Below are 144179 nucleotides of genomic sequence, written 5' to 3'. Positions count from 1 at the left end.
GTTGTTGTTGTAGAATTAAAGTCATTCCCTATTATGGCCTAGTAGGATGACCATCACAAAGAACATGAAACCATGTATGGGAGCACGGACTCAAAAATGCAATAAAATTACTGCCAAATGTAATTATTCCTCTCCTGTATACATAGCTGAAGGAACTGAAAGCAAGATCTAAAGAGATCTTTGCACTTATGTTCACATCCTCAAGATGAATGCTGCACCTGTCTTTGATAGACGGATATAACACACTGTTCCATCTTAAAAAGTACAGAGTTGCTGCTACATGGTGTCACATGGGTGAATATTAAGGAAGTTAGGAGAAAATGTCAGGAAAAGAAACACTGTAGCACATGATTTCACTGCCATGTAATGTCTAGAATAGCCAGATGCAAAATAAGATGGCAGCAAACAAAGGAAGGAGATAGGCAAATAGAGAAGAAATCTATATTAGAATGTCAAATATTCAAGAAAGAAAGAGTCTAAGTATTTGTTGAGGGACCATGTGAACTTATAAGACAGAAAATTTTATGTTTGTGTGTTTTACCATAATTTATTTTTTTATTCTGTCAGATAGAGACATAGACATAGATATCAGCATTTACCCAATATCCATTATTAAACTTTTGTTTGCATAGGCTATGTTTTATTACTTATTAAAGTAAATACCATGACTGGATAGATGTCCCAGTAGTTAAGAGCACTTGTTGCTCCTTCATTGGTACTGGATTTGATTACTAACACCCACACTGTGACTTACAGTTGTCTATAAATTCAGTTCCAGGGAATCAGATGTGCTCTTCTGGCTTCTGTGGGCACTGCACATATGTAGTTCACATACATACAATTGGGCAAAACATGAATACATATGAAATAAAAACTAAGGCACCTTCTGAAAAGAAAATAAAACATTAATGGCCATAGTAGGTTATGTCTACAATACCAGAACTTAAGAGGGTGAAACGGGAAGATTGCAAAAAAGAGTTTAGCTGTAATAAACATATAGCAACAAACAACTGAAAGGCTGCAGTAGGAATATCACTACCTTGCACAATTCTCTATTCTTTATATTTGATCAAACTTGGTTTGGAGGAGTTAAACTGTCATCAAAATCAAAAGTTATTAACATTTTCTATGTTGTTTACTCATCAAACGCTTAAGACATATTAATGTCAATTTTATAGAACACTTGTCAAGACTCACTGATATGCATTCTTTTTTTAAATTTTATTCATTTTACATAACAACCACAGTTCTCCATCCCTTCCCACCTCCCCCTGGTTCTCTTCCTCCAACCCACACCCATCCACTCCTCATAAAGGGTAAGGTCTCCCATGGGGAGTCAACAAAGCCTGGCACATAAAGTTGAGGCAGGACCAAGCCCCTCTGCACCCCACCCCCACATCAAGGCTGAGCAAGACATCTATGGATGACTTTAAAATATTAGCTAGGTGTCTGTTTCCTAGTATTCTCAGACTGTGGGATACTGTGTTTAAATACACTCAATCCTTTATATAGAACAAAAAAAATAGACTTATTTTTATCTTATGTAAATAGGTGTCTCACCTCTCTGTTATCTGTGTGAGGGTGTAAGATCCCCTGGAACTGGAGATACAGACAGCCGTGAGCTGCCACATGTGTGCTGGAAATTGGACCTGGGTCCTCTGGGCTAGTAGCCAATGAGTGCTCTTAACTGCTGAGCCATCTCCTCATCCCAGAAAAAAAAAAATTTACACAGCTATTAGAAATTGACCGTAATTAATGAAAAATTACTTTAAAAAAATCTTTGGGATAGGATCCACTCAGAATAATATCTGTCTGTTACTCACCTCGATATCCACCAGCATCAGTTCATCTACCCACTAATGTTCTTGCTTCATTCCAACTCTAGGACTCATGGAACAGCTTTGTGCAGAGTAAGCGCCACTGAGTTCTACTACAGAATTTGCCTGTTTTTCATCTTTTACCTGGAAAGATAGCAATAAAGACTAAGACCTGTGCTGGGATTCTATGCACATTCGATAGTATAATCTGCCTGACAGCTATGTAATACACTAACTTGCACAGATTCCCTTTTGACCAATAAAGCAGATTCACAGAGTTTGAGTAATTTTACTTTTATGACTGAGTTATTCTTGGCCTTCTTATATTCAAGCTTTTATTATAAGCTGTTACAGGCCTTTTGGAAGTAAAGAGCAGACATAAATAAATAATGTAAACTGGCATTTCAACATCAAAGTATCGTTTTATTTAGTGCTCAGAAGTAAGGAATAGAGGGCTGTGAGAACCAGGAGAAACCAATCATGTCTACAACCCCATCATCTAACTGTGAGACTAAGAGAGGTTTCCTGAGTGACCCCAGACACAGAGAGCCCTACCTGCCTGTCTTCTCCCCAACCCTGCATCTTCATCTCCTCTACAGAATCTCTTCCTGTTAACCTCCAGGAAAGAAGGAAAATGATATTAGCATGTGTTTATAAAATCAACTTGCAATAAAGTAGAATATGTTAATAAGATATTCAAGCTTTTTGTATAAAAGTCACTATTACATAATATATTTTATTTTAAATTATCTAATGTTACTGAAAATAAGATTCTATTTCCTAAGACTATATGTGTTTTTGTTCATTTATATTCCAGAGGGCAAAATAAATATAAATTGATATCTGCTACCCTGTAACCTACTTGTAGAAGTTATCACTCAGAAATAAACACAAACTATAAGAAATAAGAATTTACAAGGAAATTAATAATGTTGCTGATTTTAGTAACTATTTTTAAAAAGAATAAAATGAGAACTATCTAAGATATCTATCTATAAGTATTTATGTAAAGATACATTGTCCAAGAGGGTTCTGAGACACAACTAAGATCTTATGTAGACTTCATTTACTGATATGGACAAAGGATGAATCTATTTACTTCAACAAATAGATATTATTATATATTTTCACCTTGTTTTAATACGTGACAGGAAATGCTAAGACAGACTTTGTTCATCTGTCAACATTATATGGTGGTGTTATCTACATAGTTCACACTTGAGAAATATGTAACCAAATTAACCAAATATGTAAAAATTATCATGGTGTTTTAAATAAGTTCACAGTTGTATGTTGAGCTGCATTCATAACACATAGCTCATGAGCCACAGACTGGACATGATTATTTAGTGTTCTCTCCATAGAAGCTCCCAAGTTTCCTCTCTTGCTCATGCCTGCCTTTGTTATCTTTTGTGTAATTTATGTAAAGAGCAGGCTGCATTTTTTAATGGATAAAAGAACAAAAAGTTACATTAGTCTGTAAAATCAGATGAAATATTTAATGTACCTGTCCCAAATTAATACAGTATTACAGCAAACACAAGGAATTTACCTTGAAAATTCCCAGTAGTAACCTGAGATTTTGATATTTGCAATGCACTAAAAACCTCAATAGATAGAACAAGAAGGATTTACACAGTTTTTCTGACCTGATGAGACATAGTTCCTATTTTTCTTGTTTTTCCTTGTCTTTCTTGGTTTCTTCATGTGTAACAAGAATAAGAATGCCGTACACATCAATGGTATCTGAATCCTCACAAGATATGTTACTTTACAAGGCCAAAAAAAATTTAAGAATATGTTGGAATGAGAGTTGCAAAAAGGCAGATCTTAATATAAAGATATTAACCTGAACTATCCTGGGGAGCCCTGTACAATCACAAGGGTCTTTTAATAGTGGAAATGGGAGACAGGAAGCCTGGGTTAGAGTGATGCATTTTGGGAAAAACTAGGCCAGCCAGTGCTAGTTTTGAAGATGGAGACACACACACACACTGAAGGAATGGCTTCAGCCCTTACCAGTCAAAAAAGCTGAGGCTGCCAAATGGATTTTTTTTCAGATCTTTCAAAATGTATGTAGCCTTGACCACATCTTGATTTTTACTGAGCTCCATTTCAAAGTTTAAATCCCAGATACAGTGAGATAATAAATTTGTGCTGTGTAAAGCTGCCTAGCCAGTGGTAAGTTTCAACGCCAGGATATATAAACCTGATATTTTCCTGAGATTTTAAAGTTAAAAGTCTATGCTCTTCCTTTAAAATCAGCTAATGCTTTCTGTGTTCTTGTCATAAAAATAAAATGCATCTTTTGGCTAGTCCTTTCTCTATTTGATATTGTTTTACTGGAAATCTACATATATACACACATGCTTTCAATTCATTAATTTCTTAAATAATCTTCATTATCTTTTTTATTTTATGTCACATCAGTTTCCCCTCCAGCCTCTCTTCCCAGTCCCTCCCCTACCTGCCCTCTGCCTCCTGTGACCCATCCACTCCTCCATTTCTGTTCAGAAAAGGGCAGGCCTTCCATAGATACTGACAATATATAGCATGTCAAGTAGTAAGACTAAACACCTCCTCTTGTATTAAAGCTGGACAAGAAAACCTAGTATGAGGAATGGGGTCCCAAAGGCCTATAAAAGAGTCAGAGATAGCCCCTACTTCCACTGTTAGGAGTCCCATAAGAGGACCAAGCTACACAACTGTCACATATATGCAGAGGGCTTAGGTCAGTCCCATGCAGGATCCCTGGTTGTGGTTCAGTCTTTGTGAGCCACAGTGAGCCCAGGTTAGTAGATACTATTGGTTTTCTTCTGATGTTCTTGTCCTCTCTGAATCCTACAATCCCCCCTCTCTTCAGCAAGATTCCCCAAGCTCCACCTAATGTTTGGCTATGGGTCTCTGTATCTGTTTCCACCAGTTGCTGGATGAAGTCTCTCTGATGACAGTTGGGTTAGGCACCAATCAATGAGTATAGCAGAATATCATTAGGCATTATTACATTGATGGGTTTTTCTTCAGTCATGTTTGGTTTTATCATAGGTCTCTGGGACATCCAGCCTATAGGTCCTGGTTCTCCAGGCAGTGACAGGGATGGTCTCACTATCCTGGCATGGGTCTCAAGCTGGACCACTTACTGGTTGCCCACTCCCACAATCGCTGTGCTTCCCTTACCTCAGCACAACTGGTCAGACAAACTGTAAGTCAAAGGTTATGTGGCAGGGTTGGTATCCCAACTCCTCTTACCTCGTCACTGGTGATAATCAGTTCAGGCTACACATCCCCTTTTGCTAGAAGTCTTAGCTGCCTTGTAGATTCCTGGGAGTTTCCCTTTTACTAGGTTTCTACCAGACCCTGAAAAGACCTCCTTTGCAGCCTGCTATCTCAGTACTCAACCCCCCACCTGATCCCTCATGTTCCCATCCCCACCCACCCCCAGTCCACTCATGAGATCTCTTTTACTTCCCAGTCCCAGGGAGATCAGAGTGTCACCTTGAGCCCTCCTTGCTACCCAGCCTCTCTGGGACTGTGGGTTGTGGCATGGTTATTTTTTTTTTTTTGCTTAACAGATAATATCCACCTCTACATGAGGATATACACTAGAACAGAGGCACTTTGGAAATAAATGTGGCAGTTTCTCAAAAAATTGGGAATTGATCTGTCTCAAAATCCAGTTGCACTACTCTTGGCTTAAACCAAAAGACACTCAATCATACCATAAAGACACTCACTCAACTATATCTATACCAGGTTTATTTGTAAAAGCCAGGACCTGGAAACAACCTAGATGTCCCACAACTGAAAAATGAATAAAGAAAATGTGGTACGTTTACACAATGACCTCATGAAATTTTCAGGCAAATGGATGGCACCAGAAAAAAATCATGCTGAGTAAGGTAACCCAGACCCAGAAAGACAAATTTGTTATCTTAAAGCTTTCACTGCTCCTCAGTATCTTCAGCTCCTATAGAATATATTCAGCAACAGCATTTTTCTACTGTCCTCAAACTCTTGCTGATGTCTCTCTAGTTCTGATCTGAAAACATGGTTATGACTTCCTCTCCCCCTTTTCTCAGCCTGTAGAATGCTGATTTAATAAGCATATTCTGAGCAAATAAAAGGGGCATGCTCTCTACAGAGTGGTGCCTGGTTGGGTGCCCACGGGTTGTGTGAGAACCAGTGCTCTCAGGCTGGGATCACACACAGGAAGGAATTCTTTGTTATCCAAAGGAATACTCAGGAGGACATCTACACTGTCACCACAGGCCATCTGCTCTGCTGTGGACACTATGACTGCTGAATTTGTGCTCAGAGTGAGTTAAGTGATAACAACACCACAAATGAGAGCCCAGAACCACACATTGCTTTGTCCTCCCAGTTGCCTCCTAGACCAATTTTTTTGACTATATAAGCACCATATTGGATTGCTATCCCTTCCACACACCAAGAAGCACCTTGGCCACCCTCTGGATCACAGGAAACCAAATGATGCCAAGATGTTGTACAATCCAGGGTCCTCTGATTCTCTCCAGGAAAGGAACTTTCTGTAGCCACCTCCAAAGCAAAGAGAAGTCAGGGGACAGATAAATACAAAGGCAATTAATTAATGGTGTCATTTGAAATCTCCAGGGTGCACATACTACAGGTGTACAGAACAGTTGAAGTGTCCTAAGCAACAATTCTTATATTCCAATTTGTCAATTTGTTAAGCTTATACTATTACCCCCAAATTAACTGACTTGTTATCATTTCTTTTTAATAGATAATTTTATTTCATCTGTCTCCTGAGTTTGCAAGGAAAAAGAAGCTTCACTGATAGAGAAAAGCTTCCTGTATCTATGCTTACTTCATGAAGACAAACTTTCTTTTGACATTGTGAATAGAGCAAGTCTGGTATTCCTATACCATCCCTGGCAACCTCAACTTCATGTACAATGTCCTTAAAGCTATCCAGATAAATTTTAAGTAGCTAAAGAAGTCTACAGATATAGAGTACTGTGTATATATCCATGAGTTGCTAAATTATTTCACAAATGGGGGAAGTACAGGATGGCAAAGCTGAAGAAAGCCCTTTGAGAATGAGATGAAAACAGCTTTCCAGAAGTGTCTTCATGCCTCACAGAGCAATGAGACTGCAGCCATAGGGGGACTTATCTACTAACTACCTATCCACTGGATTACATATTCACTGGGTACCTATTAACCAGATGTCTATCCACTGCTTTGCTTATCTTCTGGGTTACATGTTGACTGGATAACTGTTTGCTGGGTAACTGTTCACTGGTTACCCATTTGCTATGGGCTTGCTCATCTACTTTTATTACTTAGCCTAGTTCCCTCTGTCCAGGGTGGCATCACCCATAGTGGTTTGGGCCCCTTTACATCACTTAGCAATCAAGAAAATGTTCAACAGACATACCCATGGGAAAATCCTATAGAGGGAATTCCTCAATTGAAGTTTCCTCTTCCCAAATGTGTCAAATTGGCAACAGAAGCTAGCTATGACAATATGCCATCTTTCTCTGTTTTGTTTCCACATTGTGGGGTGATTTCATATAACAATTATGTGGAAAACATTGTGCCCATGTCTCTCTCTCAGACTTCTTACTGTGAAAACACACACTTTAATCTCTTTTTTAGATACTAACCATTGATTTACCTAATCATTTTGTAGTATTATCCATTTTCTAGATCACAGTTTAGAAACCATTTATAACAGGACAAAAGGTATTTCATGCCCATAATCTTAATTTTTAACATTTAAGTAGATACAGAATATGGATAGGAATCAAAATATTTAAATATTTGTTACTAAATAACATTTGTATGAATATAAAATGGTTAGCCTCACTATAACCTTAGATTTTATTACAATTCAAGTAACTAAGGCTCAAAGAAAGTGACTTCCTTGTGGTAACTAAACAGATGGGTTTCAAATTAAGTATACATTCAGGTTTCCTTTCAGCTGCTATGACAAAACATCCCTAACTAAAACCAATTTGGAGAGGGAAAGGTTGTCTTACAATTTCCAGTTCATGGTCTATCTTTGAGGGAATGAAGGACAGGAACTGGAGTTAGAAACCATGTTGTGCTTCTTGGCTCAATCATTCACTGTCTTATGCTTAGTTAGCTTTTCTTTATAGCACAGGACACGTCCCTAGAGATAGTGTCACTCCCAGTGGTTTGGAACTTCCTTCATCAGTTAGCAATCCAGACCATGCCCCTTAGACATGACCACATGCCAGTCTGGTCTAGACAATTCCCCAATGGAGGCTTCTCTCTCAGATGAGACTACAATGTGTCATGTTGACAATTGAAGCTAACTAGAACAGTATGCTCTCTGCTAGGCCTCCTACCTTGACCTGTGGATGTTTTTCATGACAATAGGGTTTTTTATTTAAAGTTTATTTTATTCTTCATTGTAGTTTAAATGTCAACCTGTGTGTGTGTGTGTGTGTGTGTGTGTGTGTGTGTTGGGAGGAGGCAAAGGGATGAATAATTAAAACCATTTGCCAAATAAAACTCTAAAATGGTAAATCTTAAAACTGTAATTATGGTAAGATTTCCCCCCTAACTAATTGCCAGATCATGCTTTTTCTGATGCCCATTATTCTATACTTCTCTGTAAGATTTAGGATGCAATCCTAAATCACTCCTTTATCAGTTAGATTATTATTTTTTTTTTGGTTTTTTGAGACAGGGTTTCTCTGTATTGCTTTAGAGCCTGTCCTGGAACTTACAGAGATCTGCCTTCCTCTGCCTCCTGAGTGCTGGGATTCAAAGCAAGTGCCACAAACACCCCACTCAGCTAGATTTTAAAGGTTGTCATTTCTGACTTAATTAGCCTCTCTGTATATCTCCCCACACTTCTGGAGGTATCACTGTCCCTGATTTTAAGCTTTACTACAGACTTATCGTAATAAAAACCATGATATTGGCACAAAAACAGGTAGATCAATAGAAACAAATTGGAGACCTAGACATAAACTTACATACCTATGGACACATGATTTTTGACAAAGAAGCCAAAATTATACAATGAAAAAAAAAAAAAACATCTTCAACAAATGATGCTGGCAAACTGCATATCAGCACGTCAAATAATTCAAATAGATCCATATCTATCACGCTGCACAAAATGCAAGTCCAATAGGATTAAAGACTTCAACATAAGTCCAGTTACACTGAACCTGATAGAAAATAAAATGGGATACAGCCTTGAATGCACTGGCACAAGAGACAACTTCCTGAATAGAATACCAGTAACACAAACACTAAGATCAACAATTACTAAATGGTACCTCATGAAACTGAAAAGCTTCTATAAGGTAAATGACACAGTCAATAAGACAAAATAGCAGCCTACAGAATTGGAAAAGATCTTCAACTACACCTGTGAGAGAAGGCTGATCTCCAAAATATATAGAGAACTCAAGAAACTAGACACCAGAAAACCAAATGATCCAACTTAAAAATGGGGTACAGACCTAAATAGAGAATTCTCAACAAAAGAATTGCAAATGGCAGAGAAACACTTAGAAAATGTTCAATATCCTCAGCCATCAGGGAAATGCAAATCAAAATGACTCTGAGATTCCATTACACTGTCAGAATAGTTAATATCAAAAACATAGATGACATCTCATGCTGAGGGAGGATATGGAGTAAGGGAACACTCCTCTACTGCTGGTGGGAGTGCAAACTTGTACAGCCACTTTATAAATCAATTTGGTGGTTTTTCAGAAAATCAGGAATCAATCTACCTCAAGACCCAGCTATACCACTCTTGGTCATATATTCAAAGTAAGCTCAATCATATATTCATAGCATTCATAATAACAAGAACCTGAAAACAGCTTAGATGCCCCTCAACCAAAGAATAAATAAACAAAATGTGGCACATTTACATAATAGAGAATTACTTAAAAATTATTAAAAATAATGACATCAGGATATCTGAAGGCAAATAGATGGAACTAGAAAAAAATCATCCTAAGTGAGGAAACCCAGACCCAAGGGACAAATATGGTATATTACTCACTTATAAGATTATATTAGCTATAAAATAAAGGATAACCATTCTACACAGTCCATAGACCCAGAAGAGGCTATGTAAGGAGGACAGCCCAAGGGGGGATGCATGTCTTTCCCTTGGAAGGAGAAATAGCTGATCTCCTAGATGGACTGGGAGCAGGCAGGGGTGGGAATTTGAGGGATCAGTAAAAAGGTGGATGGAGCTTGAGAGTACTGAAAGAAATGACTGGAAAGGGGGACATTTCAGGGTCAGCTGGAAACTTAGTTCAAGGGAATCTTCTACCAATCTGCAAGGATGACCTCCAGCAAAGACTCCTAGCAATATTGTACATAAAGCCTGATCTGGCTGTCTTCTGTGGTCAGATTGGTGAATACCATAATTGTCAACAGAGAGCCTTCATCCAGCAACTGATGGAAACAGATGCAGATATCCACAGTCAAACATTAGGCTGAGGTTGAGGAATCCTGCTGAAGAAAGGGAGGAAGTATTATAGGAGCCAGAGGGGTCAAGGATAGCACAAGAAAGCCCACAGAAACAACTAACCTGGCTTATAGGAGCACACAGAGTTTGAAACAACAACTAGGGAGCAATGCATGGAACCAACGAGGCCATCTATATACATGTGACAGTTGTGTAGCTTGTTCTACTTGTAGGACTCCTAACAATTCAATCAGGAGCTGTCCCTAATGCTTTGGCTAGCTCTTGAGATCTTGTTCCATGTACTGGATTGTCTTGCCCAGCCTTAATACAAAGGGAGGTGTTTAGTATTACTGCAACTTCATATGCTATGCTCTGTTGATGGCCATGGGGTTCTTCCTCTTTCTGAACAGAAACAGAGGAGGAGTGGATAGGGGGAGGGAGGAAGGGACGTGGAGGGAGGGCATGGGAAGATAAGAGGGCAGGAAAGCTGTGGGACAAAAAAATAAATTTTCATTTTTAAAGAAAGCACATAAAATCCATGGATTCTGCAGCACCAAAAAATTTTTAAGTGGGCAAAAACATCTGAATAGACATTTTGTTAAGGATGAGAAATGACAAATGGACATTTGAAGGTTCTCAATTTCTTGTGTCACTGGAGAATTGCAAATTGAAAACACAATAAATATTACGTGCCTGTAAAAAATGCTAAATTTATAGTCAACCCATTATCCAAGGATTTTGATAAGAGTCACTTTAATATAATAACTTGTTTTGTGTTGGTCTATATTCACACCATTCATCCGGGCATTTTGTTTGCAAATATAAATAAAAGGATATACCAGTTATGTGCACATTCTCCATGTACACGTAAAATAATTCCTATCATTTATTTGGCAATTTCCATACACCTGGTAGTATGCTGTACTTCATAACAGTATAGCATAAAGATACATCAAACTGAAGACATCATCCTATAGGAATGAATAATACTGCCAGTAACAGAATACACTATTAGAATACCTCTAACAAAGTGAGCTGAAGTTTTTGTAAAGGGGCATATTCTTTAATCAGAGATTTGTGTTTTGTAACTACCATATGCTCCAATCGTAAATTAGGGATCTGTGCATATATACAGTATGTGTTCCTTTACGTTGCATTAGAAGAAATAAATATGTGGAATTATCATTTAGAACAGCACAGTCCTAATTTTGCTGGTAGTGTGTTTTTCAAACATGTTCTATGATTTAATAAACCAGTGGTGCTTAAAAGCATGTTTGCAAAAGCCACATTATGCATCAGTCTAGGAAGAGAATGCCTGAAAAATCACACTTTGAGCAACTGTTGGAGAGCTGCATTTCTTAGCATTAAGGCAAATCTAGTCAGGGGAGGTAAATTTTAGATGTCGTGGCTTTCCTGTAGATATTTGCCTAGCACAAAGCCCTAGGTCAGATGCACAGCACCTGCATAAACCAAGCATGGCAACACACCCAATAAGCTTAGCATTAGGATCAGGATTTCAAGGTCATTCTTGGCTACATAAATAATTTGATACCAGCCTGGGCTATATGAGACTCTATCTCAAAGTGATACATAAATGCAGATTGTGACTTGGCATATGTGAGCTGTAACCCACAGGCTACAGATCTAGCCAGTTCCCAGTAGCTACCATAGCTACTGGCTGGAAGATCACATAGGGTGGTGTGCTTCACTGATTGTCACCATTAGACACAGTCAGAAAGAAGAAGTCTCCTTGAGAATTCAACTATCAGATGTTTTCTTGCTTACTTAAATACTTTAGAGTTAAGATTGTTATTACTAGAAAGAGAAGTTTATTTTTGTTGTTGTTGTTGGTGGTGGTGGTGGTGTGTGTGGTGTGTGTGTGTGTGTGTGTGTGTGTGTGTGTGTGTGTGTGTGTGTGTGTGTGTGTGTTTAAAGAGGATGGACTGTCTTTTTAACTGTTATAACCTGCACTAGGCCGATAATGATAGAACTGAGTACATTCTGAGCATCACTCTTGACTCTCTAGCTTTGTTTATTTGTTTAGTTTAAATTAACTTATTCATTCCACAGTCCTGGGAATGGAAAACAAGACTTCCTAACATGGTAGCCTGGCCTGTACCATCACCCTCTATCCACAGCCCACTTTTCTTATAATTTGAGATATTGAATTATCTAGGCTGCTAATAATCTCACTCTATAGACCAGGTTGGCCTTTATCCTTCTTCCTCAACCTCCAGAGTAGCACCACCACTGCAACTAAGCTTTATTATTTTGTTACTTGAATCTTATAGTCTGTTGTAATTATTTGTTTGATTGACTGTTTGATCTGTTGCACAATTCTCAAGGCCCCTATTTCTTTCCCTTTGTACCAGCAGTTCACATATATTGGATACATATGGTGTGGCTGGTCCAGAATTAAATGGGGTTCAGATTCACAGTAAGAAAGCATGAGCTTTACCTTCCAAAGCAAATGAAGTTTAGTAGAAGAGACAATAGATGAACTTGAATACTTTAAAAAAATGAAAACAGGTCTTACTTTGAAGTCCAGTGTGGTACAGAACATGCAGCCTGGGCTGGCCCCAAAACTAAAACCATATTATTTCAGATTCCTGAGGCATGCACTTCCATACTGAGCTTGACATTGGGCTCTTTATGGTGTAATATTAGAGCATGCTGACAGAAATGTCTTATTATTCTCATAAGAATTCTGAGAAAAGAAGTGATTTCTGGTTCCACTGTCAAGACAGCACATGATTGAAGATTGGAGAAATGTATTAGGCCTGTTTGCCCATAGGCAGCCCAAGTGCCATCAATGGTAAGTTTAGAAAGATGAACCTTATTTTCTTTTGGGGCTCTCCAGTGAAACTTGAGGCCAGGGAATTAGTCTGAATGAACATAATTTTCATTTATGTCCATTCAACATTCATTTCTCTACTGTATGCCATTCAACTACTGGAATCATTCCTCCAGGAGGTACAATGTTTTAATTATCATGTTTTAATCCTAAAACTTTCTTAAGTTTATTTAGTTCATTTTTTAGTACAAGAAAGGAAAATATTTTGATACAAAGTAGACATAGTTCATATGGGAATGGGGATTCAATATCTAGACTCATTTGAATTGTGACCATTATTAAGGTTGATTCTACTTTAAAAGAATATAAGAAAATAATATAAAATTATTTCTATCATAACTCAGAGAATGCAAAATAAATAAGTTAATTTGTATGAGCCATTTTGAATTACAACTTTACTTTCACAGAGAACATTGAAAAAGGTTATTATTTCAACAGAAACTACACTGGAAAGCATAGAATAGTAAGTAATTTACCAGTTCTATGACTAAGAAAATAAAAAGCTTTTATTCTGTATTATGCACCTAAATCTGCATAACTCTAAAATGGAACATTAATAGTTCTGTGAAATATTGAATTGCACATTTTTGTGCATCAAGAAACACATTTTATGGAAGAAAATATAGGCACAATTTTTATTGCTGAAAGGCAAGAAGCATAACATCTCAGCAATATGGTGATATATTTTGACAATGATTATTTATGGTTTGCCTACACCTTGAAATAAAATAAAAGGTCTATATTTTTAGGAACAATGCTCCCATTACTTTCCTAAGTTAATCATCTTTAGAGTACTCCAAATCATAGACATATCATATTTTCTTTTGACAATGCCAATCTTGGGGTTGTTTGCAATACTATGAAAAGCAAGATATTTGCCTCTATCTCTTACCATTTTTGTGTCACTTCTTCTGAGATGGCCTGAATATTGATGAGACTAACAATCTGCATACTTTACTGTACTAAGATTCTTTGTCAGTAACAACTTGATTTTTCCAAGGCACATAGCCAGTGTGTCAGCAAGAGTGACTTAACATGAAATGCTAGTGGGCAGTCAAGCACAAGCTTGTATTTGGGGAGAGTCCCCTACGCACTTCTGTCCAACAGCTCCAGGGGAGGTATCCAAAACCTGACACTGGGCTTAGTATTTGGCAACTTATGGTTTTAGGGAAGGGAATAATCACTTGTGTGTTTTAACTCCAATTGAACTCTTATATGAATACATATGAATGCATAAATATACAGGATGCATATATGTATGTATATACGTATACCAAAATAGTAAGTTTTTGTATGGCTGTTCCAGAGAGTCTTAGTGTTAGTTATCTCTACTAAATCAATATTGAGATCTTTGAGACATTATATGAGTATTGGTGGTGCTTAAGCTATTACATTTACTACTTAGTTATATCTGTGTTGCTGGGTATTGGATCCAGCAAAGATAAGGGTTTATCACTGAGCCACAGCTCCAATCCAGCAACTGCCTTATTTTCAAAACTGTTTTGGATGATGTATTACCATAAATACAACATGAGTGGTGAGTACAATGCCTATAGGACTATCTCAGAAAATCTGTAACAAATGACAGATAAATTTAATATAAGTATCATAATGACTCCTGTGATTGTGACATCAGCACTGCCACCTGCATGTGCCATTATCAAGAAGCCTGAAATTTCTCTCAGCAGTCACTTAGAAAATCATTATGGGAAGTTGTTGCTTTAGAAAGTCCTGAGCATCCATCCCTAGGAAAGATGAACACACACTGTTTTGAGCACAAATCCTTGCACCACAGCATCATTTTCTCAGCATAAAGTAAAAACCATCTTCTGTATAGAACTGTAGGAACCAAAAGATGGCTCTAATAGTAAGTTTTCAAGTTGCCTTCCAAATTGAGCACAAAAGTGTGAAGGAAATTGTCGCAAGTGAAATAAGAAAAGATTGCATTGAAAATGATGGTTAACGGGTGTAATATTAGCTATGCATATGTTGCTGAGGAAATAGCTATGATCTAATGGAGTGAATTGAATACTTGCATTGTTTGTTTGCTTCTAGGTGTTAGGGGAATCAAACTGCTGCTGATATATTGAATGAATGGTATAGTTGTATGGAAACACCCCTTTAATCTCAGCAGGAAACAGTATCACCCAGGATCAGGATGTTATTCTATATAATAATGTATGGTAATGCATTGTATTTGTTGAAGTTGAAGAATAGATTCCTGAAGTTAGAAAAATAGCATTGTGCTGATTAAGACTTAGATATGGAGTAATCACTAATTCCACACTCTTTTATGAACTTTTAAGAGTGTTGTGTGGTATATGTGGTGTGTGTGTGTGTGTGTGTGTGTGTGTGTGTGTGTGTGTGTGTGTGTGTGCGTAAGAGAGAGAGAGGAGGGGATAGGAGTGAGGGGAGAGAGGGAGGGAGAGGAGGGAGGGAGGGAGGGAGAGAAAGAGTGAGGGAGGGAGGGAGGTGCCCATAGAGGCCATAAGAAATGTCAAACCCTCTCCAACTAATGTTATAGGTTGTTGTGAGGTACCCATCAGACATGGATGCTGGAAACTGAACTCAAGTCCTCTGCAAGAGCCATCCCTATGGTGCTACCTATATTTCTTTTCAAACTGTCTCTTTTAAAAATATTACCGTCTTATTGGTTAGAGTTACCCCAAGATATTTTATATTATTTGAGGCTATTGTAAAATGTGTTGTTTCCCTGATTTTTCTCAGTCCATTTGTCATATAGGAAGACTACTGATTTTTGTGAGTTAATATTGTATCTGACTACATTGTTGAAAGTGTTTATCAGCTATAGGGGTTTCCCAATGGAAGTTTCAGTGTGTCTTATGTATACTATTATGTCATCTATAAATAAAGACACTTTGACTTCTTCCCTTCTGACTTGTATCCCATTGATCTCCTTGAGTTGCTTACTGTTCTAACTAAAACTAAATATACTTAGCATATCAGAAGCATTTTTCAACTTCATCCCTTCTAATTTCATGTGTTTACAGTGTCTTTCAACTCCTTAATACACTCCATATCCCTCTCCCACTGCCATATATATTTCTTGTTTTTGAAATCAAATGTATTTTCAATATTTATTTTTCAGGTAAATATTTAAAATTATGCTTAATCCACTTAGAATAATATAGCAATGTACCACAACCTGATAATTTATCAACAACAAAAATTTGTATTCCTTAACTTCTAGAGATGCTGGCATATATAGTGTGTGGTTAGAGCCTGTTTCTTGGCTCCTGGCTGTGACCTTCTATTGGTGTCACCACTTGTCAGAAGAGGCAAGACATCTGATTTTATAAGGCACTGATTTCTTTATGGACAACCTGATTAGAGAGAAGAGGCACAAAATTAGAAGATGTATAATAGAAAGACAAAGTCAGATGAAGCATAATAGAAAGACCAAATAATGGCCTATGGAATTCAGAAGTTTTGTCATTGGTGTTAGTTTTGTTTTAAATAAGTCAAGAGATAAACAACATCTAGACTGACCTGCCAATGTCATAGTCATCAAGAGACCATATTTCCTATTTTATGACCAGATCCATTTAATGCTACTTATATGTGCATGGTGCTATCTACTGGAACATGTGCCACACAGCTGAAGAAAAATTGTTCTTCCTCCCCTCAGAACCACCTACTGAAAATAAGGACTGTTTCCCTTTGCACTCTGGAGTATTGAAAACAAATATTTTTATAAACAAATATTGATGAGGCAGATCATGAAGATTCTCTTTCATTTCCTCTGTACTGTTTTAACAAAGGACAATTGATCATTGCATTTGTGGATATCCTGCCTAGAAATGTCTCTACACCATCAACTTGATCAGTATGGAGATATTGCCTGCTGTTAAGTGACACTTTTGAAGTGAGCCAGAACCAACATATAACTTTTAAAAAGAAGAAAATAGTCTAGGCTATAGATTTCTTGTCAGAAATAAAGAAGAAGTCTAAATAAGTATTGGATAAAGACTTCTTGAGCTCTAAAAATTCTCATACTTCTAAGCTACTTTTTGCAACTCAATGAATGTGAAGTAGTTTTCATATACCTGGTTAGCTATATGTTGTACTATTACTACTCAGCCGCCTTAAGGCTATTCTAGTGCAAATAAGGATCTATGTGCAGTTTCCACCAGAAACCAACCATCTGGGTAGCCACCGTATCTACAAAAAATGTGGATTTCCTCATGTTGTGCAAGCTCTACATGGCTCAGCTACCCATACTGCTTGTGCATTCAGTTAGCATGTCCTTAAGCATTACTCAGCATCACACGCATGAACAGGCTGGATTTCAAAGCAGTCGCTGAAATGATTAAGTTTCATATTGAAATGCTTCCAGGGTGCTGATCCTGCAGTCAGCTCCTATATACTGCTTTATACTGCAAGTCTGCTTTGTCCCAGATCAACTTCTGTACACCACCTGGAATTCACTGAGAGGCACAGCACCTCAGCAGTATGTGCTCACCTGCAGTTGCTCTTAATTTTTTTAAGTGTCAGTGGCATAAGTTACATATAAAGAACCACAGGAGGAAGATTGCTTTGAAGAACATTCTGGAGCATTTGGAAGTAGGAATTCTTGGATTTGATGGAAACTCTAAATAAACTCCAGAATCACTTCCAGATCTAAAATTCCATGAAAGTTTCCTTTGGGAGCTGGAAAGATGGTTCAACAGTGATGAACCACTGCTGTCTGTACGGAGGATCCAAATTTGGTTCCAAGCACCCACATTTGGTAGCACATAATTGTCTGTGCTCTAGTTTCTAGTCCAAGGGATCCTACAACCTCCTCTGGACTCCTTGAGCACGGATATGCGCTGGTAGGAGCAAACACATACACAAACATACACACACACTCCCAAACGCACATGTGTGCACACACACCCACACACACATGAGCAAAGGCACAAACATACACACATAAAAACAAATTTTAAATAAATTTCTCTCTCAAGTAAATAAAATAGAACCACAAATTGATGCATAAATCTGCTTCTTACACTTCTATCGTTTGGACCTTTGTTATTTATCACCATACTTCACTCCTTACCAACTTTCAAGATAGAATTCTGTCATCTTTTCCCATTACAGCAAAGGTCCAGTGAGGTGACTCATCCTTCCAGCCACACCACATATCCAGGGCAGTGACACCATCCTCTGCAAACACAGTAACCTATTTGAACATTCTGACAAAATCTCTCTGTATTTGCTTAGTCATGTCATCTTTCTGATTTTTGAACTCTAATCCACTTTTATAATAGTTGGCTGTTCAATTAGTTTACATTGATATCTAGTACAGAACACACCACAATCTCTCATTTAGAGGTAAAATCCACAATGCACTCTGTTCCTAGTTGTATCAATATTTACCCACATTCTAGCTGGTTATAAGTCTCTCTTATAAACTAGTGAGTGTATTAGTCTAGATTCTCTAAAGAAACAGAACTGTCAAATGAATGCATGCATTAGATTGACTTACAAGACATGGTTCAGTTAGTACAACAACAGGAGATGCTAAGAATACCATGAGTTGCTCAGTTCATAAGGCTGGATATCTCAGCAGTCCCCACTTGTTGATGAAAGGTTAGAGGACTGTTGGAGGATGGTTGGGGGGCTGCTGTTCTTCCTGTCTCTGTTAGGAGTCCAAAGAAGCTGGCTTTCATATTGGGGAAGGAAAACCATGGCAACCAAAATAGGTAGGCTTGTCAGGAAAACTGAAAGCAAGTAGGCAAAAAGCAAAGATTTCCTATACCATGTCCTTTTATCTGGGCTGTTCCACATAAGCAAGCACACAAACATAAACATATACTGATGGTACTGACAACACTTAGGGTGGTCTTTCCACATTTAGTAATTTGATAAAAAAAAATCCCTTACAGAAGTGCCCTGCAGCTTTCATTTTAGTTGATTCCAGATCCAGCCAAGTGAAAACCAAGACTAGCCATCACAGTAGGTATATAGTAGACACCAAAAATTTCACCATTGCTTTGTGTGTATCTACATTTCTTATGGGAAGAAAGTTCAGATAGCAAATGTAAGAATGAGTATGTTTTATCATTTGTCAAACATGAATCAGATATATCAAATTACTGACTCGAAAGGTGAGTTAAAACTAAATAAGAAAATAGAGGGTCTGACATATTGACACATGAGAGTACCAGCCAGTGATAAGCTAACCATTTGATTTTTAAGATTATTGCTTAAAGTTTCTAAGCCTGTGTTAGTTTTGTTTTGCTAAGAATATGTGATTTGCAATCTGAAATGTGCATGGCCATGTTTAGGATTGATGGGGTAAAACTTCCAAAATCAAGTCAGTAGGAGTTTGTTGACCATTTCTCAAACCACTTTGACAAACTTATACTAATTTTCAAATTCTATTTCAAGGCAGAGTGTTATGAATTATAGTCAGTATATTTTGCTATTATATAATACTTTTATAGTTTTAATTATGTTTAGAAATATTTGAAATCTAGAGAGAAAACAGTAATGAAATTCTTATTTAAACCAAATTCACTTATGACTAAGTCGTAGTACCAGTAGCAGTTCAAGAATACAGAGGATAGCTCTGATGGAACTTGCCTCTCTCCTTCTCTTCTCCAACCAAAGTTAGTACAAAGCACACCTCTCAGCATCTGCTTATTGCTTAATGGACTTTGGAGATGGGACAAGTCATCCTTGATCCATCTCTGGAAGGAAACAGTTTGGGTTTCTCATGCCAGCTCACTTAGATAAGAATTAAATATGTTGTCTTCCCCCTCTCCAAGCAGCATATATTTGTAAGTAGAAACCTGAAAGCATTCCCCATTCATCTTTGTTCCTTGCTTTTCCTCTTCCAGTTGATGACTGAATCTTGAATATCTACTTCTTATTCCTCACCCAGAAAATTAAGTATCATTAATGAGAATAGAGGCAGAAACAGAGAGGGAGATGCCTAAAGAAAGGGAGATGGAAATCTCTGTGTAACTGATGTTTTCATGTTGAACAAGAGTGGATTCCACTGCTTACCATGCCATCAGCATGAATCTTGATAAGATAATCCTTGGGGAAAATAATGATGTGTGTTTTTCAGAGCAGGTTAGTAAATAGAGATGATGAAAGTCTCATGACATTGAGATTTCTTGACAGCCAAATATTAACAGAACAACTAGAGATAGCACAGTAAATAGACAACAATTGAATACATTTCAACCTTCACTGAGCAAATATATAAAGTAAATATTACTGTATTAAGCAGCTAACTTGCAAACATTTTGAATACCCTTTCTGTTCTGCAAGGGTGAAGTTTCCCAAGATATGTGTGACAAGCAGCCAATTACATTTAGAAATATGTTTTTAAAATATGTTATTTAAATTTTTCCTGTGAATCAGACTTTTAACAAAGTAGGATTTATGTCCTTTCTGTTATTTTGCTTTCAAATCATTGCAAGTATTCTGATTCTCATGGAGAAAGAGAAAGTAAAAGCAGCAAAACCTAACATGGTTATCTGAAAAGCAAAATTATTAAAACCTTAAGAAAACAAAACAAGAAAAGAATGATCACACAAATTTCAAATTTTAGAAACAACATAGGGTATATCATTATAAAGCATAAGATTCATAGAGATTTATAAGCATGTATTATAAAAATAACATACCAAAATAAGGCAGCTCAGATAAAAAGCATATGATTTCAGAAAAACACAAATCAGCATAATTTTAAAAATGAACAGAATATCTGACCTGAGTTAGAATCCACAGCATCTATACAAAATCTAGGTAGGGCTGCATGCACCTATACCAGCTCTAGGGAAGCAGAGATGGGGGATCCCAAGGGTGTGCTGCCTAATCAAATTAGCAAGTTCTAGGTTCATGTACATGCACACATAAACACACATTCATATTCTCTCTCTGTCTCTGTCTCTGTGTCTCTTTCTGTCTCTCTCTCTCTCTTTCTCTCTCTCTCTCTCCCTCCCTCCCACACTCCCTCCCTCCTTCCACCCCCTCATGGAGATCTGATAGATGCACAGCTCCTGAAGGAAAAGAAAGCCTGAATTCCACTGGACTCCAGAAAGAAGATGCAATTAGTTACAGAAAAATGTCCTAGGCACCGAACATAGGAGAGGTGGTTGATCCCCTGCAATCCAGTGCCTCACATGGTATTACCAAATCTTTGTCATTCAATGATCAAGCCATTGGGACAGAGGACAACAGTATTACTGAACCATAGTCTGGGTGTCGCGTCTATCTCGACCAGCAAGAAGGACACGACCACGACTCTTCTTCAAGCAGTTTATTCAGGAACCGTGTACATTAGTTTCTCCTTCTACCTCTACCTCAGCTACTCCCCAGCTTCTCTCTCTGCTTCTTCTATATCTCTCCCAGCCCCCTGGCAAGCCCTTAAAAGCAAGCTTATTACCCAATTAGCTCACGCCACCTGGCGATCCCAGATAGGTCACAGCTGGAGGAGGCACACCAGATCCACTAAGCGCTTCCAAATAAGGCTTGTTTACAGCTAAGCTCCGTCTCCCTGGCATCCAGCCAGGCGCCATCTTGTGGCTGTGGCTCCCCACATCTGGGTACCTCATCTCTGCAATAATAATTTGTTCTTCCAGTATGTTGGACAAGATGGAGGAGAAGCCCAGCACAAATTTGCAAGCTTTTGTATATGACATTTGTTGTTTACTATCACTGCTGCTGTGGAACTTCTGCAGTCTTGACTTTTAAGTCCTCCAAGCCCACAATCAGGGTATTGAAGCACTGGGTTCCAGGAGATCAACAAGAAGAGGTAGGGTGTGTGTGTGTGTGTGTGTGTGTGTGTGTGTGTGTGTGTGTGTGTGTGTGTGTGTGTGTGTTTATGTGATGGCAGCCAGAGAAAGGCTGAGATAACTGAGGAACAGCCAAATGCTATGGAAGGATCAGGAGCCACACTCTCACAGAGGCAAGTCAGTGCTTGTATCGGCTCTCTGGATGGAACCTGATACAAACACAGTTAACAATGTTCTAGCCCAAGATCTATCCCAGTCACTGCCACCCACCCTTGGGATCACTCCTCTGAGCTTGCCTCCACATCTGTGAAATGTTGCATGAAGCCTTATTAAATTTCACCCTTCTCTGATTCTATAAACTATGAATGGTGACAACCACATCTTTAGCCAAGGACATTGTCATTTAGAAACATGCAGAATTCTAGGAGTCATTAATGAAACATTTAATTAATTAATATGCCCATTTTGACTAGAATTATATTCTGGTGAAAACAAATGTACTTTTGACCTTTTTTTTTTTTTTTACCCAGTTTCAGTTACCCAAAATTAGCAAACTAGGAGTTGTTAATGGCTTGTCTCTACCATCTGCGATTTCTGGGAAAATGCCAGTTTCATGTTTTCTGGTGAGTTGCCTCCACTCATGACAATTTAAAACGTTGAGCCTTCTGTCTTCCAAAGTGTATCTATCTAACTGCCATAGACTTCCCAAAGAAGTACAATATTGCTGCAGAGCTATTTTCAGCTATTTGCCTTGGAAAACATATCTACTGCATCTATACTGACAGAAAGATTATGTTCATAGAAGTACTAATCATGAAATTAAATAAATATGGAAATGAAATATGATGATTATGTCTATCAGTCATTAAATACTTGTGGACAAAATGTCCTTCCATTTGAACATTCCATCTGTAGAGTTGTTAAGTCCAGTTTTAACATTTGTTTCTTAAGTGGATATAGCAGTTGCTTCTGATTGTGAATTCAATGGATGCCACCCTTTGCCCTTAGTTTTCAGTCCTATTGTCACAGGTAAGGTCATCATATAGACTAGACTAATCATGAACTCTAGCTCACCTATGTAGTCACAATTCTCCTTTCCCTTCTATTGTCTGATGTTCTGCTTATAATATTTAGAACTTCACTGGCCACCAAGTTGGGAGACAGAGCTAGCAGTGCTGATGACCTCTAACCAGCTATAGCTTCTGGGTGTCCCTGGTTTACTCCCATTGTAGTGTAGACAATTCTCTCTCTCTCTCTCTCTCTCTCTCTCTCTCTCTCTCTCTCTCTCTCTCCTCTCCTCTCCCCTTGGGTTTCCATGTTCTCTCTCCCTAGATGAGGCCCTCCTATGCCAGTACTTATGTGGTATCCACAGACAAGTCCACTGGCTCCCTGGTTATTCATAGCAGATATTCGTTTTGTTTTATTTCAATATTCAGTCTTTTATTATTTTCTAGGAGTACTACAAAGTTGATGGTTTGCAACAAAAAGACAAATTCTCTCAGTCTAGAAACCAAAAGTCTAGAGTTCCTAGATACCTTAGGTATTAGTAGGTACTAGTAAGTTCTTACTCCCTCTAAAGTCTCTAAGGAGCTTGAAAAGGAGTAGTTCTCTGCCACTTCCAGTTTCTGGGGGCTCCAGATGTTTCTTGGATTGTGGCAGCATCAGTCCTACATAGGTTTACATGGTCAAATGGTCTTATCTCAATGTGCCTTCTTCCCTATGTGTTCCCCTTACAAAAAACACATGTTACTGGGGTAAGCACAAAACTGGATAATCTATAATTATCTTATCTTGAGATCCATGTGATCAAGTTCAAGGTTCCAGGATCCAGTGAGCTTTTTTGGTGATGGTACCATTCACCCTTCCACACACTTCTGAAAGGTGAAAGGGTTTCCCAGAGAAGAGTCTTCTGCTCACGGTGCAATGATGGGGGAAGTACTTCTGTGTATGTTTATCTTATTGATTGTTTAATAAAGTTCTGTTTGGCCAATGAAATAGCAAGTTAGACAGGACTAGGAGTCAAAGAGGATTCTGGGAAATGTAGTAGAGAAGTGGTGATCCAGGCAGGAAGTGACATAGCAAGGAGACTCATATTTGAGCAAGGAGAAACAGGAAGTTCCCCTTTTTCCCCTTCCTCCTCCAGGGGCAGGATGTGAGCCACCGGAAAGGAGGGATGCCAATAAGGCATCCGATAAGTCTTATAAAATATAAAGATTTGTGATAATAAGACTGAGCTAGCAGATGAGAATCCTAGTCATTGGCCAAGCAGCTTTGAACCTAGTACAAGTCTTTCTGTGTATTCATTTGGACCCTAACATGGGAGCGCGGCTGGTGTAAAGTGCACACATGGCAGTGGGGCTTAGGCAGCTTTTGGCGGAAAGATTTATTGTAACAAAATGGTGTCAGAAGTGGGATAAGCCCATTCCCCAAGGTTCCCAGAGAAAGAGGGAAACCTGCCACCTCAGCATGCACTGCCGATCCCCTGAGAGGCATCGGAGCAGGTTCCATATGCTCACACCATCCCAGCGCTCTTGGGGTTTGGACTCCAGCACTCCTGAGAAGGCCTGCAGCCCTTAATGGTCCTAGGGTTAGGAGTCCGAGTTCTCACCATCACAGGCTGCCTTCCTGCCTTCTGGAGACTTGCCAAACAGTGGCAGAACCCGGGCAGCTGGAGGTAGTGTTATGAACTTCCATGTAAACTTTACAAAAGCTTAAAAAGGGATTTTAGCAGCAAAAGATCAGAGACAAGCACGACTTCTTGTTATTAGTGTTTACTTGGGTGGTCTCTGTTTTGCTAGAGACAAGCAGAGACTTGAATGGTTGCTTTAAGAGAGATTTCCTGACTCAGCAAAAGCAGAAAAAAACCAAAGACAGAGGCTAAGAAAGCCGCTACTTTAATTTTGGTGGTGTCATTTAACAGTTAAAAGACTGGTGGCCAGAAAAAGGTAAAGATTTACAGTAAAGACAGATCCAAATAAAGAAAAACCTCTAAAGGTTTACACTACATTTAAAAATATATGTAGGCTTGTGAGAGAAAAAGTAACAGGAGGAAATAGAGTTATGGTGGTGCACGCCGGTAGGATTTGCTGAAGGAAGCAGAGGCAGGCAGATTTCCACAGAGAATCCCTGTCTCAGGGGAAAAAAAGAAACAAAAGAAAGTAAAAATAAAGTAATAAAAAAAGCCACCTAAAGACAAAAATTAGACAGAGAATCTGGATACTTTATGCTATATTGTCTTTAAATTGTTTGATTGCCAAGGAAAGACTTACTGCTGCTAAAATACATTTGATTATAAATACTGCTAAGTTAATCCAATTTATACATTTAAAAAATGCTTTGACTTCAAAATTTAGGTCTGAGGACAGGCTACTTGGGAAAAGAATTTTTGTTTGTGTTTCTGTCGAGGGCCAAAAAGGGGCCTCATACTGAGTCAAGAGTTAATCATTGTTAGATGTCCTGACCAGAACCGCTGCGACTACAAGATGTTTTTCTGGATAAGCTGCACAATACATGTTGCAAAATGTTCTCCCTTTTCTCAGAAATAGCTGCGGTTCGCTAACCATGGGACCATGGGCTAAGATTTACCTTGCCTCTATTTCCTCTTGAAAATTTTCCATTCCTCCTGCTCCCTTACCCCGCCCTGAGTAAAAATCCCCTGCATATAAGCAAGCTTTACCTTTCAATAAACCAGACCTTGACATTGCACAGATGGACTCTTGTCCTTTCTTGCGCCGCATGGTCTCCTTTTCTCTCTCGCCCCCATGACCCCCTTAGGTGACAACCCGCTCGAGACCCGCAAATAACCTGGCCTGCTGGACAGGTCATGTTTCCACAGAAAATGAAAAGCTGTGAATTACTTCCAGACTAATATGGTTTGATCAAGCAAGACCCCCTGAAGCTGAGATGATACAGCCTTACAGACTACAAAAACAAGGACTTGGTCATGTTTCTATGTTTTATCATGATCCTAATGGTATGAACATCGCCCCCAGTCAGCAGGAAGCAGTTTAGAAAGAATGACGCCCATATTCCCAAATATTGTTTATAAATGTTTGTTTTCATTTAAATGGGGTTGGTTATAAATGATAATGAGCATAGTCAGTCTCTTTTTTTAAAAAAAGGAGGAATAGGATATAGGAATGAATACTTCACATTGGTATAGATTTTCATTTATTGATACAACTTTAAGTTCAATTTTGTGATATGTATATGTCTTCTCTTGTTTGGGTATTGTGTTTATACAGATCTTTTACCTATAATAGTCAGAACTTATAATTAGGTTAGTTAGGTTTCTAGATTTACAGATATGTATTTAAGATCATCAGGTATTCTTCAAACCTTTCAAAGACCTACAGAAATATGGCATTTAAATGGTTTAGGGTTTTTCTTGGCAGTGAGACACAACTGCTCCTGGCACACCAATTATGTAAGAAAGGAGGATGGGCATTGAAGAAACTTGTTATGGAGTTTGCTTTCAACATGGCAAGATTAACCATTTGGGCAAGAACCTGCTCTTGCCTGGACTGTTTGTTGCTGCATAAACTGGACATGCAGGACCCACAAGAAAGTGACTGCTGAACTTAAAAAACAAGACAGTACTGAAGGGTTCCTGTTAAAATGGAGAAGTGTGCCTGACTTCTGTGGCTTATGGGCTAAAGATGGATGCCCCAATGTTACAGAGGAACTTGGGTAACTGTTCAGGTAGTGAGATGTGTCTGTCAATTCTAGAGTATATATATTATCCTTCTGTGGTCTTTGATAGAGTTGAAGACAGATAGTTATGGCTATAGTTTTCTTCAGTTATTATAAAAGATAAGCTATCCTTCTTTTATTTAGACAGAAAAGAGGAGATGATGGGGGAAGTATTTCTGTGTATGTTTATCTTATTGATTGTTTAATAAGGTTCTTTTTGGCCAATGAAATAGCAAATTAGACAGGACTAGGAGTCAAAGAGGATTCTGGGTAATGTAGTAGAGAAGTGGTGATCCAGGCAGGAAGTGACATAGCAAGGAAACTCATATTTGAGCAAGGAGAAACAGGAAGTTCCCCCTTTTCCCCTTCCTCCTCCAGGGGCGGGATGTGAGCTATCAGCAAGGAGGGACGCCAATAAGGCGTACAATAAGTCTTATAATATATATAGATTTATGATAATTAAGCTGAGCTAGCAGAGGAGAATCCTAGTCATTGGCCAAGCAGCTTTGAACCTAATACAAGTTTCTATGTATTCATTTGGGCCCTAACTCGGGCAGGCGGCTGGCGTAAAATGCACACATGGCAGTGGAGCTTGGGCAGCTTTTGGCAGAAAGATTTATCTTAACAGTGCAACTTTTGTCATTTTGCACACACCTGTCCCCTCACAGAGCATGCATCCCAGCAGCTCACAGAGCAAAGTGAAGGGTGTTCCAGTGTGAGGCTGAGCACTGTCAATCTCATCTCCCTCCCTCCACTTTATTCACAACAGCAATGAAATGAAGAATGTATATAAAACACAAAAGCATTTACTCAGAAGTTATGAAAATTTGAATCATGAAAATGTCAGGAAACTAGATGGAACTGAAAAGTATTGAATTAAGTGAGATGACCTAGTGCCAGAGAGATAAAACCCCCATCTTCCCTCTCATATGCATTGCTAAAGTGTAATGGTTTGTGAGTTTGTGAGGGTGGGCAGGGACTATGAAACAACTTGGGAGACCAGGAGAGGGAAATTCAAGTGGTGTTCACAAGGAAAAGAAGGGACAAATTATGCAACATGACAACAAAAAGGAAAGCACTGATGGTAGGGAGGAGGACACCAGGGAGATGTGGGGTTGGGGAAGCACATAGGAGAGGAAAATAGAATGAAATGCTCTAATGAAGGGTAATTCATTGTGGGCTAATAAAAATAATTACAAAGAAATACATAAATTTTTAAAAATGGAAAACAGAAAGGGGCAAAGCATAAAGTTACCAGGCTTTTGTAAGATAGAGTATAGCATGATCTGGAGCCAGCGTTTATGCTTGGCTTACTGTGATGTTTGTAAATAAATGGGGTGCATTTGCTTTGGTTATTAGAAGGCCAATCTCCTGCTGGGAAATCAGCATGCTTGTGGAGAAAAGTAAAATAATCATGTAAAGGATTTAGACTTTGGCTGAAATTGCTTTTCCTTTTTCTTAATATCTTTCCCTTATACTTAATTGTATAGAAAACCAATATCCAAACTTTAATCATCAGAAATAGTACATATCTTACAGAATAAACAATCAATAAATGAGGGGGCACCAAACTGTACAGACTTGTGATATGACCACAATGAAAAGTAGCTCATACTGCGGCTGTGCTCAAATGCAGCAAAGCCTAACACTTGCTATGTCTTCTTTCATTTTATGTACACAAATATGATCATAATATTGTTCTTACATAAGCCTTATTCCAAGATCTACAGTCTTCTCTCCTACTACAGATTACTTGTCTTGCTCACTAAAGTATATAAATTTAGTTTAATTCCATCTATCTTCACTTAGATCCAGGGAAACAGACTGTTGCCTGACCTCCCCTGCAGAGAGTTGGATGTCACTTGACCTCTTCTGCAGAGTATTGGATCTGATGCTCTTTGTTGGGCTTCCATCTCCCAGAGGAACATGAAACTATGTACCTAAAGTACTTAGGACAGGACCTGGTCTAAGCAGGTGTTCAGTTAGTGTTAGCTCAGGTTATTAGGGAATGCTGTAGTCTGTTTCTCCTTGTGGGGATTCACAGAAACAACCAGATCTTTTCAAAATTCCCATCTTATCAAAACTAAAGATTTACTCTTCTCTTGGCAGGGTGTTGGTGGCACAAGCCTTTAATCCCAGCACTCAGGAGGCAGAAGCAGGCAGATCTCTGTGATTTGGAAGCCAGCCTGGTCTACAAAGCAAGTGCCAGAATAGGCTCCAAAGCTACACAGAGAAACCCTGTCTCAAAAAACAAAACAAAACAAAACAAACAAACAAACAAACAAAATAACCCTAAAGATTTACTCCCTTCGGCATTAGAAGCACTTATGAGAAACAAGGTTATTTTTCTTTTGACAGTTACTTCATGACTTTATTGATTTTATTTATTTTTATTTAAATTAAAAAACAATATTATTGCCTGTCACATACCACAAACCCACACATATACCCATAACATATACCCACACTTAAATGCACAACATACTCCCACTCCCAAACACATAACCATACCCACAACACAATTCCACTCCCACAACACATTACCATACCCACAAAAGCACAGATCAATACTACTACATTCCCACACCTATATCCACAACAGACACCCCCATTCACAGCACACTCCTATACCTACAAGACACAGCCACAATACAAACCGTCAGCAATACACACTCATACCTATATACACAACACACATCCACATTTACAACACACACACACACCAAATTCCTACACCTAGTCCGACAACACATCCCTACACTCACAACACACACCCATGCCACACACACACAGACCATGTCCACACCTATAGCACAATTCCACACCTATACCCACAATAACCATCTTCACCTACAACATACTCACACTCACACCACATCCACAATACAACACACACACACACACACACACACACACACACACACACACACACCACATATACATATACATGCACACATGCATTCACACATACACACACATCCTTTCTCGTGGAAATTACTATTAGGCTCAATAGGTGTTACTGTCGGGATTGTTTTCTGTCAAAGAAGAAAATGTTGGTTGTATTTTAAGCTTCCGTAAGTTCTGGGTTTGTTAGTCATCCTGTATCCACATCACTCAAGGGTGATTATTAATATATATATATATATATATTATTTAATGATGCACATTCTGCTTAGCTACTCATTTACAATTTAACCAAACAACAAGTCTTTGGTTTAAGGATTTTTTGTTTTTATTGCTTTTTTATTTGTTAACTACTTGGTATGGGAGTTTATTTTAGGTGCCTACATATCTTATAAAATTTCTTTTTGTTTGATTTGTGATAAGTATTTTTTGTTCTAAAAGTAGTACTACCAAGTTAAACACTACTCATGACTCAAACTTCATGTAGTCAAATTTCTATTACACTATGAACTACTGGGAGCATTTTTGACACTTCAAGCAACACCAGAGTGTACCTGTAGTCCTCTTCAGCTAAAGAAGAACAGTTCCACCATGTTAGCCACACAAACATATTCTAGTTATGGTCACCAACCTGGGAGTGCCATTTCTAAGTGGAGACATTTGCCTACATCAGTGATCTGACAAAATCAGGGTTTCTTTGTTTGGTTAGTTGGTTGCTTGATTTTTGTACCATTTTACACATGCCATTCCTCTGAAAGTGTGTTGTGGCTGTAGGTGTAAGGTATGTGGTGAAAATGTGGGCAGATATGACATTTTATGTGAAACTAAATGTCATCTCATTACTAGCATGCTGGTCATTCGTTGAAGATGCCATACCCACAGAAATCACATGGGCACTGGGCTAGGAAGATATCCTTAGTGATTGTTTGGTGGCATAGTGGTGAGCATAACTTTCCAAGGATGGCAGACACTAAATACATAGACTCTGGGACATAGGAAGAAGTTAAACATATTTTCTTGGGGTGCCACACACTGGGGGGCTTACATTAGCAAATATTTGTTCTCTCAGTTCTCACAATACCTGCAGGACCATTTTTTTTCTGTGGAATCGGAGTTGGGGGTGGTTTCTCACCTCCTCGCTTCCACAGCCTGAGGCTAAGCAGCTCTGGTTTGTGCACTTTCTCTTCATCATCAACATGTATCTCCTTTGTGCTCATCTTGCAGACACACAGGCCAACTAGGATGATGCCATCTTCAAACTCACAATGCCATTTATAAAGACGCTTTTACAAAAATACAACATCCCCCAGTTTTGTCTTAGGACATGAACAAGATGTGGTAGAAGGGCACAATCCACCCACTACAGTGAGACATGACTCTGTATGGACCTGGATAAGAGGATATAGTGCCATGGGCACACCAGGAGTGTGCAACTCAGTGTGAAACAGGAAAGCTCAGGGAAAAGTCTACCCAGCTTTACCTCTCTGCCAGGACATCTACACAGAGAGGATCTTAAATGATGCCTTTAATATTAAACTGTAAATTATCTGTGAGCTCTGAACTTAATCTAGAAGTTACTAGGTTCTTTAAAGTCTTTGCTTTATGTGAAGTCTTCCAGAAAAATACCCATTTGTTTGAACACATAAACACATAAATAATATGCACATACTCATTAATGCATGTCCAATGTTAGATAATGAGTCATATAATCACAATTTGAAAACTCTTTGAAGAAATAAAGAGATGATATTTGCAATTGCACTGGAAGAAAATCCTTCAAAGATCACTACCTACAAGATTAGTATATAAAGTGTGCAGTCTCTCAAATTTGACCTCTCTATCCTTTCCAAGGATCTAGCTGCCATGACTGACCAAAGATTTCCACGGACATGCTTCCCTTGATTTCTGTTAGTGTCTGCAACAGGAAGAGATGAGATAGCTGCCCAAGATCCTTCCTGTTTACTTCTGTTATGCAGGTGCCAGAAAGTCCTCCAGGCACCAAAACCAGCAAGGCAGTGCTTCCCTCTAGACTCTAAGACCCTGCACAGAGAAGCCCTCATCAGTGCCCAAGTCATGAAGAGGGTCCTTTTTCTTCCTCTACTTCAGAGTACTCTGAAACTCAGTTGCTTTTTTTTTCACACAATACTAGCATGTACTATTTACCACAATGCTGTTCTGATCTTTATCTGTTTCTTCAGTTGACGTTTAAGCTTTTTACTTTAAATCTGAATGTTTAATTTGTTAGCTCATTTATCATCTTTTTTCCTAGTAGATGAAAAGCAATTTTACTAAGTGCCCACAGATACCTCTGGGAGACCTGACCTTCTCTATCTTCAGCTCTGCAGTCAGACTTGTCCAAAGATATCTAAACAGACACCACAATCCATCAACTTTGAAGCTGGAGCCTCATCTGTTAAGCCTCCCTCACCACTGCTCCACAAATGTGTACTCTTGCTGGAGATAAATTAGCTTGTTGTGAATGATTCCCAACCCCACGTTTGGCAGATTTCAGAAATCCTCGGTTATTAAAGCTGATGCTGAGATGGAGCACAAAAATAATTTTCACTTATTTACTGAAGGGAAATGGGATATTTCCAAATTAATTATGGGATAAAAATAATATTAAAGCAGAGAGTAGGGACTTTCAGAAGAGCAGAATGAGGAAGTCAGCATAGGCTCCCAGGCAAACAATTTCATTGAAGCCAAATGTAGTAACATATGTCTGTAATCCCAGTGCTCAATAAGCATAGGCAGGAAAACCTAAACTGAAGGCTAGCTCTCTGTACAATGCAGGGCATCTTAAAATATATTCACCGCACCATTTTCCTCCAGAAAATTTTACATGATACTAGAGGTGTGTGTGTGTGTGTGTGTGTGTGTGTGTGTGTGTGTGTGTATGTATGTATGTATAGGTATACAAATCAAACATTTACTGATAATAGATAATTAAGAAATTATTTGGAACAACACTTGTTATCATATAATTTTATCATTTATTAATGATGAAAGCAAATTTTCACACCAATGAAATGGGTAAGGCTATTTGTACATAAAGAATTACATAATAGCTGCACATTTGGAGCAAGCACAGAGCATAGTTTTTGACATTTTTCAGAGTTGGTTGATATTTTATTATCATCATATTATCATCAATATTTAGAACATTACTTCTCACATAAACCCACAATACAAAATTGCAGAAATATGTTTAAGGACATTTCAGATATTGTTTGAATTTCTGTTGTAATCTCAAATCAAAAGTCTTTGCTTATTTTATTTAGTTTTTATTTTTTTATTTCCCATCATTTTCCCTTTTTATTTAAATTAGAAACAATCCTGTTTTACATGTCAATCCCAGTACCCTCTCCCTCCTCTTCTCCCCTATCCCCCCACCCACCTTTTATCCCATCCCCTTTCTGCTCCCCAGGGAGGGTGAGGCCTTCCATGGGAGATCTTCAAAGTCATTTACATCATTTGGAGCAGAGCTTAGGCCATCCCCTGTGTGTCTATGCTTGAGAGTATCCCTCTGTGTGGAATAGGCTACCAAAGTCCATTCATCACTCCTCCCTCTCTGCAACTGGATTTCAGGAGTTCATTTCGGTGTTTAGCTGTGGGTGTCTGCTTCTACTTCTATCAGTTACTGGATGAAGGCTCTAGGATGGCATATAAGGTAGTTATAAATCTCATTATCAGGGTAGGGCATTTAAGGTAGCCTCTCTGCTATTGCTTAGATAGTTGGTTGTTATCATCCTTATATATTTCTGGACATTTACCTAGTGCCTGATTACTCTTTAAACCTATAATGGTTCCCTCTACTATGGTGTCTCTTTTCTTGCTCTCCTCTATTATTTCCCTAACTCAGTCGTCCTGCTCCCTCATGTCCTCCTCTCCCCTCATCTTCTCCCCTTCTCTTTCTCCTAACTCCCTCTCCCTTCCTTCTCCCAGACTGGAGAAATCCACAGAAACAGCTGACCTGAACAAGGGGTTGCTCTTGGACCTAGACTGATAGCTGGGAAACCAGCATAGGACTGATCCAGACCCCATGAATGTAGGTGTCAATTAGGAGGCCTGGGAAATCTATGGAGCCTCAAGTAGTGGATCAGTATTTATCCCTAGTATATGAATGAACTTTGGGAGCCCACTCCACATAGAGGGATACTCTCTCAGCATAGACACATGGGGGAGGGCCTACGTCCTGCTCCAAATGTATGACAGATTCTGAAGATCCCCATGGAAGGCCCCACCCTCCCTAGGGAGCAGAAAGGAGATGGAATAGGAGGGTTGGTGGGGGACAGGGGAGTAGGGGAGGGAGAGGAAACAGGAATTGACATGTAAAACCAGCTTGTTTCTAATTTAAATTTTAAAAACGGAAAAATAAATCATGATATCAGGAGGGAATTTCCCATAATTTTATAAATACCCTAAATGTACTTATGTCATTATGGATTATATGCTTATGCAAAGTGGCATTCTCCTCATTGGTGATGATAGTGATCATGTCTGAAAAACATTTAGGATATTCTATATCCTGCAGTATCAAATATTTATCCAAGTATCAATTCTTTTATAAAAATAATCAAGTGCCAGAGAAACCCTGTCTCGAAAAACCAAAATAATAATAATAATAATAATAATAATAATAATAATAATAATAATTAAGTGCATTCATCTTATTAGTATACAAATTTGCTGTTTTCCTTGGTAAATGATAAAATTATGTGTATATCAAAAATAAAGGAAATAATAATATAAAATTTACTGAAAAGCACCACATTAAAGGATACCTAGCATCATGGGTGTTTGAAGAAGACTTAAGGAATTACAATATTTCTTCTAAAATTACTTAGTTATCTTAAATGAAGTGATGCCACTGGTCAACTTTATGCTCCTCTGAGAATCATCAACTAACTAACAAAAATGCCAGCCCCAGGCATGAGAAACCTCTTTTGGAGATGTTGGTCAGAGAAGTGTAAGGAACTCTGAAAACAATACAGGACATTGCTGTTGCCCTTGTTTCCTTCCAGAGGTTAAAGATAAATCCCTTTTGCTGAAGATAACATGTGTCATGGACGCTGGACTCAAGAGATTCAATCTGGATCTGGCTTGAAAGCCTCCCCCCTTGAATAGTTTTTATAGTACCAAAAATTTGCTTTACAAGCTTCCAAGGCAGCAGTCAATAATGCTACCTCGTTGTGATGTTTATGAACCACAACAATGACTAGTCCAGCAAGATAATTCTAAAGATGCAACACTGGTACTCACAACTTGGCTGTAACCAATAGCTGTCAAGTTGGACTTAAGGCCCAATTAATTGGAGGAAATTGATGCCTGGTACTGGAAACCTAGCCAACTATCCAGGGCTAGTGCAGTCATACATCATTAAGGAGAACCTACTGCCACAACTTTACTAGCATAATTCCTCACTGAGTTCTATATACGTATCCTTATACCCAAGATAAGAGGAGCTCTCACCTTTCATGCAAGAAACTTCTTTCCTCAGTAGACAGAGACCATTACAGAAAGTAAAATTAGCCAAACCACAGAAGCTACCTAACTGGGCTCCAACAGATGCAACACAACTCCAATAATTTCTGTTCATGGAACACTGCAGAAGAGGGGCAGAAAGATTCTAAGAGTCAGAGGAGCAATGCATGTTTAGTGAGTTTGTATCTCTGAGAAACAACAGGAAAACTATTCCACTTCAACAATGTGGCTGCCTGAATAAGGAAAACATCAATAGACAAGCTAAGGTAGGAGGAGAGCTCAAAAGATGCAAAATAAATGCCTGAGAAACACTTAAAGGTATAATACTGCTTATTTTTTCTTGATTTTCAAGTTTTTTAGTTATTTATATATTCTAGATAATAACCCTGTATGGAAAGTATAATTGATAAAGATCTCTTCAACATTTTGTAGGCTGCTGCTTTGCTAGAATGAAGGACTCTGCATCTTACTGAAGAGATACTTGCTAATCCATGTTCATGCAGTTCTATGCATAATAGCCAGAAATTGGAAATAGCCCCAATGTCCACATACTGGTGAGTGGATAACAAAAATGTGGTTCATTTACATGGTGGGATATTATTTAGTTGTTAATAAAAATGAGGCTATGGAATTTGAAGATAAATGGATGGAGCTACAAACAGTCATCCAAAGTAAGGTAATTGGGACCCCAAAAGACAGATATTAAATGCTTTCTTTTACAAGTGAATGTTAGATTTTAAGCTTTCATTTTGTGTACTACAACCAAATAACCACAGAGCTTAAGTACATAGTAAGGGACCAGGGTCAAGGAAAGGGTTTCTCAAGGAAGGGAAATAGAATATAGAGCCATGACAGCATAGGACAATTGAATAGAGGAGGATGAGAGAACAGGGTAAATAGGTATATAGTGTAGGACAGCTAATACTGAAGGCCAGTTTGAAAACTACTACTATAGAAACCTCCATATATATATATTTGAAATAAATCTAAATAGAGTCTATATATAATGGGCAGACAATGCTCCAGGTAGACACCTTACACCACCAAGTAAAACCACCAATGCCAGGAATGTATTATACCTTGTTGAATCACTGACCAAGGGATCAAAAGGAAACTACCACCACCACCCCTTGCAAGCATCACAGACTATTTCCTTTGCTATTCTATACAACATGATGGTGAGGCCCTATTGCTGAAAACAGCATTTGTTTATGTCATTGAACAAGAAGAAGTCAAGCTGGTGCTCAGCTGGAAGCTTCACCCTACTGTGCTGGAAGGTGCTCTGCATACTACCAGAGGAGAAATGTAATCAGTGATATCATCCAGCTACAAACCCTTTGACCTACAACAGCAACCTGCCTGCAAGACATGCTGTTGCAATCATGACACAAATGTTATGGTTTTAAATGGTTTAAGACCAATTTTGTGAGCAGGAAAGTGATAAAATGGCCAAGAACCTGAGACTAAACAGGTCACAAGCCTAAGGGAAAACTATTATTCTGCTAATGTGACAGATATAAAATTACTCCTAATGACATATTGCTACACCCATAGCAGTCCTTTGCTCAATCCTCATCAAAGAAGCCTCTTCTTATAGTACATGGGAATTAACAAAGAAACCCACAACTAGATAATGTGCAGAGGGTGAGAGACTTTGGAGCACTCAGTCCTAACTGGGATGTCTTCACTAAGTCCCTCTCCTCAAAGCACAAGGAGCTATGAGGAGGAGACAGAAAGATTTAAAAAGCCAGAAGTGATGGACGACTCCAAAGAAACTGTTTTCTAATCACAACAGGACTGATTCACTTAAAGACTCAGAGAGACTATGTCAGCATAAATGAGACCTGCACAGTTTCAAACCATACAGGGTTTCAGAACTAGAGAGGGAATTAATATATGATCCCACTCCCAAGGAAGAAGCAATGTGCAACTGATACCTTCTGGCAAAGGTAAATTCAATTTTCCTAAATGAGGTGTCACTGGGCATATCAACCAAAATTGAGGCCAGAGTCCATGTCCAAGAGTAGCTGACCAGAGCAAATGGTTTTCTTATGGGCTTTTTGTTTCATTTATTTTGTCTGGCTTTTCTGCCTTATTAGTTTGCTTGTTTTAATTTTCATTTTTGAGATGTGTGGGGTTTTTTGAAAAAGAAAGAAAGAAAGAACATAATGTTAGAAGATATAGAAGAGCTGTGGGAAGGAAAATGAAATAAAATGACAAAGCTCTTAATAATTCCTTAAAGTGAAAGATTCACATCAACCCTTATTTTTAAAAATAGATTAAATTTTGTCAGAAATTTATGATCTGATCCTAAAACTGATCATTTGGTATTCAGAATAAACAAAAAGAAAAATGTATGAAGATCTCAAAATGTCTGATTCCAACTTATGATCACATGATAGTGATAAAGAATGTGAAGTAATGACCACAGGGCCACAGAATAAAAATCAGTCTAGACACAGGCTCCCATTTACATGAAATGGGAAAATTATAGTCTTCACAGCAAAAGAAACTACTTGAGATCCATCTGAAAATATGTAAAGTTGATATCTTACCTCACAATAAACATAAAAGTTAACTTCAATCAGATCAAAGACACTTAAATGTAATGACTAAAACATAAAATTCTACAGTAACACATGAACATAAATCTGCATTACCTTGTTAGATATTGCTTTTACAAGAAATATAAAAGTCAAGATAAACAAGTGTGTGTGTGTGTGTGTGTGTGTGTGTGTGTGTGTGTGTGTGTGTGTGTTACAAAAGACTAGGTGTATGACCCAGTTGGTACAATTCCTAGCATGCAGGAAGCTCTGGATTGGATTCCTAGCACCATATAAACCTGGAGTGAGGGTGCATGCTTGCAATGCCAGCACTCTGAAAGTAGAGGCAGGAGGATCAGGTGTTCACAGGTTGTTTGACTATATGACGAGTTGGAGCCCAATCTGGGATAAATGAGATCTTGTCTCAAAAAGAAATTAAATAAAACAAACTTCATCAATATGAAAACCTTCTGTGACTACCTATGTAAGACCTGCACAAGATCAAACCAGCTCAAACCCTAGAATTCATGAGGGAGGAGGTCCTGAAGTCCCACTCCTAGCTGAGAAGCTATTGGCAAATGCTGGCTGCTGGAAAAAGAGACATGTTTCTTTATCTATTTTGCCCCCAACAGTTTACCCATGCTCCAGTGGATGTACCTCTATGTGCACATGCAGACAACACTAAGGGGACTTAAACAGTTTAAAAATAATTTTTAATGAGAACACAAAGTTGGAGGAGGGGCAAGGGAGGAATTACAGAGAAGAGGATGGGGGCTGGATTTGATCAAAACATTTATAAAATTCTCAAAAAAATTAAAATTGTCTGAGTTTCAGTAGTCGTCCTTATTAAAGTCAAAGAACTTGGGAGCAGTTGAAAAGGCTGTGTTTGCACCTGTGGACACCTGATTTTTTTTTTATAAAGAAGCCAGGAATACACACTGGAAAAAAAGACAGTATCTTCAACAAAAAGTGATGGTAAAACAGATATTTTTATGTAGAAGAATGCAAATTGATCCCTACTTAACCCCCTACACACAAAAATCAAGTCCAAGGGGATCAAAGACCTAAATAAAACCAGATGCACTGAGCCAGAGTAATAGAAGAGAAAGTAGGGAATAACCTTGAATGTATGGGCACAGTAAAAGACTTTCTGAACAGACCACAGTGCAAGCACTAAGACCAAAAATTAATAAATGGGACCTCATGAACCTGAAAAGCTTCTGTAAGGCAAAGGATACCATCAGTTGGACAGAGTAGTGGTCTACAGAATGGGGACAGACTTTTTTTTACCAACTCTACATCAAATAGAGGATTAATATCCAAAATATATACAAAAATTTAAGAAACTGGATACCTGTCAGAATGGCTAGGATCAATAACACAAGTGACAGCCCATGCTGTTGATGTGGAGCAAAGAGAAAATGCCTCCACTTGTGGCACGAATATAAACTTATATAACCACTATTGGAAATTAATATAGCAGTTCCTGAGAAAACTCGGATTCAACCTATCTGAAGACCCAGATATACTATTCTTGGGCAAACACCCAGTGAACACTTCATCCTATTGCAAGGACACTTACTCAACTATGTTCAATGCAGCTTTATTCATAATAGCCAGAAACTGGAAACAACCTAGATGTACGTCATCTGAAGACTGGATAAAGAAAATGTAGTGCATTTATACAATGGAATATAACTCAGTGGTTCAAAAATATATAACATCATGAAACTTGGAGGCAAATAGATGTAACTAGACAAAATAATTCTGAGTTGGGTAATTGAAACCCAGAAAGACAAATATGATATATAATCAAACATAAGCAGATATTGCTGAATAAGTAAATGATAATCAAGCTATAATTTGTAAACAACAAAGGTTAAGTAAAGAGGAATGCTCTAGGGGGAACACATAAATCTGCTGCAGAAGGAAAATAGACTAGATTTCTCAGGTGAACTGGGGGGGCAAAGTTAGGAATAGAAGTGAAAGGGATCAGGTAGGGGTAGGAGAGAAAGTGCCAGGGGAGATGGCTAGAATTGGGGGCCAGGGGGTGTAGAAACCTAGTGCAGTGGAAACTTCCTGGAATCTATGAGGGCGGTCCTAGTAGCAGTGTAGGGTACAGAGTCTGAACTGGCCATCTCTTGTAGCCAGCCAAGACTCCCAATGGTGGGATTAGGTTGCATTTGGCTGAGTTGCTGGCCAAGAAGGTCCAGTGGAGATCCCTGATCAACCCAAGTTGATGCTAGGACAGAAGGTTGCTCTCTGAAATCTGACAGTGGGGCCCACTGTGAAGGACAAAATCCACATAGCTCATTGAATGTGGTGAGGTCAAGCTGGTGCCTACATGGAGTCTTCACCCTACATTCTAATCTCTGTGGTGTTGGAAGGTACTCTGCAGGCTTCCTAAAAAGAAACATAGACACCAACCCAGCCACAAAACCTTGGAACTACAATCTGTCCTATCTGCAAGATATGCTGAAGCAATGGTGGTGTAAAACTTGTGGAAGTGGGCAACAAATGCCAGGTTTTACTTAAGGCCCACTCCACAAGAGGGAGCCCATACCCAATACTGCTTGCTAGGCCAAGAATGAGAAACTAGATAGCAGGGCTGGAGAGATAGCTCAGTGGCTAAGAGACTGGATAGCCCAGAGACCTAGGGTAGTAATGTGGGAAATTACCAATACAGTAGCCAGGTAAAAATACAAGGGATTTTAATAGGGAGAAGCCTTATTTACAGAGTGACCTAGCCAGCCAGCGGACAGGAGTCTGTACAGCAAGCCGAAAATGAAACGAAAGCACAGCGCCCTGTAAGCATCCCTCCCTCTAAGTCACCCTAACCACGCCCTCGCAGGCATGGCTACAGCATCCCCTACAGGGTAGAACCAAACATGACTGTTTAAATAGATAGATAAATGATAGATAGATGATAGATAGATAGATAGATAGATAGATAGAAGATATATATATATATATATATATATATATATATAATATATACATAGATAGCTATATAGATAAGGAGAGAGGGGGGATTCCTAATGGTATTCTGCTATACTCATAAATAAGAGCCTTGTCCAGTCTTCATCAGAGGGGCTTCCTCTGGCAGCAAATGGGAGCAGGTGCAGAGACCCATGGCTGGACATTATTCAGAGAAGAAGTCGAAATTGGAGGTCTTCATCAGGTTCCTGCCCCTCAGAGATCAGGGAACCCCATAAAAGATGAGTAGCAAAGAATGTAAGAGTCATAGGGGATGGAGGACACAAGGAGAATGCGGGTCACTGAATCAACCTAAGCAGAGTACATAAGGGCTCACAGAGACTAAAGTGGCAAGCAAAGGAGCTACAGAGCTTTATACCAGGTCCTCTCAGTACATGCTATGGCTGTTAGCTTGGTGTTTTGTGGAATTCCTACCTGTGGGAGTGAGTATGTCTTTGACTCTTCTGCCTAATCTTGGGACTCTTTTCCTCCTGTTGGGTTACCTTGTGCAGGCTCAGCGTGAGGGTGTTTGCCTTGTCTTACTGTATTTTGTTTGGTCATGTCTGGTTTTTGTCTCTCAGAGGCCTGATGTTTTCTGAAGGAGGACTGAGGAGTGAATAAAGGGGAGAGGTGAGATAGGGGGTGCTGGAAGGAGTGGGGGGAGGGGAAACTGTGGTCACAGTTATGGTGTATTGTGTGAGAGATGAATATACTTTCAAAAGAAAGTAAAAAGAAGTAACTTCCAAAAATATCATGAAATAAAATGGAAGCATTGAATGGCAGAGATGTTTAAAAAAGATTTTAATATTCTATAACATGAATGTGCTTGAACATAATTTCCCATCTGATGTTAGAGGGCTACAAACTGGTATGCCTTAAGACACAAACATCTTAATTTCAAAACATAAAAATAATGATGTATTGATAAAAAATAAAAAGGAAGAAAATGCTATGATTGGATTCTTAATCCAATGTGATGGAGATGGGGCTTTGGGAAAGTAATTAGGTCTAAACAGGTTTGGTGCCCTGATGAGAAGTGACAGGCAGCAGATTTATGTGAGTCCACAGCAGGAAGGCATCTCTCTCCAGCTCAGAAGAGGATACCCTCCAGAAAAGCATCTACTAGCACCTTGATCCTACACATCCCATCTCAGGAACTGTGAAAAATAAACAGCTGTTGCTTCAGGCTCACAGTCCACAGCACCTGCTGCAGCAGCCCAAATGAAAGATATTCAAGGAAATGCTTGAGAATTTAATATCCAATTAGAACTTATCCAGAAGCAATAAAAATTGTCACCATAATATAATAATCAAATAATTAATAAAAATTAAACATATTTTAAAGGGTCAAGAATTTGAATAGGTATGTCTCCAAAGAAGATAAATGGCATCAGGCACACACAAAAAATAATCAATGTCATTATCTGTCAGTTAAGTGAAAATCAAAACAATAATGAGATACCACTTCATTCTCACTAGAACAGATGTGAAAACACAGGTAATAAATTCTGCAACTATGTGGCAAGAATGGAAGCCTCTATTTTTATGTACTGCTGGCCAGAATGGAAACTGTTGTAGAATCTTTAAAAAATATCAAATGGCAATGCATCAAGGTATAAAATGGAGCTATGATAAGTTCACTACTAGTATAATGAAAACATAGATTTTTTAAAAAATGGAAAAATAAAATGTGTTATAACCACAGCATAAAAAAATTATTGGCAATAAAAAAGAATGGAACAATAATACATGCTTCAGCATGAATAGACTTTGGAGACATTATCCAGAGTGAGGGAAGCAACTTGCATGAGATGTCTAATAGTCAAATCTATAAAAATGAGAGGCAGAATAATAGTTATTTGAGAGTAAGGGAACAATACTGGGGGAAAACAATTGCCAAGAGGTATTGTGTTTCTTTAGAGGTATAAAAGTTTACATGTACACTGTGGCAAAAGTGGCATGAGGCTACATGTTTTATCTGCATTCATTTATAGAAAGGCTGAATATGTTGCTAAAGGTCACTTTGTTTTCAAGAAATTGGGGGAATTATCTGGTTGCTTTCCACCAACTCCCAGTCTAACAAACAAGCTCATTCGTTGCTTCCTATGTATTCCTAAGTTGAAGGAATGAATCATTTTTGTAGCTACCATGAGCTGTCCATATGCTTTATCAGTTTAACACAATATAAATTAAACGCGGGTTGCATTCCCACACATGAGAACTTGGGTGCAGTCCCAGTGACCTTCTTCCTTTGGTAGACTTCCTGGGAAAACTTACTTTCCTGATGCCACATGTATTTCTGAGCTTACCACCTCCTTCCATTTTAAAAGGAGCAATGGCTGTTTGAATCCCTCTCAAATTTTATCCCTTGGGTGCTGTTAACTTTTGGAACTCCCTCTTCCTCTAAGGAAGATCCATTTGGCTCTTTTGAGGCCACCTGTGTAATCTCAGTTGTATCTGATTAGCACTCTCATTCCATCTGAAATGTATTCTTCCTTAATGCTATCTCATCACAAAGGAATTGAATATGAACTTCTCTAGGGAGCCTAATCCTTCACTGTATGGGGTGAGTATGGCTATTCACTACAGCAGTCTAAGAAAACCACCAACACTTCTGCTGGCCTCTTCTAGTTATCCCATAGACTTCCTGCATCCCGATTCTTTTTATTATTTAAATTCTTTAATTACCACTCATATTTACATATGCATCCCCCATTCCCTCCCATGTTCCCCACCAACCCCATCAACACATCCCCCAACTCCTCCCCAGGGACCTTCAATGTCTGTCATATCATTTGGGGGGAGGGCTCAGGCCTTCCTTGCTGTATCTAGGTTGCAACAGTATCCCTCCATAAGGAATGGGCTCCCAAAGTCCATTTGTGCTCAAAGGATGAAGACTGGCTCCACTGTTAGAGGTCCCAGAGACTTCCCTGGCCTCCCAGCCGGCACCCACATTGAGAGGGATTGGTTCAGTCCAATGCTGTTTCCCCAGCTTTATGATTAGTGTCTCCATGCTCTCACTAGGTCAGGTCCACTGTTTCTGCAGGTCTCTCAAGACCTGTTTTGGCTCCTTTGCTCATCCCTCCTCCCTCTCCACAATTGGATTCTAGTAGTATGGTTCAGTGCTTAGCTGTGGGTGCCTGTTCCTGCTTTGAACAGCTACTGGATGAAGGCTCTAGGAATGGTAACCAAGGTAGACACCAATCTCATTACAGGGGTAGGGCATCAATGGCATTTTCTCCACCACTGCTGGGATCTTAGTTGGGGTCATCCCTGTGGATCCCCTAACATTTCCCCTGTGCCAGACCTCTCTCCAAACCTGTACTGTCTCCCTCTATCAAGGCTTCTCATTTCTTGCCCTCCTCTATTCCTCCCCTGTCTCAGTCCTCTTGTTCTCCTCCCCTCTCCCCTTCTTCCCTGAGTTCAATTCCCAGCAACCACATGGTGGCTCTCAACCATCTATAGTGAGATCTGGTGCCCTCTGCTGGCAAGCAGGCCTATTCTTATCCTCTGTTAGGATCCACCTTGGACACATTTCATGTCTGTTTCATGTTGTGGTACTTTGTGTTTATCAGCAATTGCATCACAGTTTCACTTTGCCTTCCTCATTCATTTGGATTTCCACATATGCCTTGTTCAGTGTATTGGCCACTATGAACTAGTTGGTCCATGGTGCAATACACTGTTTCAGTCAGAAAATGGTGACATTCTGACAGACTCCTACCCTGGGTCTCCATGCCAGTGAGTGAGTACACAGGAATATAGGCCATTCCAGGGTATTCTGTTCAGACATACTCAGAAAGACAAGTTTTGAATGGGGTCTAATTTTCATTTCAGGCCCTCAGCAACTATAGAGTTATGGCTTTGTTGTTGCAAGTAACAAAAGTGATATGGCAGTCGTTTTTATTTTCTTGTGGGAAAGCAATAGAAAAATTGATTGAAAGAACACAATAGCTGAGATAGAAGTAGAACAGAAACAATGGCAAAAGGAAATATTGCAGAGACCTTTAAACAGATCTACTGGAAAGAAACAGAAAGTTTGAGTTTTCTGTATGCTTGTATGTTTCCACGGCTTCATACCTTACTCCCCACAGGAAAAGCTAGTTACCCACTGTCTAAGCTTAGGCCCACACATGTGCCTTGGCTGTGGCAGTATAAGGAAAGGTCTGGCAACAAGGGAAGTAAGAACTGGGGGAGCACCCTTAGTGTCACATGTAAACAGAGGTTGAATGATGGGTCCATCAAGAATCAGTTAGAGAAGCCTAAGTAGTAGAAGTATATGGAGGGAAATACTGCAAGGCGCAGTTCACACCACTGACAGGTCCCTGGTTTAAGTTCCTACCCACAGGCCTTAAGGATCCAGAAACATACAGGATGAGAGTATTCACCCCAGTGTTAAGTGCCATCTTCCCAAGAAAGCAGAATGTTTCTTCTCAAAAGCTTTCAGCTGAGTCATGCTCTCTATGGGATTGACCAGGGTCTCCCTAAAGACATCAATCAACTCATCAGAGTCTTTGACATATTCAAGTGATCATCACTAACCTGAACTCAGTGTGTGAGGGACAGCAGGGCAGTAGCCTCCCCACCTTGCCACACTGCAGAAGAGGAGGGGCAGAGCACTGCCTCTCTGTTCACAGACTGCCAAAGACTAACCACAGGGAAGTGGGGAGAGACAGTCATGGGGAGATGTGAACAGCAGCCTACTATAGTGGCTGCTGAGGAGATGGATAAGGGCAGCTACTGCAGAACAGGACAATCCACAGCAGCAAGAGGGATTTTGTACCTGCCTGGACCTTCCATCAAATCACTGGGCATATGTCTAGCTGTAAGGCACTATCTGGGGGTATCACACTTTTTCTTGCCATCTCATTTGCTGTAACACAGAGTAACTTTTGTGTGTAATCTATGACTACCAAGTAAGAATTATTTCAGTTATAAAAGTTTATTTCAAAGGTAAAGGTGCCATGGAAACCCTCCACTTCCAACCTGTTGGATGCCACTCTTTCAGCCTGTGGTCCAGTGTGACACTAGTTGGAAAATCACAGGGGCATCAGTCTTATCCACAGCATGCCCACAAGGGCTAAGACAAACTCACCCCACTCATGGGAAACTGTTCAGTACCATAACACACAGCACATATGTGATGGGAAGCCAGATAAACTTCAAGAGGTATGCCTGCCAGATAAGAAATCCAGTTTATGTCTAAATCCCTATGACCTCTGAAAATTCAGAGGGTAAAGTTGATCAGGCCTGAGCTCCCCTTTACGTCAAGTGTTGGTTTTTTCCTCCCTACCTTTCCATTTGCAGGTGTGTATAATCCATCCCTCTCTTGATTACCTGCGGTCTTTCTCACTTTCGTTCTCTCTATAAACACCGTTCCTGGTGCATCTTCAAAGCTTATCTCCTCTCCACAGCTGTCTGTTCAAAGTTGAGAGCTGACACTGATTTAACCAGCTTGAATTGCTCTGAAATAAATTCCTCAGGGCAGAGACCGATTTCATATGCATTGTCAACAGTGGAATGGAGGGTTGGTGCTTTCCAAGCAGAGGATGAATATAAATAACAGACAGTCCAAAAATAGAGGAGTAATATCTGTATATCAAACAATTAAAATCTGAAAACTGAACTCTGAATAACCCCCTCATGTTTGAAAGAGGAACTTCTGTTTTGCTGTGGGAGATAGATCCTTGAAAATTGGAGATTCTCTTAGCCAGGAAAGATGACTTATTCCATCAACCCAAACTCTGCATAGGAGAAATTGGCTATTCATTGTGTTCTTTTCCTGCAGCCTAGCCATGAGTGGAAGACTTCTGTTTACTATGACTTTGAACATAGCTACAATAAATGTGAGCTAGTTCTAAGATGCCAAAATATGGAGTTTTAGAACAATGATTGTGGGACTCTTATAAAAAGGCTTGGGATCTAACAAGATGGCTCAGTAGGTAGAGATGTTTGCCATCAGGCTTAGGGGCTCAGGGTTAATCACTGAGATTCACATGGTGGAAGAAGGGAACAAAATTAGGAATGTTGTCTTCCACCTGCATGCCATGATGCCATGGTACTCTCTCTCTCTCTCTCTCTCTCTCTCTCTCTCTCTCTCTCTGGTACACATGCACACAAATATATACACACACCACATAGAGAGAGAAAGAGAGAGACTATAAATAAACAACTGTTAACAGTAAACAATTTTTAAGGCTTATTGTTGAAGCTGGTCTTATATAGCACTTTCTGTTCAAATTTTGAGCTTCTACCTTAGAATTCTGATTTTTGTGCTGGTGGGAGCACGCAGACAGGCCTCAGAGCTGCACAAACAAGGGAAAGAAACAAAGTGGTGTAGACTTCCAGCTGTTCCTAGAACCTGACAGGTGAGAGCTCAGAAAATTGAGCCCTCTTGATCTGCCCAAGGCCATCCCAAATGTCAGTTGTATTTGACAGAGTGACACCAGTGTGGCAACACCCAGAAGACCCCAATTAATTATGGATCCTAATTATAGCAAAATATGTTTTAATTCTGAGCCACAAAATTTGAGTTATTTACACAGAAATAGGTACTTTTATAATTTTAATATGAAATGTCCCACTTTGACACCCAGCTGCTGGTACTGTTTGGAAGGGTTCTATAACCCATAGGACAGAAAGCCTTACTGGATGAAGAATGGCAGTGGGAGTGGGTTTTGAGATTTTATACCCTGGTCACACTTCCTGTTCTCTTCTTCAGCTCCCTGGCTGTCACAAAAAGCCTCCTGCCACATGGTGCCATATTTGCCCTGCATGGTGAACTCCCCTAAGTCTATTTTGTCAAGGAATTCTATCATAGCAACAAACTAGGAACTGGAAAAAACTGATGTAAGTAGTCAGAAAATTCATTTCTCTCTGCATATTGAGGTAGCAAATCTGAGTAAGCATTTAAGAAATGCTGTTATATGCAGGCTAAACACTATGGTAATTTATTTCTCACATTAAAAATAGTACAAAAATCCCTGTAAAATACTTTTGCAGTTGAAAAAGTGGAAAATTTTAGTCACAAAGATATTTCCCCAACGGCAGATGATGGTAAAAAATAGAAACAAGCAAGGTCTTACTGCCCTAGGGAGGGTCAGGGCAATCCCCAGTCTCTTAAACAGACTGATTAAAGTTAGAAAAACCCAGGGTATACTTACAGCCTTCATACTGTCTACAGCAACCAGGCAGCTAGTTTAGCAAGCCATCTGATAAATGGTGAAATTTTAAAATCTATACCAAAAATGAGACAGGAACTTGAAAATCATGCCCAGGTGTCAGGGTATTGGAAGAGGGACCAAAGGCCAAAGAATTTATTCCTAGAAAAATGATTTTCAATTGAAAAAACAAACAAGAAAATGGTATTCACAGCAAAGTCAGCAAACACCTAGTAATTCATGAAGAGCTGGTAGAATTAAGTAAAATCACAAAGCAAGCTACGTTTTCTCTCTAGGTGGACTTGCCCGCAGGAACATATTTGGCTGGGTAAGATACTGGATTAATGTAGCTGGTGATGATTTTTATGAGCCATGCCCTCCGACAGAATTTGCCAAAGTCTTCTTAATCACTTATAAATAATATCATCTAACAAGAACATGATGAAAGGAATGGAAACAATAAGGAAAGCAATATGATATATATGATGCTTTGTGTTAACTGTGGCCTATATTTAGAACCTGTTTTGATTCTTGTCTATAATTTCCATTTCTGTGCCAATATCATAATTTAGAAGGAAAAGCCTATGCACTTTATGTGCATATGTTTTAATACATGTAGTGAATACCTAAGAATAAATGTACACATCTTTATGAATGCTAACATGTAAGTAGAACACTTATCTTTGTTTATTGTTTACATATGCATACTTATTTGTATATACATATTTGCACATGCATGTTTGTGCTTACAAACATCTATTGACTTTACATATTCAAATACCTTAATTATATAATGTTATATAAATGTATTATGTATAGTGCATATGTACATTTAAGTGCATATGTATTAATAAACTTTTTCCTGAAATCAACTTGAGGATCTAATATTAAGTGCAATTACTTCATTATTCAGTTTAGGGAGAGTTAAAACATCCATATTGTTCTACTTTTTCATCTGTGAAATTAAAATAGTTAGCTCTTTAGCCTAAGATATATCTCTGTACATCTGACAGTTTAACTTTTGTATGCAAGTCCTCTTGTCTTTCAGAACAAAATTGTTTACTAAAATAGATGTGATCAATATTACCTAGAGAATAGTCTCACACACTTCCAAGTGCTAATCAATGAGTTGGGGCATGTTTGTTGCCACCTTAACAGATTTGTTCCAGTGTTTTATTCCTTGACTTTCCAGACATACAGCCACATTTTAGCAGAAGAAATGGTATTAAATCATCAAATCCCTAAAAATTTAGCAAACCAAACCTTTCCTTCTTACAGCATACACCAGAAATCTGACACCCTTCTCTCACATCTTGAAGTTAATATGAAATAAATAGCAGTAATGGGTCTTCTTCCATAGTCCTGACTTTAGCAATTTTAAAGTTATGTTTGCATTTCAATACTTAAGATAATTGTTATTTTCAAAAAAGCATTTCAATTTATTTGTGTGTGTGTGTGTGTGTGTGTGTGTGTGTGTGTGTGTGTGTGTGTGTGTGTGTTTGTGTCATGATGATGATGATGATGATGATACCCAAGAAGACCGGAATAAATCATTTGAAGCTGGGATTACTGGCAATTATGTGTCACCAGACTTGGGTTCTAGGAACTGAACTCTGCAGGAACAAGAAGCATTTTTAAACATTGAGCCGTCTCTCCAGTCTCTCATTTCTTTTAAAACAGATTTTTATTACATATGGTTTCTTCCATAATTTTAAAAATTATAATAAAATGTCGACTGAGTATTGTAAATGTTTTTCTATAGAAGTAGATTTTGATATAAACATATATTTAATATGATATGCTAACTTACAACATTGAATATCATTGTTTTCCTACACTAGCAGTATTTAGCCATGCTGTTATAATTTTTGATATATCATGAAATTATATTTACTAATATTCTATTCAATTTAAAATTAGATTTTATTGTAGTGATACTTTATTTATGATTTACTAAAGCTTGCCTAAGGGTACAGAAAGCAAAGCTAGCCACAAGCTATAGTGGTCAGGCTGTGGTGATACATGCCTTTAATCACAGCTGCCATACTACTTAGCTATAGAAGCTGAGCTGTGGTGGCACACACCTTTTATCCCAGGACTCGGAATTAAGAGGTAGATGGATCTCTGTTAGTTTAAGGCCACACTGACTACACGAAATTGATCCAGTACTAAAAGAAAAAGCTCCCACAAAGGTGATCTCAGCACCTAGGATCACATAACTAATCCCAGCAGTAGGGAAGTAGAGAAAGTAGTGATATAGCTGGGTGAACCTTTAGATTGCTGCTGGTAGGGTGGCCTTTCATAAGCCCATGGTCCTTGGTTGCTTAACTTTTAACAAAGAGGCCAAAATATACTCTGAAAATAAGACAGTATCATCAAAAAACATTTGCTGGTCATACATGCAAAAGAAATGAAACTAGAACAGTACATTGTACCTTGCACAAAATTCCTCCATGTTCCTGTCTTGAATTCCTGCCTTTGCTTAACTCAATGGACTGTGTTTCAAGATGCATAATCCAAATAAAACATTTCCTCCCCTGAATTACTTTTGGTCTTAATTACAGAAATAGGGATCAAATTTATGTAAGTCCTATTTAAAAGTGCATGCTTTAATTCCAGCACTTGGAAGGCAGAGGCAGGCAGATCTCAGTGAATTCAAGGCCAACCTGATCTACAAAGTGAGTTTTAAGGACAGCCAAGGCTACACAGATAAACCCTGTCTCTAAAAAACAATATATATATATATATATATATATATATATATATATATATATATTGCTAATAGACAACATTCTCTTTGAATATAGCTTTGTGTCATCAACTTGCACTGCTTCCAGAGAAGCACGTAGAAATCTTTTGATTTCTTGCTTTTTTCGGCAATTACCTAGAAATCAACTCCTAATTTTATGAACTTAATGTTTTAGAGTTACCTTCATTCTGCTTGTTTCTTATGTCTAATAATTCATTCATTCATTCATTCATTCATTCAATTTCTTGTTGCTGTATAATCAGAAAAGGTAGTCTGTATACTCTATTATTTCCAAAATATCCTGTGGCTTAGGGCACATTCCATTACTGCTAATACTTTATATAATGCAGAGTAAAGCACATTCATTCCAGAAATATCAAAAGACCTCCCTATATTAGTTGCATTCATGTTTTTATTCTATTACTTATTCTTTTGGACAAGGTATCCACAATTCAAAAGGAGGTATATTGAAATAACTTTATCTCTACAACTACCAAGATTCACTTACATATTTCACAATTTTGCTTTGTTTCTGCTACACACTTTGTATTATCTGGTGAAGACTCATTCTTGGCTGGTCTGTTTCTTCCATAAACTGTGCCTTTTGCCATCAATTTTACTCATTGCAAATGCTATAACTAAATAAGTGCACAGCAGTCATTGATTCTACAATTCATTGTTCAACTTCTACTCCATTTTGAGCATCATGAATTGGTTTCTCATTTCTTCTTACAATCTCTTCTGTGTTACATCCTCAAGGATGTAAGATCTGAGCTGACTCACTGATCCCTCCAGTTCAGTTCTGCTGGATAAGGGGTCCTCGAGCTTCCTGTTGTTGCTGAGATCTGTAGTACTTCCTTCTTATGAGCTATAGTAGATAACTTTATATCCTTCCAGACCCCAGAATTGCTGACTGAAGAGAGGAGAACATCTGGGTCTTTCCCCTCATAGGTAACTTTTTCTTTCTGATGGAAATGATGAGGTTCTTCTTATTTCAAGCAAGATGTGGACCCATCTTTCTTCATCACCGTCCCTCAGTCTTCATCTGTCCCTTCTGTTACCAGATCTTCCATCTAAGAGGCTGTTTCTCCTTATATATCCAAATATCCAATGCTTTACCCCCAGAATAGAACTTTTCAGCAGAACTCTTTCAGTTTTTGCTCTTTGCAAGCTTAGTTGATTTCCTGGCCCACTGACTCACCCCCAATAAAATCAGCAGCACTTGCACAGAATTCATGTTGAGCTACAGGATAGTGATTCATGTGCTCCTAGTTTTTCAAGTTGCCATTGCCTACTCTGCTCTCATTGGCCTTTCAGTTCATGTGCCACCTTTAGTTTCATCCATCTATGGAGTCTGAAGACTGATTTCTGGGGGTCCCTAAATCTGAAAACATCAGAAAGGCAGGTGTTCTCAACTCCTTTTCCAAATCCTGGTGTGCTCTCATGTTCTTTGCCACAGGGAAGGGAGGCACTGCCGATGCCTTCTAGTCTCCTGCTTACCACAGATACCAGTCATGGCTATGGCCAATATTGACCTTCTGTCAAGCACTTCACACTGCTGAAGGCTATGTCTTCCCTGGGACTTTCCAGCTCTGACCCTTACTGCAGTCCTCTCTGATACAGTGTGTAGGTTCTGCTGTGTAGCTATTTTCTTCAGAGTGAAATGCTTCTTCTAGGAGGGAAGCAGGATATTCAGGCAGCTCAGAAAACCTGTGATACTTACATAAAAGTTGAAGTTGAGAAAGTATAAATAGTCAGCAGAATGTAGCTGTCATGAGTCCTCAGTCATGCTGAGTTGCGCTGTCAGTGACCAGGCCTTTGAGTCCCCTACTGTCCTGCAAGTAACTCTAATGAACTCATTGGTATACACTAGCGTGGAATAGTCTCTTTGGTCTTGATCAGTGCTCTATCTGGGGTAAACAGACAGTTTTTTTTTTTACAACTTCCCAGGAAAAATAAGACCAAAGATTCTTCTCCACAAAGGCAAAACCCCATGCTCCTCTGATGCAGCCAAATGTATGTAGCCCCCAGGTGTTGTCTGCATCCAGCTGCCTTCCTGAAGCTATTTAGCTCTTTCAGGAAGGACATGAGTGGAATGAGCAGGTACTGCTATCCTCTGAGTACCACTTTCCTGCAAAGTTTGAAGTACTCCATCTTTTATTTTGCTTGATCATCATATTAATACTCTGAAATTTCAGGCAAAGACTAGGTTCACTTTTAACAGTGTTAAAAGAGCTGGCAGAGAGAACACCCTGCAGCAGGAGTGGGGCTGTCTCAGACAGCTTGTGCCTGCTTGCGGAACTGTTTGCTTCCTATTGGATTGCCTTGTCTAGCCTTGATATGAGGGTTTGTGCCTAGTGTTCCTGAACCTTGTTACTTAGTTTTCAGTTGGTATCACTGAGATGCCTGCTCTTTTCTGAAGAAAAACAGAGGAACAGTGGCTCTGAAAGAGAGGAGAGATGGGGAGGGCTAGGAGGAGGGAAGGGAGAGGAGATGGTGGTCCGGATGTATTGTATGAGAGAAGAATAAAGGAAAGATAAAAGCTTTAGAAAATGGAACTTTAGAAAAGTAAACCATTTAGGTTTGCCTTGCTTAGGTATGCACAGTCACATAACATGAGCATGCCTGCTTCTAAGCCCTGGGAATAAGCATTGTAACTTTTTAAACTGTTTGGAAACTCCATGGGACAAGAAATGGATGAATTAATTGTCAGAATTTGTAGCTGTGGGTTCTTCTTGAAGAACTATATGGGGACATGGCAACCATTAACTTTTCATGGCTTCTCATTCATGCTCAGTATAGATCAGCTAGCTGCAGGACAGTACTCTGAGCAGATGAATCCAAGATTCATACTGATTTAACTATTTCTGATGGATCTTAGGCCAGGAGTATTCTAGTTGCTGTGGCAAACACTGGGCCCAAAAATGATTTAAGGAAGGAAAATATTTCTTTGGCTTAAAATTCCAGATCACATTTTATCATTCAAAGAAGGCAGGGTGAGAAGTTGAAGGAAGGCCTGGCTGCTATTTTCACACATTGTTACTTCAAGGAACTCACTTCAAAGCCAAGTAAGTACATCAGGAACCATGGAGACTGCTACTTGCAAGCTAGCTTGCAGCTTACACTCAGCTAGCTTCCTTCTGCAGCACAGGACCATCCCTGTCAATGAATGGTACTGGCTGAAATGGGCTAGGTCCTTCTAAATCTAGGAAATCAGACCAATTTGACTAGGCAATTCTTCAACTGAAACTATCCTCTCAGGTGACTGTAGTATGTGTTAAGTTGGCAGGAGATACATTTTCCAGACAGCATCTGACAAACTTTCAATGAACAGAATATACCAAAAACTGCCAGTTTACTGTTCAATAACTTTGTAGAGTGTATAATACACATAAAAGTTCAAACATTTCTGAACAAAAATGCTGCTTCCTCTGACACATAAAGCATTGGCTGCATGATGTCCCAGTGTTGCACAGTCGCAGACAGCCCTTTCATTGTGAGATATACCACTCACCAGTGATCTGAACTGTGTCATAATTCTTAGCTTCCCCACCCTCCTCTTTGCCTCATCTCCTTCCTTCTTAGAGTTATCGCCTGAAAAACTGGGATTGCATGTCTAAGTTTGTAACTTCTATTCTTGTGACAGCTTCAAAAGAAATACCATTTGCAACTCCTACCCTTCCCTGTACCTGTCCTCTCCTTTGTTCTCATGGGAAGCCCCTTTAACCAGCTTCTATGTCTGAACAGTCATTCAGAGAAGGCTCCTTCCATGGCAGGGGATTGGCTTCAGTGAGTTTTCCTCTCTGATCACTTGCATAACCTCCTGTCTAATCAAAAAGTTTCCGGTCTTACAACAAACCCAGGGAGTGAAAGTGAATGTTCTCTTACCACAAAACTTTCTTTTACTTAAGGACAACACCAGACATGCTAAAGTAGACTGGGGTTGCCAGGGAACCCAGGAAGCCTTAATCCACACAAAGAACTACAGCAACTAAGGAATGCTGAGAGTGGGATTAATGGTCCTCTCCAGAGAAAAACACACCAATTGGTTATCCAATACCAAAAGGTCAACCCTGAAAACATACATACAAATAACATAATACATAATAAAACTGAGTGGGTTTTATGGTGAATATTTGTATATACATGTATATGTACATATATGTATGTAAAAACAATTAATTTTAAAAGGCCATGCAAGAGAGCAAAGAGCAGTATATATGGGAGGATTTGGAGGAAGGACAGGGAGGTGGAAAATTAAGTATATTGTGATCTCAGAAAAGAAAAGAAGTGACAAAAACCTTTTCTTTAGCTCTAACTCAGGCAGCCACTCATCTTTCTTTGATAATTTCTTCTTCTGTTTGTTCTTAAGCAGTGGAGAATGTCACAGATCTCTTCCAACTTCTCTGAATTAAAGAAAAACAACACATACCCCAAGATGTCTAGGTATACAAAGAACTCAATTCTGTCTGCCAAAGAAGAGATATACAATAACAGGGGCATTTATAGTAGGATATTCTGATCTTGGGTTCTCTTTGAAAAGAAGTATGCATGTACCCTCAAAATAAAGAAGGAATACAGAAGAGAGGAAGTAATTGCATATTAATAAACCATGAAGGCACAGCAGGAAAATGTATATAAACTCTACAGTTCTGCAGGAGGCCTTTCCCCAGCATCCTTCATATCATGATCTTGGATTACTTTAATAAACAAAGCAATAGTAGTAAATGTTATTCTTATATGTAGGAAATGTTAATGTCTAATTCCTGAATACTTCTGCCATCTTAACATTGGTTTGTAACTATGTGCCTAGGCACCATCAAGACATCTTAGCCTGAGCAAGTTAATCCATAGCATGCTCCTTCTGTGGAAGGTAAGATGTGCCACCTATTTCCACCAATATAAACATACCCATCTCATTGGTTATGATGCAGGATGTCTACTCCATCAATAGTTCTCTGCATCTTCAATAGACTAATAAAAAACAACAGAAAATTCTGATGGTCCTAACAGATTACCCTTAACCTTGAGGAGATCTCTCTGATGAACATGAGGATCTCATCCAAAACCAATAAAATGGATAAACAGATGTGTGAATGGATGGATACATGACTACCTGTATGCCTAAGTGGAGGGTGAATAGATGGCCTAAAATAGTTTCATGTAACTTGGGACAGCAGAGATCATTGTCTCTATGACCAACTCACCAGGATTGCACTGTATTTTTCTCAGTGACTAAAACATGCAACTGTTCCAGTGAAGAATGTTCCAGCAAGTAGTTTTAATCCCAAACCCTCAAGAAACAGAGGCAGACGGATTCCTGGGAATTGAGCGTCTATAAAGCGATTTTCAGGACAGCCAGTGATATCTAATGAGATCCTGTCTCAAAAACAAAACAAAACAAACAACAGGCAAATGAAAAAATACTTATTCCAGTCTTCAGTTAAGAACAAAATTCCTGAACACCAAAGAAGCCCTGTGAGAGCAGAGGAAGTCTAGTTATAAGCACTGCTTTGATAGCAATGTTTAATAATGACACAAATACAATTGAAATCTATCACATACATAAAATGTCACTTTCTTAATTCTTTTTCTTAGAAAAGGCTTGTTTTATTATTTTACATATTATTACATTTGGAGAAATAGAAGCCCAGAGAGAATTATACCAGCTAGGAAGTAGGGGCTGGCATGTGAACTTAAATCACTGTGGCAGTCTGGAGCTCATGTTCAAATTCATCCTACTGTCATCCGCAGTCAGCACAACTTATCAACCCACAACTTACTGGTGTTCTGACAGCCTTCACTGATAATAAACAACCTGACTATATTCACTAGCAATATATAACCTGATACTATTGCTGCCGCTCCTGGCCATCCATTAACTCTAGGCAGATGGCTTCTAAGTAAAATGCCAATTTCTCGAAGATGATACCATACTGCACTTCTACATGAAATGCACAGTTATTCCATATTAACTAATGCAAATATGGTAAATCTATTTTGATAAATTGGTATGGGAAAATACAATTATGCCCATAAACAAAAATGAAATTACACTATGAAAAGTGCATATGTCAATAAATATTTCCCTCGTTAGAGGAGATGGGAACTCATGTTGGACATGCTACATATTTATTTCCTGGGTTTTAACTTTGCTAGTGGAGCTTTACTTATGAGTTGAGAAGCTATAATACAAAGTGAAGAATGAAGCACAGTAAAATTCAATGGGATGGTTACACTCTGAAAGAGAGAAATCTACTTTGTCATTCTAATGGAGCACAGTATGAACAGGGAAGGAAAGGCAAGGCTGAGGCAACTAGAATAGTCAAATGGTCTCAACAAGACGCTGAAACTCAGGTGTAAAAATCTTTATACATGCTTATTCACTGAAAAGAGAGGGGTGATATGTGGCTTGTTTCCTACTAAGGACAGATTATTAAATAAAAAGACATACAAGAAATGGGAGGACCAGAAACAGAAGAAGGAATAGAAAACAAAGAGAAGAAAAAAGGGAAGATGTACAGAAGATAGTAAAAGGATTTAGAAGGAAAGTAAATGGATGTGGGAGAGAAAAGGGAGGAAGCGGGAGATAAAAGAAAGAAGACAGCAATGAAAAGGAGGGGAAGATAGAATTGAGAGAAACAAACATTCCTCCAGCCACAGATGACAGTTCACATCTGCCACTGCTGCTTCAGCTCCAGGGTTTCTTTGTGCAATTATTTCTAAATCTAGGATAGAATAAACTTTGGCTTGTTCCTATCATCTCGCCTTCTATGGACATTAGGATACCACTGGTAAGAGCTACATTATTTAAAGTTTAGAGAAAAACAAAAGGAAAATATTCTAACATACCTGTGGGCACATTTATGCCTGCATTTGACAAGAAAATGATGTCCATATCTGTCTCCACTATGAAGTCATTATCATTCACAGGGCAAGGGAAAAGGCAGAGACTGTCAGGTTTCCCATTTCACATCATTTCTTCAGATGTCAGCTTCATAACCACAGAGTCACATCCCTGTGAATTAAGACACATGTCAGCAGCAGCCAATATAAATGTAAAACATTCACTGTGAAGATGTCTCTTCCCACTTCAAAGAAGGAGACTGAAGTCAGATATGGACAAAAAAATCACGTGTGTGTGTGTGTGTGTGTGTGTGTGTGTGTGTGTGTGTGTGTGTGTGTGTAGGGCGGGGATCTAGCCAGTTTCTCATTTATTTAGAAATAAGCATTCATTTTCTTTTATAGAACAGATGCCAGTAGGGTTTAACCCAGAGTGAGGAAGAGCTAAGTTCTGAGGGCAAAGGCAAACACCACAGCTAGAGGTCAGTCAGATATCTTAACAGTTCATAGCACTGCCAATCTAAAACAGTTTGTAGGCATGTCAATTCAACCTTAAATTCATGTCTATATGAAGCAACTATACCCAAGCATTTTGTTTTGTTTCTCTTCTGATGAAGCAGTTTTATTTGATCCACTCAGTATATCTTAATATTTATTCATTCCCCAAGAATGATTTAGAAATCTACTACAGATATCAAAGCCCTGTATACTTATGATAAGCCAGAATATTATTTCTCTGAACAGATCCATATACCCAAGGAACAAACTTCAGCCAGCTGTTGATTATGGAAGGTGGCTCCTTAGGTAAAGAACTTCTTGCACAGACACAAGGATCAAAGTTTGGATCCCTAGAACACACACAAATGCCAACTGGATGCAGCATTCCACCTGTAACTCCAGCCCCAGAAGGTAGATGCAGGGAATTCCCAGATTTGGTTAACAAGGGATATCAGTGAGCTGTGGGCTTTATTGAGAGACCCAGCCTTGGGGGGAAAGGTGGGAAAGCTGTTGAGGATGATTCCTGACACCTGTATGCCCTTGAACACACACATGTTCCCAAACATATGTTCCCACACACATGTAAAATATATCTATACATACTTTCACATACACACACATAAAAATGAGAAAAGGAAAAAAAAATAAGCAACAGCATGTGAAGAATGGAAGTTTGTATTTCAGAAATGTTAATATGCCAGATGTGTGAGTACTACTATAATTTAGGGTTCAAAAAACTGGTGAAAAGAAAAAGAAAAAAATTGTTTCAAAAGTTTATAAACCTGAAGGAATTCTAACACATAAATCCTAACATTTGAAGTCTATTTTTATTTGATAAACCATGAAATATTCATTACAAATGGCCTGTTTGATCAGAGGTCAATCAACTGGAGAGAAGTTGTAGCTGAAAGGACCAGAGAAGACATCATGGTAGGAGGAGAACCCTGGTGAGTGAGGCTGGGAAGGGACAGTTTGTGTGATGACATGCAAACTGAGCCAGATAGGTGTTGAGTGAAGACCACAGCAGAGTGGCAGGTGATGGGATTCTCTCAGCCATTGCAGCGTTAGTCATCATCCAATGTGAAATTTAATCCAGTGTCCCCAAACACTCCCTCCTCAGCACAAGAAACAACATAGAGCCTGTTATATAATTTGTTTAGTCCTCCTTAAGGGTGAGAAGACTGAATCAAAGTCAGTCTAACACTTACACCACAGACTGTGGAGTTGGCTGCCTCCCTGCCACATTAGATGATTACAAAAGTACGTCTGTATGTCTTACTCAATGACTTGTTATAATTCTTTTATCAGAACTGGTCAGGCTGGGGCAATGGCTTAGTGGGTGAGACTTCTGCCAGTAAGTGGGGGGACAGTAGATTGTGCATAGAACCCATGTGAATGTCCTGCAGAAATGATGTCCTGCTTGTAACTCTAGCTTCTGAAGGCAGAAACGGGAATCCCAGAGCAAATCGACCTCTGAGACTTACCACATAGTTATAGTTTTGACCAACAGACAATTACTCAGTGAAGAAGATTAATACCATGAATGATTCTCAGCATCAGCCTTGGGCCTCCACATGCATGCATGCACGCACGCGCGCGCGCGCGCGCGCGCACACACACACACACACACACACACACACACACACACACACACACACACACACACGCTCATACACATAGGCACCTCTTACACCCCCCCCCACACACACAAACACAAATGGAATACAAATAGCAGTCTCTAGTTTGGTATCAGTTACAAAATAATATTGAAAATAAAGGTCATTCTAAGACATAGTTAGCAAGTTAATGAGCTGGAGCTGATAAAGAGAACAGATACCATAGATAAACACCATAGAAGGAACAGTCCCTGGCCCTTAGAAAGCTTTCACTGTTCTGGACTCTGCCATTTAGAAATAGCAAGGATCCATGGAGAAACAATTAGGAAGTTATTACAGGATCCAGGTCTTAATCAGGGCTCAGAGGCTCTGAAGAAAATTCAAATGAAGGAGAAAATCACTCATAAACAGCATGGGCTTTTTCAGCTCTTAGATATTTGGAAGCTTACCATCCACATGCTGAATAGGAGGGTAAGACACAGTACTAGCTTAGCACACGAATGCCATTGCTGAAAATTAATGGTAATGTCTTACAGCTGCTGGGATCTCCCTGTCAAGGAGGCAGCCATCAGCAAGCAAGGAGGGTACCCAACAGAGTGAATCAGAACTTTTCTCTGTGTTCTCCTCTTGTCATCTCTAAGCACCAAAGTACTCCAAACATTCAGGGGTATTGCTACAATTTTGCTTTTCAAAATTTTATACCAATTTCTGCTTAACCCTTCTTGGAAGGATTTTACAAAATATTGTTATCCACAAAGGAAGTCTATGACACAAAAGAAGTCAGTCAACTCTACCCTGTAGGCCAAACCCAGTTTGGTACCTGTTGTTAGATAAAAATTAGCCAGACACAGCCACGATTATTTGTTGACAAGGTTAGCATCATTTGTCCTAGAACAGAAAGTGTGTAGTTTGAATAAGAAATGCTCCCCATAGGTACATGCCATCTGACAACTCAGTGCCTCATTAATGTCTATGGTTGGTAAAGTTATGGAACCCTTGGGATCTAGAATCTTGCTCCTGGAGGGAGCAAGGGCATGGACTTTAATGTTTTATAGCCTGGGACCATTACCTTTTGTTTTTCTGCTTTCTGTGTGGAGAGGAGATGTGATCTCTCTGTCTACTGGCTACTAGGACAAGCTTCACACTCCTGCTGTATGCTTTGCTCACCATGATGGACTTGATCCATCTGAAACTGTGAACCAAATTAACCCTTTCTTCCGGGTTACTTTTGTCAGGTATTCTATCATAGCAACACTAAAGTATCTAAAATAGACATCTTTCTAATTCTTGCTTGTTCCTGTCAGAAATTTTGTCATAATAATGAGAAAAGTACTGAAACCAAATCTGGAAAGTATGCACATGAAGGACAGATGCTTAAAGGCAGGGTAGTTAATCATATGTGGGAAACTCTATTCTAATAGATTATACTACTCTAGTTCAGCAAAAGGGCATGCTGAACTATTCCATCTGCAGAGCTTCTGACCATAGCAGAGGCTGTTGTGAGAGACAGAAATGGCAAACTGACAGCCATAACATGTTTTGCGGTCAAGAGGCTAGGACAGAGTCACAGCTTATTGCTTACTTCTCTCTGGACCTATAGCCTCTAAAAGTTGAAATAGTTTTTACTTACTATAGTTATTTTGAAGCCAATGTCTCCTATTCATTATAATAAATCACAACACATTATCATCTCATATATGCCCAGTTTTTTTTCCTAAAATAGTAAATGAACAACCATTTTTCCCAAGATCCGGACTGATTGCCAGATATACAAGCATTAGGATATGCTTGCATTCAGGAATCATCCATTCTTCCAGAGAAAATTCAGCAATAAACAAACAAGTAAACATTTAATATTCCATAAAGTTGATTATAAATGCCATAGACAAAACTGAAGCCAGGTTTGAAATATATAAAGTGGCTATAGATACAGATAATTGGTTAAGATTATTTGTTGCTCCTCAGAGGATCCAGGTTCCATTTCTAGCACCCACAGTGTGGCTCACAAGTGTGTCTGTAACTCCAGTTTCAGGGGATCTGATGTCCTCTTTGGGTATCTCTAAGCACCAGGCACACAGTGGTACATAGACATAAGTGCAGACAAAAATAATCCATATACATAAAAGAAAATAAAAATCATACACATAAAAGAAATATTTAGCTGTATTTTTTAAGTTACATGAAAAAGTTCCCATTGACAGAGCGAGGGTTGAACAAGTGAGTTTATTAAGAATACACCAAGTAAAATAAAAGACTAAATATTATCATAAATAGAGAGGGGCAGCAGATAAATAATAAGACATCATCAAAATAGGTGCTCAAAGTATCTACCAGGGACCGCTCGAGTAGCCAAACTGAGAGTAAATACAAGGTAACATGATCAGACTGGGGACTTACAAGCTTCCAGCAGAAATTGACTACTAAAGCCCCATTTAAACTGTCTGCTGGAGTTCACAATGGAGGGTCCTGGGCAGAGCAGAATGTGCCCTAGGTGAGGCTTCCAACTGAAAAGAAAAAAAGACAAATACCAGAAGATAGATACAATCAAATAAGGTGCTTGCAACCATCCAGAAGAAACTGACTGGGGAAGCCCAGACAGCCTGAGTTCTCAAATGAGAAATGCTGGGCACAGGGTCCACTGCCAGCCCCACTGAAGACATTTTATATTATGGGATAATCAATGGCAACCTTGTTTTAAAACAGTTTATCTTCTACCTGTCCTAAAGGACACATTTTTAATATCCTTAGCTGTTCACTGCTTCTCCTTACTTCTTGTTGCAGACTTAGGGGGCCAGCTTTCCCAGAATAGGGAGTTTTGGAGACTGTGAAGGGAACTTCCTTGCTCCAGCAGTCTGCTTTCATCAAGCCAAAACAGCACACAGCAATTTACCAACACTATGTTCATTGCAGAAAATTTTAAAAGAAATAAAGCTATATTGGATCTAGCCATAGTGTGGAGGTAGACACACCAGCTGCAGTCTCCAACAGCTAAAACTGTGTCAGGATCTATACCAGGACCAAGGGGACAGGAGTCAAATTGCTATAAGCTTAGCAATGAGGCAACATTCCAAATATTAAAACTAGAATGTATATGTCTAGGAGTTTTCAAATATAATTTCTTATTTATCTAACTTATTAGGTTTAAAATAACTACCTCTCTCCACCAATTTTAAAATAATTGTATGTCGATAATCTATAAATTGAACTGGGGATTGTCTCTTTAATATCCTTAAGGCTGGAATATATATCTGATGCTGGGATGCTCAGATCCATGTATATTTTGGGTAAGAAAACATACATCTTCATTATAACAAAAGAATCTGTTAACTTTATATTTTGTTATATGTTATGGTGATAACTTAATGTCTTCTTTTTTTTTTTTTTTTTTAGATTTTGAGACAGGGTTTCTCTGTGTAACATCCCTGGCTGTCCTGTAACTCACTATGCACACCAAGTTGGCCTGGAACTCACAGAGATCCACCTATCTCCGCCTCCTGACTGCAGAGACTAAAGGCATTCACCACCACCACCCAGATGATCTCTTAAATTTTTAAATGTAATTTGGACGAGAGCACCACTATGGAGTATCAAACTTCTATGTTTCTAGAACCATTTGAGATGGTAAGAATGCTGACAGTTTGATCCAAATTAAAGGCAACTCTCACTTTTCAATCACCTCTTACTTGGATGGCTATGGAATTGCATCACTCACAGTTGGAGTTGCCTAGCAAAAGATGAATAATCATCCCTTGTGTGGGTCTGGGAAGCCCCAGAATGAAATATCCTAGTATGTTTTCACCAGCACTTTCAGTAACTCCTACTCCACGAAGCACAGTGAACAAATTGCCTCTGTCACTTCAAACTTGAAAGGAAACAAAATAATTACTTCAAACCCTTATAACCTAAAAAGGGAAATGTCATTGCATAACTCCTCATTACCAACATCATCTATTCAATGAACATTTAGAGGCGACCTAATACATACAAGTCATTGTTGTGAGTACTTTAGAATATTAGCACATTTAATTTTAAACAACCCTATGCTTTGCATATGCTTACAAGTTTTCTGGTGAGGAGATAGTCATATAGGAAAACTTGCCAAGCCTATTATGTTTAATGTCTGAACTGCAGTTTGAAGTCTGGTAGCCTAGCCCTTGACACTCTCTAATCAATCAGTGGCCATGCCAATCTTCCTATGTGTTCTGATCCTAGTTGTTGAAGTATCTGTCAGAAAACTTAGTATGAACACAAGAAGGGTATTTTAAGAGTATGTAATGTTTCCCTGATTATAAAATTTGTATTTATTTGTGTTGTTTAGTTTTTATTGGCAGCTTGGTATAACCTAGGGCCACTTGGAAAAGAACACCTCCGTTAAGCATTTGCCCACATTAGGCTGGCCTGTGGCCATGTCTGTGGGAGATAGCTTGACTGATGACTTATACATTAGAATCCAGTCCACTGCGGACAGCACCATCCCTAGACAGGTGGCCTGGGGATACAAAGTAAATGAGTATGAACCAAGGAGCAAACCAAGAAGCAGCAATCCTCTGTGGTCTCTGCTACAGGTTCATGCCTCCGTGAATTGCTGCCTTGAGTTCCCTCGGGATGGACGGTGACATGGTAGTGTAAAATTACATGCACTTTTTTTTTTTTACCAAGTTCCTTTTGGTCAGAACAACAGAAAAGCATGCTACATTATTTGTGTCTGAAAATTTAAAATATAAAAAGAAGTCAGTGATGAAATCATCATTGTAAGTAACTACCATTAATACTTTGCTGTGAAAAGATTCAGGTATTTTCTGTACTTCAGCAGAAGGGGTGAGTTTTGGGGGATCAGCATACCCTGCCTTTTCCCATTTCATGTTGTTGTGGATATTATCATTGAGCACTTTTGCTGTTAGAAAGTGAAACCACATAGTTTAAGTCCATAATAATGCACAATGTGTGCCACTCTTTAGTATTTGGATCATTTCTGCCTTTATCTTTCACAATTATGAATATCATCACAAAAATCTGTTGAGCCTACCTCTGCTTTTTCTTCCATATATGTCTCCTGGAATGAAATTACTAGGTCAAAGGACACACATGCTTCTAAAGGTTATTATGAACTCCAGAGAATGCCCTGGGAAAAGGCTACAGCAATTCAGAAGAGAATGTTAATTTTATTTTATTTTTTGCCCTAAGCTTTTTTAGATGTTCTCTGGCCACTTAAGAGACACTCTGAGACAGACACTCACAGGAGCACATGAGAACACAGTTTCTCTCCTACACCTCTCTCCAGAGTGAGTCCAATCAAACACTTTCTGTGATAGTGAACTGCATATACAAGGCAGAGATAGTAGGGGGAAAGACACCACGAAGGCTTGGATCTGCATATTTAGGACATGTGGTTTAGAAAAGCAGTGACTGAACACTAATTAGCCATCTCCCATTTCAAAGCAAAAAGTATTCATTAATTTGAGCTTCACAGTTTAGACATCTATAGCATCTAGGAAAAAGGAGATATGTAGTGCTACAAAGCTAAAGAGAGAAAAACTCTTGGGAAGGATTTCAGCCTTCTGAAAGGGAGGTCAACAGTGGCTGGCTGTGGTCTTGAGTGCCTGCAAATCCAGTATTGTAATTTTCCTGTTCCTACAAAGAAGTGACTCTGGGATTTTTTTTTCCTGTGTAATCATTCAACTTTAAGATGCTGGCAATGAATTTAATTTGAACAGTGGTGCAGTAGGTACAGGATATATCACCTTTAATTTGACCTTTTAGGACTAATTCTATTTTCACTGTAATTCTTTAGTTTTATACTAGTGTCAGAAGTAGCTGCAGAGGGAGAGTGTCTGTACCAAGCACACCACCTGGAAGCAGCCTGTGCATGACAGCAGTGCCACCTGTCTTCAGTGCAGATGTTGATTGTTAAGAAGAAGTGGTCTATAAAGAGGCTAGGAGGATAGACTGAGAGGAGAAATTAGTTTTAAAGAATTATTATCCCCCAAGGATATATGAATGACTGCCACTTTATACTCACATAGTCATACCTGAAACACTCTGGAAGGAAAACTCTTATTGCCTCTAAGAAACTGGCCAATGAATGATAGTCACTGGAAGCAGCTGGTACAATGATCTATTTTAATAGACTTCTTGATTTATTTCTATATTTTAGCACTACATGCTAAACTGTCCCGCGCTATGTTCTTGCCGGCAAGAAATCATACGCAGGACACTCGGATCCTTCTGCAGACAAGCTTTAATGCATCTTGAGAGAGGAGAGCATAAGCTTCCCAGAGCGGAGACCCCGAGCCAAGAATCCCGTCCCCTAATAAAGGCTGGCAACCGCCGCCTCGGACGTGTCACCCCATGATTGGCTGTAGCTCATCCGGCCATATGACGCCACGGAATAGGCAGAGATCAAGGAATGGAAAATTACCCAGTGCCTGCGCAATAATCTTGTTTACATTCGGTGCCTGCTGGATGCAGGCGCCATCTTGTAATGGAGAATGCAGGGACGGCTCCCTACATCTCCCCCTTTTTTATTAATTAATGATAAGGCTTTATGTTTTTACAAGCAAATAGGTCACCCAAATGTTGAGGGATAGAGGCAGAGGTTGTACCTTCCCAAAATCAAACATTAAGACTGTGTACGGGAGTCGAGACTAGGCTGTTAGCTTGACCCGAAGCACTCTCGACCTGTCCTCTGCCGTTTTTCTGGGAAAGGGAGTCTCAGGGCAGGTAACCCTTATGCAGGTCAACGTACCTCCCAGAGAAGCCTGTATAATAGGCAACTCTGTGCGATGCCTTTGCTCAGCATCCCTCATTGGGCTGCCCAGACCAGACACTCTACCCTGTGCAATGAGCCTAGGCTCCGGGTGTGCAAGAGCTGTCTGGCCAGCGGCCTATTGCTTAAGCATAGTTAGCCAAATATCAGTGGAAGCCCCTTGTTCCAAAGCTACAAGCGCTTGGGCGATAACCACCTTGTCTCTCTTAGTTTGAGCCCTGAGCCTACAGACCAGCCAGAGAAGCAACATCAATCCGCAGCAAACGGCTGCACCAAACAATCCCACCTCCACCCATTCCTTAAAATAGGAGACAGCTGAAGCAATCCATGATGACAGTCCCTCCGTCAAGGACAGGAGTTAATCTGGATAATAGTGGCTCTCAACTCCCGGGGAGAGGGTGGAGTTCCGACTTTTGAGGGTCCAAAGGGGCTCTTCGGGTGAGTCTTTCCGGGATCCAGAGGGGATTCTCTTTATCCTGTGGAAAAACACATATCGCTCCCCTGGATCTTATGAGAATAGGATCCGGGCCTCTCCAAAGACCAGTTAAGATATCTTTCCATTTTACCATTTCCTTTGGCCTTTCAGGTTCTGAGATGTGGCACTTGGCCGCAGTATGGCCCTGAGCATCAATGTTTAGAAAATTAAGGGTAAAGAGTGCCATGGATATTGCAACTCTTGGCACCGAGGGTAAGGATGCTCCCATTCCCTCCTTTTGTTTGATTAAATAAGACTTAAGTGTGCGATGGGCACGTTCCACAATGCCTTGTCCTTGAGGGTTATAAGGTAGGCCAGTTAGATGGGTAATTTCCATCTGTCTGCAGAAGTGCTGGAACTTTTGAGAGGTATAAGCCGGCCCATTATCTGTTTTTAAGAAGCACACAGGTGGCTAGGTAAAGTCTTATTTCTGTAATACAGCTGAACTTCCTTAAACAGTAGCTTAACTTCTTTCTGAGGCAGGGTTTTTTTTGTGACTTTGGAGCCTGTCCTTGAATTTGATCTGCCAGACCAGGCAGGCCTTGAATTCATAAAGATCCATCTGCCTCTTACTCCCTAGTGCTGGGATTAAAGGCGTATGCCGCCAACGCCCTCAATTTAAAGGCGTGTGTCATCAACACCCTGAGCTTAAAGGTGTGTGCTACCAACATAATAGATTAGCATCTTTTACAAAACAAGAACTTTACATTGTCAGGCTTTGCTTAAAAATTCTAAATTGAAGCTCTTTAAGTATAAACATTAATAAAATCAAACATTTGAAAACTGGTTTTAAAAAGAAATTTAAATTCCCTTAAGGTCTTTCTGTAATATATAGAAGCATTAACATTTTAAATCTTAACTGAAAAACTTGTTTCTAAGATGGTACCTCTAATTTCCATGCGGTAACCTTTAGTCAAGATGGCAGTTTAAGTATCCTTTTCTTAACTTTAGCAAAATGGCTACCGTCAGTCATGTGACCAGCTACAAAATGGCCATACCAGGAAATAGAACATTTTAAAACAAGCATACATAAATTACTTGAGCGAATAACATGCGCGGCCTTTTCCCCTGTCAAAGACTGGGAAAGCCATCTGCAATTTTCTCCGCTCCTCTAATGGTAAAAAGGAGTCGGTACCAAATAGTGGGGGTGCTGATGGAAGCACACCCGCTGGCATTTTTGGCAGCCGATATCTATCGGGGTGGTATCGTGCTGCTTCTTTCTCTAGCTCTGCTTCCTTGCTAGAGTCTAAAATCTCAGAGTCTGAGCTGCTCAGCTCCAAGGCTTCCAGTTTCGTTGTAGGGCAGAGGCTAGGTTTTGAGTCCTCATCTCTCCTAAATTTACCGGGGTGTGACCGGCCATTCCCTATTCTCTCTCCCTCCTTCTCTGTCTCTCCCTCATCCAGCTGAGCTGTTTCTTCCAAAACCCCATCTCTTGAGCTTTTAGAGTCATTAGAGCTATCAAGATTTAAAGCTTTAAACTTATTTACAGAATCATCTGACAAACTATTCACTCCCTTGTCAGTAGACATCCCAGGAGGTCCTTTTTTCTTATTTATTGCTGTTTCTCTTAACAAATTATTCACTCCCTTGTCACTAGACATCCCGGGAGGTCCTTTTTCCTTATATTTTATTGTTAGGCGCGCCCCATCTCTCACCACATTCGGTTTCTGATATATAATTCTGGACTTCTTTAAGATTGCTACAACAGTGAGAAAAGTCAAAATAGCTCCTAGTAAAAGCATAGAAGCCTCTATATTAACCTCCCACAATAGCAACATTCCCAAGCCAAAGTCCAGAAAAATCATACCTCTCCGAATTTACCACCCTGCAGTTCTGAATCCGCCTTGTAGCCAAGGGGTCTCCGCGATGCCAGAGATGTTCACATGTTCCCGGGTTTCGGCACCATATGTCCCGCACGTGCTCTGTATTTCTCGCCCGGCAAGAAATACACGCAGGACACTCGGATCCTTCTGCAGACAAGCTTTAATGCATCTTGAGAGAGGAGAGCATAAGCTTCCCAGAGCGGAGACCCCGAGCCAAGAATCCCGTCCCCTAATAAAGGCTGGCAACCGCCGCCTCGGACGTGTCACCCCATGATTGGCTGTAGCTCATCCGGCCATATGACGCCACGGAATAGGCAGAGATCAAGGAATGGAAAATTACCCAGTGCCTGCGCAATAATCTTGTTTACATTCGGTGCCTGCTGGATGCAGGCGCCATCTTGTAATGGAGAATGCAGGGACGGCTCCCTACATCTCCCCCTTTTTTATTAATTAATGATAAGGCTTTATGTTTTTACAAGCAAATAGGTCACCCAAATGTTGAGGGATAGAGGCAGAGGTTGTACCTTCCCAAAATCAAACATTAAGACTGTGTACGGGAGTCGAGACTAGGCTGTTAGCTTGACCCGAAGCACTCTCGACCTGTCCTCTGCCGTTTTTCTGGGAAAGGGAGTCTCAGGGCAGGTAACCCTTATGCAGGTCAACGTACCTCCCAGAGAAGCCTGTATAATAGGCAACTCTGTGCGATGCCTTTGCTCAGCATCCCTCATTGGGCTGCCCAGACCAGACACTCTACCCTGTGCAATGAGCCTAGGCTCCGGGTGTGCAAGAGCTGTCTGGCCAGCGGCCTATTGCTTAAGCATAGTTAGCCAAATATCAGTGGAAGCCCCTTGTTCCAAAGCTACAAGCGCTTGGGCGATAACCACCTTGTCTCTCTTAGTTTGAGCCCTGAGCCTACAGACCAGCCAGAGAAGCAACATCAATCCGCAGCAAACGGCTGCACCAAACAATCCCACCTCCACCCATTCCTTAAAATAGGAGACAGCTGAAGCAATCCATGATGACAGTCCCTCCGTCAAGGACAGGAGTTAATCTGGATAATAGTGGCTCTCAACTCCCGGGGAGAGGGTGGAGTTCCGACTTTTGAGGGTCCAAAGGGGCTCTTCGGGTGAGTCTTTCCGGGATCCAGAGGGGATTCTCTTTATCCTGTGGAAAAACACATATCGCTCCCCTGGATCTTATGAGAATAGGATCCGGGCCTCTCCAAAGACCAGTTAAGATATCTTTCCATTTTACCATTTCCTTTGGCCTTTCAGGTTCTGAGATGTGGCACTTGGCCGCAGTATGGCCCTGAGCATCAATGTTTAGAAAATTAAGGGTAAAGAGTGCCATGGATATTGCAACTCTTGGCACCGAGGGTAAGGATGCTCCCATTCCCTCCTTTTGTTTGATTAAATAAGACTTAAGTGTGCGATGGGCACGTTCCACAATGCCTTGTCCTTGAGGGTTATAAGGTAGGCCAGTTAGATGGGTAATTTCCATCTGTCTGCAGAAGTGCTGGAACTTTTGAGAGGTATAAGCCGGCCCATTATCTGTTTTTAAGAAGCACACAGGTGGCTAGGTAAAGTCTTATTTCTTGTAATACAGCTGAACTTCCTTAAACAGTAGCTTAACTTCTTTCTGAGGCAGGGTTTTTTTTGTGACTTTGGAGCCTGTCCTTGAATTTGATCTGCCAGACCAGGCAGGCCTTGAATTCATAAAGATCCATCTGCCTCTTACTCCCTAGTGCTGGGATTAAAGGCGTATGCCGCCAACGCCCTCAATTTAAAGGCGTGTGTCATCAACACCCTGAGCTTAAAGGTGTGTGCTACCAACATAATAGATTAGCATCTTTTACAAAACAAGAACTTTACATTGTCAGGCTTTGCTTAAAAATTCTAAATTGAAGCTCTTTAAGTATAAACATTAATAAAATCAAACATTTGAAAACTGGTTTTAAAAAGAAATTTAAATTCCCTTAAGGTCTTTCTGTAATATATAGAAGCATTAACATTTTAAATCTTAACTGAAAAACTTGTTTCTAAGATGGTACCTCTAATTTCCATGCGGTAACCTTTAGTCAAGATGGCAGTTTAAGTATCCTTTTCTTAACTTTAGCAAAATGGCTACCGTCAGTCATGTGACCAGCTACAAAATGGCCATACCAGGAAATAGAACATTTTAAAACAAGCATACATAAATTACTTGAGCGAATAACATGCGCGGCCTTTTCCCCTGTCAAAGACTGGGAAAGCCATCTGCAATTTTCTCCGCTCCTCTAATGGTAAAAAGGAGTCGGTACCAAATAGTGGGGGTGCTGATGGAAGCACACCCGCTGGCATTTTTGGCAGCCGATATCTATCGGGGTGGTATCGTGCTGCTTCTTTCTCTAGCTCTGCTTCCTTGCTAGAGTCTAAAATCTCAGAGTCTGAGCTGCTCAGCTCCAAGGCTTCCAGTTTCGTTGTAGGGCAGAGGCTAGGTTTTGAGTCCTCATCTCTCCTAAATTTACCGGGGTGTGACCGGCCATTCCCTATTCTCTCTCCCTCCTTCTCTGTCTCTCCCTCATCCAGCTGAGCTGTTTCTTCCAAAACCCCATCTCTTGAGCTTTTAGAGTCATTAGAGCTATCAAGATTTAAAGCTTTAAACTTATTTACAGAATCATCTGACAAACTATTCACTCCCTTGTCAGTAGACATCCCAGGAGGTCCTTTTTTCTTATTTATTGCTGTTTCTCTTAACAAATTATTCACTCCCTTGTCACTAGACATCCCGGGAGGTCCTTTTTCCTTATATTTTATTGTTAGGCGCGCCCCATCTCTCACCACATTCGGTTTCTGATATATAATTCTGGACTTCTTTAAGATTGCTACAACAGTGAGAAAAGTCAAAATAGCTCCTAGTAAAAGCATAGAAGCCTCTATATTAACCTCCCACAATAGCAACATTCCCAAGCCAAAGTCCAGAAAAATCATACCTCTCCGAATTTACCACCCTGCAGTTCTGAATCCGCCTTGTAGCCAAGGGGTCTCCGCGATGCCAGAGATGTTCACATGTTCCCGGGTTTCGGCACCATATGTCCCGCACGTGCTCTGTATTTCTCGCCCGGCAAGAAATACACGCAGGACACTCGGATCCTTCTGCAGACAAGCTTTAATGCATCTTGAGAGAGGAGAGCATAAGCTTCCCAGAGCGGAGACCCCGAGCCAAGAATCCCGTCCCCTAATAAAGGCTGGCAACCGCCGCCTCGGACGTGTCACCCCATGATTGGCTGTAGCTCATCCGGCCATATGACGCCACGGAATAGGCAGAGATCAAGGAATGGAAAATTACCCAGCGCCTGCGCAATAATCTTGTTTACATTCGGTGCCTGCCGGATGCAGGCGCCATCTTGTAATGGAGAATGTAGGGACGGCTCCCTACACTAAACTGCTAACTTACCAAGCCCTAACATGTTATTTTCCAATAAACACATTTTTTCAAGCATCTTTCTTTGCCAGCTTCTTTTTTAGGGCATGTTTTCCCTTGTACAGATGTTCTGGGTGATCTTCAGAAGTTGAGAAACAGGAGAGTATCCTTAATAATGTGATGGAGACTAGAGAGCTTGGAAAGTATGTACACTCCCAGTGGTCAACTCTTTGTCTCAACTCCCAGGTCACCATGAACTCCACCCATATCTCCAGTATAGCAACACTCTTTTGGTGTTGAGTTCTTTGACTTCCTGAAAATGAGGGATGGTAGATCATCCCAGTGACTCTCTGTTTTCCTCATGGTGACCTGTGCTTCTACAGCATGCCAAGAAAGAAACGACTTGACATAAGCAGAACAATGGGTCGGAATGGAAAGCTTCTGAATTCAATTTCTCTCTTAGTGTTTCCTTGCCTTTCCAGAGTACAATTTTGACTCTTTGAAAAGGACAAACTTTATGTTTTCCTATTCAATGCTAATAAAAAGCAGATTAAATTAAGAATAATTCATCTCCCTTGACATTTTAAGTATATGTTGTATATTAGCTATGTGTCTGTTGAATGGTAAAATATTATGAGCAAAAGCAACTTAAAGAAAAAAAATTGTATTGGCTTACCTTTCCAGAGGGCTAGTGTGCTGGCTAGTTTTAATGTCAACTTGATACATGTAGACAGAGTTTCTTTCCTGCCTGGTCCTGCTGCTCTTTAGCCCCAAATAAACACAGAGAGACTTACATTAATTATAAACTGTTTAGCAAATGACTTTGTCCTCTTACTGGATTGCTCTCTCTTAATTATTAACCCATTTCTATTAATCTGTGTATCTCCATGTGGTTTGGGCTTACTGGAAAATGCTTCAGCATGCTACACCTTCAGCAGCCTTATCTCACCAGAGAATGCCTGGAGTCCTATTTTCCAAGTTGCTATATTGCATTGCTCTAGAAGCTCCTTTCTGCTTCTTCTCCCCACAGTTCTCATAGTCTGAGAGCCCCACCTATACTCCTGCCTGGCTGCTGGCCAATCAATGTTTTATTCACCAACCAATAAGAGAAACATATATACAGAAGGACATTTCCCCATCAGATACAGGCTAAAGCAATTCCAGAAGAACATAAATTGAAAAATGCATCCACTGGATTTACCTGTGGGGTATTTTCTTGATTGATGATTGATGTGGGTGGCTCCATCTCACAAGGGTTGGGGCCACACCTGGGTGGGTAGTCATGGATAGTGTAAGAAAAAAAGCTGAGCAAGACAAGAGAAGCAAGCCAGTAAGCAGCATTCCCCCAGGACCTCTGTTCCTGCCTTGAGTTCTTAACTTGACTTCCCTGGAAGTGTAAAATGAAATAACCCTTTCTCCCCAAGTTCATTTTAGTTGTGGTGTTTTACATAGTAGTAGAAATTTAAGACATCTAGTGTCCATGATGGCTGGAAAGGCATGGCATTCAAGCAGGAGCTGGAACCTAGCTTGTCTCATTTAGAATGTACAAGGAAGCAGAGATGGAGCAGCAGGAATGGGGTGAAGCTAAAACCCTTCAAAATCTATCCTCCAACAAGGCTGCATCTCCTAAAGCTTCCATAACCTTCCCAAACAGTACTACCAAATGGGGCATTAAAATGTACAAGTCTGTGTGGGGCATTTCTTATACAAACTGTCACAGTTTGCTTTGCAGAAGTTTTAACTGGTTTACATAATCTGATCCACGCCAGTTTGAGTCCACAAAAAGTCATGTAAGTGACAATAGCAGGAAGAATGGGTCAGCCAACAAAATCCCAGGAAAATAGAAAGGTCATCATGTCCATATGAAATGATGGAATAACCATAGAGACCAAGAGTGATTTTTATGAATCTCTGTGATGTATGCAAACTGATTTATCTCAGCAGACAACATCTTGGACTGCACATGAAGCATCTACTCATTCAACCAAAGTTATAACTGTATTATGAGGGACAGAGGAGACAACAGGACTGCTGTGTATCCCACGTTCTTTTTCTACTGGTGAAAATCCATCATCAATGAAATAGAATAGAATAGAAAAGCATCCATCCTGGCTGCTTTAAGGTCACCCGGGAGTCTGGCACACCTATAGCCCTCAGAACAGGAAAATTTGTCTAGGCACATGCTGCAGGAAGTTGATAATCACATTCATGAAGCTGTGGGAATCTGTAGAGCATATGCAAGGTGCAGCCAAGCATCAATGAAGACAGCAGACAGGCTAGAAATCAGAGGGGTATCTTAGGATTTCATGAGTACTCAAGAACCCAGACTGCATAGATATGTCCTGCCCTCATAGTACATGAAAGAGGTAGTAAGCCAGATCTGACAGAACTTCACCAAACCTGGACCTGCATAAAGGTGAAGTGGACAAGCCAGTGTGCCAGAAGTATGTCACCAGGATGGGGCTTTTCTGTAGCAGTATTACTTATTTCATTCCTTGCTGTGCCTTATGCAAGTTGTGTGCAGAATGCTATGACAACACCAAGCCATTCAGAGAAGGAAGATATAATGTGACCCATGACCAAACAAGGATACTTAATACATGAAGAAGCCATGAAGTCAGCCATGATAAACAAGCTAAATGGTATCTTGGAAAAGAGGGTCACTCTCTTTAATGCATGCACAATTCCAGCAGAGATGGAACTATAAAAAATATAAGGTGGAAAGTAAAAGTAAGTTATTATAATAATCATTCTTCCCATAGGTTTACCAGCAGGCTGGACAGAACACAGGGTGATAAATGAATTTGAGGTCCCATGCACTTACTCTTCCTTATATCCAGAATGGCCTCCTAACTCCAACCTGACTCACTCGCTGTCTTCAGTTCTTGTCTCTGACATCATTCAGTGAAGAGATGTGTCTTCTGAGCTTGTGACATACTTTCCCCACAACATAGATTATATCTGAAGTTATATGTGTGCACACATGCATGCATGAGGATACATATTCCTTCTCTGAAACACAATTATTTCCTTTTAAAGTTCATAATGTTTCTCTCTGTTAATCTGTAAGTCCCAAATTCAAAGGACTTTGTATTGTTCATGACTCTACCCTTAGACCTGTTTTATATTGAGAATGTACCTGGTCAGTTGTTATTACTTGAATTTGTATCTTGCTAAATATTTGAGTTAATCTCAAAAGTTTCACTTATTGGTGTCTATTATACTTGGGTGTTTACAGCATTAGGTACTGGAAGTATATAATAAAAACTATGAAGTTGTGCTTAGAATTCTGTGGTAGCCTAACCTTGAAAAGTAGAAGATTGGGATTTTATAAATAGAGGCTGAAATTAATCATTCTGTGGTACAAAATAATTCATTCTGATGGTAGAGGGAGGGATGGAAAGGAATTGACATGGAAGAAACTGGGATGATGAAAACCAATTAAGAGATATCCTATACAAAAACAATGAAGTCAGTAGGAGCATGAGCCACTACAGAATTCAAGATGAAATGAAGCATTAGCCTCCCATATTAGCAAGATGTAACAGAGTTCATGATGGTTAAATGTCCAAATGTGCAGCTCGGCAGGAAAGGAAGTATCCACAGACAACATTCAGGTTTCTGGCAGTTGGGAAATCATAAATGTTTTCTGCAGACAAAAAACAGAACAGAAAGGCTAAGTTGCTTCTGGAAGGTGATGCCTCCTTTGGAAGAGTGTCAGGTGAAATTCTGTCTGATTGGTGAAAGCATGAAAACTATGGAAATGAAACTCACTCCTAGGTCAGGACCGGAAGGAGTAATTTGTGAGTAATCTGCATTCTATTGTTTTGAGACTATGATAATAGCTCAGGGCACAGCATTTACATCTTTCCTGGGTATATTCCATGACATCCTGTATTCAGCTTAATTTTCATACATATCTTTCTCTTCGTATAAGACACTCATTTCCTTTATAGTAGGAATTGTGTTTTACACTATGCATTTATCCTTTGTATCACCAAGTATTTCCTTGAGAACAACCATGTCCAATAAACATGATTCATGTGTTTCAATTAATATCATTAAGCATAGAATATATCATTGTGATTTAGAGAAATATCTATCTTCTCATATCTCAAATAGATTTTCTAATTTATAAAAAGTAGTTAATGTGCTTGTGTTTAATTTTTCCAGTGGTGTTTTGTATTTTTAGTGCATAATGTTTACCTTAAAGCAATATGATATGAAAGATTTGTGTTTGATTTGTTCTAAAACAAATAAATTAGATAGCAGTAGATTCTTTTGAAATTAGATTTTTTTTCTCTTTTTAAATGTTTATGCAAATTAAAAACAATCTTATTACACATAGCAGTCCCAGTTCCCTATCCCTCCTGTTCCCCAACTTTCCCATCAGCTCCCCATCCCACCCCCCATCTACTCCTCAGAGAGAGTGAGGTGTCCAATGGGGGATCATTAAAGTGAAATTAGAATTTTTTTTAAACAGCACTTAAATAAATGCTCTACTATCATGCAAAAACATTGGTTAATATCCTTTTTTAAAGAATCTAAATTGAACTACATATATGCATATGAACAGTTCCTCTCCCTGTGACTTTGTATAACATTGCATAGGTGTTGTATAGAAATACTCTATATTTTTCTTATTATGCAGGTTTTAAATTCCTGTATCCAAAGAACTTTATACATATTATGAATATTATAAGAATATGTTAAAATGAACATATAAGCCTTCACCTTAACCCTAGACATCACATAAAGTATGAAGACTGTTTATTGCCTTAGCGTCACTGACACAGAACATCTGACAGAAAAAAAAAGAGAGAGGAGTTAGTTTTGGCTCACTGTTTGAGAGAGGTAGAAGTTCATCATGGAAAGGGAAGCTTGTCAAGTTCAAAGTTTCAGGAGCATGCAGCTGAGGCCCCTCTTGTTACAGAAGACCGAGAAACAGAATTCAGGGCCAACAGTATCACCTTCCAACTCCAACACTGTTGAACTACTTCTGCCATCCAGGCTCCATTGCCTTCCAAAACAGTGTCACCAACTAGAACCTTAGCCCTTGGAGAATAGTTCATATTCAAACTATAACAAAGAACAATTTGGTAGCAAGGGATTATATTAGTGAAAAGTATTGTTCAGAAACTATACAGACTAGTATTCTCTTTTCAAGCACAATTTTTATTGAACATAACCAACAAATTAGGTTGACATTAATATATGTTTACAAAGTGGAGTCAGAGATAGGTTGATCAGGGAAAAGTATTCACACAAGACAGCCAGTGACCATGTTTGCACCTGAGCAGGATTAACCTAGAAATGCTTCCCAGTCAACCCAGCCAGGCAAAAAAGAGAGCTGAGCACCTTCCTCCTTCTAGAACCCTTGTTACATAACTCTGACCACACAGAAGTGGACATGTTCAGTGGTACATCTAATCAGGATTTCTCCCTACAAACATGCCTCATGGACATGTGCTCATAACAGCTATTATCCATAACACTTAAGCCTGCTGATGGGATATTTTGCCCTTACTTGCTCATGGAAGATGTACAACTGCAGACCGTCATCATGTTAACTCTGTATCTAAAAGTCTAGCCATAGAGCTTAACCCTGATCCACAATTGTATAATGTATCACTCCTAAATTTTGACTAGAGGCAGTCTTCTGCTAGCTTCTTATTGCTGTGAGGGAAGACTAGAATCAACATAATCAGATAATGATGAAACAGGAAAGTTTGATATTTTCACTCTTACATGATTTTCTGTCTTCCTCAGAGATTTCCCAACTTACACATTTAGTTAATGGCCACCTTATGCTGCTCCTATGGGGTTCTTTGGACCCAATCACATGCCTATGGACTCTCTTACTAGAGAAGAAATGGAACTTGTAAGGAACTTTCTGGATGGATTCCAAATGGCTCCCATCTCTTCTGGCCTGAATGTAAAGTTCAACCTTGGTCCACACAAGTTCTGTGAGATCAGACCAATCCATACAAAGCAGCAGCTACTCTACTGGCAAGGGAGTGAATGGGTGAAATAGAAATCCTCTAAGATATGGCTGATAGAATCCTTTCTCAGAATGTCCATGGTATTTGCTGCCTGTGGCAGTACTCATAACCTCTGTCCTTTAGTAGATAGTGTTACTGGGAGTACAACTCACACTAGAGAAATTGTCCAGTCCTGCCCTGCAAAATCTTCAACAGCCTCCTTTTTCCCCTCTATTTTCTCTTTTCTTCCCTTCTTTTTTTCTTGTGCTGGGGATAAAACTCAGTCCTTGTGCATGCTAAGTAAGCACTCTTTGAGCATGGAGCTACTTCCCTAGGCCTCCAGCAACCCAACTTGTAGCAGCCTTTTTTTGGAAAAAACAAATCCAAGAGCTATGTAACCTCTTTGCATTGCTTTCCTTTGAATGTACATCTTAATTTTCTAATGATCATTACAAATTCTTATCTGAGATGTAAGGTTCTATCTTAGTAATGGAATGCTCACATAACAAGTACAAGGGCCTGGGTTTAATCACCAAAACTAATGAAATATCCTGTATGTTTTACCTGGAATCTTTGTCTGAAGTGGCAGTTGCAGAAGGAGAAAACTTGTCATTAAAATTTTTATTTGGACAATTTTGATGTTTTATCACCTTGGTTAGTAAGCAATCGATAGGTTTTTTTGATAGCCTCACAAAAGAGAAAATATACTGGAAAGTATAAAATAAATAAATATGACATATATCAATAAAATTTATGACTCCAACAAAACAAAAGTACTTGAAATTGTGCAGAGTCCAGTCCCTGACATAGCATTCATGAAGAATGTTGTACCAGGGCACACACTCTTCTTTCAGGTCTTCCTGGATCCACAGAATGTTCAAAAGATATATCTTCTTTCAAGGTTTATGTTCTGAGACTAAGTGGTAAAGGCCTCAGAAATTATTAGTACTGGGTTTTATATAAATGTACTTGAGTTTAGCTGGTAAAGATTCTTGCCTCCAAGATGACCTGAGTTTGATCCCTAGGACTCTCAAGGTGGAAGGATAAAAAGATGCCTGTAAGTTGTCTTCTGACCTCTACATGTGTGCATGTACAAATAAATAATTAAACACAAAAACAAAAAATAAGTAATAAATAAATATAGGCACAAACATCATTGGAGTAACCCACCACTTTCTGATTGGATTTAAGTCCTGCTCCACAAGATGAAACCCATACGTGGCACCATTATTGGTCTGAGAACCTATGTCTGGACAGATCATAGGCTCTAGAGGAGAACCTACTATTATTGTCCTGCTCAACCAATATAGTGTTAAACACACTCCTTGTGACTTATGACTTATCATTACACCCATAGATCTATGCACCTCTCAACCCTCACTTAAGATGCTTCCATTTACAGTAGGAAGTAATTAAGTAACACACAGATGGATAAGATCCAGGGAATAAAGGACCTCAGATGCTCAGCACTGATGGGAACACACATATCACACACGCGCGCGCGCGCGCACACACACACACACAATACTCAGAGATCATTTCAGGAAATGGAGCAAAAAGAATGTAAGATCCACATGTGGTGGAAGACTGTAAGGAAATATTGTCTTCCAGACACAGCAAGGCAACTTCACATATGAACCCACAGTGTTGAGACAGCATGTATAAAATCTATGTCAGCCCAAGCAATACCAACTCCGAGTATGGAGAGAGGAATAGAACACATAATCCCACTGGTAGGCACAGAGCTATTGGCAATTATTAGCTACTGAGAGGGGAAGAAATGGTTTTCTCTAAGAATGTAACCCCTGATATGTCAACAACATTTGCAAAACACAAATTAGCCTTAAAAGATTAAAAACTAAAAGTACACAAATTTGGGTGGGCAGGAAAGCTGATGGTGAAAGTTGAGGAAGATGATGGAATGAATATGAGGAAAATAGATAGTATGACACTCTCAAAGAAATAATATTTTATTAATTTGAAAGATACTCCACAAATTCAAGTGTCTTAGGAAGATGCAAAGCACCTAGTCAGCAAGCCTTGTGTTCACACCTTGTTGATGGGGAATGTACTATGTATGTTCATCTTATTGATTATTGAATAAAGTACCTGTTTGGCCAATAAGACAGCAAGTTAGGCTGGACTAGAAGTCAAAGAGGATTCTGGGAAATGTAATAGAGAAGTGGTGTTCCAGGCAGGAAGTGACATAGCAAGGAGACTCATATTTAAGAAAGGAGAAACAGGAAGTGTCTTTTTCCCTTCGCATGCTCGAGCAGTGGGATGTGAGCCAACAGCAAGAGAGGGTGCCAGTGAAAGGCATCCTCTATAAGATAAGTCTTATAAAATATATAGATTTATGATAATTAAGACTGAGCTAACAGATGAGAAATCCTAGTCAATGACCAAGCAGCATTTTAACCTAATACAAGTTTCTGTGTATTAATTTGGGCCCTAACTTGGGTGGGTGGCTGGCGTAAAGCACACACGTGGCGGTGGGGTTTGGTGGCTTTTGGCGGAAAGATTTATTGTAACAGAATGGTATCAGTGAGTGGGATGGCCCCATGCCCCAAGGTTCCCAGAGAAAGAGTGAAACCTCCTCCATAGCCTGCCCTGTGGGGCCTCTGAGAGGCATCAGAGCAGCTCCCATATGCTCGCAAAGTCCCAGAGCTTTTGGGGTTTGGACTCCAGCACCTCTGAGACAGCCTGCAGCCCTGAAGGGTCCTAGGGTTAGGATTCTGAGCTCTCAGCACTGCAAGCCACCTTCCTGCCTTCGGAGACTAATCAAACAGCGGGAGAACCCTGGCAGCTGGAGGTAGTGTTACAAACTTCCATGTAAACTTTACAAAAGCTTAAAAAGGGATTTTAGCAGCAAAAGATAAGAGACAAACATGACTTCTTGTTAGCAGTGTTTTCTTGGGTGGTCTTAGTTTTTCTAGAGACAAGCAGAGACTTGAATGGTTGCTTTAAGAGAGATTTTTCTGACTCAGCAAAAGCAGAAAAAAAAACAAAGACAGTGGCTAAGAAAGCCTCCACTTTAATTTTGGCAGTGTTGTTTAACAATTAAAAGACTGGTGGCCAGAGAAAGGTAAAGATTTACGGTAAAGACAGATCCAGATAAAGAAAAACCTCTAACGGTTTACACTGCATTTAAAAATATATGTAGGCTTGTGAGAGAAAAAATAACAGGAGGAAATACAGTAGCCGGTTACGGTGGCGCAAGCCAGTAGGATTTGCTGAAGGAAGCAGAGGCAGGCAGATTTCCACAGAGAAACCATGTCTCGGAAGTAAAAAAAAAAAAAAAGAAGCAAAATAAAGTAATAAAAAAGCCACATAAAGATGGAAAATACACAGAGAATCTTGATGCTATATACCATATTGTTGTCTTTAAATTGTTTGATTACCGAGGAAAGACTGCTGCTAAAATACATTTGATTATAAATGCTGCTAAATTAATCCAACTTATACATTTTGAAAATGCTTTGATTTCAAAATTTAAGTCTAAGGACAGGCTACTTGGAAAAAGCATTTCTGTTTGTGTTTCCACAGAAAATAAAAAGCTATGGATTCCTTCCAGACTAATATAGTTTGATCAAGCAAGACCCCCTGAAGCTGAGATGATATAGCCTTACAGACTACAAAAACAAGGACTTGGTCATGTTTCTATGTTTTATCATGATCCCCATGGTATGAACATCGCCGCCAATCAGCAGGAAGCACTTTAGAAGGAACCACACCCAAATCCCCAAATATTGTTTATAAATGTTTTCATTTAAATGGGGTTGGTTATAAATGATAATGAGCATAGTCAATCTCTTTTTAAAAGGGGGGAATAGGATATAGTAATGAATAATTTGCATTGGTATGGATTTTCATTTATTGATACAACTTTAAGGTCAATTTTGTGATATGTATGTCTCCTCTTGTTTAGGTATTATGTTTATACAGATCTTTTAAAATGATAAATAATTAGAACTTATAATTAGGTTAGTTAGGTATTCTAGCTATAGAGATGTATTTGAGATGGATAGGTATTCTTCAAACCTTTCAAAGACCTACAGAAATATGGCATTTATAAATGGTTTAGGGTTTATCTTGTCAGATAAGGAGGTTGGGCATTGAAGAAACTTATTATGGAGTTTGCTTTCAAAATGGCAAGATTAGCCATTTGGACAAGAAACTGCTCTTGCCTGGACTGTTTGTTGCTATATAAACTGGACATACAGGACCCATAAGAAAGTGACCGCTGAACTTACAAAACAAGACAGTACTGAAGGGTTCCTGTTGAAATGGAGAAGTGTGCCAGACACACTGTGGCCTATAGGCTGAAGATGGATGCCCCAACATTACAGAAGAACTTGGGTGACTATCCAGGTATTGTGATGTGTCTGTCAATTCTAGAGTTTATATATTATCCTTCTGAAGTCTTTGGTAGAGTTGAAGAGAGATAGTTATGGTTATAGTTTTCTTCAGTTATTATAAAAAATAAGTTATCCTTCTTTTTATTTAGACAGAAAAGAGGAGATGATGGGGAATGTACTGTGTATGTTCATCTTATTGATTATTGAATAAAGTACCTGTTTGGCCAATAAGACAGCAAGTTAGGCAGGACTAGAGTCAAAGAGGATTCTGGGAAATGTAATAGAGAAGTGGTGCTCCAGGCAGGAAGTGACATAGCAAGGAGACTCATATTTAAGAAAGGAGAAACAGGAAGTGTTCCCTTTTCCCCTCTGCTCTCCCTCCAGTGGTGCAATCTGATCCACCGGCAAGAGAGGGTGCCAGTGAAAGGCATCCTCTATAAGATAAGTCTTATAAAATATATAGATTTATGATAATTAAGACTGAACTAGCAGATGAGAATCCTAGTCATTGGCCAAGCAGCATTTGAACCTAATACAAGTTTCTGGGTATTAATTTGGGCCCTAACTCAGGCAGGCGCTGGTGTAAAGCACACACGTGGTGGTGGGGCTTGTTGGTGGCTTTTGGAAGAAAGATTTATCGTAACACCTTGTGTGAAAATTAATGAACTAGTGTGAATGGTTGGAAAGATGGCTCTGATGTTAAGAAAGCTTGATGCCTACTCTTCCAGAGGAATAAATTTGTAAGGGATCAAATGCCCTCTTCTGGCCTTTACAGAACCTCACATGAACATGTGTTCACAGACATACACTCACACACACACACACACACACACACTCATACACATATATGTACACAAACATATACACATACATACACACAAATAAGAAATAAATATTTTAAAAATAATTGGTTATAAGAAAAACAAATGCAGTTATGGACACATTAGTTATTTGCTTTGATTGCTGATTTATCCTGTCATTGGCAGAATAGTTAGTTTTGTCAATACAGTTAGCTAATACAAGGAAGGCACACATTCTTGGATTATGATGACAAAGTACCCAAATATCAAATTGATATTGGATAAAAAGATATTCTTTTCCTCCTTATATTGTGTGATATTTCCTCAATAACACAGTTCTATCTACATAATAAAGATGGCATATGACCCTAACTAACTAATCAGAGCTTCCCAATACAAGAAAAAATCAATCTGAAACAGTCACAAGAACATAAAGAAAGAAAAATCAAAATCTTTTATAAGGCTCTCCTGAAACCATCACCATTGTAATCTTACACCACGAGTTACAATGCAGATATAACCTCATAAAATTCTGGTAACTATTTTGACTTAAACAAAGAAAACTTGTTTAAACTTAAGGCAAGATTCACTTCCAAACACATATAAATAATCACTATGCCTTCTGTTTTTGCTCACATATCCAATCACATCTAAAACAAATTTGATCCCTAGACTTTTATTTAAGAGATCTGTGTGAATTTCTCCTGATTTGCCTTAACTGCCAAAAAAGAAGACTTTCTTCATACTATGCACTGAGCAGAAATATTCTGTCATCTACTAAGTCCATGTCTAAATACACTGCTCTAGATACAGTTTTGAGACATTTTGTTGGCCATATTCTTATGGAGTTCATTGAATTTTTTTAAAAATAATTAAATACTCCACACTTCTAAAAAAGTATTTGGGTAGTTCTTAAAATGAACTCCACATGACAGAATTCTGATGACAATATTTACTTTATGTTATTTAGAAGTTCCAATTATTAAACAACCTAACCCTAGAAAATGTTAACGTTTCACCTAGAAAGACAAACCTTAATGCTATGTCACCTGTTCCTCAAGCATGAACACTTCTCTGAGAAGTGGCACATTCAGCAATAGGACCATGAAACAGACACTCGCCACACTCTTATAATGCTAGATAGATTTCTGTAATGTTAGTCAATAAGAAAATATTTAGTATGACAATAATCGATATGTAGGAATGATCTATACTAGATAAACTTAGTTTGCCATCAGTTAAATAAGTCATAGGTAACATTAAAATAGGAAAGTCAATAAAAGTGACTTTAGTGACAAAGAAATTGTTGTCAAGTTGCAGTTTTTAAAAATATCTCTCAGCAGTCCCCACCAGCCTGCAAGCAGGTGAGAGACCTGCCTCCAGACTGCACACTCACCCCCACCACCCACTGGACTCTGTTCCTCCAAGACACACTCCACCACCGAACCCCACCATGATCTGAACATCTTCTCCATGGCCACCCTTCCCCTGCAACTCCAGAAGATTATATAGGCACAGGTGCAAACCACATCAGTTGGAAAAACATGTACAAGTCACACCAGTTGGAAGAAAAGACACAGGCATGGCCCATACCAGTTGGAAGAGCAGATGAGTAAACATTAATGTAAGAATGCATTCAAAAACTGAAAGACCAATATAGCACCACCAAAAGCCATTGATCCTACAGCAGCAAGAACTGAACTTTCTAATGCAGCTGAACCACAAAAAAAAAAAATGAACTTAACATTATGAAGATGATAGAGGCTCTTAAAAAAGAAATAAAAAATTGCCTTCAAGAAAGTGAAGACAAAATCAAACAGGTGAAATGGGAAATCTGGGGAAGTGAACAGAGCTACAGATACAAGCAGATGTCTAGATGGACTAGACATCTATAGAATATTAAACCCTAATACCAAAAATATACCTTCTTCTCAGCACCTCATGGAATGGTTTGTAAAATTGGCCACATACCTGGTCATAAAGCAAATATCAACAGATATAAAAAATTGGAAAAACCCCTTGTATTTTATTAGATCACCATGGGTTAAAATTAGAGTTCAACAATAACACAAATTATAGACAGTCTACAAACTCCTGGAAACTGACCAAGTCTCAAATGAATCACCACTGGGTCAAGGTAGAAATAAAGAAAGTAGTTAAGAATTTCCTAGAATTCAATGAAAATGAATACACAACATACCTAAAGTTATGGAACACTATGAAAGCAGGGCTAAGATAAAAGTTCATAACACTAAGTGCATACTTAAAAAATTTGGAAAAATCCCAGACTAGCAACTTGACAGCAAACCTGAAAGCTCTAGAACAAAAGGAAGAAAATTCACACAGGAGGAGTAGATGGCAGGAAATAATCAAACTCTGAGCTGAAATCTATAAATTAGAAAGAAAGAGAACAATACAAAGAATCATGAAACAAATAATTGATTATTTTAAAAAAAAACAACAACAAGATAGACAAACTATTCTCAAACTAACCAAAATGTAAAGGGAGAACATCCTAATTAACAAAATCAGAAATGAAAGTGGTGGAGTGGTCCACATAGATGGATGTTCTCTCAGCCTAGACACAAAGGGGAGGGTCTAGGCCCTGCTCCAAATGATAGATTTTGAAGATCCCCAATGGAAGGCCTCAGCCTCTCTGGGGCACAGAAAGGGGAGGAGGGGAGGGAGAGAGAACTGGGATTGACATGTAAAAGAAGCTTGTTTCTAATTTAAATTTAAAAAGAAATGAAAGTGGGATCATAACAATAGATACTGAAGAAATCCAGAGAATCATTAGGTCGTATTTCAAAAACATGTACTCCACAAAATTAGAAAATCTAAAAGAAATGGACAATTTTCTGGATAGGCACTACATACCAAATTAAATCAAGACCAGATAAGCAATTTAAATAGACCTATAATCGCTATAAAAATAGAAACAGTAAATAAAAGTCTCAAAACAAAACAAAAAGGCCCAGTGTCAGATTATTTCAGTTCAGAATGCTGTCAGAATTTCAAAGAACAAATGCCAGTATTCCTCAAATTGTTCCCACACAATAGAAACAGAAGGAAGATTGCCAAATTCTTTTCATGAGGCCAAAGTTACCCAGATACCCAAACCACAAAAGATGAAACAAAACAAGAGAATCACAGGCCAAACTTCTTCATGAACATTTATGCAAAAATGCGCAATAAAAGACTAGCAAACCAAATCCAAAAACACATAAAATAATCATCCACCATCATCAAGTAGACTTCATCCCAGAGATGCAGAGATGGTTCAACATATAAAAATCTGTCAAAGAAATCCACCATATAAACAAACAGAAAAAATGCATACAATCATATCATTAGATGAAAAAGATTAGGAGAAAATCCAACACCCTTTCATGATAAAAGTTCTGGACAGATTAGGGATACAAGGATCATACCTAAACATTACAAAGACAGTATACAGCAAGCTGAGAGCCAACATCAAATTCAAATGGAGAGAAACTCATTGTGATTCCACTAAAATCTCTTTCTCTTTCTTTCTTTCTTTCTTTCTTTCTTTCTTTCTTTCTTTCTTTCTTTCTTTCTTTCTCTCTCTCTCTCTGTATGTCTCTCTCTCTCTCTCTCTCTATATATAATATATATATATATATATATATATATATACATATATATATATATATGTACTCGAAGTTCTACCTAGAGCAATAAGGCAACAAAATGAGATCAAAGTGATACAAATTGGAAAGGAAGGAGGCAAACTTTCTCTGTTTACATGTGATATGATAGTATACATGGGTGACCCCAAAATTCTATCAAGAAACTCTTACCACCTATAAAAACCTTCAGTAATGTGGTAGGATACAAGACTAACTCAAAAAATTCAGTAGCACTCCTATACACAAATGATAAATGGGCCAAGAAAGAAATCATAGAAACAACACTCTTTACATAGACACACATAATATAAAATATCTTGGGGTAACTCTAACTAAACAAGTGAAAGACCTGTATGGCAAGAACTTTATGTCTTTGAAGAGAGAAACTGAAGAAAATATCAGAAAATGGAATGGGATCAACATAGTAAAACTGGCAATCTCACCAAAGGCAATCTACATATTAAATGCAATCTCCATCAAAATACTAGCATAATTCTTCACACATCTTGAAAGAACAATAATCAACTTCATATGGGAAAACAAAAATCCCAGGCTAGCTAAAACAATCCTGTATAATAAAGGGAAGTCTAAAGGTATCACCATCCCTGACTTCAAGCTCTACAATATAAATATATTGAAAACATCTTGGTATTGGCATAAAAACAGACAGTTGGATCAATGGAAATCAAATTGAAGACTGTGGCATAAATCCACACACATATCAACACCTGATTTTTAACAAAGATTCCAAAATTATACAGCCAACAAGAAAGCATCTTCAACAAATGGTGTTAGCATAACTGCATGTTCGCATGTAGAAGAATGCAAATAGATCCATATCTATAGCCATGCAAATATTCAAGTCCAAGTGGATCAAAATCTCAACATTAATTTAGTTACACTGAAGCTGATAGAAAACAAAGTGGGAGGTACCCTTCAATGCATTGGCACAGGAGACAACTTCCTGAATATAAGACCAGTAACAGAGACACTGAGAGCAACAATCAATAAATGGGACCTCCTGAAACTGAGGAGTTTCTGTAAGGCAAAGGACACCTGTCAATAAGACAAAACGACAGCTTACAGAATGGAAAAAATCTTCACCAACCCCACATCTGACAGAGGGCTGTTCTCCATGGTATAAAAGAACTCAAGAAACTAGACACAAATGCCAAATAATCCAATTTTAAAATGGAGTACATATTTAAACAGAGAATTCTGAACAGAAGACATTCAAATGGCTCAAAATACATTTAAAGAATTGTTCAACATCTTTAGCGATCAGAGAAATGCAAATCAAAATGACTCTGATATATACCATCTTACACATATCAGAATGGCTAAAATCAAAAAAAATATGGACAGCCTATGTTGGAAAAGATGTGGAATAAGGGGAACACAGCGTCACTCCTGATGGGTTTACAAACTTGTACAGCCACTTAGGAAATCAGTATGGCAGTTTCTCAAAAAATTGGGAATCAATCTACCTCAATCAATATACCCAAAGGATGCTCAATCATGCCACAAGGACACTTTCTCAACTAAGTTCATAACATCATTACTCATAATAGCCAGAACCTTGAAGCAACCTAGATGACCCTCATCTGAAGAATGGATAAGTTAATGTGGTACATTTACACAATAGAGTAATTGTGTAAACAAATTCAGTGGTTTAAAAAACTGACATCATGAAATTTACAGGAAAATGGATGGAACTCAAACAAATCATCCTGAGTGAGGTACTCTGGACCCAGAAAGACAAACATGGCATGTGCTCACTCGTAAGTGGATATTAGATGTAAAGAATTACCAGGCTATAATCCACAACCCCAGAGAAGCTAGGTAGCAAGGAAGATCCTAAAAAGGACACATGAATTTCCTTGGGAAGGGAAAATATATAAGATCTCCTAGGTAAACTGGAGGTGAGGAGGGGGACCAGGTGAGGGGATGGGGGATGGGAATATGAGGGGTTAAGTTAGTCAATTTGGGGATGGGACATAGTTTGAGGGGGGAAATAATGACAGAGATACCTTGATAGAGTGGGCCATTTGGGGGTTAGGGAGAAAACTGATGCCAAGGAAACTCCCAGAAATCCACAAAGATGACCCCAGATGAGACTCATAGCAATAGTGGAGAGAGTGCCAGAACTGGCCATCTCCTGTAATCAAATAGTAGACCTCCCATTTGTCAACAGGGAGCTTTTATACAGTAACTGCTGGAAGCAGATACAGAGATACACAGCCAAGAACTGGGCCAAGTTCAAGAGTCCAGTTGACAAAACAGAGGAGGGATTGTACAAGCAAGGGGGCAGTCAAGACCATGATGGTGAAACCCATAGAGAGAGCTGACCTGAGCTAACAGGAGCTTATGGACTCTGGACCAACAGCTAGGGAGCCTACCTGGGAATGACCTAAGCCCTGTGCATGTTGATTAGCTTGGTCTGTCTGTGGGGCCCCTAGCTGAGGGATCAGACCTGTCCTTTGTACATGAACTTGCTTGTTGGAACCTATTACCCATGCATGGATGCCAAGCCAAGCCTTGATGCAGGGGGAGGAGCTTAGTTCTGCCTTAATGTGATAGGACATGATTTTTTAACTCCCATGAGAGGCCTGTTCATTTATGAATGGAGGAGGAGTGGAAGGAGGGATAGATGGAAGATGGAGGGGAGACAGAAAGAAAGAAGGGAAGAGAAACTGTGGTTGGCATATAAAATAAATGAAAAGATTTAATAAAAAATAAAATATCTCTCACAAATTTAGTGACGTAGCTTCAAAAATCCATCTACCAATTATAAATAATGGATATTTATTGATTGTAATTCACTTTTTATGTCTTTACCTTCATCTAACATTTCATTATACAGTCACTGATAAATATATTGCTAGTCACATTTTGTAGCATAATACCTAAAATGTGATCGCTGTAATCAGATGATGTAAGTTTAAATATAGTGCCATTATTTATAATTGTATGACTTTGAACACTTTCCCCTTTCCTCTCTTGCTTCTATTTAATGAGAATAGTTACTGTCACTAATGGAAACCAGTCATTCAAAAAGAAAGAGAAAGATAGAAGGGGGCTGGGGAACTCCATTGTGGAATTCATATTACAACAAAAGAAACACATGTGAGTTGCTATTTGTTTTTATAATTCTCATTTCTACACATGTATCAAATCACTGTTTCCAGTAATATAGTTATAAATTTTTCTACTACTGAATTTTCTCCCAAGTCTCATATTGCCTTAGAAACAGTAGCATTAAAATCACAGAAATCATGATTTAGAGGTCTTTGAAATTAGAAGATCCAAATAATTTGATAAAAATGTAGAAGGAAGATATGAAGTTAATTGTAAGGATTTCTATTTCTTTTAACATAGTGGTCTTCCTCATTTGTGCCTTTCCCTTCTCACGTAATCCCTCCCACCCTCTCCTAAGGTTTATAAATATTAATGAATCTGCATTAAGTCTTAGTTTCTCTGAGAATCTGTGAATATTTCTCAGTTTTTACTTAAACATGGCTAGATAAGTAAGCGCTCATGCATACACACACACACACACACACACACACACACACACACACACAGAGGCATGTATGCACACGCACACGTATATATGTATGATGCTATGTATGATATGTAACTACATATAAATTAAAGCCTCAATAAAATGGATAAAACATAGCAACATTTTATTAAAGAAATATGTAATGTAAGTGATATGAAGTAATATTCAATATTACTATTCATTAAGGAAATCATAAGTGAATCCACAAAAACCACCATATATACCTTGTTACAAAATGGAAGAAAACTAACAGCAGTTTGGAAAGGAAACAAGACATCTGGAATCTTCATATACATCTGTGGAAATACATATTTTTCTTTTGCTGTATACATGGTGTGTCTGTATGTGAATGCGTGTGTGTATGTGTGTGTGTGTATGTGTGTGTGTGTGTGTGTGTGTGTGTGTGTGTGTGTGTGTGTGTGTGTTCAGTGTCAGGTATCATGCACAGTCATCATCCACCATATGTTTTATGACAGGTTCACTTACTGAGACTGGAGGTCATTGGTTCAGCTAGACTTGCTAACCAGCAGGCCTCCAGGGTACATTTTCCTGGCCTTCCCAGTGCTGGAATAACAGGCACACACTTCTATGCCCAGTCCCTACAAGTGGGTGCTGGATATGGGATTTATATCCTCATGCTTCTGGGGCAAGTGCATTGCTGATTGAACCATATCTCCAACCTCTAGAATGTACGATTTTATATCCACTTAGGAACATGATTTCACAGTGTCTTACAAAGATCAACATACAATTAGTTTATGGCTCAACAAACCCACTCCTACGTTTTTGCTTTAGATAAATGAAGTTACATTTACACAAAACCCACATTTAAGTGTATAGCGATATTTTTCATAATCACCAAAATCTATAAATAAAACAAATGTCCTTCAATATAAAAACAGTTAAATAAATCAAGATGCATCAATTCATGAGGATACAAGTCATCAATCAAAAGAAAAAACCATGGTCTTCAGCATAGCTGAATCTCAGATGCATTATGCCTAACAAAAACAGTCACATTGCTGAGGCTTCATGCTGGATGATTCAATTTAAATGGCATTCTGATAAAGGCAAAACTATAGGGATGGAGAACTTATTAGTGGTTTCTAGGATTGGAAATAAGAGTGGGTTGAATATGATGTGAGGGAAATGTTTGAGTTGACAGATAGGTTCTATACCCATATATTTGTCAAAAACTCACAGAATTATACACTGATAATTGCAAACATGAAAGTATGTAAATGAAATAAGGTAAGCATTGTGAGAAAACACCTCTGATGTGACATGGGTCACTCACTAAAATCATATATTCACTAAAATCATATACTCACTAAAATTACATATCTATGTAATTTGTGTGTGAGAGAGGGAGAGGTTAGCATAAAACAATTCAAAATACTCTCTTCAAATTACATGTTCAATACATCGCAGTTTGAACAGAGCTTTACATTGTACTACTAAAAACTATAAACATTGCAATAATGAATTACAATTTAGCCAGTCTCCTATGGCTTGACATTAAATACTAAACTTCTGGTAGACTATTTCTAACTTGGTTCTGCCAGGAAAAATGTGTGGTATTGTGAGCATATATGAATACATGCTTATTTTCAGGCATGGGTTAACACATCTGGTCCATGTTCTAGCCTCATACTTGCCATTCTTTCTTTACACAATAAGCATCCTTCTTCCTTCTGACTATTGCTGCATCCTTGAAGTGTTACTTCCTTGGGACCTTATTCGTTCTTCCTGCATCCCATCCTTTTTTATGTGTTTCTCACATAAGTAATTACTATTTTTGTGATTACCTGTTGTACGTTTCTTAATCTTTCAAAGTGACACAAAGGCTGTGGAGATTATGTCTATCTTAGTTCTTGTCTTATTCCTAGCAATTATCATAAATCCTTCTTTATAATATGGATTCAAAACTCTGCTAAATGAATGAATGAATAAATGACTTTTTTGATATTCACTATTGTGAAGAAACTGGTATATGAAGTTCATTAATGACAAACTGTTATGGTTTGAATAGGAAATGGCTACCATAGGCTCATGTGTTTGGAGGTTGTAGAAACTTTAGGGAGTAGAGCCTTGCTACCAGAAGTCCATCACTCAGGGAAGTTCCTACTTTCTCTTTGCTTCCTGTGTCGGGATGAAATGTGATGGACTGGCTTCCTACTGCTGCTACTGTGCCCTCCCCACCCAGCGTGATGAACTGCATCCCCTCTGGAGCAGTAAGCCAAACCAAATCCTTCATCCTCAAAGATGTTTTATCAGGATATTTTATCAGATCAACAGAGAAGTAACTAACACATGAAAGTGGATGGACTTTATGTCCATATAATGAAATACTTGAAGCAGCTAATTAAAAAGGGGTTATCTGGTTCATGGTCTCAGAGCTTCCTGCCTAGGATCAGGCAAGTTTATTGCACCTTATCTCTGGAGAGGGTAATGGATATAGGAGTCCACAGTGAAGGTACCCACTTCTACTATAAGACAGGGTATAGAAACAATTCCAGAGCCAGTGGCCACAAGCCCCATCTCAAAGCTTCCATTAAGTCACCCAGGGATCAAGTTTTTGACACATTTTCTTAGTCTGTTTTATATATATTATTAAGAGATTCTTAATGAAATCATGGCTATTTCACACATGAGAACAAAACCAAATTAGGGAAAATATTCTTTGTAAATGAAATATGGATTCTTAATCTCAAAAATTAGCAGTGTGAACAAAGGATTATGTATACACTCTTTGAAAAAAGAAAAGAAAAAGACTCCCCAAAATCATCAAAGACCTCAAGGCACTCTTACTTTAGTTAGAAATTAAAACTGATCAATTTGTTAGATAAAAACTTATTCTGAAACAAAAGTAAAACAATGTGTGGTAAAATGGGTAACATTTTAATATAAAAGGAGTGTGAAGAATGCTATAATTTTAATTTTTTACAAATTCTTTGATGTATGGCCTGACCAAAGACAAGCTTATTCTCTCCTGATTTCCTTTCAACCTGTTATCACAAGCATGTTATACATTTGAGTGGACTGGGATGGAAAAGAATATCTAAGAAATAAGAAATAACCTTGGCTCACAGACACCTATCAGGTGTTACGACCATACTTTAAGGTCACTGATGTAACCACATCCAAAAGCTTTGTTTTATCCAGAAGTGTGTGTGTGTGTGTGTGTGTGTGTGTGTGTGTGTGTGTGTGTGTGTGTGTGTGTGTGTGTGTGTATTCATTTATCATCATGGAAATCCTAGGTCTTGTTAGTTAAACACTTACCTTCATCCACACAGTTATTTTGCATTTAAGTTACAACTGAAGCCAAATTCATCATGTAATATTTTTCTTTACTCTTTCTAGAAGATGAGTACACCTGCTGTGCAAAGGTGTCTTCTAGATGTGACAGAGAAGATGCACCCATGAAATGTCAATAATATGGTTACCTAAATAAGGTGTGCATGATGACAACACCAGATGAAGAACTAAAGACAGCCAATGGCTGATGAGACAGGAAAGAACCACAGTCTCCAGGGATGAGCTCAATCCCAAGCACTCAGCCTTATACATACGAGCAAGAGCAAATATTAAAAAAAGAGGTTGTGAGTTTGATTGGAATTAGGGAGGCACAGGAGAAATTGCAGGGGAGGAGAAAGAAGGAATAAATCATATAAACACAGTACTCATATAAAATTCTGAAAAAACTTACAATTTTAAATTAAAAAACACAGGTTCTAAATTGTGGAGATTAACCCATACAATTTGCTTTTAAAGTTGGCCAGACACAGGAACTAGCATGCAATCATGCCTTTCAGTAATTTTCTAATCTAAACTTCTTGTTTGGGTGAGTGGGTTTTAGCAAAGTTTGATTAGAGGAAGTGAGGGCTAGACGAGCAGGCCTTAGTAGGGGTTTGATTTAGTCTGTCCATTTGTACCTCTACCTAAATTGACACAAAGAATCTTTAAAATGAGCCATCAGGTTTCCTTTTGTTTTTTGTTTGTTTCTTTTTCAGGACAGAGTTTCCCTGCATAACCATAGCTGACCTGGAACTCACTCTGTAGACCAGACTGGCCTTGAACTCAGAGATCCATCTGCGTCTGCCTCTCAAATGCTGGTTTTAAAGGTGTGCACCACCACTGGCCAACAAGATTTCATTTCTTACAAAGGAACATAGCTACACAGAGGTAACCTCAGCCAGAAGACCAAAGATTCACATCAACTTCCTTCTGCTTCTGCTGATGATGTACAACCAGAACTTCTTCTTGGCCAAAGCTATACAGAAAGCTGAAATCAAAGACAATGGCCCATCATACAAGGTAATTATCTGAAGAAGAAAAGCTTAAATGTGAACACATATTAAGATGCAGTATTGGATTGCTATCTGAGTCAGCTCTTTTTCCTCTCAGCACTCATTCTTGTCTTTGTCCAATGAATGAAATCCTGACTCAACACAGAAAAAGGTTGATAGCCAACTAGAAGGTACCACAGGGCAATGTCTACTCAGAAATGCTCCTATCACAAACTTTGTATACTACCCAATATTGGAGCTCTTAGCATAAATGTGAGATGAATATGCTTCTGAATATAATTCAGTGATGTGATTAATAGCAACTTCAGTTGTTATTTATGTATCTGTTCCTTAAGATACGTTTGTAGTTACAACTTCTTCTACTTCACAAAATTCATCCTCATGGAGGAAATTGATGGTAATCTTGTCCTTGTCAGTTTGGCATGATCTATCATAAAACCTATTGAGAAAGGAATCTCAGATACAGTCTTCTTGGGCCCAAGCCTGGAGGAGTAATTTCATTTCTCTCTAATAATTGAAATAAAATGTCCTAGACAATAGAATTATGATAGTCTCTACCTGTTGGTTTGTGACAGAAAAAAATTCAATATATACAGGGGTATGGGGTTAAAGAGAGATGCAATATATGCAGATTGCTAAGGAGTCAGAGCATGTTTGATGAGCAGAAGTTTATTTGAAAAGGTACTAACACGATAGAGTCAGTCTTTTACCACTAGGCAGGTAAGGGAAAGAGCCACATGTGTGAGACTATAGGGGAAGCTGTAGCCATGCCTACTTAGGGGCTGGCTACAGGTATGCCTGACCATGCTTGTGAGGGCGTGGTCAGGGTGATGTAGTGTGACTGCATTTTTCTCTTTCGGTTTCACTTTTGGGCTTGCATACAGACTGCTGCCACGCTGGCTGGCTAGAGACCCTCATATTTAAGGTCTTGCTATGTCACTCTGACCAAGCCTCAGTGTGTGTGGTCTGTGTCTTCTGTGCCAGCCCCCAAGAGGGCGTGGCTAACATTTCCCCTATAATTCCCCTTTTAGTCTAAAACAGGATTAAAACTTAACAGTGGGCCGGCCGTTGGTGGCACACGCCTTTAGTCCCAGCACTCGGGACGCAAAAGCGGTCGGATCTCTGTGAGTTTGAGGCCAGCCTGGTCTCCAGAGCGAGTGCCAGAATAGGCTCCAAAGCTACACAGAGAAACTCTGTCTCAGAAAAAAAAAATCTTAACAGTGTAAATTATCTATCATTAATAATCATAAGGGTGAATTACAAGAAATTTAAATAATCTACTAATATCACATCTTAACTATAACTATTCCAAATAACCTTAGGGTCATCTGAAAGAGATGTCCAAGCTTGAACACCTCCTTCCAAACCCAAACTTAAACAATAGGAAACTATTCCTAGCTAGGTGTCAACAGTGGGGAACGGGGGCACAGTATTCTCCATGCTACTTCCTGCTGAACTGGGACAGCAACAGCCTCGTGGGAACCTGTGGGAAGAAATTTTAGTGTAATGAAAGTCCTGAATGAGTTATCTCCAGTCTGTGTCTGGTGAGAGGTGTTTGATTGAAGGTCCAGGTTGAAGTACTTATCTTGATTGAAGTTCTTGGGTTGATTGAAGTTAGTACCGGAAGTTCTGGCTGGCGTGTCAGTTGAAACAAAGCAAGTTGGATCCAATGTACTCAAAGAAGTGTGGCCCATTTCCTTTCTGAAGCATGCAGGGATTGCTGTCAGGCAGTCTTCATTGGCTGTGTAGGACTCAAACATAAATGTTAGCAGAGAAATGTTTGCTTGTATATGTATGCATACCAGGAAAGGCAACCATGGGAAAATAAGAATTATGAAAGGATGTACACCTTGAGATAAAAAGCCAAGAAAAGACAAATGGCAGTCCCTAATCTTTCCCCTATCTTGTATTACATAAATTGGCTTCTTGATATAATACAGAAACTCTGAAGTTTATTTCAACAACATGCTTGGATTTAGATGAGGAAAGCCAAATCCAACTCTAAAGCAGCATTGGTTTAATTGAATAGGGACTAGGAAATAAAGAGAGTTAGAGTTCTCTGAGAGACAGCTGTAAAGTTAACTATATGGCACATTCCTTTTGTTTGATGGTTATAGCTACCTTTTCTTCTTAAGTATCTACCCACGCAGTGTCCTTTGATTTTTGGAGATGAGTTTTCCTGTGAAGATAAAAGCAAAATACTTCCCTTTCCTTTGGGAGGTTTCTATACAGTTTATGCGATATACCCTGGTATGTTGCCTGTCATTTTTCCTCATTGAGAGGTTTTTCATTTTTGACTCGAATCTTGATTAACTTTGATGGTATCCAAATTTTTCATTCTTCTGTGGAGACAAAGGCAAAACCCCTTCCAAAACATAACACATGTCCTGGTTTCCATACAGAGGTCAGTACATCTTTGAAGTATACTGACTGATTAAGTTCAACAGTTTTTTCCATAGTCCAGTGTCTTTCTACAGCTGTTTGTCTTTTAACATTAGCATTATGAAAGTAAAGTGTTAATAAAGCATTATGTAACCTATGTTTGGGGGGGTGTTCTCCCAGCCTGTTTATGGAGCTTTTTTTTTTTTTTAGTGTTGTATTAGATCTCTCTACCACTACTTGTCCTGTAGGACTGTATGGTATACTGATTGCATGCTTTATGTTATAGTATTTGAAAAACTGTTCCAATTTAGTGGAGAAATATGCTGGAGCATTGTCAGTTTTTATTTGTGCAGGTATACCCATAATGACCATCACCTCTAATAGGTGTGTAATAACAGAATCAGCCTTATCTGAGCTAAAAGCACTAGCCCATTGAAACCCTGAAAATGTATCTTTAGTATGATGCACATGTTTTAAATTTCCAAATTCTGCAAAGTGAAAGACATCTGCCAAACCTCATTTCTCCAAATGCCTTTAGGATTACAGCTGCTGGCAATGGAGCTTTATTATAAAAGGAATGGTAGGACAGTTTCTCACTATCTCCTTGGCTTGTTGCCAAGTGATAAAGAAGTCCTTTCTTAAACCTTTGCTATTTACATGATGTTTCTTATGAAATTCTGAGGCTTCCAGAACAGTTGCTCTTAATAAATGATCAATATCATCGCCTTGTGATAGTGGGCCTGGCAGACCTGTATGGGATCTGATATGTGCAACATACATAGGATTAATTCTGTTTCTGATTGTTTCCTGTAATAGTATAAACAGTGAAGTTAATTCTGTATTATCAGGAATGAATTCTACAGTCTCAATGTGTAAGACGACTCTCTCTGCATAACTGAGAATCAGTAACTATATTAAGAGGTTCTGTAAAATCCATAAGTACCATGAGAATTGCATATAATTCTGCCTTCTATACAGATATATACAGACTTTGAACTACTTTGCTTACCTCTCCTGATTTATAACCTGACTTACCTGATTTGTTGGCATCAGTGTAGAAGGTAAGAACTCCAGAAATAGGAGTTTGTCTTAAAATACGTGGAAGAATCCAGATTGTCTTTTTTATGAATTTAATTCTGTCACTTTTGGTATAATTGCTGCTAATTGTTCCCAAAAGTCAGTAAGAGCTATCTGCCAGTATTCATTGTCCTTCCATAAGGAGGAAAATTCCTCATTAGTTAAAGGTACTATAATTTCTGCTGGATCTTTTCCAGTCAAAGTACTATAATTTCTGCTGGATCTTTTCCAGTCAGTTGATGAAGTCTTAATTTGCCCTTTAGAATCAGAACAGAAATCTTTTCTATATATGTCTTTAACTTTTTATTTTGTTTATGTGGCAGAAATATCCACTCCAATATAATGTCTTCTCTCTGCATCAGAATTGCAGAAGGGTACTCTCTGGATGGTAATATGACCAGAATACCAAGGAAAGAGCTACAGCTGCTACAATATATTTGATTATAAGTGCTGTTGAATTAATCCAACTTATATACTTTAAAAATGCTTTGACTTCAAAATTTAAGTCCAAGGATGGGCAACTTGGAAAAAGAGATTTTGCTTGTGTTTCCACATAAAATGTAAAGCTATGGATTCCTTCCAGACAATTATGGTTTGATCACACAAGACCTCCCTGAAGCAGAGGCCCAATTCATCTTACATGCAAAACAGCTGAGATGATGCAGCCATAAATGACTACAGCCAGATTTCTATGTTTTATCATGATCCCCATGGTATGGACATCCCCCTCCCCCAATTAGCAGGAAGCAGTTTGGAATGAACAATGCCCAAATTCCCAAATATTGTTTATAAATGTTTGTTTTCATTTAAATGGTTTTAGTTATAATGGTAATGATCACAGTCAATCTCCTTTTAAAGGAAAAAGGGGAGAATAGGATATGGAAGATGGATACTTTACATTTGTATGAATTTTCATTTATTGATACAAATTTAAGGTCAATTTGTGACATGCATAATTAAATACAGATTTATTTATAATAGTCACAACCTACAGTTAGGTTAGTTAGGTTTTCTAGATATGCAGAGATGTATTTAGATGGATATTCTTCAAACATTTCAAAAACCTACAGAATATGTGGCATTTAAATGGTTTAGAGTTTTTCTTGACAGTGAAACACAACTGCTCTTGGCATACCAATTACCTCAGAAAGGAGGATGGGCATCATAGAAACTCCATATTATGGAGTTTGCCTTCTACATGGCAAGATTAGGCATTTGGGAAAGAAACTGCTCTTGCCTGGACTGTTTGTTGCTGTATAAACTGGACATGCAAGACCCACAAGAATGTGACTGCTGAACTTAACAAAACAAGATGAACAGTCCTGAATGGTTCCTGCTGAAATGGAGAAATGTGCCAGACACACTGTGGCCTATGGGTTGAGGATGGATGCCCCAACATGACAGAGGAACTTTGGGTGACTGTTCAGGTAGCAAGATGTCTCTGTCAAATCTAGAGTTTATATATTATCCTTCTGTGGTCTTTGATGGAGTTGAAGACAGATAGTTATAGTTATACTTTTCTTAAGTTATTATAAAGGATGAGTTACTCTTCTTTTTATTTAGACAGAAAAGAGGAAACGATGGGGAATGTCCTTCTGTGTATATGTTTTTCTTATTGGTTGATAAATAAAGTGCTGTTGGCCAATAGGAAAGTAAGATAGGTGGGACTAGGTGTCTAAGAGGATTCTGGGAAATGTAGTAGAGATCCAGGCAGGAAGTGACATAGCAGGCAGACTCATATATAAGCAGGGACAAACAGGAAATCGTCCTCTTGGCTCTTCCTCTTCCTCCTGCTCTCTGCTCTGGAGCCACCATGTGATCCTGGCAAGAAAAGATGCCTGTCCTGGCATCCATTAAGATAAGTCTTTATGGATGATAATTAAGACTGAGATAGAATATAAGAAATCCTAGTCAATTGGCCAAGCAGCATTTGTACCTAATATAAGTCTCTTTGTGTTATTTGGGGCCATAATGTGGCATGGGCAGAACTAGGGTGGCCTGGCAGAAAGCATCCACATGGTGGCAGTGCTCTGGCATATGTAGTAAAGATTTATTATAACATGGGGTTGCCATAGCTTCCAATTCATAGGAACTATACCATTGTTTCTTATTTTGTACAGTTCTGCATGTGTGTGCATGTATTATTATGTGTCTTTGGTGGTGTTGTCTAGTCTCTTTCTCCTTCCTTGCATAGGGTAATATACTGATCTTATTTTTTATTCTACAAGAGATTTAATGATTACCATATTTTATTGTGTGTGAGAGAGAATGGGGAGACAGAGGTAGAAATATGAGCTGAAGTTCATCAAGCATACTTAATGACATTAGATTTACCTAAAGATTTCTAAGGCTGGAGAAATGGTTTAGCCATTAAAGGCTACATTCACAACCAAAATGTAAGATTTCTAACATTATAATTAGCTCACTAATTGTTGTGTCCAAATCACTGCACAACCAACAACAGCTTTTACAAATTCTATTATATGAGAAAAATGAATAAATTGAACAAGGAAAATGAAAATGCAACAGCAAATGCACACTCTATTAAATGATTACAAGTTTATTAGAATTTTAAGTAGGGAGATTTTATCAAGTCATTGAGGTAGCAAAACTATCTGAAATAGTAGCTTTTTATGCATGTGCTACAAAATCCCAAAGTCAACATACATTTTTCTTTTAGAATCAAGTACTAATATTTGGTTACTTCTAAGAGCAAGTAATTATTGCTCCACTCTCTTTTAAAATCTGTTGAAGTGGCTTTCATCAGGGCTTTAGACTTCTACTCTAATTTGCCTAGTATGTTTTTATTTTTGGTTGTAAGCCTGGCCTTTAACAGCTGAGCCATTGCTCCAGCCCTACCTAGTATATTTTTAATAAAAATATCTGATTTTTAAAGGGAAAACCAAGAAATATGTTCAGTGTTATCTTCTAAAGAGCAGCATCTCCTCAGCCAAAAACTGCCCAGGAATGCCTTCAAGGGCCACAAACAGCCTGACATTTCACAGGAGAGTTCTGAACAATACAGCTTACTCATGGAAGATATCTGTGCCCTCCTCCAAACCCCTTCCACTGTGAAATTTTCCCACACTATCTTGTGCATTGATTAGTTCAGGTTTCTGCCATCCTTTCCCTTTGGTTCTACATTCATACCTTGAACTTGACATGCTGCTACCCAGCACAGTGCCCTTGAAGATTTTAGCACCTATGATGGAAGCACTTACTAGCAACTGGCAGAGAGAGATATCTGATTTTAGATTACTCTTAAATTCTCTTGATAATAACAGTGCAATACTGTGAACTAGTGTCATCACTAGTGTTTACTGTCTTGACATGAAGTTCTTTCAGCAAATTTTTAAGGGTAGCTAGATAGTTTCATGACAGATCAGACTTATTCAGGCAATGCCCATCTATTTTATTACTGTTTTTTTTTTTTTTTGCTAAGTGTCAAAGTTCAAATTTATGCACATTGTTACCAAAGGTAGCAATAACCTAAACCGAGACCTAGAAGCCAGAGAAATACCACTTCATAATTACATTACCCTAAAATCACCAATGGGGGACTGGAGAGATGTTTCAATGGTTAAGAGCACTTGTTGTTCTTGCACAAGATTGGGTTCAGTTCTCAGTGCTCAGCTCTCATACTAGATGGCTCACAACCTCCTATCACCTCAGTCTCCAGATCCAATGCCCTCTCCTGGCCTTTTGGGGTATGTGTCTGGCGCAACCTGTAAAGTAGGCAGATAAGGAGCTAGCTGTCTGTGGAAGCTCACTTTAGGGCTGTTTGTAGGGTAAGGCCCATAGAACATTTATGTTCCACTTAGTTTTGTTGGGAACCTAAAATAGCTTTTATGAAAGTAAGTCTGTTTAGAACAGGCAAAAAAAAATGTGTACACCTTCCTCTTCAAACTGGGTTATTTTTTTCACCCACAGTGGAAGCAAAATGAACTTTCCAAAACCCACCATTTCCTTGAAGGTACATGCAAAATCACAATCAGTGTCTTCATTGCCAATGGTTTTCTATAAGTAATGTGTTCTATGGATGAATGTCCATGCTGCCTGCCTTTCTCTGGGAAGTAATACCCACTCCTCTGTAGACAGCAACACCCACTTTGTCTATTGATCTAAGAAGAAGCCTCAAACTTACAACCAAGCAAATAAATAAACAAAATAAAAACACTCAAATAACTCCATAGTGCTTCATGAAAAATAGAACAAAAAGTCATCAGTCTAGGGAAAGGCTGGTGGGGTTTCACTTCTCTGAATGACCAAATATGAGCTTACCAGCCCTAGTTCTTCAATGCTGACTCCAATCATATCACATATTATCTAACAGTGTGTGAATAGAGAGGTTTTCAGTTTCTCTTCCACTTTTACTTTGAAGATATCATTTTATCATCTTTACAACCTGCCTAGCTTTATTATGATCTCTAAAACAGATGTACTTTTCAACTGAATAGCTAACAAGAGTAATACTTTGGTTTATGCTGTTTTCATCTGGCATTTTCTACATAAATGACTAATTCATTAGTTTTCATACAAAAAAGGAATGATTTTGTTCTTTTGTGAAAAATATCAATTGGTTGAGCAGGATATGAATTGGATGAGTGCTTCATTCATAAATGATGATAAATAAGAATGACTAAGGAAGTATTAAAGGTGAAATCATATACCAATATAGTGCCACACATTGACTCTCATATTTCCAATTAACAGATGTATTCATGAGAAACATAAACACATTCATTTCCTGCCTCTTTTCTGTCTAAAACTTGGCCAGATCCCCCTGTCTGTTTTGACTATATGACTTCCTCTTTTTTTGTTTGTTCGTTTGGTTTTGTTTTTTCCTCCATTTTTATTTAAATTAGAAACAGAATTGTTTTACATGTCAATCCCAAATACCTCTCCCTCCCCTCCTCCCCTGCCCCCAACTAAGATGCTAACTATCCCATACCATTTCTGCTCCCCAAGGAGAGTGAGGCCTTCCTTGAGGGTTCTTCAGAGTCTGTCATATCATTTGGGATAGGGACTATACGCTCCCCAGTGTGTCTAGGCTGAGGGAGTATCCCCCTATGTGAAATGGGCTCCCAAAGTTCATTCCCATGTTAGGGATAAGTACTGATCTACTACAAGAGGCCCCATAGATTTCTGAGGCCTCCTCACTGACACCCACATTCATGGTGTCTAGATCAGTTCCATGCTGGTTTTCCAGTGATCAGTCCAGGGACCAAGAGCTCCCCCTTGCTAAGGTCAGCTGTTTCTGTAGGTTTCCCCAGCCTGGATTTGACCCGTTTGCTCATCACTCCTCCTTCTCTTCAACTGGATTCCAGTTCAGTTCACTGTTTCGATATGGGTATCTGCTTCTACTTCCATCAGCTACTGGATGAAGGCTCTAGGATGGCATATAAGTTAGTCATCAATCTTATTATCAGGGGAGGGCATTTAAGGTAGCCTTTCTACTGTTGCTTAGATGGTTAATTGGTGTCATCCTTGTAGATCTCTGGACATTTCCCTAGTGCCTAATTTGTCTTTAAACCTATACTGGCTCCCTCTCTAATGGTACCTCTTATTTTGTTCTCCTCTATTCTTCCCCCCTCACAACCTTCCTTCTCCCTTATGTCCTCCTCTCCCTCCTCTTCTCCCCTTCTCATTCTCCTAGCTCCCTCTCCCCTCCCCCACTCCAATTTGCTCAGGAGTTCTTGTCCCTTTCCCCTTCTCTGGGGGACCATTCATGTCTCTCTTAGAGTCCTCCTTATTGCCTAACTTCTCTAGTGGTATGGATTGTTGGCTAGTAGTCCTTTGCTCTATGTGCAAAATCCATATATGAGTGAGTGCATAGCATGTTTGTCATCCATTTGCCTGCGAATTTCAAGATTCCTTCATTTTTCTTTTCTGCTGAGTAGTTTTCCACTGTGCAAATGTACCACATTTTCCGTATCCATTCTTCAGTTGAGGGGCATCTAGTTTGCTTCCGATGATAACTTATGCTGGAGAGGATGTGGAGAAAGGGGAACACTTCTCCACTGCTGGTGGGCATGTCAACTTGTACAGCCACTTTGGAAATCAGTATGAAGATTCCTCAGGAAAATGGGAATCAGTCTACCACAAGATCCAGCAATTCCACTCTTAGGCATAGACCCAAAAGAAGCACATTCATACAACAAGGACATTATTCAACTTTCTTCATAGCAGCATTATTTTAATATAACTTCCTTTTTAAGGTATTGGATTGAACCCAGATTTCATGAATTCTTTGCTATCTAGCAGACTTATTTTTATCTTTTTTTCTGGCAGAATCTTGCTAATTTGAACCAACTGGGCTTACCCTCACTCTAGGTAAGGCATGCTTTGAGTTTATAATCTTCCTGCCTTAGCTTACAGGTCTATGCCATGAAGTCCACATGATCCTACAAGTTCCTTCACCCTCTGTTGTGCCTTCCTTCATCTTTAACTTTGGTTCCAAAAGATAATATTGTATCTTGCCTATGCCATTTCCAGCTTCAATTTTTATCTTAAGTTAAACATATTATTGAAGATTTGAAAAACAGACAAAGGTTAAGATGTCCTTCTCATGATCAGTACGATAGCCTGTGAATTCCCCCTAAGGAAGCTGCATTGAGTAGCATCCTCCTTTGTGTTCTCTCATCTGTATCCAAAGTATCTTTGCATTGTTTCAAGCGGTTCTTGCAGATATATTCAGTGCAGGTTGATGTGAGTGACACTATTCTAAGTAAGATAACTAGCACAAGCTGGATCATATAGTATGGTTTTCTTGTGCATGTCAGTCCATTTAAATAAGTCTATTGAAAACCTTTATGGCTGATTACCCAGCCATGTCTATTCTCCTTTTCACCCTTCAAAGTTTGTGAGACTTTAGAAATATTATGTTCATAAGATAGATTGACAGAATTCATAATAGCTTAAAGGAAGTGAATATTTAGTATCAGATCCTGGATATTCTATCTCGGTATCTCTTCATGTCATGTCTATAAAAATTGTATGTCATATCAGAAAAATATTATAATCTGCCACCCACTAGGTTTATGCTAGTCATTTCCTATTTTTTTCTAAACACAAGTTGATATATCATTCAACTCTTATTCCCAATATATTTTCTCAAGATTTTCTATGTAATTTGTTTAACGGCCAAAAGCAGAATAATCAATAGAACATTCAACTGAAAAGACTGTCAAGAACATGGGTCAGGCCCTTTCCGTGGACTCATCGCAGACCAGGTGAGCCACCCCCTGCTTTTACCCAATTCTTGTCCTAAGCGCCATCCACAGATCCCTCCAGGCTCGTCCCTGCTTGAAACAGACACGCCCAGGCAGGGTGGAGCTTCCTGAATCTGGCTTGGTTCAGGACACTCTTCCTTCCCTTTCCGTGGACTCATCGCAGACCAGGTGAGCCACCCCCTGCTTTTACCCAATTCTTGTCCTAAGCGCCATCCACCCAGATCCCTCCAGGCTCGTCCCTGCTTGAAACAGACACGCCCAGGTAGGGTGGAGCTTCCTGAATCTGGCTTGGTTCAGGACACTCTTCCTTCCCTTTCCGTGGACTCATCGCAGACCAGGTGAGCCACCCCCTGCTTTTACCCAATTCTTGTCCTAAGCGCCATCCACCCAGATCCCTCCAGGCTCGTCCCTGCTTGAAACAGACACGCCCAGGTAGGGTGGAGCTTCCTGAATCTGGCTTGGTTCAGGACACTCTTCCTTCCCTTTCCGTGGACTCATCGCAGACCAGGTGAGCCACCCCCTGCTTTTACCCAATTCTTGTCCTAAGCGCCATCCACCCAGATCCCTCCAGGCTCGTCCCTGCTTGAAACAGACACGCCCAGGTAGGGTGGAGCTTCCTGAATCTGGCTTGGTTCAGGACACTCTTCCTTCCCTTTCCGTGGACTCATCGCAGACCAGGTGAGCCACCCCCTGCTTTTACCCAATTCTTGTCCTAAGCGCCATCCACCCAGATCCCTCCAGGCTCGTCCCTGCTTGAAACAGACAAGCCCAGGCAGGGTGGAGCTTCCTGAATCTGGCTTGATTCAGGACACTCTTCCTTCCCTTTCCGTGGACTCATCGCAGACCAGGTGAGCCACCCCCTGCTTTTACCCAATTCTTGTCCTAAGCGCCATCCACCCAGATCCCTCCAGGCTCGTCCCTGCTTGAAACAGACACGCCCAGGTAGGGTGGAGCTTCCTGAATCTGGCTTGGTTCAGGACACTCTTCCTTCCCTTTCCGTGGACTCATCGCAGACCAGGTGAGCCACCCCCTGCTTTTACCCAATTCTTGTCCTAAGCGCCATCCACCCAGATCCCTCCAGGCTCGTCCCTGCTTGAAACAGACAAGCCCAGGCAGGGTGGAGCTTCCTGAATCTGGCTTGATTCAGGACACTCTTCCTTCCCTTTCCGTGAACTCATCGCAGACCAGGTGAGCCACCCCCTGCTTTTACCCAATTCTTGTCCTAAGCGCCATCCACCCAGATCCCTCCAGGCTCGTCCCTGCTTGAAACAGACACGCCCAGGTAGGGTGGAGCTTCCTGAATCTGGCTTGGTTCAGGACACTCTTCCTTCCCTTTCCGTGGACTCATCGCAGACCAGGTGAGCCACCCCCTGCTTTTACCCAATTCTTGTCCTAAGCGCCATCCACCCAGATCCCTCCAGGCTCGTCCCTGCTTGAAACAGACACGTCCAGGCAGGGAGGAGCTCCCCGAATCTGGGTACAGGCCACTCTTCATTCCATTCCCGGCGACCGATCCACCAAGAGGCCTAACGCCATCAGAGTGAGGAGGCTATGAGGAGAGGCAAAACCATCCAGAGCTTCTGACATTGAATTCCTGGCCCACACACACTACAGAGTAACAAGAGGAGATAGAGAGATCCTACCTGCACTCACTGGAAAAAGATATGGGAAGAAGACAGAATAAGAACCCGCTCAACAACAGAAAGACCAATATGACACCACCAGAATCTAGGGACTCCACTCCAGCAAGATCTGAAAAGCCCAACACAGTGCATGAAGAAGAGATGGACCTCAAAAATTATCTGAGCAAGATGATAGAGACCTTCAAAGAGGAAACAAGAAAATCCCTTAAAGAAATAGAAGAAAAAGTAAGCAAAAAATTACACGATATGGAGGAAAAGACAAACCAAAATATTCAAGAAATAAACAAATCTCTTAAAGAAGCTAAAGAAACCCAAGATAAAACAACCAAACAAGTGAAGGAAGCTCTTGAAACAGTTCAAAACATGAAAGCTGAATTAGACACATTAAAGAAAACACAGAATGAAGCGATGCTGGAAATGGAAAGGTTGGATAAAGGAGCAGGATCTAAAGATGTGAGTATAACTAATAGAATTCAAGAGACAGAAGAGAGAATCTCAGCTATTGAAGACTCGCTAGAGGATATACATTCATCAACCAAAGAAAACCTCAAGACCAACAAATCCCTAACACAAAATATACAGGAAATATGGGACACCGTGAAAAGACCAAACCTAAGAATAATAGGTGTAGAAGAAGGTGAAGAAACACTGCTCAAAGGTACAGAAAACATATTCAATAAAATCATAGAAGAAAACTTCCCCAACCTACAGAAAGATATGCCTATGAAAGTACAAGAAGCTTATAGGACACCAAACAGACTGGATCACAAAAAGAAGTCCCCCCGACACATAATAATCAAAACTCCAAATCTACAGAATAAAGAAAAAATATTAAGAGCTGCAAAGGAAAAAGGCCAAGTAACATATAAAGGCAAACCAATCAGAATCACACCCGACTTCTCAATGGAAACTATGAAAGCCAGAAGGTCTTGGATAGATACACTACAAGCACTAAGGGAGCATGGATGTCAACCCAGACTACTGTACCCAGCAAAACTTTCAATCACTATAGATGGAGAAAACAAGATTTTCCATGACAAAAACAGATTTAAACAATACATATCCACAAATCCAGCACTACAGAAGGTTCTGGAAGGAAAACTCCAACCCAAGGAACATAACTACATGCACAAAAACACAGGCAATAGATAATCTAATATTGCCAAACACAAAAAGAAGCAGGAGAGCAAAATCCACACACAATGACACCACCAACAATAAATCCAAACCAAACAAGAACCAACGAACAATGGACATTAATATCCCTAAATGTCAATGGCCTTAACTTACCCGTAAAAAGATATAGGCTAACAGAATGGATACGAAGACAGAATCCATCTTTCTGCTGTTTACAAGAAACACACCTCAACTTCAAAGACAGGCGATACCTCAGAGTAAAAGGATGGGAAAAGATTTTCCAATCAAATGGCCTCAAGAAACAAGCAGGTGTAGCAATCCTAATATCTAACAAAATGGACTTTAAACTAAAATCAATCAAAAGAGATGAAGAAGGGCATTTCATACTCATCACAGGAAAAGTCCATCAAGATGAAATCTCAATCCTGAACATCTATGCTCCAAATACGAAGGCACCCACATTTGTGAAAGAAACATTACTAAAGCTCAAACCACACATAAAACCACACACACTTATAGTAGGAGACTTCAACACCCCCCTTACACCACTAGACAGGACCACCAGACAAAAACTTAACAAAGAAACAGAGGATCTGAAAGAAGTCATGGCCCAACTGGGGTTAACGGATATCTATAGAGCATTCCATCCAAACTCAAAAGAATATACCTTCTTCTCAGCACCACATGGCACCTTCTCCAAAATTGACCACATAGTAGGCAACAAAGCAAACCTCCACAATTACAAAAGAATTGAAATAACCCCCTGTATCTTATCAGACCACCATGCATTAAAGCTAGAATTCAGCAACAATACAAATGGCAGGAAACCTGCAAACTTTTGGAAAATGAATAACACCCAATTGCACCATTCCTGGGTTGAGGAAGAAATAAAAAAACAAATTAAAGACTTCCTAGATTCTAATGAAAATGCAGACACAACATACCCAAACTTATGGGACACTCTGAAAGCAGTCCTAAGAGGGAAGTTCATAGCACTAAGTGCCCACATGAAGAAACTAGAAAAAAGTCACATTAGAGAACTGACAGAACAACTGAAAACACTAGAGCAAAAAGAAGCAAACTCACCAAGGAGGAGTAGACGCCAGGAATAATCAACCTGAGAGCTGAAATCAATAAAGTAGAAACTAGGAAAACATTACAAAGAATCAATGAAACAAAGAGTTGGTTCTTTGAGAAGATCAACAAGATAGACAAACCTCTAGCCAAACTAACCAAAAGGCAGAGAGAGAGCACACTAATTAACAAAATCAGAAACGAAAAGGGGGATATAACAACGGACACTGTGGAAATCCAGAGAATCTTTAGGTCATACTTTGAAAATCTGTACTCCACAAAATTCGAAAATCTAATGGAAATGGACAGTTTCCTGGATAAATATCACTTACCAAAATTAAATCAAGATCAGATAAACAATTTAAATCGACCCATAACCCCTAATGAAATAGAAGCAGTCATCAAAAGCCTCCCAACCAAAAAAAGCCCAGGACCAGATGGCTTCACTGCAGAATTCTACCAGAAATTCAAACAAGAGCTGATACCAATACTCCTCAAACTGTTCCGCACAATAGAAGCAGATGGGATATTGCCAAACTCCTTCTATGAGGCTACAATCACTTTGATACCCAAGCCACACAAAGATAAGAATAAGAAAGAGAACTACAGACCAATATCTCTCATGAACATTGATGCTAAAATACTCAATAAAATATTGGCTAATCGAATCCAAGAACATATCAGAAAAATCATCCACCACGATCAAGTGGGCTTCATCCCAGGGATGCAAGGATGGTTCAATATACGAAAAACCATCAATGTAATCCACCATATAAACAAACTGAAAAAGAAAAACCACATGATCATCTCACTAGATGCTGAAAAGGCCTTTGACAAAATCCAACATCCCTTCATGACAAAGATCTTGGAGAGAACAGGAATAACAGGAACATATCTAAACATGATAAATGCGATATACACCAAACCAATAGCCAACATCAAACTAAATGGAGAGAAACTCAAAGCATTTCCTCTAAAATCAGGAACAAGACAAGGATGTCCACTCTCTCCATATCTCTTCAATATTGTTCTTGAAGTTCTAGCTAGAGCAATAAGACAAGATCAGGATATCAAAGGGATACAAATTGGAAAGGACGAAGTCAAACTTTCACTATTTGCAGATGACATGATAGTCTACATAAGTGACCCGAAAAACTCTACCAGGAAACTCCTACAGCTGATAAACACCTTCAGCAAGGTAGCAGGATACAAAATTAACTTAAATAAATCTGTAGCCCTACTGTATACAGATGATAAACTCAATGAGAAAGAAATCATGGAAACATCACCTTTCACAATATCCACAAGCAACATTAAATATCTGGGGGTAACACTAACCAAAAAAGTGAAAGACCTGTACAATAAGAACTTTGAGACTTTAAAGAAAGAAATTAAAGAAGATACCAGAAAGTGGAAAGATCTCCCATGCTCTTGGATAGGCAGAATTAACATAGTAAAAATGGCAATTCTACCAAAAGCAATCTACAGATTTAATGCAATCCCCATCAAAATCCCAACACAGTTTTTCACAGACATTGAAAGAACAATACTCAACTTTATATGGAAAAATAAAAAACCTAGGATAGCCAAAACAACTCTTTACAATAAAAGATCCTCTGGAGGCATCACCATCCCTGACTTCAAGGTCTACTATAGAGCCATAGTTCTGAAAACAGCTTGGTATTGGCACAAGAATAGACAGATAGACCAATGGAATCGAATTGAAGACCCTGATATTAACCCACGCACCTACGAACACCTTATTTTTGACAAAGGTGCTAAATCCATACAATGGAAAAAAGATAGCATCTTCAACAAATGGTGCTGGCACAATTGGATTCGAACATGCAGAAAATTGCAGATAGATCCATACTTGTCACCATGCACGAAACTTAAGTGCAAATGGATCAAAGATCTCTCCATAAACCCAGCCACACTGAATCTTTTAGAAGAGAAAGTGGGAACAACCCTTGAACAAATTGGCACAGGAGAACGATTCCTGAACATCACGCCAGAAGCACAGACACTGAGGTCTGCAATTAATAAATGGGACCTCTTGAAACTGAGAAGCTTCTGTAAGGCAAAGGACACAGTCAGTAAGACAAAACGACCACCCACAGAATGGGAAAAAATCTTCACCAGCCCCACATCTGACAGAGGACTGATTTCCAAAATATACAAGGAGCTCAAGAAGCTAGCCACCAAAACACCATACAATGAAATTAAAAAGTGGGGTGCAGAACTAAACAGAGATTTTTCAACAGAGGAATCTGAAATGGCTGAAAGACACTTAAGAAAGTGCTCAAAATCCTTGGCCATCAGAGAAATGCAACTCAAAACAACTCTGAGATACCACCTCACACCTGTCAGAATGGCTAAAATCAAAAATACCAATGACAACCTATGCTGGAGAGGTTGTGGAGAAGAAGGAACACTCCTCCATTGCTGGTGGGAGTGTGAACTTGTAAGACCACTTTGGAAATCAGTATGGCGGTTGCTCAGAAAAATGGGAATCAATCTACCTCAAGATCCAGCCATTCCTCTCTTGGGTATATACCCAAATACTGCTTGTCCATACAACAAGGACATATGTTCAACCATGTTCATAGCAGCATTGTTTGTAATAGCCAGAACCTGGAAACAACCTAGATGCCCCTCAACTGAAGAATGGAAAGAGAAAATGTGGTACATTTATACAATGGAGTACTACTCAGCAGAAAAAAGCAATGGAATCTTGAAATTCGCAGGCAAATGGATGGAACTAGAAGAAACCATCCTGAGTGAGGTAACCCAATCACAAAAAGACAAACATGGTATGTACTCACTCATATATGATTTTTAGACATAGAGCAAAGGTTTACCAGCCTATAATCCTCTACCCCAAGGAAACTAGAAATCATGAATGACTCTAAGGGATAAATGGACCCCAGGAATGGGAAATGGCATGAACTCCCGAGCTAATTGAGAGCATGAGGGTAGGGAAGTGGGTGCTGCCACAATAAGAGCACAAGATGAAGAGTAGAGGAGAAGAAATGGAGGAGCAGATATATTGAGTTGGGGGAAGAATAGAGGAGAGAGAGCAGGATGAGAGATACCATATCAGAGGGAGTCACTATAGGTCCGAGAAGAGATCTGGAACTAGGAAGATCTCCAGAGACCTATAAGGATGACACGATCTGACAGTCTGGGCAGTGGAGGAGAAGTTGGCCTAGAAACCCTTCCCCTAGAATGAGATTGATGAATACTCTCTATGCTATTCTAGAGTCCTCATCCAGTGGCTGATGAGAGCAGAGACAGACATCCACAGAAATACACTGAGCTGAAATCTGGAACTCAGTTGAAGAGAGGGAGGAATGAAGAACGAAGGGGTCTGTACCTGGTTGGAGAAACCCACAGAAACAGTTGGCCTGAAAAAGGGAAAGCATATCGACCCCAGATGCTCTTTGGGAGGACAGTACAGGACTAATCCAGCCCCCTGATCATGGATGCCAATGGGGAGGCCCCTGCACTCCTTGGAGCCTCTGGAGATGGACTGGCATTTTGCCCTGGTGGGTGGGAGGGACTTCGAGAGCCCATCCCACTTGAAGGGATTCGCTCTGTCTCTGAACACATGGGGAGGGGCCTAGGCCCAGCACAGGAAGATTTGGTGGACTTGGTGGAGCCCTGGTTGGGGTCCCTACCCTGCCTGGGGAGTGGCGGGTGGATGGGGTGGGGGGTAGGTTGGAGGTGGGGGAGAAGGAATGGGGGTGGGGGAGGGAGAGGGAGAGGGAAAGTACATGTGAAAATATTAATAATTTAATAAAAAAAATTTGAAAAAAAAAAAAAAACCTCTGTTTGATGCATAGTTTAATACATTTTGTTGAGCAAATAAAGATATGGACAGATGTAAAAAAAAAAAAAAAAAAAAAAAAAGAACATGGGTCAGATAATATGTGTATATTGGTCTAAATCATCCATCATGAATGGGGGAAAATTTATTGGATAAGCCATTAATCAATTTGCTGAATTGAATTATTTTCATCATAAGTGTGGCCCTGGTAAGTACCTTGAATGAGGTAAAGGAAGGAGTGGAAAACCATGGCAAGCTGGGGAAGGAAGATATGGGACAAAGCAGGCAGTCACCATCCTAGATGAACTATGAGCATTGCAAAGTAGCTTTGCCAAAAATTTAACTTTATCAGCAGCCAGAAATTTGATGTTTAATCAAACCATTTCAGTTAATAAATTAATAATTTCTGAAGTTCTGAGACTAAATGGCTTATAGGTAACTCTAGCCTGTCGGGCTATTAGTTGATGATTATAGGGAACAGCGACTGTGGTTTTGCCAATGAACAGTGTGAACATGTGTGTTTTCAATAATTTCATCTGTACCATAATGAGGATATAATATCATTCTATGGGACAGTGAGATGAATCAAGGGGAAAATGCCTGCCATTAAGCTTAACAACCTAAATTAGTTGCTTGGGACCCAAGTAATAGATAGAGATAGCCAGCTTCCACAACATTGTCATATGACTTCTATTCACATGCTGTGACATGTGCCTCCACATAAATAATTAATAATAAATTTTAAATGTCATTCCAAAGAACTTTAGTATGAAGGGGAATCTTCACATGTGTGTGTACATATGTATACATGAAAATGTATATAATTCAACATTTGACACAGCTGGAAAGGGAGTGAATGCAGAGGTTACCTCAATAAAAGGAAATATGATTCTTAACTGGCACTAATAAGCCCTCCAAGCTCTCTTTAGGTAAAAAAAAAAAAGTCTCATAGGGTGTATCACATTCTAAATCTTCCCGTCACAGTCTTTCAATATCCAGTTGCATCTATTGTGCCCGCCTTCTTTATCCCTTTTATTATCAAAAGGCTATGGTTCTTATTGAAGGCTCTTATGAGCCAGTGGAGCAGACCAGGATTTCACCCTGCTTATTTGGCTCATACGGTTCTCTCATTTTTTTTCAGATTTTATTTATTTTTCTTCTTTTTAATATGAATTAGAAACAAGATTGCTTTTCATGTCAATCCCAGTTTTCTCTCCCTCCCCTCCTCCCTATGACCCCTCCAGCAAAAACCCTACCTATCACATATCTTTTCTGCTCCCCAGGGAGGGTGAAGGATTCCATAGGGGGTCATCAGAGACTATCATATCCTTTGGGATAGGTCCTAGGCCTACCCCCTTGTGTCTTGGCTCAGGGAGTATCCCTCTATGTGGATTGGTCTCATAAAGTCCACACGTATTCTAGGGATAAATACTGAACTTCTACAGGAGGTCCCATAGATTTCCAAGATCTCCTCACTGAAACCCACGTTCCTGGGGTCTGGATCAGTCCCATGCTGGTATCCCAGCTATCAGTCTGGGGAACAAGAGCTCCCATTGTTCAGGTCAGCTGTTTCTGTGGGTTTCACCAGCCTGGTCTGGACCCCTTTGCTCATCACTCATTCTTCTCTGCAACTGGATTTCAGTTCAGTTCAGTGATAAGTTATGGGTGTCTGCTTCTACTTCCACCAGCTGCTGGATGAAGGCTATAGGATGACATATAAGACAGTCATTTTAAATGCACTCCCTGCACTACCCTGAAGCAGGTGGTCCACCAGCACATCTGACAAATGTAGTATCCATTTCTAGCCCTTTGATAGTGCCCAGCCATCCTACTTCCCTGAACCTTCTTTGATGCCAAACTCCACATGCTGTAACCTTGATTCCTGACTTTTCTCACTTCACAGAAACTCACATCTGTGATCTCTCTGTCTCCCCTGCACTTTTTGACTGCTATGCCTCTGACAACCTGCTGCATGGCTGGATCCTGATGATGGTGATGATGATACAGACCAGCTGTTTGAACTTGTTTCTTCTCTTCCCTGTTATGTCCTTCTGACAATCAGAGGCACCTCTCATTCCTTCTATTTGCAGTTCAAAGAGGAGCTGTGTCCCTGGGTGTCTTTCTAACACTGTCCCTATACTTGTCCAGTTTATTTTAACTGTCCATGCCCTGAGACCAAGTCTCTTCCAGTCTTCCCCTTCCCATAACAAGTATAACAAAAACCCCATCCAGTTCTCCAAAGCACTGCAGACTAGTAATGCTGCTCATTTTACCAACCCAAGAAAGACCTTAAGAAATAGGAAGAGAAATATTATCATTAACTATCTTATACATTTTTAAGCCCATTCTCATCCCACTTTTAATTTTATAAGTATCAATCAAATTCTGTCTAAATAGAAAACACAACACTAGACAGATGATATGGCAATGTACAAGTAAGAAAATGTTTCCTAAAATCACAAATTTTATTCTAAAAATAGAGAGTAAAGAAAAAATGAGTATTTGGAATTGATGCAGATCTTTGAGATGACAGGACCTAGATGATTTGGGAAAGGACTAAGGTATCAGACAACTAATGGTCACCAAAAGTCAACCTGAGACAGTAAGTCTATTGTCTCATGTTAATGGTGATTAAGGACATACACATAAACGGAGGAATGAGACAGCAAAACCAATATTATTAAGAACTGAACAGGAAGCTTAAGGCTATTGAAGTAAGAGAGTACTGAGGGAATTGCTACAAGGAACCTTGCAGAAGCTCTTTATGAGAGTTATGGTGGAAGTAGAAAAATTAATGAGGTTTTATTGAAGGGTTAGTTTTCTGGGCATATGATGGGTCCATATACTCTTTCAAGACCTTCTGGTCCAAACAAGGAGATACTGTTGTAGTACTTGTCCAATTAGGATGTTGACTGGGATGATCCTGTTCACATATATTAGTACATGGTATTCACTAGCTGAAATCTTTCAAGGAGTTCTCATCTGTCTCCTTGTTGAAGCCCCTCTCTGTCAATATTTGATTTTTTCTGACCTTTGTTCAACTGCTGGCTGCCAAACAGGACAGTTATTTTTAGACATCTACGTATACAAGTTTTACTACCTGTTAAATAATATTCTCCCATTTATGCCACAGGTCTATTTTACTGTGGGCCTTTTCCCTTATTGTCTATGAGGAGCTGACTCCTGCTTCAGTATGACAGAAGAAATGGTTAAGAAAACAAAGGATAGTGAGTAGTAAGGGAGAGGTGGCAGTAAAGGGGAGGTTTGAGCTTCTCACAGGAGTCTCTGTAGAAAGGCATCACTACAAACAAACACTTGAGATACAAGGGGTAAGGCATGGGGCTTCCCAGAAACAGAAATTACACTGGCTCCAAGAAGGGCTAGTAATTCTCTGAGGAACAGCAAAGTGTAGGACCAGGTAATACACAACAATGTTTGTCATCTGGCTTGGGATCTCGCTCTGGACAGATGAGAACTCCTTGAAAGATTTCAGCTAGTGAATACCATGTACTAACATATGTGAACAGGATCATCCCAGTCAAAAAGTAGAATGTTGACTAAATGTGAATAAATATAGAAGCAGAGAGTAGACAGGATGTTGTGTAAGGTGAGGATAATGGATTGGAGAGTATCTGTGCTGGAGAAGCAAGGGATAAATTCTCACTATCTTTTCAAAGTATAGCAAGATGAATTGAAGTAAAATAGAAAAATGACTCTAAATGTCAGCATATATATTTTGGATAGTGTCACCACCAACATAATTGATAATCATTAAAAAGAAAGAAAACCAACAGGAGTATCATGATCAACTGCATTTACAATCTTGATGTAAGAAAGAGTAGAGCAGAATATATAAACCATGTTCTTCTATCCAAACAATCATAGTCATAACCCAAATGATGGGCTCAGAATACCTGGTCTTAACGAGAAACAAGACGTAATCCAGCATTAGGAATGTGAGGATTTGGAGGAAGGTACCAAAAAAGCCCAGCAAGAGACAGAATTAGTGGAAACCAAGGAAAAGTTGGTGGTCAGATGTAGGGAGACTCTAGTCACGCCCCAGGTACCCGGACAGGTGTGCTGGAACACGCCCGTGAGGGCGGGGTAAGGGGAAGTCTTAGGCTGATGTAGAAAGGCTTCTTAAGGGGTCGGCAGACAGGTGCATGCCCGGTCTCTTCTGCTCCCGCAGCTACCGGCACTGGTTCCAGCTCCCTCCCTCTTGCTTTGGCCTGCACTTGACTGATGTGTCTAAATAAAGAAAACCTTAGCTCTATTGGCTGCTGACTGATTACTCCACACATGGCGCCCAACGTGGGCCACGAACCCACGACCCTGAGATTAAGAGTCTCATGAAACTGTCCTATTTGGTCCTTTTATAACCAAATCCGCTGCCAGCAGGCTGTAATCCTAAAGGCATTCGGAGGAATGAGATCTGGCAAATGGATGTCTTTCACTTTACAGAATTTGGAAATTTGAAATATGTGCATCATACCATTGACACATTCTCAGGTTTCCAATGGGCTACTGCTCTCAACTCTGAAAAAGCTGATTCCGTTATTATACACCCACTGGAGGTGATGGCGGTTATGGGCATACCGGCACAGATAAAGCTTACAATGCTCCAGCATATGTCTCCACAAAAATGGAACAGTTCTTCAAATATTATAACATTAAGCGTGTCACAGATATACCACACAACCCTACAGGACAAGCAGTTGTTGAAAGGTCTAACAGGACCCTTAAGGAGATGCTCCATAGGCAAGCCAGTAAGTCGAAACCCCCCAAACATAGATTGCATTATGCTTTATTAACACTAAACTTTCTTAATGCCAATGACAATGGACAAACAGCTGTGGAAAGACACTGGACTATGGAAAAAAAAAAAAGAAAAGAAACTGCTGAACTGAACCAACCAGTGTATTTCAAAGATGTACTGACCTCGGTATGGAAACCTGGACATGTGTTACGTTGGGATGGGGGTTTTGCATTTGTTTCCACAGGAGAAGAAAATGTTTGGATACCATCAAAATTGATCAAGATTCGAGTTGAAAAAGACAACCCTCTCAACAAGGACGGCTGGCAGGTATTTACTGAGGTATATCTCATGAACTAAATAAAAGCCTCCCAAAGGATGGGAAGTGCTTTGTTTTTATCCTCACAGGAAAATCCACCTCTGGAAGTCAAAGGACACTACATGTGTAGATACTTAAGGAAAGAACGTAGCTATAACCACTGAACAAAAGGAACATGCCATACGGTAAAATTTACAGCTATCTCTCAAATAACTCTATTTCTCTTCATTTCCTAGTCCCTATTCAATTAAATCGATGCTGGATTTAGAGTTGGATTTGGCTTTCCTACCCTAAAATCCAAGCATGATATTTAACAAAAAAATTAAAGTTTTTGTGTTATATCAAGAAGCCAATTGCTGTAATACAGAATAAGTGAAGAATTAGAGGACTATCTTTGTCTTTTCTTGGCTCTTTCTTTCAAGGCCTACACCTTCTCATAATTGTCATTTTTCAAGGATTACCTTTCCCAGTACACATACATGTACGAGCGAAGATTTCTCTGATGACACTTATGTTTGAGTTCCATACAGCCAATGAGGACTCACCTGACAACAATCCCTGCATGCTCCAGAAAAAGAATTAGACCACACCTCTCCGACTGCACTGGATTCAACTCACTCCATTTCGACTGACACTCCAACCAGAACCTCGAGTACTGACTTCAATCAAGTTGAGGATTTCAACCTAGATCTTCAATCAAGCAAATCTCATCTAACATGGACTAGACATAACTCATTAGAGACTTTCCCTGTACTAGCATTTTTTTCCCCACAGGACCCCACATGGCTACCATCATCCCATTTCAGCAGGAAGTAACTTAGAAGATGCTATGCCCCCGTTCCCCATTATTGTTTATTAGGGTGGTGTAAGCCTAGTTAGAAATAACTTTCTTATTGTTTAGAGTTGGGATTGGAAGGAGGTGTTCAAGTTAGACACCCTTTCCACATGACTTTAGGGCTTAGCTGGAATAGACATAGTTAGGATGTACAATAGCAGATTATTGTATCTTCTTATATTTCACCTTAATGATTGTTCATTTTGGATGTTTTACACTATTAAGTTTTAATCCTCTTTTAGACTAAAAGGGGAATTGTAGGGAGACTCTAGTCCTGCCACAGGTACCCAGACAGGTGTGCTGGAACAAGCCCCTGAGGGCGGGGTAAGGGGAAGTCTTAGGCTGAAAGGCTTCTTAAGGGGTCAGCAGACAGGTGCATGCGTGGTCTCTTCTGCTCCCCCAGCTACCAGCACTGGTTTCAGCTCCCTCCCTCTCACTTTGGCCTGCACTTGACTGGTGTGTCTAAATAAAGAAAACCTTAGCTCTATTGGCTGCTGACTGATCACTCCACAGTCAGAAGATTCAAACACCCCAAAGATAACATGTTTCAAGGAATTTGTCAATCAAATTGACTATAAGAACTAAGAATTGAGCCTTGGCATTCTGAATATGACAGGCTTTGAGGACTTGGGTGGGAAATTGGAGTAAAGGGATGAGACTAAAACCTGCTCAGCTTCAGTTCAAACAGAACAGGAACTTCAGATGACTTGGGGAGGACCCATTACAGCTTTTTGCAATTACCACTTCATTGCCTTGAAGTTTCCTGCATCTATGGCATCCCAAGGCTCTGTCTGAGAAAAGGTGTCACTCATATGGAGTCATAAATGGAACAGGATGCTCTTATGGTACTTAACAAAGGTGAAACTCATAGCTGAGGAGTAACCACAGCCATTAGCGATGTGAATACTATGTGCCCTTTAGGAACTTGAATTAACTTTAGAGCCTCCTAGTACTGCATTAGCTGTAAAGAGAGAGGATTGTCTGCAACTACCACTTACTTTAATGAAATTAACTATAATCTGATTTTTTTTTTTGCTAAAAGTAGCAACCAATTATTCCATAATCCAAATGTATCTTAGATAACAGTAGGAGAAAATTACTACATGATGTTCTCTTTGGCAACTTGAAGTCAATGAAAGCTCATTATCCCCCTAAAGGCTGAGAATTGATGCAGCCTGTGAAGCAATGGTGCATTGACCTACAGCTGTTTCTCCCTTTCAGAGTCTCCAAATGTCAAATTTCAACTACCAACCCTTAAAGTGCCATGGAGAGAAAATGAGAATATTTACCGCTCGAGAAAAAAAAGTGTCCTTTCATTAAGACCACAAAAAAGAAACCATTACTGCTTCCTATTAAAATAAGTACATTCTTTGTGGGTTGTAGAACAGAATAGTAGGCTTCTCAAAATTTTGCTGGAACTGGTGTCCGTTAAAGCCCTCTGAGGAGAAGCACTGCACTGAGCACACATGTCTGCACTAGCTGCAATTTCTCTCATTCCTCTGGTGACGCCTCAAAATCACATTTTATTGTAAACTTCTTAGTTATACAGGATGCCTAAGCTCCATCTGCCTACCACTGGCCCCCAAAATAAAGGGAATAAGGGAACTTCAGATGCTGTCCACAAATAACCAAGCCCGCTAAAAATGAGAAAGTTTCAACTCTATGCAGATTCCTGTATTGATCCCTTTCTGTTTGTGATTGCATTTCTACTCCTGTACATTTCATCGGTCCAGTGTGACTGACCCTGTTCTAAGCTACACTAAAGGGAGCCAAGGTATGGAAAGATGTAATCATCTCCTAACACACAGCAACTCAGCTAGAGCAGTAAGAAAACTTGGTGCTGGTATATGGTGGGTCTTGGGAAGGATTTTTTTGTTTGTTTTTTTACTATATAATCATAAATAATTTATTGTCTTTTATGCTTTCAGATGCTTTTTTCCAACTTTTTTATTTGAATTAGAATTAGGATTGTTTTACATGACAATCCCAGTTCCCTTCTCCCACCTGTCCTCCCCTACCCCCCCCAACTAAAACCTTATCTGTCACATATGTTTTCTGCTCCCCCTGGATGGTGAGGCCTTCCATAGGGTGTCATCAGAGTCTTTCATATCCTTTGGGATAGGGCCTAGGCCCACCTCCATGTGTCTTGGCTCAGGGAGTATTCCTCTATATGGAATGGGCTCCCAAAGTCCACACCTATGCTAGGGATAAATACTGGGCTTCTACAGAATTTTTTAAATTAAGCTAAGCAAAGCTCTATGAAAGTTTTATCTCATATATCATAGAAAACTTAGTGTAATTCAAGAGGTACCATTTGCTTTAAGAAAAAGGATATTATCAAAATATAAACTCAAATAGTCATGTTTTCTTTCTCTTGATTTAGGTTTTTAAAAGATCAGGACTAGGAACTCAGGAAAATGTAACCAGAATGTCTCTACAAAATTTATCCAGGCAGCCTTCCCTTAATCAGACTCTGAAATGAAACCCCCTGCACTGCTTTGGACCAGGAGTCTTCCACGGCTCTTAAACAATTTGTTCACTCTGTGCACTACACAAGCTTCAGGACTGAGGGCAAGGATAGCTAACATCCATTCTGGTTTTTCTTTGTGGAAAAGGCTAACACCAAGCTTCATTCACCTTTGCATAATGCATGCATTCATTCATTCTCATCCACCCATGTGTGCATTCATTCATTCATTCATTCATGCCTTAACACATTTGACAGATATTTGTAAAGCCTCGGCTCAACACCAACACACTTTTACAGCCCATGGACAAAAAGAATACAGTGTGATTCTGTCAGATCACCACTTTCCCCAATACACACAGTCATTATGAACTTCCTGCTCACAGCATCTGGTTCACAGGCAGTCTTTCCATCTCCTTTGTCCAAACAAGAGTAATTCTCTTTCATCCCAGGGAGGGAAAGAGGGCAAGTGAACTGTTCTAAATTGCTGCGGACTGCACTTCTGGATAAACAGACTATCAAGATTTTATAATGGTCTTTATGTACAAAGCCTTAGCAAAAGATCCCTATTATTAAAGACAGAGTAAATAACTTTTAAATCTACACACCTGTAGAAAATGGCTATCTTGATGTTCCAGGTAACTGTGTATCCATCAGCATGTTAAAATTCTTCAGGAGTATAATTTTTTGCTGTGTGAGGTGATAATTTTTTCCACGTGGAGGCCCCACCCATTACTGTGACCTGGAAAATTCTTGGCCAGTGAACAAAGAGAGGAACAATCCCCAAACCAAAAAAAGTCTGGTATGTGTGAGTCTGATTTGACAGTTCAGTCATGGTTTTAGCATAGTCTTCAACTTGTATCACTCCACATACCCCCAAAGTTCCACATTACATTTAACTTAATTGTTACTCTCCTGGTGACAAATCCAGTGGGCATCTGTGGCCATGTTTCTTGATCCATAACCTGTCAGTACTGTTCAACACTAATAACCAAGCCCTTCTCCTGAAACTCATAACTCTTTGCTTCTCTGCTGAAAGATCCAGTGGATTTCTCCAATATTCCACTCTGTTCTGCACTTCAAACTTTACCAGAGCTTTGGCTTGGGGACTGTCCAAATGTCCCCAATGCTCTAGTGTCCCTCATGCTCCTAGACTCTGAGCTTTTCAGAGGGACATTTTTCTACATATAAGGAGTCAGAAGTAACAGTGCATCAGTAGCAAGTTAAGCAGCTTATTCTCTCATAAGGCCAAAGTCAATGGAAGGTTCAGTTTTTCAGTAATATTCTGAGATAACTGGGGGTCATAGCTTCAACAAAGGAATTGAGAGGACATAAGTCAATCCAAAATGGACTATTACATAGCATTGTGTTATGCCAGAGCCTGGCATGTTCTTCAATCCTCTGGATAACTCTTTTCTGAATTTTCTTCCATTTCTTCTACTCACCCTTTTCTGAATTTTCTTCCATTTCTTCTACTCACCAACTTTATAATAAACCTCAATAATCAACCCCACGTGCTCTTTTGCTCCAGTTTTTACCACTACACACCTCACCAGGATGATTTGTCAGAATCCAGAGGCACTTTTGGTTATCACAACTGAGAAGGATGTTTGTATCCTCTAGGAACTGCTACATGTCCTACAGGGGATGGGGATGTCCTCCACAAGTATTTATCCAGTCCAAACTGTCAGTAGCCCTGCAGCAGAGAGACTCTGTCCTAGGCAACAACCTGGAAACTCCTGACTCTGTGGCACTGACAGCACAGTCACATCTCTTTGCTGAGCTGACAACACAGCCACATCTCTACGCTGAGCAGCAATTCTAACAGGTATGTTAGACTTCATCACTCATGTTTGAATACTTCAAACACATCTCAAACTCAGATCATCTAATCAAACATGGGTATATTCTCTATTTTTCCACTCAGAGTTTCATCCTAGGAAAAGCAACTGATCCAGAAACTCAACTGCAATCTCCAATGCCTGCTTCTCCCTCTGGGGCCCATCACCAGGAGCTAACACACTGACTTTCTGAATGTACCTTTGGTTCAGCCATTCTTTTCATTTTCACTAATGATCTTTCTTCCTCCAATCTGTCATCTGTATCTCCTTAGAATGATATCCTCTACTGTGCCAATTGGCAATCAATTACATCCTGTCTGAATTATTGAGCTTTCCCATTATGAAATACAGATGTAAATGAGACACTCCACTGATTCAGGAAAAAAACCAAAAATTCTCCATTGTTCTCAGAGACTAAAATTCCTAATAATGGTCTTATAATTAAATATACCTAAAATGTATTGTCAAGCCCAAGACACATTTAACATTACCCCCAGATGTGCTTGCATGTGTGTGTGTGTGTGTGTGTGTGTGTGTGTGTGTGTGTGTGTGTTGTGTAGTGATAGTGGTACCAGGGAATATTAAAAATTATTCCAGGGCAATACAAAGAGGATCAAAGCCAGTCCAACAGCACTGTCAATAAGGATCTGGCCTTTGCCTCCTATTCAAACATCATCTTATGTTATCTCTCCTTTTTCCATGCCACACAAGTCAAAGTTTGCATGATGTCTTCTGTACATACCAAATGTGCCTGTTGCCTTTCACTGGTCACTTTGCATATATCTTTCATTCTGTATAGAAATGTTCTACTGCATCCTCCAAAATTAATAAATTCCTGTTATTATTCAATATTTTTTGGGAAAAGTTAGCTCCATCTCTTTAAAATACCTAAATCCCCTTCTTAAATCACCCTGTACACTCCATTCAGAGCACTTAAACTATAAACACCATCCTAGTTGCATGGTTCTTTTATTTGTTTGTTTATTTTTATTTGCATTGTTTGTACTTGTGCATTTTAGGTTTTGTTTGGCAAGGCATATTTAGACTAGAAGGCTGATGAGTTATGACATATTGTGTTGCAATGATACTTGGTAATAAAACTCAAATGTATTGATTACTTTAGCTAAGAGCTATGCTTTGAATGTGATTTGTTTTGTGTTTTGGAACTGTGGTTTCAAGGTGGTGTATAAGTGGAAGATGTCATATTTTGTCCCTTATTTATTTTGTCATCCTATCTTTTGATGTGACTCTCCCCCATTCCTTGATCCCAACATGATGTCATTCACCATGACACACCCACCATTATGCTTTTATCTTGATGCCATCCACTGTGTGGTCCCACACCACGAAGTTATCCACCATGATGCCTTTATCTTAATGCCTTCACTGTGACATTATCCACCAATGGTGGCATCTTCCATAATGTCATTTATCTATCACTATATCCTCATGGTTAGGCAATCCACCAAGATGCCTTCACTATGATGCAATCCATCATGATAAATTTACTATGGAGCCTTTACCAGGATATACTCTTTCACTGATGCCTTCATATGCCGAATGTCATGAAGTCTCTACCATGATACCTTCACCATAATACAATCCATCATTATACTTTCAGCATTATACTGTCCACTATGATGTCTTCCCTATGATGTCATATACCATGATGCCTTCCCCAAGATGCATTCACTAAGATGGTACTTTTAATATGGTGCCATCCATCATGAAACTGTCCAGAATGAGGCAATCTATCATAATTCTGTAATCATTTTGGATTCCCCATGATGTGATCTACCATGAAGACACAAACGATGAAGATACTTATCTTGCTGTCTTCCACCACCAGGTCATCCACCATAATGCCACCAATTAGCCTTCACAAGAGCAAAAACGATATCAGCACCATGTCCTTGAACATTTGGAACTGTGAACTCAATCAGCATTTTTACTTGAAAACTTACTAAGTCTAGAGCATTATGTCATCACAAACAGACAATGGGCTAATACACCTTTCATAATAAGTAAAAAGTGACTTCAAGCTCTATTATAAAGCTATAGTCCTGAAAACAGCTTATTATTGGCACAAAAATAGACAGGTAAACAAATGGAATCAAAATGAAACCCCTGATATTAAACCACATGCACATGAACACTTCTTTTTGACAAAGAAACTAAAAGTGTACAATGGAAAAAAGAAAGAATCTTCAACAAATGGTGCTGGTATAATTGGATGATGGAATGTGGAAGACTGCAGATACATCCATACCTAAAACTATGCACAAAACTTACGTCCGAATGAATTAAAGACTTCAACATAGATCCAGCCACACTGAACCTTTTAGAAGAAAAGATAGGTGGTACCCTAGAAGGAATTGGTACAGGAGACTGCTTCCTGAACATAACGCCAGTAGCACAAACCTAAGATCAACAATTAATAAATGGGATCCCCTGAAACTGAGAAGCTTTGGTAAGGCAAATGACACAGTCAACAAGACAAAACATCAGCCCACAGAATGGGAAAAAATATTCACCAAACCCACATCTGATAGAGTCCTGATTTCCAAAATATCCAAAGAACTCAAGAAGCTAGTCACCAAAATACCAACTAATCCAATTAAAAAGTAGGGTATAAAACTAGATAGACAATTCTTAATAGAGGAATCTAAAATGGCTGAAAGACACATAAGAAAGTACTCAACATCCTTAGTCATCAGGAAAATGCAACTCAAAACAACTCTGAGATACCATCTTACTCCAGTCAAAATGGCTAAAATCAAAAACACCAATGATAACTTATGCTGGAGAGGTTGTGGAAAAGGGGGAACACTCTTCCACTGCTGGTGAGAGTGCAAACTTGTACAGCCACTTGGGAAATCAGTATGGTGATTCCTCAGGAAAATGGGAATCAGCCTACCACAACATCCAGCAATTTCACTCTTAGGCATATACCCAAAAGAAGCACATTCATACAACAAGGACATCTGTTCAACTATGTTCATAGCAGCATTATTTGTAATAGACACAACCTGGAAGCAACCTAGATGTCCCTCAACTGAAGAATGGATACAGAAAATGTGGTACATTTACACAATGTAGTACTACTCAGCAGAAAAAAAAAAAAAAAAAACCAATGGAATCTTGAAATTCTCAGGAAAATGGATGGAACTAGAAGAAACCATTCTGAGTGAGGTAACACAGTCACAAAAAGACAAACATGGTATGTACTCACTCATATGTGGATTTTAGACCTAGAGCAAAGAAGTAGCATCCCACAATCCACACCACCAGAGAAGCTAGGAAAGAAGTAGGACCCTAAGAGAGACAGACATGGTCCCCCAGAGAAGGGGAAAGGGACAAGATCTTCTGACATAATTTGGAGCAAGGGGAGAGGGAGTTAGAAGAAAGAGAAGGAGAGAGCAGGACAAGAGAGAGCAGGGTGATTGAGTCAGGGGAGGAGTAGAGGAGAGCAAGGAAAGAGATAATAGAGGGAGTCATTATAGGTTTAAAGAGAAATCTGGCACTAAGGAAATGTCTAAAGATCTACAATGTTGACCCCAGTTTGGAGGTCTGGTTAATCTATGGGGCCTCTGGTAGTGGAGCAGTATTTATCCCTAGTACATTGATGGACTTTGGGAGCCCTCTCCACACAGAGGGATACTCTCTCAGTCTAGACACACTAGGGAGGTTCTAGGCCCTGCTCTAAATGACATGACAAACTTTGAAGATCCCCCATGGAAGGCCTCACTTTACCTAGGGAGAAGAAAGGTGATGGAATAGGGTGTAGGTAAGGGGCAGGGGAGGAGGGGAGGGAGAGAGAACTAGGACTGACATGTAAATGAAGCTTGTGTCTAATTTAAATTAAAAAAGAAAAAAAACAAAAGTACAAACAAAATCGATAAATCCCACTTCAAGTTTGAAAAAAAATAAAGAAATGAAATGAAATCTACATCCTACATTGCAGTGAACATGTGTAACATATTGTTGCTTCCTTCTGCTGGACCCTTCAACAGAATACACACTATTCTGCATGTGAATACATCAGGAAAGTAACATTCTAGCAGTACTTTGTGAACTTTTCAAGAATAACAATGGAATGAACAAGTGTATTTAATTTAAATAAATCAGACATGTTCAAATTGTAGACTATAATTATCTGTTCTTAAAAAAGAATTCTGAATCTAAATCAGAATATGGGAGAGTTTCTTGGTTTTTGAAAACCTACTCAAGTGGCTGGAGAGATGGCTCAGCAGTTAAGAGCACTGACTACTCTTCCACAGGACCCAAGTTTGATTCCCAGCACCCACAGGGCAGCTTATAAGCATCTGTAACTCTAATTCCAAAGGTCAGTAGCGCACTTCTGGCCTCCATGGGCACTGCATGTTTGTGATGCACAGACATGCATACAGGCAAAACACAAACACGAGAAAAACAATAGGATCAATTTTTTAAAATGTAAGATCTATTCAGTTGTATCTTCATCGAGGAAATTCATTTTAAATTGGAAAGTATATTCATTTAGAGTTTTGTCTCAATAGTTGTGTTCTGGTCACTGAGCACGGTAAGTGACCTACTTACTGTCAGCAGTGTATTCTGTAGCGACCCACACTTTGAAGCCTGGCTTGAGATGCCAAGAAAATAGCAGTGGGAATGGTACAAAGCAAAGAGAGCTCTCTTGCTTCAGAGTGTGTACTTGGTAAGCATTTATTTCTTATAAGAATTTCTTCACTGTGAACAATGCAAAAGGCATGCCTTTAAATTCAGAGTAATTTAATCTGATTTCCAACATTTCAACACAAATGCCTTAAAAATAAAAAAGAATAAAGTGATTACATTTAATTTTATGGTTTCAGATTTTCCAAAGCCATTATATTGTCTTTTACTTATTGAAGACTTCCATTAAGTAAATATGGTGAGAAAGGAAAAAAAAATCTCTGAAACTTTTACTCATTCTGTAGACCAAAAACAGGAAAAGAAATTATTCTGCCATTCCATTGAAATTTGAAAAAAATAAAGGTCTGCAGCAATTCTATACTCCTTTAGAAAAGTGGAAACCATTTATAGAATATAGTACTAACCCTGTGGGCAGGATGCCTCATATGTTTTTCTTTAATACCAGTTCAAGTCAGAAAAAAAAAAAACTTATCAGAAAGAACATGGCCTATTGTCAGCTGTCCCTACACCTCAGAAAATAAAGCACAGGGTTATGAATTCGTAAGAATACACCAGAGGTGAACTAGAGACAGCATGAGACAGCATGAGGTCATGTTAGCCTCTGCCTACCTTCTATTCCCAGAAGAAAACCCTGGCCATGTTGAGTCACACAACTTACAGAAATCACCAGGCAGGGCTCCATCCTCAGCATGACATATACTTTCTTCTGAACACTCATAGTCTTTATCTATGGAAATACTTCTGATCATTTTTAAAGATTCAACTGAAATTCACAAGTCATAGAGAAACTGATGAGAATCAAATACACTCTACATTTTCATAACATTTTATACCTAATACTTAATGTTTAGCATATGTTTCCATAAAATTAAACATACAATATTTGCACATATATGTGTAAATATATACACAAACATATATATAATTATATGCATATATCTTGATAAAAGATAAATTAAATACCTTTTCCTAACCTATGGATGTGGCCATACACACAGCAATAAAATTCATACATTACTATTTAGCTACTTGAGTTTGGCAGTGAATTTGCCCAAGCCCAGAATTTCCTTTGGGGAAGACATAATTATTGCTCCATCATTGCTTGTTATAGACTTATTTAAGTGGTTCAGATATCCATGATTTAATTTTAAGAGCTCTTATACGTACAGAAACTTACCAGAAGTCTTCTAGAATTCTAGATTCCCCAAATTTTGAAACAAAAATTCTCAGTACTCTGAACTAATGAAAGGGTGAGTACACTGAGGACTTTGAGATTTGAAAGCACTCATGAAGCTGCAGAGTCTGTGGCCAGTTGAGTCTTCTTGGAGGAAGGAAGTTGAGTTTGTTCTTGGAGACCATTTCTTATCTTGAGCCCTTCCTAACACTGCATGGCCATGCTTCCTCTATACAACGAGGTGAACATCTCTGCTCCAAGATACAGTTTATACACAGAAAATACCAGCTAAATAGAGCTTCTGCCATTTACTTCTTTTCTGCCAGATAGTTAGGCACAGCAATGACACAGTCACTGTTTAGAAAGAGTTTTCTTTTACTATAATTTCTGCTTGTTTGATAGATATTCTTTCACACCATAGCTTGGTGTTATATAGAAGTACATTTTACAGGCCTACTATCCATCTACAGGCCTACTACATTGTGCATGGCCCATGAAGCACCCTTCTGAAGCCAGCATCAGAGAGTGTTTCTGCTGCATTTCCCTCAAATTACTTCAGTGTTGTTTTCATTTGTGGGTATACAATCAGACTGAGAGCTCCATTGACTTTTATGGAGACAACAATTAGACCATACTGCATAACTAATTTTACATAATAGTCTACTATCTTGTGAGAAAGGATATTTAAACATGACAAAACACTTCACATCATAAACAAGTCCCACTCGGCATTCATGTTCACAGAGCATGCACCAGTGAGCTTCCATCATTTGTAACTGGATCCTTCTGCTCATAACTTAGGCTCTGTGAGTTCTACTTTCACCCTGAATGGATGTTTCTCATACCTTCTACATGATGATAGAATGTTCAAATATACCCTTCTATAACTACACAGGTTACACTACATCCATATCTCTTAAGTCTAAGAGCATAGGTTTCTATTTTGGAGCATAATATGGTTTCATTTTTGCTAGGCTGATGAATTTTGATGAGAGGGTTTGAGGACCACCACAAACTTTGGATCAGGCAGGGAATATATATTATACTATAATCATTTCATGTTTTCATCTCTTGGAATGACTTAATAAATGAGAATATGAATCATTGCTCTGCTATGATGTTTACTATAAAGAGATGCCTCAGTATTTAAATGTCTCAGCTGGAAATAATAAAATGGAATTGTAACCTGGGAACCTTAAAGTCACAAAAGAAACTCAACCCACAGTTTTATCAAAGCCCATGGAACATTCCCCTCCAAGTTTTTAGATGAGTTCTCAAGACAGGTAACCCTTATTGTGCTCAAGTGTTTTCCTGAAGAGCGCCGAATGAGTCTATTGTGAGCTTGATACTCCAACTAGGCAAAGACAACAAAAATAAAATTGCCTTCCCAATTTGCTCATTAATTTATTTCTTGGGGGCTAAACTACAGATGTAGAAAGGTCAACACCCAGAATTTATTCAGGTATACACAGCATCAGAGTGGGAGAAGGCTGAGTAGACAAGTTGGGAAGAAGGAAGTTGACATCCCAAGCTAGGCCAAACCCCTCTTGAGAGTCAAAAAAGGAGGCTGGCTGGAGTCTCAGTGTATCTAAGGTGCTACGAAAGTGGTAATTTCCACAAACAGACTGAAATTGTGTTGTATGAATGAATTGCCTGCCTGCCCACAGGAAAGTGAACCCCATCATTAGTTTGACACACAGCAGAAGAGGTAGAGGGAGTGGTGACAGCTAAATGCTACTGCAAGTCAAATACAAAAGGGTGAATTTAAATTCTTCCTCACAATTCACTCAACACACTGTTACTTATAACATGCCACCACTGATCTTTCTTCTGATCAAATTTTGGTGAATGTTCAAGGATTTTCTGAAGACTGGCTTCAAAACACAGATGTGAATAGAAACTAAGCTAAATTTTGACATCCAATAAATCCACGAATATAATTCATCATTTTAATCAATCAGAGTCTACAAAACAAATTTCAATAAAAATCAGCAGTGATTGATTATTGGGGGCATTTTCTGACTGTGTATAAATGTGTACAAAGCATCCTCATGATGTGTACTTAAAAGTATTCAAAGCACCCACCAAAAAAGTAGGAAGAGAACAGGGTGTATACTGTCTCCACTTTCTGTGAACGTTGTGATGGAACTTTGTTTCATGGAATTAAATGTGGAAAAATAATTTGAAAAGGTTAAAATGACACAGGGATTGCAGAGTAAACCCAGCTGTATACACAGGTAATATTCATGTATACAAAAAATAGTTCCAAGAGAATACACAGAATTAATTGGTAAGCTTGGCCAGGCCAATAAAGAGGAAATCAATAGTTATTTATATCTCTAATCACCAGTAATAAACTAAAAGGATAAGTTAATAAACAGGAGAATTTATAGTAGCATAAAGTATAATAGTGTAAGAATAAATCTAACAAATGTGTATGATCTTTAAGGAGAAAATTATAGAGCCGATTAAAAGAGTATACAAAAGACCAAGATAACTGGGGAGACATACTACATCAATAAAAAGGAAGACCATGTTGTAAAGTTGTCAATTCCTCCAGCCATATTTCAGGTTTGAAATTAATTCCTGTCAAATCCCGGTATGATTTTAATGGACCTCAAACATTTTATTCTAAGTTATATTTGGAAGTGCAAAGATTCTGAAAAGTGAAGAAACTGATGAAGGGACAGTGACTCCACCTTGTCTAGCCCATACCAGGAATTATTAAAAACTATAGTGACTAAGGCAGAATGAGAGTGGAATAAGATGGACATCATGTGCCAATGGAGGGAAGTTTCAAAACTGCAGAAACAAGTGAACAATCTTTGATTTATGATGGGGGTGACACTGCCTTCATCAAGATAATGACTGCGACTGGGACAAGAAAATACCCATCCTTTGGGGACAAAATTACCTCATCCTTCATAAGAACTATCCACAGGGATAAAAATAATAAAGAAATAGACTTTTTAAAACACAGCAGATAAGCTTACAACCTTTCAAAATAAAGTATTTATTGACCATCAAAACATATCTATTTCACCCTCTGCCCTGGAGGTGGAATTCTCACAAATCGGGGCATGAACTTGGATAGGATAGCTCTTTTCAGCTCATTCTCCCAAAGGTTGACTGTAGGGAGAGACTCTGGATACCTGTGCCGCTGACCACACCCATTTGGGCATAATCACAGGTTCGTAGAGGGGTAGGATAAAGAGAGAGGACAGGAGGTTCTTGCTCTCCCTCAGGGTTCAGCCAGCTCTTGGAAGCATCTGGGATCTTGGCGGCTCCAGCCTGTGTGAATTGTTTTCATTGTTATCCTTAGGAACACAAACGGTACACAAGATATGGTTATTGATGGTATATTATAAATGATAACAATACACTACGAGCTGCCAAGATCCCAGATGCTTCCAAGAGCTGACTGAACCCTGAGAGAGAGCAAGCCCTCTTTGTATTCTCTCTTTAATCCTACCCCTCTACTTAACTGTGACCGTTGTGCGTGGTCAGCGGTACAGTTATCCAGCGTCTCTCCCTACAGTTGACAGTTGATGAAAGCCTTCTGGCAGCAGCACTAGCAACTAGGGGTGAGAGTGGGGTTCTAATGGAGGGTAAAGGAGAGGGATATGGCTCAAGATCTTCAAGAGGGGAGGGCACAGTTATCATACATAAGGAAATCTATACATAATATCCACATGGTTTGGGGTCTATACTGCTTCTGCTTACACTCCTTCAATGATGGCACGTTATTGAACTTTCCTACAGCAGAATTGGAGCCAGCCCTGTCACACATGCCAGCCACTTGCTTAGGCTTCCTTCCACCTAGCTCTACCCTAGAATTGGCACATTGCCATTTGACATACTTCAAGCTTGGGGGAACCTCTTAGAGCATGAGAGTGGAGACTGAATTTTGGCAGGCAGTAACCAAGCTCACAAAGGCCCCGGTAGTTCCCCCATCTCCATGCTGGTGTTGGTGCCCATAGTTTCTTGCTGGAAGGAAAAGGATCCAGCCAAAGAAACACACCCTGAGCAAAGCCAAAGACACACTCAGCAACCAGAACCAAAGAAATGTACCCTGACTCTGAAACTAGTGCCAAAGAAACACACTTTGTCCCTAGAATCAGGGCCGGTGAAAGAAATATACCCTGGCCTTATAAAACTAGAGCCAGAAGGCCAAAAAGACCAGTAAAAGAAACACACTTTGGCCCTGAAACTAGAGCCCAATCTGGCCCTAAGCCCATGCAGAAAACTAACCAAGAACTAACCAATCCCTGAACAGAGAGCTAGACAATCAGTTTGGAGATTCAAATTTGACCAATGCCTGCCCCCTGGAAAAACTATATAAACCTTGTGTCCCCACGGAATTAGGATATGTGAGAGAGAATAAAGATCCCTGAAGGAGCTTTGAGTGAAGACCTTCCTTTGCAGTGTGTGTGTGTGTGTGGCGGGGGGGGGGCAGCAGAGAGGGGCAGAGCCAAGGCTTAAGAGAGCTGCACAGAAGAGCAGCAGAACAGCAATGGCTGAGGGAAGCGGAAAAGTCCCTTGACAGAGCAGAGTTGTTACACTCGGGGGACTGGAGCAGAAACAACTTTGCAGGAGATGCCCTTTTCTGCTGGCGCAGAGCTGATGCACTGGGGAAGCCCCCCTTGAAACCGGGCTGTAAACTGCTGTCCTTACAGCTGTGGTATTGCTTGGCTCCCAAGCTCCAGGATACCTCTCCAACTGTGCTGTGTAACACTTAATATGCTGTGACTCCTGAGTTGCAGGATATCTGTCCCATCCGAGCTGCCCAAAAGGCCTTACACTCCTTACACTCGGACCTCTTGTTTTTCTCACTCTGTGCTGACTGGAGAATACAGTGAGGCAGGCTACAGATAGGGAGCATGGAACAAGAATCCAATTTTAAAATACAAATCTAATTCTCTAGAAAATAAGATTTATTTTTATCTGAGAAGACAGCATCTACAATGTTCATTTACAGGTGGCTCTTTAATCCTAAGGAAGAATATGAAAACTATTAGGTCCTAGAAGCTTGTAGGTCTTTAATTCCTTGACATGAATCTGTAAAAAGACATTGGATTTGGGAGAGGGAGTTGAATAAGTGACTCTCTAAAGGCATTCGCAAATAAACTGTGACAAATTCAAAGGGAAAGAAGACACTAGACTTGCTTCACTCCTGAGTAAAGAGCTGAACTTGTTGGTAATGGTTTCAGAATGCCCTGAGGCTCAAGGCTTACAAGGTGGCTTACTAGGTAAAGGAGTTTGCTGCTTTAATTTAATCCTTAGGTCATATTTGGTGGAAGGGGAGAATGGACTCCCCAAGTTGTCCTCTGACCTCCACAAATGTATAATGCATACATGTACTGGTAAACACACACATACACACACACACACACACAGAGAGAGAGAGAGAGAGAGAGAGAGAGAGAGAGAGAGAGAGAGAGAGAGAGAATGATTTAAAAAAATGATTATGGTCTTGAGTGTGTTACAGTGTCAGTTATCCTGTCTGCATTTCCATGAGGGACTCAAGCTTGGACTTAAGAAGTTAGTGGTACCAAGAAACTAGCATAGGTTAAAAGGGGAAAGGAAAAGATGAAAAAGTGTCATTCTACCATTCTACTTGAACTAGAAACATTTTTTATAAATAGATTACAGATGAGTAGTTTGTCCCTTGGTTCACTGCATCTAGAGAGGCAGATAAACTCTTCAATTAGTAAAATCAGCCAAGGAGATGATTCAGGGCACTGTTGAGCAGATCTACTCTCAGCCAAAAATACAAGATGAAGTGTATCACATCCCATTAGCAACTCAGAGCCACCTTGTTCCTTGCAGAGAAAATAAATTTAGCAAAACAAAGAAGCCAAAGGTATATTTCCAGCTTACTCTACTATACATCATCACTGCCCTCCTCTAGAAGAGATGGCAGATGCTGAAGCTCTGAGCCAAGGCCAAATCCATCTCCATGTTGTGAGCACAGTCAGCACCAGTCCCAGGAGTATATGCCAGCATTGTTATCAATATAGCAGGGTGGAATTAGACATTGCATTCACTCCGTAGGCATGGCTACACAGAAAAACAAGACAAGATTTTACAATTTTTTAATGATTTCTTTCCTATTAGATTTATTTTGCAAACTCTCTCTCTCTCTCTCTCTCTCTCTCTCTCTCTCTCTCTCTGTCTCTCCCTCTTGTGTGTGCGTGCGCGCGCGCGCGTGTGTGTGTGTGTGTGTGTGTGTGTGTGTGTGTGTGTGTGTGTGTGTGTACCCATAGGGGCCAGAAGAGGGTACTTGGTCCCCTGAAGCTGAAATTGCAAGTGGTTTTAAATTGCCCAACATGGGTGCTGAGAACATAATACAGCAAGAACTTTGAACTTTTGGTCCCCACTAACTGACACTTTAAACACAGTTTGATCACAATTTTATACTATTACTGTCTTTTTATCTCCTGTGAGCATTTGATTCCCCTATTATCATCTTGTACAACTAAAGCCAGGCCTTTTTTCTATAATGCCTTCAAAGAAATCATATAATCCAGAGGCTAGAAAGACTTCTTCCAGAAGACTGGATTTCCCAGCATCCCATCAAGCAACACACAGCTGCCTATAACCCCAGGGCCAGGGAGTCTGACACCCTCTTCTGGCTTCTAAGAGCACCTACAGACATTATACACACACCACACACACACACACACACACACACACACACACACACACACACACACACACACACACACACGCACGCACACACACGCACACACACGCACTCACACACACACACACATTACCATCATCATCAAGAAATTCTATAATCACAAGGACTTGCATTCACAAAGTCAGCCCTGCTAGAGGAAATGGACTCCTAAATCTAACACTTATTTTTTTTAAATCTGCCAAGTTGCCTAGAATAATTTTGTGTGGTTCACAGATACTCAGTGTTCTGTGTTTGAGGCAATAAAATTGTGTTGTGCCTGTTTAATTATAAAATAATAAAAATTCACAAGATCAATTGTTTAGCAGGGATACTTCCTTAAACACTTCATACTCACATGAGGGACTGGAACTGAATTCTTTCTTGATCTGCTAAGTTCTGGGTTCAAGTCACAAGACCGTGATTAAATAGTCCAAAATTAAAGGTTCTTTATTTCCTGACTCAAATGTCCCCAAGAGAAATCCTGAGACAAGATCTGGAGGACAAATTACTTCAAGGGAGTTGAGTCCAGGAAACAGCAATGGGAAGTGTCAAGAAAGGCAAGGCAAGTGAGGTGACAATGAAGTGCCCATTATTACACAAACTGTCCCTTTCCAACCTTATTCTACTGGAAACTCCAGGAGCCAAGGAAAAGCCTGTGCAGTAATTACCCTCATCTCAGAAGAGACTCATCCATTCCCAAGGGTCACTGTGTGAGAGCAGCTGAGGCAAAGCAAGCTTTAATTTTCCAGCACTTCAATTTGCTTAGACTTAGAGAAAGCAAGCTTGGCTACCCTATTCTCTGGAGACAGCTTGAAAAACAACAGATGACAAAAGTACAGATCTGCTTGATGGTGTCACTCAGTAGAAATCAATGTTACATGCAGGCAAGGAAGGTCAGTATTGGGTCTAGATCTGGATAAAGGTCTACTAGGACATTTCATTTGTTCTTTGAAAGCTAATGGACAGACAGCTATCCACACTATTTGGTCTTACTATGATTAGAGTTCTTTTGTTACAAAGTGAGGATCATTGTTTCTTACTGTCTGGAGCCAAGCAACCAAGAAGACAGCATCTTTTCTGTGAGGAGGGGATCATGAAGTGTCATTACCAAACAAATTAGGGACTTGGTGATCAACAACTCAACCTGTTCACACTTATTGTTTAACTATATAGCTGGTAAATACAAAAGTCGATGTTGGCTCGGTTTTACTTTCTTTATGTAGATAACATCAATTTAAAAATCTACCACCACCACCCCCACAAAAAAGTATCCATGTTTGCAAAAGTGAAAAGAGACAGAATATGCTTTCAAGAAACTTAAAACCTAAGTCTTTGATTCTCAGGACTCTTTAATTAATCTTACAAATATACAAGATACTAAATCCTGGGTGACTTTCAACAAGCATCGCACATATATGTGCTTCCATTTACTTTTGAAAAGCTGTTCAACCCCAGCATGCATGAGAGCTGTTTACATTTCACTTGTATGTCTTCCCTGTGATCATGGAAACTGTGCCTGGTAAGAAGTGGGAAGAGTAGGGCAAGCACGCAGACCTGTCCACGGCTGGCCCCAGAGTGCACTCTATACAGTAGGCATTCAGAAACTGGCACAACCATCAATCATTAAGCAGTCCACAAGAGAAACCCTGTAAACAACCTAGGACTCATTTTCCAGCTCCAATAGCCTCAGAATCACCTGGAGACATTAAATTACAAATTTCCATGCCTTTCTCAGAAGAGCTTGAGGTCTATGTAGCTATGATGCTCTTCCTTGACTCCTCTTCCTTCACACTTCATCCATTTTACTTGGTCCAAGAAGAAGCATCAGAGCCTCCATTACCAAGTAGGGCTGAACTTTGTTTCATAACACCCTGAAGTTCAGGATTATTTTTGTTGTTGTTTGTTTTACTCTCAAACTATTTGTTTATTGTAACACACATAAAGAAATTTTGAAATCGAAATATAAAGATTACAACATAAAATAATTTCTTCTTTATGACCTGAAATGCAGCCTCACAATAAAGACAAACCATTTTTCTATTCCCAGGAAACAGATAGAATAGCTTGATGATGAGAGAATTTTGAATACATATCAACTAAATTCACCATTGGCATTCAGAAAGTTTAATCATAATTTAGTGTTATGGTTGTGTTTTTACTAGAAAAATATTTAAATCCCAAGCAGCAAGTCATTGTTGATACAGAAACTGTATCAACATCAGAACAAAAACAAACAAATGAAAACAAAAAGGTTTAAAAGAAATGCAAGGGCCAGGGACATGGATCAGTGGGCAACACCTGGATTTGACTCCTTCGTTAAGTCCTCGGGACCCACAAGGTAGAAGATGAGAGCAAACTCCAGAAAGTTGAGTTCTAACCTCTATTCATACCCACATCCACACACAAGCACATACAAATGCACGTATAAATTAATATAATTTTAAAGGTAAAAAAGCCATTTAAGTTTATAGTCAAATACATAACAGAAATGATATGAATAAAAGCTTGTGATTTCATATGCAAACAGTCTGAAGGGTCTGCCTGTACCACAAGTATTTTGTTGCTGTATCAGCAATAGATTTGAGGGACATATTCTCTAGAGTCACACATAAAGAAATTTAAGGAATAGATTAAATCAAATCCTAGATGAAAATGTTTGTTTTTAAGAATTCCCCACAACATATTTCACATTTATCCATGAAAAATTATATAACCCTATACAAACATATCACAATCTTTTTCTACAATTTACTAAATGCCCCAAAGGCAAAAACTTAACATCTGTAAGAATAATATTCCAAGTTCATCACAGATCTTTTCAACATGCGTCTCTCTACACAATTAGCCATATACTAAATGTCTACTTCGTTAGGGACCATAAAGAAATGAAGGGGTAACAATATACTTTGTACCACATTAGCAACACCTTTTAGCCACAGGTGTGTCGGTGTTATGTGTATTTAAAAAAACTGGGCTTTTGGCTATCTATATAGTGTTAGAATGCAAATTAAGTTCCCATATTAGTACATCAATTAACAAAGCCCTCCATAAAGCAGACTGAAAGCATTAAAAGTTTTATATATGTGAGTTTTAAGCCATCTTATTTCTATAGAAAAATTATAGCAAATGAATATTCCAGTTAATATAATGTGCATTCTTAGAAAGATTTTAGTCTTACCACCTGACTATTTAGTGCTCAGTATGCAACTCAGAATTGGGGGTTCTTTAAATTATTCCAAATTCTAGCATCATCCCATCAGTTAGAGAGAAAGAGAGAGAAATGGCTTATAGACAGGCTAGAGGTAAGCATTCAATGAGCGTCAATGATTTTTTTCTCCTTTCAACCATTTTCTCCCCAACATTAGAAACAATAATATTTCAGATATTAATGTTGTTGCTGTGGAAATATTGTAACTGTGAAGGCACACAGTCTCAGTAATTGAAAAGAAGATGTCTAATGTTTATTAATGAGTTGTTTTCAACAGTAACAGATAGGTATAAAACACCACCATTCAAGATTCTCTGACCATTTTGCTAGCTTTCTATCATTGTAAGAATATCAACTTAAATGAAGAGTTAGGTCTATGAGATGGTTCATGAGGTGGACTCGGTAGTAGGCACTTCTGATTACTGTGTTCCATTCCTGCATCCAACAAGATGGCAGAAAGTACGATTCTCTTGGAGTTGTCCTCTGACTTCTACACCTGTACTACAGTATATGTCCAAAGATGTGTGTATACAGGCATGTACGCAAATAAACAAATATTAAAGTTTTATTTATTTCAATGTGTAGCATATCGTGCAGTATCCACAGAGGACAGAAAGGGGCATCCGATTCCCTGAAAGCAGAGTTACAGATGGTTGTTAGCTGCCATGTAGGTGCAGAGAACTGATCCCAAGACCTCCAGAAGAGCAATTAGTCCTCTTAAGCACCGAGTCATCTCTCAAGCCCCAACACACATATAACTTAACAGAAAAGAAGAAATATGTTTGTGGATAACAATTTCAAAGCTTCCAATTCAGGTTTAGATGTTAGAGTCTCTGTGGTAGTTTGCCTATGTTAAGAGCAGCACAACATGGCAAAAGCAGCCACAAAGAAAACATTGACTTCATGGTGCCAGGAAACAAGTGAGTGCAGGAGGAAGCAGCCTGGTTGGCTCCAATATCTTGCCAAAAGCACATCCTGAGTAACCTAGTTTCTTTCCAATAGGCCCCTAAGTATCCATGATTGCCCTATAGCAGTAATGGAAGCAAATGAAAGCTTTAACACAGAAGTTTTGGGACATTTAAAATCCAAAAACCCCACAAATAAAACAATTTTAAATAAGCTGGCATACACACACATACACAATGTGTATACTGTGTGTGCATGTATACATTAGTGTATATATGTATGTATATGTAATTGAAATAAAACACTGCACAAAACAGTATTTGATCTTATAGATGGCATATACCCTGAATTTTTCTATTTATTTTATTCAGCCTCACTTTTTCATATTCAAACTCAATAAACAGACTTTACAACCATAGTAAATTGATATCAGCTCTTTGAAAAATAATATGAAAAAATAGCAAATGAAACAAAGCATTTTCACTGAAGAAATGATGTTTTTTGTAAACTATAATGTTAACACAGAAACATCACTAGAGCTACAAGAATACTGAAAATCAGTTACAAAATCCAATGAGATCAGCCAGCAGGGACAGAAGGTGAGTGAGGCTGGAGTTCACTATGATGAAGCCTGAGTGAGCTGAGCCATCTATCACCAGTATGTCTATCACAGTCTTCATGGGACATATCTCATTGCCTCCACCCCTGACCTTGTAGCAGCAGAAACAGAAAGTGGCAACACAGATTGATGCTTCACTTACTAAAAATAAAAGGAAAAATAAAGGAAAGAATACCTCTATTAATACATATTAATTTCCACATATAATTATTTCCAATTGTAGAAATAACATGAAGAAATATTTGAGCAGACAAAAGGATGGAGGTCTGAGGAGAGTTAAGACTTGGAGGGAGCAAAGGAGAAATGGTCAGGGTCTGACTCATCTCCACTCTTGGGAAGTGAATGACAGAAACACCCCTCTCCCTGGTAGCATTTTTTTAGACATGAAGTCATATTCATTACATATGCTATGGGCCAGACACTGTGCAATGAAGAAAATACATTGACGAACAAAACAGAACTGCCAACTGTAAGTAGCTGGTATTCTCAGTTCAGAAGCTAGGAAGAGCCTGGTTCAGAGCCCACAGCCCTTTCAAGGATTCCTGCAACTTAGCTTAATAGGCCTTCTAAGTGTGGAACCCTAAGGAAGACTAGGACAATGAAGGGACTGTGGGTGAATTTGTGGATATAAATCAAGAAAACTTTTACCCAAATGTCTATTAACCTTTCAATGCAAACACTTAAAATACATTTAATGGCACTGCCTCTTTGGCCTTGTCCAATAAGCCAAACTCATTGTGGTCCTACTAACCATTTAAGAAAATTAAATAATGTGACTTCACATTAAGCTGGTGGAGTATAATTCATGCCTTCTAAGAAAGTTAAGACAGAACAGACAGACAACCTAGGTATGTGTAGATTCATCTTCAGTTCCAGATTCAAGAGTTTACTTTTTCCATTTATGTCTGCTTTGCAGACATTGTATGATCAGGTGAGTTTGTGCCTTAAAGAAAATGTATGGAAGACTTTCCTGAGTGTGTTTACACTAAAAAGTGTCCAACTACATCCTTTATATGCAAATATCAGTTTGGCTGATAGAATAATCTCTGGGCAATCTTTTCACATGTCTTTTTAAGCTGGTGGTTAGATCATGGCCACCTCTCAAAAGTCACCTTATAGAAAGTGCAGTGTGCCTCCAGGAGTCATAGGAGATGGGAAGGCACCGTGTTTCCCACAAAATTCCAACCTAGGAACCCAAACACCTTTTTAAATGGAAATGAGCAGAAAGACTGAGTATATGAGATCTGCTGAAACAAAGCACAAAATAAACAGAGCACAAAAATGGGAACCTAACAAAAAGAACAGTATTTGTGCTTAGTCTGCATTCAGTAAAGTGTGGGTATGTGTATGTTCATGGGTATGAGTAATGTGTGTATGTGTATGTATTTGTGTTTATGTATATAAATTTTCTGTGTGTGATGGTGTGTATGCATATTTATTGTGTAGGAGTGTCTCTGTGTCTGACTTTGTATGCAGGAGTATTATGAAAGCATGTATGTTTGTGTGTGTATATGCATGTGCATATGTGTTTGTACATATGTTTTGTGCTTATATATGTGCAAGTGTGTAAATTGTATGTGGTGTGTGTGTCTATGTATCTATGGGTGACTTCTGGTTAGACTGTTCATCTATCATCACCCTTTGGTACAATGTAAACAGAATACAGGGCTCTGTTTCTTAATTCTTCTTTGTATAATACTTCCTAGCAATAACACATCATATTTTTTCTTTTAAAAAAGTTTATACTTTTTGAGACTTATTTTTCATGCAGAAATATGTATAAAAGGCTGAAGAGTGTGATGTGCTTTACAACCTCATAAAATTTCCACAGACACAGAAGCATTATGCGTATATCATCAATAATGATGGAACCTCGGTTCTGGAGCACTTTCAAGAGTTGACAATATTTTTCACAGTTCACAAACTAAGAGGCCCCCTAAATCTAGATCTGGATCTCCCAGAGATGCATCTGAAGATCTATGGACAGCATTGCATTATTCACTCATCACCTTCATCTGGAGACATCATCGGCCACACAGTATGCTCATTTGGAATATTGTGAACATCTGGGAGGCATAAAATTTTACTGAAGAATGATTGGATAGAAAAATGTACATAGCCAGGCAGTGGTGGCACATGCCTTTAATCCCAGCACTCAGGAGGCAGAGGCCGACGAACTTCTGTGAGTTCGAAGCCAGCTTGGTCTACAGAATGAGTTTCAGGACTGTTAGGACTGTTATACAGATAAACCCTGTCTTGAAAAACAACGCCAACAAAAATATGAACATATCCAGAGTAAAAACCCTATGAGTTTTTATTTAAGTATGAGATATGTCCATAAGTATGCCCTTAGGAATTCCCACCAAAGTCTATATGCTATCATTCTGTCCATCACTCTACAGGTGCCCTCTATGCTCTTGGATCATCATCTCTATTTTGCTATTATTGTAACAACAGGGAAGAATTAGAAAGAGTTTTAGGATTTCTATTGCTGTGAAGAGACACCATGACCATGTCAACTCGTATAAACAAAATATTTAATACAGGTAGTGCTTAAAATTTCAGAGTTTTAGTCCATTATCATCATGGCAGGAGAGCATGGCAGCATGCAGGAAAACATGGTGCTGGAGAAGAAGCAGAGGGTTCTTACATCTTGACCAACAGGCAAGGTCTGGTCTGTCTCACTGGAAGTAGCCTGAGCATATATGAGACTTCAAAGCCCACCTCCCCACTGACACACTTGCTCCAACAAGACCATACCTACTCCAATAAGGCCACACTTCCTAATAGTGCCACTCTTTTTAAGGGCCATTTTCTTTCAAAATACCACAGGGTTACATGTAAACAAGCAGGACACAGGACAATACACAGGTCTTTATAAACTGATGTGAATATTGTATTGTGGAGTAAAACTTAAATAATTTTTGTCTTGGTAATTCAAAATTGGAGTTTATCTTTAATACTGAAATTTCACCATGTAGTGATTCTGAAAGACAGTGTAGAGGGACTTCAGAGGAAATTTTCTGAGTGGAAGACCAAGATCTTTGTTATTTTACCAAATAAGTAATTGTGCATATCTATCCTACAGCATTCGGTTTTAAAAGCAAAGTGGTCTGACAGAGGCCTTTGGTTTTCTCTTTTTCTTGATGCTGACATTCCCTTTGTGAAATGTTTGATGGACTGAGAGAGTAATTTTCCTCAGATACATCATGTATAACTGATCTATATAGATTAGAACAATATCTTTTAAATGTGCAATATTTTCAGCTGGACACAATGATGTATAATCTTTAATCCCAGCACTAGGGAGGCAGAGACAGGCAGATCTCTGAGTTTAAGGTCAGCCTGGTCTACAGAGAGAGTTCCAAGACAACCAAGGCTAATCAAAGAAACCCTCTCTCAAACAAAATGATTGCATAATTTTTACCCTGTGAATGATTCTTCATGTTAATTAATTGTCTGAAAATAAACACACATTACTAGTAGTTTGTACTGCATAGTGAACTCAGATCTGGCCTTTTAAATATACTGCAAAGGTCCTAAAGGCAAAAGAAGGGTAAAATAACCAGGTAGCAAGCATATCAGCAGCTCTTGTATTGAGCTACTTTGTACAGAAGTGATCATTAAATTCATTGTCATTGCCACAAGCATGCAGTGTTGCATAACCTGACATCAGTATCTGCTCTTTGCCTAACCCTGGATTCACTATAACTCTCATGGCAATATGTAATATATTAGTCATGGTTCTCTAGAGGAACAGAACTGATAGAATGAACATACAGTCACACACACACACACACACACACACACACACACACACACACACACACACATGCACACA

This window comes from Cricetulus griseus, assembly GCF_003668045.3.
Source record: "Cricetulus griseus strain 17A/GY chromosome 1 unlocalized genomic scaffold, alternate assembly CriGri-PICRH-1.0 chr1_1, whole genome shotgun sequence".
In the NCBI taxonomy this organism is placed as follows: domain Eukaryota; kingdom Metazoa; phylum Chordata; class Mammalia; order Rodentia; family Cricetidae; genus Cricetulus; species Cricetulus griseus.
Note: the sequence above shows the minus strand (reverse complement) of the source record.